Source organism: Myotis myotis, unplaced genomic scaffold, assembly GCF_014108235.1.
Source record: "Myotis myotis isolate mMyoMyo1 unplaced genomic scaffold, mMyoMyo1.p scaffold_m19_p_2, whole genome shotgun sequence".
NCBI classification, from domain to species: domain Eukaryota; kingdom Metazoa; phylum Chordata; class Mammalia; order Chiroptera; family Vespertilionidae; genus Myotis; species Myotis myotis.
The window spans coordinates 158,845,408-158,989,586 of NW_023416324.1; the positions used below are offsets into that span (position 1 = coordinate 158,845,408).

The following is a 144,179-nucleotide window of genomic DNA, read 5'->3' on the forward strand; positions in this document are numbered from 1 at the left end:
TACAACGGCACAATATATCACCTATAATTAGGTATCGCATGAGGTAAAAACCTCATTAAGACCCTACTACTTTAGTTTGGAAATTATACAGGAATTGCCCAAATGCTTTAGTCTTAGCTAGTCCAAATCAATGAGATAAACATCTTTTCATTTTTTAGATAGACATCTTTTAAAAGGTTTGGAGCTTCCATTTATGCACGTTATGATTCCTCTTAACTACCATGGACCTCCCCTCTGTAACACTTTTAAAAGACACACTTTTTCACTGTACTGTATCTTAAAGTTCAATTCTGTTTAAACTGTGCCTTCTCCCTCTCCTATCCTCCTCCCATTAGCCTAGATTAGTGTGATTGTTGCTGGGAAACATAGAACCATTTTAAATTCTGCATCAATTGAAATTATTTCCACTGGAATTAATTCATTAAAAATAAATTTAAAAGTACTTAAGAAAAAAAGTGTAGGCTTTGTTCCAAAGAATTTAAGCAAATCTATTTTTCCAATAACTGTTCTATGTGCTGGGAGAGTAATGAAAGAGGAATTTAGATAAGGTAAACACATGACATGAGGACTAGGTTGGGGTGTTAGTGCTGGAGTGTAGTTAGCCCACTAGAAATACCACAAGAATGAGGGAAAAGGGGCACATGAGAATGTGTTGATAGGAATATTCAGAAAAATAATTTTCCCAGAACTTGACTGAAAAAATGTCCAGTATTAAAATTCATTTCTTGATTTCTGGATTTTTTTTTTGGTCAGGAATTCATGTAAAGGAAATCAAAGCTATGACTATAACTAGTCAAACCATTATCCACTAGTCATGTTATAATACTAACATGTAGTCATAATATTGTAGTCCTTGTGAATTAAGACTAAGAATTTAATAGTTTACTTCCTGGGGGGCACAGGAGCATCAGCAAGTATGGAGTAAGAGCAGGGTAAAAGGGACAGGAACCATAATTATAGATTTGCTTTGGGGCTCTCAAAGTATCCTACAGTCCCTATTTAACAATTTCTATATTTGCAGCCTTTAATTGCCACCAAATAAGTGATTTGGAAGTTTTCCTTCCTGTAGAAATCAAGTTATTTTCTTTAAATTTCCCATAACATTTTTTAAAGTTTTTATTTATTTTTTTAATGCTCAGCCAAAGATATTTTTTCATTGATTTTCAGAGAGTGCAAGGGAAAGAGAAGACACAGAAACATCGATGTGAGAGAGGCACATTGATCGGCTGCCTCCTGCACACACCTCGACCAACCGAGGTACGTGCCCTTGACCACATTGAACCTGGGACCCTTCAGTCATCAGGCCCACCCTCTATCCCAGTGATGGCGAACCTTTTGAGCTTGGTGTGTCAGCATTTTGAAAAACCCTAACTTAACTGTGGTGCCGTGTCACATATATTTTTTTATATTTGCAACCATAGTAAAACAGAGACTTATATTTTTGATATTTATTTTATATATTTAAATGCCATTTAACAAAGAAAAATTAACCAAAAAAATGAGTTCGCGTGTCACCTTTGACACGCGTGTCATAGCTTCGCCATCACTGCTCTATCCAGTGAGCCAAACCTGCTAGGGCCCATAAATTTTTTTTTTTTTTTAAGAGAGAAACATCCATCAGTTGCCTCTGCACCCCCAAGTGAGGATTGAACCCACAACCTGGATATGTGCACTGACCGGGAATTGAGCCCACCACCTTTTGGTGTAGGGGATGACACTCCAACCAGCTAAGCTACACAGGGCTTCCATAGAAGTTTTGTTTTAAATATATTTTTATTGATTTCAGAGAGGAAGGGTGAGGGATAGAGAAAAACATCAATGATGAGAGAATCATTGATTGGCTGCCTCCTGCACACCTCACACTGGGGATCAAGCCCACAACCTGGGCACATGCCCTGACCGGGAATCGAACTGTGACCTCCTGGCTCATAGGTCAATGCTCAACCACTGAGCCACGCTGGCCAGGTTTCTATAGTTTTAAAATGGAAAGTCTCATCTGTGGTTGAAAAGTTTATTCTCCTTGCCCCTCAAATTTGTAAAATTTGCAAATATTCTAAATAGAAATGTTGCCACAAATGGATCATTTTAAGATTTATGAAAAATGTTTTTATTGATTTTAGAGGGCAAGAGAGAGAAACATTGACTGGTTGCCTCCCCCATGCGCCCTGACCAGGGATGGAACACACAACCCAGGTATGTGCCCTGACTGGGAATCAAACCGGCGACCTTTCAGTGCACAGGACTATGCTCAACCAACTGAGCCACACCAGGCAGGACATTTAATTTATTGACTTTAGAGGGAGGAGGGAAAGAGAAACATCGTTTTGTTTCAGTTATTTATACATCCACTGGTTGATTCTAGAATTTTCCCTACCCAGGGATTGAACCCCCCACCTTGACATATGAGGACAACTCTCCAACCGAGCTACCTGGTCAGGGCAGTTGGTTTTTGTTTTTTATTTTTATTTATTTAATATATTTTTATTGATTTCAGAGAGGAAGGAGAGGGAGAGATAGAAACATCAATGATGAGAATCATTGATCACTACTGCCTGCATGCCCCCTAATGGGAATCGAGCCCACAACCCGGGCATGTGCCCTTGACAGGAATTGAACCCGGGACCCTTCAGTATGCAGGTCGAAGCTCTATCCACTGAGCCAAACTGGCTAGGGCTGTTTTGTTTTGTTTTTTAAAAAATATATTTTATTGATTTTTTACAGAGAGGAAGGGAGAGGGACAGAGAGTTAGAAACAGAGATGAGAAAGAAACATCGGTCAGCTGCCTCCTGCATACCTCCTACTGGGGATGTGCCCGCAACCAAGGTACATGCCCTTGACCGGAATTGAACCTGGGACCCTTCAGTCTGTAGGCCGAAGCTTTATCCACTGAGCCAAACCGGTTAGGGCTGTTTTGTTTTTTAAAATATGTTTTTATTGCTTTTTAGAGAGAGGAGAGAAACAGAGATAGAAACACAGATGGACTGCCTCTTGCATGCCCCCTACTGGGGATTGAGTTTGTAACCTTGGCATGTGCCCTGACCAGGAATCAAACCAGTGACCTCTTGGTTCCTGGGTTGATGCTCAACTGCTGAGCAACACCGGCGGGCTGGTTTCTTTTTCTTTTTTTTTTTTTAATTACAAATTTTTTGTATAAGTGTGTCAGACCTAAACATGGCCTGGGAGTGATTTCCTACATTAAGGGTCATCTTGACTGACTTGCTTTGTAGTAACTCTGATTACCCAATTCAGTCTCAAAAATCAAACTGAATAGGACTGTGTACATATAGTTGCTTTAGACCACCAGCAATTTAAACATATGAAAATCTACTTGAGTTTAAATATGGGCTGGCCATATAACTTACTTAAACTGAGACTTTTTTTTAAAGCAAAAGGAGACACTGAAATAACAGGTGTTGATCTAAAAACTGGGACTGCCCCCAGAAAACCAGTACAGCCACTGCTGACTTCTCAAGAGGGCTCTCTCCTCATAACCACAGTTTAATCTTGGAAAGTTCCGCACTCTTCACAGGATATTTTACACCCCATCCTGCCGAGCTCTCTCTCTGGTAGTGTTCTGTTCCCACCACTGTGGTCTTCTGAGTTTCTATTTTCTCCCTCCCCATCACTTTAAATAATGCTGGACCCAAGTGGTTTTGGTAAGGAAGTGAACCACATTGTGGACACCCACCTGCTGGACTCCTTTGGCTTCCTTAGGGTAAGTGGGAAAGAAAAAGGAATTTAAGAGTAATTTTATTCTTTGCAGAACATTCAGTATCACAGAAATGACCACTTACTTTTTTCTCAAACAAGGCTCTTTCAAAATGGCAAATGAAATAGGGAAAACAATCATCTAAGCTGACTACAATAAACTTGTAAACCCAACAATTTTGTACTATAGATGATAGTGTAGTCTGCAGGAGTTAAGGGTATATTTTAAGGTTTTGTTTTGTTTTCAGAAAAACAAAACACCTGGTCAGTGGAATCTCTCAAAAATAGTAGAGAAGCAATCATGGGATGAAGAAACATACCATCTTTCTGTTTCTGATCTGTCACTTAAATTGGAGGAATGGATAATGTTCTCCTGCAGCAATACATATAATATGTAACAATAAAAAATCCCTATTTAATAGTGTAGGGCAGTGTTCGGTCAGCAAACTCATTAGTCAACAGAGCCAAATATCAACAGTACGACGATTGAAATTTGAGAGCCAAATTTTTTAAACTTAAACTATATAGGTAGGTACATTGTTATTAACTTAATTAGGGTACTCCTAAGGCTTAGGAAGAGCCACACTCAAGGGGCCAAAGAGCCACATGTGGCTTGCGAGCTGCAGTTTGCCGACCACGGATGAAGGGTAACCATCAATTTCCACATCAATTGGATATAATTGGACAAAAGTTTTAACCCTAGACTATGCCAGAAAAGACTGGAGAGCTATTTTTAGTATACATAAACACATGGGGTTGATTTTATAATTAGCTATCCTGTAAAATATACCATTAACTTCTCTCAGAAGGCATAGGTTGTTTTTATATAACAAATTTCTGCTACATTTGCTTTTGTAAACTTCAGATCAAATTGTCTCTTGAAAGGTTACTACATATAAAATACATTTTAAGACAGTAGCTTTACGAGTTGTTAATCCTGATTTCAGACAGCAGCATAAAAGGAATTCCTTTGAACTTTTTGGTAACCAAATGCCCTTTACTAATATCATATAGTTGCATATTCCTTCAGTCATTTAGTGTTTATTAAAGATCTACTAGGTGCAAGGCGCTCACCCATGGCCTGACATACTGTATTCAAGTACAAAGAATTAGTAGAACCATTCCAAAGTGTAAGAACACTTTGAAAAAGGACATAAACGCGGTAAGCTGAACATAACAGCCTACATTAAAAAGTGATCTTTTTGACATTCCTTGGGACGATTCTCCCTTAGGAAGTTAGCTGTGTTAAATTCACATCCATGCGTGGCACTGCTTTCTAAGGCAGGATTCTTCTGTATTAAAACCTTACTTCTGTATTAATACCTTCTACATTTGTTTGTTGAATGGAAACATGCTTCTGAGTTTAGCCATTATGCTACTAAACTCAAAATCATTTGCATATTATTTTTAAATTTGTTTTATTAGTCGGATTATACATAATTTTAGCACCACAGAAGGGGAAAGATGTTTGGGCTGAGGACCTATGTAATCTTAAAATAACTTATACCTCATGTAGTCAGTTTAAGGATGCTGCTGCTAAGGAAGATTCAGAAAGAATGGTCCAACAAAAAAAGCTGGCCCAGCTGTGGCTGACATGTGTAATTCTGAGAGTTCCTGGCACAGAACACCTCCATGACTGCTTTCTTTGACATAAAACCTGCAAGACACTTCCCCATCTTTGGACAAACAGTATCTAATAGTTGTGACCTTGGGCAAAGTAAATTCTCCTAAGCCTTGTAAGCCCTGATTTTGGCATCTATAACATAGTGACAACTACCCACATCAAAGAGCAGTTGGAGGATTAAAAGAGAACAAGTGAAATCCCTTAGCCAAGCACTTGGGAAACAGAAGCTGAAATAGTAATCTTTATTTGACCTATAGGAAAACACACTGGGACTCATCTCTCCTTAGTTGAGAAAGGATGGAACTTCAGCTACTTGCAATGTTCTTATCCCAAATTTCCAGATACATTTTTTCCCAGTAGCAATTTGATGTTAAAATTAGCATTTAAGATTTGTTGCATTTTATCACACATTATTCTGATGTCTGGTACCATTATTGCCCATCCTTTTTGGATTGGCTACCTACTGCACATCCCACACAGGGGATCGAGCCTGCAACCCAGGCATATGCTCTAGCCAGGAATTGAACTATGACCTCCTGGTTCATAGGTTGACGCTCAACAACGGAGCCAAGCCGGCTAGGCTATATAGAACTTTTGATAAGAAAATGTAGCCCAAATATTTCCTTACATATATACTCTGCTTACCGCACAATAAAATGGCTTTATTTTCAGATGGCAAAAAATTCAGATTTGAGTCTCCCATGTGTAGGTTTATACCTATCACTGCAAATGAGCAAAGTTTAGAATGTAGGAGGTAGCATATCCTATATAATAAAGAGCTAATATGCTAATTAGACCAAACAGCAGAACAGTCCGGATGACCTTTCGGACGAAGCTGGGGCTGCGAGGGCTAAGCCCCTTACACGAATTTTGTGCATTGGGCCTCTAGTATCTTATAAATATGGAAAACAAACAATACCCCTTTCTAAAAGTGGAACTCTTTTCTTTACTGAACATCACAATTTTCTAATCCTTTACAGGGTAAGGCAAAAGTAGGTTTACTGTTGTTCATATGGAAAATACAATAACTAATAAATAATACAATAAACTTTCATGTACTCACAACTGTAAATCTGTTTTTTGCTCCACCCAGTTTGAAAAGCCCCAAAACTTAAAACAGCTATGACTTACTAATATAAAAATGTTCACAAAACTAATCAGCAAAAAAGAAAAATCCTTCAACCCAAGGTATACCTTCATAATACAACCCCAAATTGGGGGATTAAATAACTAAAATGTTTATTCAACACTAGATAAGTAAATTCAAAGTTGCCTGTGGTGGGGTAGCCATGTATAACAGATGATTTAGATGGGGTAGTTTGGTTTATAAAATATGCTATTTTCTTAGCAAAGTCAGCAACAATCTCGAATAATTCAGATTTATTGTCGGATAATTGTCAATGTTTATATCTGTGATGATGAAAGCAACCCAAGTTTTATATGGCAGATGGAAGAAACAATCCTAGGGTAATATAGTTTTAAAAATCAGTACAGCTGACAAAGGTAACTATATCGTGACAAGAATATGAATTAATGTGTTCCATGGTAAACTCCATCTCCTAAATCTCACCATTCTTCATATCAATCATCTTTAACTTTCTCAGTATTTCCCAATCTAATCATATCTACTTGCTGGTCCTTCAGCTATAAGGTCCCTTTAATTCCCAGATCTTCTCAATGCTTTTCCCCCCCTACTGAAGTTCTCATTACGAAGACTACACTTTGAAAGTTCGGAGGAGAAAAGGAAAAGGGGGAGAGACTATCAAGCCACTTTCTCCCTCATCAGTATATAAAACCACAGAAGAGCTTTCCTGTGTTAAAATTAACATGCTTTTGTAATGAGTAACATCTTAGTGATAGGGTATATTTAATATATGGAAAGTAAATTAACAGAATCTGCCAGGCAGAGAACTAAAAATAGGACTTAGTTACCTCCTGAAATGTCATTTCTATTACAAAACAAGGCTGCTTTCTCAGTTCCCATATTTATGCTCAGTTTTCCAGTTAGTTAATTCCAGTTTTTATATTTAAAAAATCATTTTATTCTAAAAAAAATTTAGCTCATATATCACGGCTCATGAACTTCTAGGACAGGAGCAAGACACGTTTCTCTGTTTTAAATAGAAAATAAACGACATTAGTTCAGTGGACTTTGTTTTAATTCATTCATTGAGACACCTGCAATTGCTAGCAAAAATTTCCAATGTATGCTATTCTAACTTGGAGAAACAACTTTGTGTGCTTTATATATACTTTCCATTCAAACTGGTTTATCAACATGAACTGAAAACTATTAAAATTACCCAGTAGAAGATACATAATTTAAACATCCTACAGAAATGACGTGTTACCAGTAATTTACAATTTTTAAAAACTCAGCCACAAACAAAAGAAGTCAAAGCTAAAACCCAAGATTTTTACTATGAATCAGTGCTTCTATTACCCTTCTGAAAGAAGATATATTTTAATGTGAAGTCAAGGCAACACTAAAAATTTTTCTTTAAACTAACCACCTAACTTGTCCCTAAATTACAAAGAATCAAAGTCTTTTACAGGTCAAGTGCAGTAAACTAAACTGTCCTTTCAGCACAAAGCAGCACTAGAAAAATTAACAGTTATAAATGAGAGTTGACTAGTTTTGCAGTGGCTGCTCCATCAATGACAGACAAATATCAGACCGTATCCATCCAGAGCACAGACACAACTACAAGCTAGGTGTGAAGACAGTGTCACAGGCTTGGCTAAAATGTCCATTGTTTTTGTTACCTTTCTACTTTAAATGAAGTGGATTTTTAAAAAATCTAAATCAGGTCACATAAGTTGACTGCTTAAATGACAACATGATGAGGTACGAAAGCTCTGAATATCCCTAACGTTCAGCAGGATTTACCAGAGATGTATAAATAGCTTATCAGGGGAACTTCCAAATACTTACACTGTGGGGTTAAAATGAATTCTAGAAGAGGACAAGATTAAAGAGGATTAAAAGGGTATTCTCTGAAACAGAAATGAGCAACTTTTCCTTCAGAATTCATTTTGAATAGCACATTAACAAATATAAATCTTCTCTGAGAGTGTGTCCCAACATTGAGTCAAGATGGCCAACTAGCACCAAGAAGTCGTATGTTCAGTTGCAGTTCTCTTGGCAATTAAACTTATTTTTTCGTTCCAGTCCAAGCTCAAATGTAGATCACTGAAGACAGTACTGGAAGCGCTTTTTGCAGGTACAGATTGCAGTCATCATTAAATGAGCCAGAAGGTAGAAACTGTTTTTATTTTATGACAAGGGGGAGGGCAACTTGACTGGGCTATACTAACTAGTAGGAGATGAAATGAAATGATTAGGGAGGGAATAATGAGGTTATAAGAAAAAGATCACTGCCCTTATTTGGGTTAAACAGGTCATGTTGAGAAGATAGTTATTTGTTCAAGATAAGGATGCTGCATTAAAGGGAACATATATTCATATATGCAGGATGAATACATTAGAATCAAGCTGCACCTAATTAAAAAAAAAAAAATGTCCCTAAGTAACCTTTAAAAGTACGTGTTCTCTGCCAGTCACAGAGGGGAAAAGCACCTAGGGTGAACTTTACAATTTAATGAGGACCTTATCAGGACCACAAAGCCTGAAACATCTGTTTAAATGCAGAAACACAGCCTCTAAACACACTGGTTAAGTTGGGAAAATTGGAGGGTTTTTTTTAATTTTGTTATTAAATGAATATAGTTTAGATTACTAAGGATTCTAAATCAATCTTCACCCAGCATTAGAACTGAACCACTTTCAAATCCAAAGACACAGAAGACCAAAGAGAAGCAATAGCCATACAGATTAATATGTGCCCCTCTGCTTTCTGCTCTAAGGAAATCTTCAAACCAGTATCACATGAGAAAATCAGTGTTAGTTCTTCAGCATTCCTGACAACTAGAAAGCACATTCACCTGAAGGCTGGAGGTGAGAGAGCAGATGGTTTAACTTTAATATCTGTGAAGAATGGCGCCAACAGAGGAAAGAAAACCATCCAATCTCAGTAAGAATTAATGCAAATTTGGCTAGAAAAAGCCACCAGGGTTCACTGTGGAAGAACGCATGAAAAGTACTCTGAAGTACACAACAGGTCTAAACATCTCCCTTGTTGCAAGTAGTTGTGTGAAACTCAAGATAAAGTTTTAGTCTTATCTTTTTAATGTCAGTATTTTTTCCCACTTAAAAGGGAAGGAGGAGTCCTCTTTTTTCTGCCACAAAATAAGAAAGCCACATGAATATGTGTGTATTTCCATGACTCTTAGAATATAGAAGTGCAGATCTCCAAAGCCTAGGGATTTTCCTTTAAGAGTGGGCCGTTCTGGTTACTCTTTCCTTAGAAGGATATTCCACCACAGAGAGCCAGAGGTTTTCCAGATGTGTGTAAGAGAGCAGGTGCGCAAGGCAAGCAAATGAGCGCAAACAGTATTATGGAAAACATTTGAGAAGTCAGCTCCATGAGGACTGTGGGCTCCACAAGAGGACGTGACTAGGTAGCCTGGTCTGACACAGGAACATGAAAGCAGTGTATTGCCTCAAAGCTGGAAGCCTTCCATAGGAGCCTCACACTGCTGGAAGATGTACTGCTGCTGGCTAAGGTCAACCTGGGGTGCAATGCTGCTGTCCTCATCCTCGGTACCGAAGTAATGCTCAATAAGATCAAAGGCCTTCTGGTAGATATCCTGGTTTTCATGACTCTGTAGGAACTCAATTTTATCCAGACCTAGAATAAAGAATAAAGGAAAATCTGTTGTTTATCTATAGGAAATTCTAATGAAGCCATGTTTTGCCATATGTTGTCTTTCTTGAGATAACGGAAGACTCTCTTCTTTACTTATAGCTCATATGTATTTTGTAATAGCATAGACAGTATTGCTGGGGATTACATCTGAATACCAGCACATTACAAACTGACATCTTAAATGCATGTGCAAGCAACAGCCAGACCCCAGAAACAGCAATTTCCGTAACAGTCACATCATTCAGTGCCAAGGGCCAGTCTCGGAAGGGTTCCTGCTGGACTGTACCTATGGCCTAATTAATTCCTGGCTCTAGTTCTATCTATAGACGCTGTTATCCAATATCATTACAGCAAAGGTGTAATATCCTTAAATCAGTCAGAATCTATTTCTATTGCTTAAACTTAGAAGTCCGACTAGAGCAATTAGCCAACACATTCCCTTTATTAAGGTCAAGCCCATCTGATCTTAATATTAACATCACTCAAAGGAAAAAATAACATTGCTCAATGGAAAAAAAATACATATTCATATATATATCCATATTAAAATATATAGAAATAAAAAAGTAACAATAGTTACCTCTGTGGAGAAAGATCTCTGGTTAAAGAACATTTTCTTTTTTATACATTTCAAAATCCCTTACACTAAGTAGGTATAGCTTTTGTAATCATGTTTTTAAAAAATAAGTTGTTGCCATGCATTAAAATCACTTAGGCAACTTAAAAGGTTAAAGTACATTAGTAAACTGATGATTAAGAATACAGTAAAGACTGAAATAGAAGAATGAGGAAACCAAGTGACTCTAAGATGAAACTCTAGTCAGAAACTTTTTAGGAACACAGGAACTGAAGGTGCAATGCAAAATCAGAACTCTCAATCTTACAAGAGCAAAGGAGTCAGGCATCAGATACAGTAGATATGGATGTTCTTGAGCATCAGATGGACTAGTAAGAATGCAAGAGTACCCACAAGGAAAAGCAGGGAATTGGGAAGATCCTAAGAGCCTAGTGTAAAACTGGCTAAACTGAAGGTACTTGCTTCCCTTTTATTTACAATACATATTCTTTTCCAAGTCTACATACTAAACATTATCATTCATAAGAGAACAATTTTTGTATATGTTTGCTAATGACAGATGTGGACAGGCCAGAAAAGCAAAGAGAAAAAGAAAATAATTTTAGGACATCTGCTTAATACTCTGTCTTACCATAAGCTTCTTCAATCAAAGCACAGTAAGGATTAATGCCAGTGCCATTTCTTTTGGCTTCTTGTTCTCCAAGCCTCAGGATATTTTCCAAGCCATTTAGGGCAACCTGTACAATCTTAGAGTCCATGACTGTGAGGAGATCACAGAGTGGCTTGATACAACCCAGTTCTACGAGGTACCTAAAGTAATAAAAAGAATACTTTAGTCAAAGCTTTTAATTCAGTAAAACTTATTAGGTTGGTGGAAGGATCATCCTCAACCTGACTACAGAGATAAAAAAAAAAAAAGGGCACCCATTCAACCATACACTACACCTTATCACACACAAAAAGCACAAATAAATGAAGTAGTTCTCTAGCAGCCAGTTCCGTTCTTTTTTCCTTCCACAATTACTGGACTCCAAGAAACTGGAATACTCTCTTTTCTCTGAACATGCGCAACTCATAAAATACAATAGTTTTGTTTCTATAGCTAACTGCACCTCTGAAATATGACACACTTGCTGCAAAAGCCAGCATAACAGGCCCAACAGGCCACTCTATTTTGTACAAAGAACGCTTAAATATTAAAGATAAGAAATCAACTCAATATAAAAATGGGCAAATGATCTGAACATACACCCCAAAGATATACAATGGCAAATAAGCATATAAAAAGATGCTCAACTCGTATACAGGGTATCCTCAAAAAAATGTATACACACATTGAATAATTATAAAGACAGTGCTTATTAAGATACATTTCGTTTTCAAAACGTAATAGAGTCAGCTGTTAAACTGTGTATACATATTTTTGGGACACCCTATATATATCATTAGGGGGCTATAAATTAAGACAATGATACTACAGACCTACTGATATAGCTCAAACCCATAACACTGACAATACCAAATCCTGGTAAGGATGTGGAGCAACAGAAACTCATTTTTTTTGTTTTGTTGGTGAGAATGCAAATTAGAATAAACCACTTTGAAAGACAGCTTGTCAGTTTTTTACAAAGTTTTCTATACAATCTGGCAATCTTAATCCTAGGTATTTACCCAATGAGGTAAACTTATGTTCACACAAAAACCGATACACCTACATTGCTCAGTGGTTGAGCATCAACCTATAAACCAGGAGGTCATTGTTTGATTCCTGGTTGGGACACATGCCTGGGTTGTGGGCCCAATCCCCAGTGTAGGGTGTGCAGAAGGTAGCCGATCAATGATTCGCTCTCATCAATGATGTTTCTATCTCTCTCTTCCTCTCCCTTCCTCTCTAAAATCAATAAAAATACATTAAAATAAATAAATAAAGACCACCATAGTGGTATGTTTATAATTGGTTAATTTAGCATAGAATTATGGATATTTTCTATACTTGAAAACTATCTAAATCTTGTCTTCCCAACAAGAAAGAGCAGAAGCCACATAGATATCTTTATCAGAAAGCCAGTCTATTTCCAATAATTTGGACTATAATATTTTTATAATAATCTTTTTAAGAAAACGCTTCATCTAATTAATAAGGGACTGCTAGAATATTGATAACTAACTTAATTATTATAAATAGCTATGCAAATTTTTTAAAAGGGTAGTATCCATTCTCTTCTCTAACTGAGCAAAATATCCCTGAATACTTTCTGATGAAAGCTACCACAGTATTTTACAAATGTTTTCAAAATATGTATGTGTACAGTTTAACCATTTCAATTAAGAAAACAGATTTGGAGAGGAAAAACCAAGATAGCGGCATAGGTAAACACCAGAGATTGCTGCCTCGCACAAACACTTCAAAAATACAACTAAAAGACGGAACAGACATCATCCAGAACCACAGGAAGGCTGGCTGAGTGGAAATTCAACAACTACAAGGAAAGAGAAAAGCATAACGAGACTCAGAGGAGGTGCAGAGCAGAAGTAAAATACAAAAGTGCGGACTACAAGGAAAGAGAAAAGCATAATGAGACTCAGAGGAGGTGCAGAGCAGAAGTAAAATACAAAAGTGTGGAGGTGCATGCGGAGAGGGCTCGCGACTGAGGACACAATTGTCTTTTTCAATCGGGAGGGAGTCTCAAGCTCTGAGCTCCAGTTCCGTGCGAGTCTCTGGGGACCCAGACTCATATGGGAGAAACTGGACTGTCTGGCATTGGTTGGAACTTGAGCGCAGCTTTCTCTCGGAGGCGCTCGCAGCAACTGCCAGGGCCTCTGAGGGCAGGATTGAGAGCAGCCATACTGCTCACTCCACCCACCCTGTTGATCCCCTGGGACCCCGACCCACCCAAGCCGTGCATGGAGGCTTTTGCATATGAAAGGCCTGGCCCTTTGTAATCAGAAAATTACTTAACAAACTGCAGTTGGCCCAAGGCCCCAGGGCAACTTGCATTGCTTTACAGCTGGCTTCTGCTGGGTAGCCTCAGACAGAGGCTAGATTAGCACCTCCTTAGATCCAAGAGCCAGTGTACCCAGTGGTCAGAGTGGGACCATCCAATTACAACTCCTCAGATCCACAAGGGGCATACTCAGGGGGCAGATTCAGTGAGCACCAAAGCCCCACTGAAGCAAGTCTTGCCCCAGAAGGGTGTCTTCAGCACAGAAGTTCTCCCACCGTAGACACAACTGATTCTCACAGCCAATTGGCGTGGAGGTCAATTCCTCCCAGTGTTACCTACAACAATCAAGGCTTAACTACAACAAGACTGTGTACAAAGCCCACAAGGGGGTGAACCAAGAGTGTCCACATCAGGTAACTGGAGAGGCTGAGCCACTGGGCCCTATAGGACACTTAGCACAGAAAGCCACTCTGTCAACACAGTAAAGCATAAAAAATGCGGAGACAAAGAAACAGGACACAAATGACAGAAATGGAGGAAAGCAAACTACTGGATATAGAGTTCAAAACCACACTTTTAAGGTTTTTCAAGAATTTTCTAGAAACCGCCGATAAACTTAATGAGACCCTCAAAGAAATCTAGTGAGACCCTCGATATTGTGATAAAGGACCAACTAGAAATAAAGCATACACTGACTGAAATAAAGAATATTATACAGAATCCCAACAGCAGGCCAGAGGATCGCAGGAATCAAGTCAAAGATTTGAAATACGATGAAGCAAAACACACCCAACCGGAAAAGCAAAATGAAAAAAGAATCCAAAAATATGAAGATAGTGTAAGGAGCCTCTGGGACAGCTTCAAGCGTATCAACATTCGAATTATAGAGGTGCCAGAAGAAGAGAGAGAGCAAGATATTGAAAACCTATTTGAAGAAATAATGACAGAAAACTTCCCCTACCTGGTGAAAGAAATAGACTTACAAGTCCAGGAAGCGCAGAGAACCCCAAACAAAAGGAATCCAAAGAGGACCACACCAAGACACATCATAATTAAAATGCCAAGAGCGAAAGACAAAGAGAGAATCTTAAAAGCAGCAAGAGAAAGACAGTCAATTACCTACAAGGGAGTACCCATACGACTATCAGCTGATTTCTCAACAGAAACTTTGCAGGCCAGAAGGGAGTGGCAAGAAATATTCAAAGTGATGAATAGCAAGAACCTACAACCAAGATTACTTTATCCAGCAAAGCTATCATTCAGAATTGAAGGTCAGATAAAAAGCTTCACAGATAAGGAAAAGCTAAAGGAGTTCATCACCACTAAACCAGTATTATATGAAATGTTGAAAGGTATCCTTTTAAGAAGAGGAAGAAGAAGAAAAAGGTAAAGATACAAATTATGAACAACAAATACACATCCATCAACAAGTGAATCTAAAAATCAAGTGAATAAATAATCTGATGATCAGAATAAACTGGTGATTATAATAGAATCAGGGGCATAAAAAAAAGAGAAAGAAAACAGATTTGGTATAAAGAGACCATTAATAATTATAAATCTGAATTTGAACATAAAACTTGACTATCAACTGTTCCAAATTTCTATAGTATTGCACATGACTGCCATCTGGTGGTGGCATACTTGCAATCATGGTACATACATTAAAGTCTCAACATTGTCCATTCGTTCTACACTTTAAGTGAAACAACACATAATAAAATCAATTTTACCACAGGCTCATTTATATAAACAAGAGTTAAGTTTCTGCACTATAACAAAATGGTATTCAGTCTTCGATTAATAACCTGTCCATGATGAACTTTACCAAAATAGTTGTTGCATGTATTAACAACCTATTTATAATTTTACTATTTCAGGTAAATACTTATCTTCCATACTGGATCAAATTCTGAAGTGTTAGGATTACTTTACCTTTTCATTTTTAAATTTTCAACAGAGCAATAAAAATTAGCACTGATTCAGTGCCTACATTTAAACTGCCAAAGCAGCAATATGAGAGGTAGCTGCTTCTCCAATACTACATATGAGGAAGGGGCTGATGCTTTAACTCTCATCCGAAACCATCTTCCCCATAAAGAAAGTTAAGGCAGCCCTATCTGGTTTGGCTCAGTGGATAGAGCATTGACCTGTGGACTGAAGGGTCTCAGGCTCGATTCCAGTCAAGGGCACATGCTCTGGTTGCAGGCTCAATCCCTAGTAGGGGGCATGCAGGAGGCAGACAATGATCCTCTGTTATCATTGATGTTTCTCTCTCCCTCCCTCCCTCTCTGAAGTTAATAAATATATATTTTTTTTAAAAAAAAAAGAAAGTTAAGGCAAGCTAAGAGTTGAGGATTCAATTTTTTCTTCATCACTACTTGTTTATTCTATCTGAGATACTGAATGTCCATAATTTAGCATTTAACCCTTTGTGGTCTAATGTTATTTTTGGAAATCAAACAGTCTGGTCCAAGTTAATTGACGGGATTGAATGTTGAACTTTTTAACGTTCTTACTGCTCGACATTGGACCTGCTCCTAGCACCTGGTCTGTCGAGTCAGCCTCGAGGTTGGACCGAAAAGGGTTAATTATGTAATATTCTTTTGAGAAATTAATTCCTGTCCACATCTTTTTTCCAAATTACAGTTTACATTCAATATTATTTTGTATTAGTTTCAGGTGTACAGCATAGTGGTTAGACAATGATATACTTGACAAAGTGTTTCCCCAGTATTTCCCGTACCCACCTGGCACCATGCATAGTTATTACAATATTATTGACTATATTCCCTATCCTGTATTTTACATCTCATCCCCATGACAATTTTGTAACTACCCATTTATACTTCTCAATTCCTTCACCTTTTTCACCCAGTCCCCAACCCCCAATCCTCTGGCAACCCTCAGTCTGTTCTCCGTATCTATAACTCTATTTATGTTTCGTCTGTTCTTTAGAGTCCACATGTAAATGAAATAATATGGTATTTGTCTTTCCCTGAGTTATTTCACTTAGTATAACACCCTCTAAGTCCATCCATACTGTCACAAATGGTAAGATTTCATTATGTTTATGATTCCTACCCTACAAATGCCTTTTCTAGCTATCCCATACAATAAAGAGGTAATATGCAAATTAACCCTCACAAGATGGCTGCCTACGACCAGGCCGGCAGGGGGGGTTAATGAGGGACAACCAAACAACTGAACAGCAGGCTGCATGGGGCGACCAGGCTGGCAAGGGGAGGGGGGCAGTTGGGGGCAACCAGGCCGGAAGAGGGGGCAGTTGGGGGCGATTAGGCTGGCGGGGGGGTGGGGGGGGCAGTTAGGAGTGACCAGGCCAGCAGGGAAGGGGCAGTTGGGGGCAACCTGGCCGGCAGTGGGGTGCAGTTAGGGGCGACCAGGCTGGTGGGGGGAGGGAGGGCAGTTAGGGATGATCAGGCCAGCACGCAGAGGCAGTGAGGAGCAATCAGGTTGGCGGGCGGGCAGTTAGGGGCAACCAGGCAGGCAGACAGGTGAGCAATTAGGAGCAGCGGTTCAGGATTGTGAGAGGGATGTATGACTGCTGGTTTAGGCCCGATCCCTGGTATTGGGCCTAAACTGGCAATCGGACATCCCCAAGGGGTCCCGGATTGGAGAGGGTGCAGGCTGGGCTGAGGGGACTACCCCCCTGTGGATGAATTTTGTGCACCGGGCCTCTAGTCCTATATAAAAGGCTAATATGCAAATTGTCCCCTCAGGAGTTTGACTGGGAGACCAGGAGTTCGATCACTCACTATGATGTGCGCTGACCACCGGGGACAGTGCAGAACATGGCGGGCAACCAGCAGTGGTGGCAGGGTGCTGAGGGAGTGGGGGAAGGAGGAGGCAGAAAGGCGGGGAACCTGATCAGCCCTGATCACTCACCAGGCCTAGGGACCCCACCCATGCACGAATTTCATGCACCAGGCCTCTAGTTAACACATTAAGCGCCCAGTCAGTCACCAGTGACTGACACTATACTTTCCATCCGGAAGACAAAACAGGCTGGGCACTTAACGTGTTAAGATTATAAGCTGCTACTACCCAAGGGGCCATTTGAGTCTCAAGCTGATACAGATCTCTCTCTCTCTCTCTCTTTACTGAATACTATAGTACTTTAGGAGACACTTGCCTCCACTGAATTTGGGACTTTACCCTAAGATAGACCTCTCTTTCAAGTCTGGTTCAATTAAACCATTTAAACTAGAAAGAGCAAGAGTTAACTATTAAAGTTGGACTCTAAGGAGTCTACATGTAACCTTCTAGACTACTCAAGATATTTCTGACCAAGCAGCTCCAGAGTGTGCTGAAGCCACCCCTATAATTATTTCTGCTTCAAACCTCAACTTTGCCGTACTTCTCACATCCCAGAATTTGTTTGCAAGAAGGCATGGGAAAGGTATAAGGAATAAAACATCTATTTGTGTCTAATTATGAAACAGAATCATGTTCCAGGAGGCTAGAATTAGCATTCTTAAATGGTAGAGAAAAATTTTCCTTTAATTTATAAGATGCTACCTGGCTAGTACTTACTTGATCTGTTCAGCTGATCCTCCAGAAGTTGCATTTGTGATGGCCCAAGCAGCTTCTTTCCTTGTTCGAAACTCAGCAGTTTGTAATATACTAATGAGGGCTGGGAAAATGTTGCCATCTATCACAGTCTGAAATTAAAGAAAAAATTAAATGGGAAGGAAAATTGTAAGATTTGTAATGTCTATCCACTATGTGTACACATGAAACTAACATAAAATATTAAATGTCAACTGCAATTGACAAATAATAAACAAAAATTTATAAAAGTGTTCATGATATGCCCTGGCTGCTGTAGCTCAGTTGGTTGAGCATCATCCCATGCACCAAAAAGTCCTAGGTTCAATTTACAGTAAAGGCACATGCCTGGGTTTTTGGGCTCAAACCACAGTAGGAGGCATGCCTGAGGCAGCCGATCGATATTTCTCTCTCCCTCCCTTCTTCCCTCTCTAAGATCAATAAAAACATGCGCTTTTAAAAAAAGTGTTCATAATACTAATTATAACTTTTCAGGTGGTTTCACTAATGGCATCCCTCCCCCTGTTAAAAATAAATAGGAAGGAGTTAAGTCCTCATTATCCTTAACCTTTTGGCCATACTTGATATCTGGAGTCTGTGACCTTGTAATCTAGTTTTACCTCTGAGTTTTCTCTTTTATTATCCTGTCTTGGTCCACCCACAATAAAAGTTCAATTCTTTGTTCCTCTGCTATTCTCATTTCTCTCATAGCATCCACCCTGACATGTGTGTTGTAACTCTGGTTGTGACTCCCTTCTCACTGGAGCTCCAACCCAGAATGGCCAACAGCTTACTTTAGATCTGCTAATCGCCTCAAGCACATCATCTGCCCTCTATACCAGGTTTCCTTTCAAATTTGTCAAATTCACAAAGGCTCTCTTTGTATTTATTTATTCTAAATTCAATCAGTCACCACATCTTTTACATTTTCAATTTAAAGTGCTCTAGGTCCATCCTTTCCTTTCCTTTAGCACTGCCACCATTCTGGTCCAAGCCACCACCTCAATCCAGATTACCAGAAAAGCCTTTAGTTGGACAGAGTACTTTTACTCAGTCCCTCTCACCTACCCTACTAACACTAAAGTAGTCTTCCTCAAATTATTTTCTCCATGTTTCTCCTTAGCTCAAGTACCTAAATTGGTTCATATCATTTTCTAATAAAAAAAAACTTGAGTTTTACATAGCAGTCTGGTGCATAGCAAGCAATCAACTGCAGTTAAAATCACCTTGTATGTAAGCTAAGAACTGCAATAGCTACCAATGTCAGTTCATGACAGAATTCTGTTAAGGGATGATTAACCTAACCCATGCTTTCCTGGATGAGAACTTTATCTATTACACCAATGAGAGCAGTAAGCAAAGTTTAGCAGAAAGACACTTAATCTTGGTTCTGTCATTTACTCGAGATGCCCTGTAGAAAATAATTTTATTTCTCTGAGTCTCAGTTTCATCTTTAAACAAGAATGCTGGATTAGATGACCTCTACGATTCCACTCAGCTCAAAATCTCCTAAGTTGTTTTTCAACCCGTTGTTCCAGCCTTTCTCATGGCCTATGTTGGACCATTTGGACCACTGCTAATCTTCCACTTGGGTTATTCTCCCATTGATCTATATATATAAAACCCTACTATGCAAATAGACCAAACGGCAGAACAACCAGTCACTATGACGTGTGCTGACCACCAGGGGGCGTGCATGGAACATGGTGGGTGTCGGCCGCAGCAGGATGGTGGAGCAGGTGAGCGAGGGTGCCAGACCAAGGTGGGGTGCCGGTCACTGTCATTGGGGTGAGCCTCTGGTGGTTACTGAAAATTCTTTGTTTCTATGTGCTGTGGTCCTGCCCGGTGCTCGCACCTGCTGCCATTGCTGGCCCCACTCAGCACCAGCCCTGATTGCTTGGTGCCATCAGTGGTGCCAGTGGCAGCTGCCGGCCCCGATTGCCCCACAGGGCTTCTCCAACTACCCCTGCTCCTGAGGGGCGATCGGGGCTGGCAGCCAGCACCCGAGCTGCCGCTCGCACCTGCTGCCAGCTCTGATTGCCCCTGAGGGCTTCTCCACCTCCACCTGCTCCTGAGGGGCAATCAGGGCAGCATCCACCTTTTGCACCGCTGCTGGCGCCAGCCCCAATCGCTCTGCACTGTCAGCGGGTGCGAGCTGGGCTGGTTCTTTCAGTGTGTGGGAGCAGCGGCAGCAGGAACGGGGCTGCCAGCAGACAGGGGACCGGGGGCTGCAGTGGGAGGGCCAACATCCACCCCTGTGCCCACAGCAGCATTGCAGCCCACGGTTCCTTTGAAGGTGCACAAATTCATGCACTGGGCCCCTAGTGTAAGAATAAAAGGGCAGATAACCAGCTAGAGAAAAATGGGTCCCCAAAGGTTCATGAAAAATTAAAGCAATCTAATGCATGAGTCCAATAGAAAATAAGTATTTTACTTGGCAAGAGTGAAGTTAACCTGCTTAGCATAAAGTCCAACAAAACTGCAAGAATACAAGACACTATTACACTATCTTGGAAAATCATCAAATATTAAAGGCAAAGGGAAATACCAAGGCCCAAGTGTAAGTTCAAAAGACTTATCTTCTTCAAAGTAGGGTTTTTAAAAAAGTAAGATGCAGACTGACCAAATAAGAGAGCATTGTTGGCAGTAAGTAGCCTCCAAGGCAATAGAAAAAATACATACTTTAAAGACTGACAGAAAAAAAAAATCTTATTTATCCATAAAAATATGCAAAAAAATACAGATGCTTTGTATTGAAATTACCTGGATCTGGGCCCTATTTCCTGCTGTGATATTAGATATTGTCCAACATGCTTCCTTTTTGATAGATTCCTTTGGGCTACTCAGCAAATGCAATAAACTCTGCAGAGCGGAGCAATTCAAAATTACCTAAAATGAGAAGTTTGAAAATTTTACTTATTGATGCAAACAAATATAAGTAAATCTTTAACTCAAAAACTTTATTTTAGGAAAAAGGCAAAGAAATAACTTAATGTCTCCCCTTGAAATTTTAGAAACAAATAACTTTATATATGTAAAAAAGTATTCACTGCTAGTAAGAATTAGTTTCTAACATCATCAAAGCAGTTTCATTGTACACATTGTCAACTACTAAAACCATACTTAGTAAGATATAATAATGTCTTAGTTACTTTCCTATCCCTACAGCATATTAAAATGCCTTTGAATGGGTACTGTATCAAGCAGCCAAAAATTAAAAAGTGGTCTCAGAATTTTAAGTCCTCTGATAACCCTCTAATTGGTAGTCAATGAACCAATACATACTTAATGAAGCACTATAAGATACAAAGATAAAAAGAGTATGTCCCCAGCTACCAAACAGCTTACAAGGGTGAGGGAGGTAAGAAATGAAGGAGAGCTACTCTACCATAACTAAAATCATAAAGTTGTCATGATTAAAATAATAGGTGGCTGGCTCAAGAATCAACTACTGAACAACAGAATAGATAACAAGTCCAAAAGCAAATGCAGATATTTATAAAGAATTAAGTACATAATAAAGTTAATCCTTTCCTCCCACAACAACTGGTGGTCTTATTTAATAGTTGGTACTAGAATAAAGGAGTTGAAAATATTTTTTTAAAAATCAGTTCTTAACCCTAGTTATAAAAATAAATTTTGCAGCTGGTTTAATGAATATAAAAGAGAAATCATAAAACATAAGAAAATCTCAGTAAATAGCTGGTTTGGGATAGTGAAGGACTTTTCAACCATAAAAACAATGAAAAAATAGGAAAATGCAACAGATAAGAGGGTTGCTATCTTTAATATGTAAATTGGTGAGAAACTAAAATTTTAATAGAAAATTATCTCACAAGAAATGACAGAAATGCAAATTAAAAGGAAGTCTTTTTTTTGCCTGTTAAATTAATGTAGCTCAAAAAAATAAAAAACTTTAAACAAATACAACCTTTCTAAATAACAGTATAAAAGATGTCACCAAGCAACTTTTAAAACATCAAAATACGTGATCTGTAAAATAAACACATCCGAAGTTAAACATAAGACTTGGGGAAGAGCTGTCAGAGAAAGACTTCATAGGGAGTAGAGGTAAGATTTCAAAAGCAGAGAAAGGACCCCCAAAGGTAGGTTAAAAATGAGAAAATGAGCTATTTCTCCACCGTCGAGGTGAATGCGTTAGCTTCTTCTTCACCATGTCTTCTGACAAGACTTTCAGGTTCAAGAAGTTCCTGGCCAAGAAATAAAAGCACAACCGGCCCATTCCCCAATGGATTCAGATGAAAACTGGTAATAAAATGAGGTACAACTCGAAGAAGAGACATTGGAGAAGAACCAAACTGGGTCTATGAGGAATCAGACATGAGAGATGACTCACATATTTATGCTGTATCCAGGTTTCCTACATCTTTAAATGATTGAAAAGATCACTACTGTCTGGACAGTTGGGGCATTTTAATTGAAAAGTTAATGGACTCATGATTTTTTCTGCTGACTTTTTTATTTCTGCAGTAGTCGGTTGGTTCAATAATAAATGTGTGAGACCTTTAAAAAAAAAGAAACTGAGAAAATGCACGCTGACCCAGGAACCAGGTCAGTTTTGATTCCCAGTCAGGCACATGGCTGGGTTGCAGGCTTGATCCCCAGTAGGGGGTATGCAGAGGGCAGCCAATCGATGATTCTCATCATTGATGTTTCTATTTCCCTCTCTCTGAAATCAATAAAAACATATTAAAAAAATGAGAAAATGCTGAGATCAGCTACCACAAGTACCAAAATAAGAAAATAGACCAAAATTATCAGGTCAAAAAGAAAACTGAGACTAAAATTCTGAAGTACAAATTCCTTAAAGTCTTTCAAAGTTCTTTATCTCATAGGCCAGTGGTCGGCTAACTACGGCTCGCAAGCCACATGCGGCTCTTTGGCCCCTTGAGTGTGGTTCTTCCACAAAATACCACATGCGGACGTGCACATACAGTGCGATTGAAACTTCGTGGCCCATGTGCAGAAGTCGGTATTTTATGGCTTGCGAGCTGCAGTTTGCTGACCACTGTCATAGGCATTAAAGGAGCTTGTTGGTTTTTTTTTAAGTTTCCCTGTAGTTTATTTTTTAAAAAATATATTTTTGTTGATTTCAGAGAGGAAGGAAGAGAGATAGAAACATCAATGATGAGAGAAAATCACTGATTGGCTGCCTCCTGCATGTTCCCTCCTGGGGATCGAGCCCACAACCCAGGCATGTGCCCTTGACCAGAATCGAACCTGGGACCCTTCAGTCCGCAGGCTGACGCTCTATCCCCTGAGCCACCCAGCTAGGGTGAAGCTTGTTTCTAAGAGGAAAATAAATAATGTGAACAAGGTTATTTTAAGAAAGGTTAAGCTGTTATTAGAATAAACTGAGGGGGATAAATGCTTGGGAGAGTAGGAAGATGAATCAGGTGGGTATAGCAACAACCTTTATGTAAAAAAATAAAGGAAACCAAAATAAGATGATAGGACGTGGATCTGGCAACACTAAGATAAGACATGAATCAGATAACAGTAAGAATCAACAAGACCTGGTGACTTACTATACAAAGTCTGAGAGATATAGAGACATCAAATATGACTGCAAAGTTTCAAGTGTGGATGAAGAGTTGTATCTTTAATTGTTGTATCTTTAATTGCAATGGAAAAAACCAAGATTTGGAATATGCTTTGTGGGAAAAGAACATAAATTGTAAGAGACAAATGTGAAACATGCAAGCAGAAATATCTAACAGGCTACTGGATATATGGGACTGAAACTTAAGAGAAAGTCAGAATTAGATGTATAGATTCAGAACTTCATTCAATAAATATTTTTTTTTAGTTCCTACACATTGTGTCAGGAACTATTAGATTACAGAAACATAAAAATGAACAAGATTGACACAGATTCCCCTCTAGAAGCTTACAATCAGTGATTAAACAGCTATAATACAGTGGTAATCCTATCTAATAAAAGAGAAACATGGTAATTAGCGTACGACCGCTACCCTTCCCATTGGCTAATCAGGGCTATATGCAAATTAACTGCCAGCCAAGATGGTGGTTAAACGCCAACAAAGGTGGCGGCTAATTTGCATACATAGGCGCAATGATGGGAGGCAAAAGGGGAAAGACGGAAGAATGGTGGCAGGCAAGAGCTGGGGGGCGGGCAAAGGCAGCCCGCAGGGCTGCCTTTGCCCGCCCCCCAGCCAGTGATCGCCATCAGAAAGCCCAGCCGGCCAGGCAACACCCCGGCAGGGGTGCCGGTGATTGCCATGGCGATCAGAGGAAGAGAGAGCCGGGGTGTAGGACCACCAGGGCCAGGGGTGCCGACTGGCCTGCGTCCCCCTGATCTGCGATGGCGAAAAAAGGGGCAGGGCCCCAGGCACAGCGGCACCCTGGCACCGGGTGCCCCTGAGCCTGCAGTCCCCTGATCTGCGATTTTGAAGCGAGAGGCGGCCCCGGATATGCAATCACGAAGGGAGGGGCTGGGCAGCAGGCACGGCAGCATCCTGGGCACCGGGTGCAGGCCCAGGGTGCAGCCTGCCTGTGGCCATCTGATCTGCAATCGAGAAGGGAGGGGCGGGGCCACAGGCACAGCGGCACCCAGGGCATCCGTGCCTGTGGCCCCTGGATATGTGATCATGAAGGGAGGGGCGGGGCAGCAGGCATGGCAGCACCCTGAGCACCGGGTGCAGGCCCAGGGTACAGCCTGCCTGCGGCCATCTGATCTGCAATCGTGAAGGGAGGGGCTGGGCCGCAGGCATGGCGGCACCCAGGGGACTGGGTACTGAGGTGCCTGTGGTCCCCTGATCTGAGATCAGGAAGTGAGGGGCGGGGCCATAGGCCGGGGAGATCGGGGCTGGTGGGGCGACTGCAGAGGTCAGCCAGCACTCAGCCCCCAACCGGCTCTCCCTGGGAACCCGGAAATCCACCTCCCAGGGCAACTGCGCAGAAACCAAGCCTGGTGAGCCATGGAGAGGGTGACCTACCTGGAGGCCACGTAGCTTTTATAGTTGAAGTCGCCCTGGATGGAGGACTGGGGGTAGCAGGGATCAGAGTCGGCCAAGTCAGCCATGGAACCCCCAGTCCCCGCCAAATGACTAGAGCACATGGACTTTAATGGTCCTCGGTCACTTGCTGAGCAGCAGTCAGCCTGGACCAGGAATCAAACCCAAAACCTGACAGAATGGAACCCAAACCTTTGCTGTGGCAGAGGAGCGCCGAACCACAGCAGGGGCCAGGGCATACCAGAGGGATTTTGTTGAGGGGCCCTGACAGGCAGCACCCTGAGCAGTGGGTTAGAACCTCCTCCTGATACAGCAAAGTTGCAGTTGGATCCCTGGTCAGGGCACAGACAAGAAGCAACCAAAGAGAGCATAGTAAGTGGAACAACACACTGATGTTGCTCTCGCTCCCTTCCTCTCTCTAAAATAATCAATCAATAAAAATGAAAATAAAAAATAAACCCTCTGGCCCTAACCAGTTTGGCTCAGTGGCTAGAGCATCAGCCTGTGGACTGAGCGGTCCCAGGTTCAATTCTGGTCAAGGGCATATACCATTGTTGTGGGCACATCCCCAGTAGGGGGTGTGCAGGAGGCAGCTGATCGATATTTCTCTCTCATCGATGTTTCTCACTCTCTATCCCTCTACCCTCCTCTCTGTAAAAATCAATAAAATATATTTAAAAAAATAAAAATAAACCCTCTGGCTTGCAGAGTTGCTAAAACAGTTAGAAAGCAAAGTCTCATCCCTTCCCGTTCATTCAACAAATACTTCATATGCTCCTTCAATAATCACACTGGGAATGGGTGTTTGTTTGTTTGTTTGTTTGTTTTGGTTAATCCTCACCTGAGGACATTTTTGCATTGATTTTTTTTTTTGTTTATTTATTTTTTTTTTTACAGAGAGTGGAAGGGAGGGAGAAAGACAGAAACTAATATGAGAGACATCAAATGGTTGTCTCTTGCTGAATCCCCAACCAGGGCCCTGGATTAAGCCGGCAACCCAGGTATATGCCTTCGATTGGAATCCAACCTGGTACCCTTCAGTCTGCCTGCAGAAGCACTATCCACTGAACCAAACCAGCATTTTTTTTTCTTTTTAAGTCCTCCTCTAAGGATATGTTCTTCTCATTGATTCTAGAGAGAGAGAAGAAGGGAGAGGGAAAGAGAAAGAGAAACACTGATCAGTTGCCCAAGCAACCCACAACCTGTGTATGTGCCCTCACCTGGAATCGAACTCATGACCCTTTGGTGCGTGGGAGGACACTCTAACTACTGATTCACACCAACCAGGGCCTGGAGGTACAATGAGTTCCCTCAGGGGGAGTGCTGCTCATCCAGAAGCCGGGCTCATGGCTGGTGAGTGCAGCGGAGGTGGCAGGAACCTCCGCGGCAGCACTGAGGAGCAGCGAGCCGAGTGGTAGGGAGCAGCAAGCAGGCAGCGGTAAGGAGCAAGGGATCCCAGACTGTGAGAGGGCACAGGCCGGGCTGAGGGATTCCCCCCTCCACCCCCAGTGCACGAATTTCGTGCACCGGGCCTCTAGTTACTTATAATACAGTGTGATAAGTGCCATGATGGATGAAACAAAAGAAGGAGCAGTAACTTAAGAGTATGACAGCAAACAAGGCTTCTCAGAGAAAACAGTGTTTTGTCATAACAAGACCTGAAGATGAGAAGACAGGGCAGAGTGTGGATACATGTGAGGTAGTGATCAAAGCAGGAATGGGGGGTAGAGATATATTCCATGCAGAAGGAAGAAAGCATGTGTTAAGGCTCAGAGCTGAGTGTGGTCATAGCTTAAAAAAAAAAACAGCAAGAGTATATAAAATTTGATGTGGGAATTGAAACATAGAAACTTAGCAAATACACTGAAACAGTTACAAATACACAAAGTACAGACAATATACTTGAAAGCCTCCTTTCCATTCTCCTTGGGAGTTCTTGAGGTGATGTCAACATGGTCATGATTATTAGCTGCATTCTCCCGATTCACATTGTTGTCCTGCTGCCAGGACCTCCTATTATTGAACTTTTCTGCCTGTGTGACTGTCTCATTCTTGTGCTTATCCTGGCTGGCTTTGCCACTGTGGCCAGTGGAGTCACTGACCTTTTGGTATGCCTCAAAGGGTTTCATGTGACTGCCCACCTGCCTGGTCCAGTTTTCCACCATTCTACCATCTGACTCATAATCTAGATCAGCAGTTCTCAACCTGTGGGTCGCAACCCCTTTGGCGGTCGAACAACCCTTTCACAGGGGTCACCTAAGACCATCCTGCATATCAGATATTTACATTACGATTCATAACAGTAGGAAATTACAGTTATGAAGTAGCAACGAAAATAATTTTATGGTTGGGTCACAACATGAGGAACCGTATTGAAAGGGCCAGAAGGTTGAGAACCACTGATCTAGATCTTCTTGAATCAGGGCTCTCTGAATGCAGTGCAGCATTTTCCTCTTCTGGATTCTGCCTGTTTCCCATTCAGACTTCTAATAATACTGATCTATTTCCTTGAGAATTTGCTTCCCCTTCTCCTCAAGGCCTCTGGATCGGGGGCCAGGACAGGAGGCTTGAGCTGTATCCTGAGCCAGCAGCTTGGCTAACAAGCCACTCCCTTGGCACTGAGGCACTGCCATTGCTCCACAGCCCCCTTGTTTTTCTTTATAAACAATACTAGAGACCTGATGCACAAAATTCGTGCAAGGGGCCTGGCCCCTGGCCTCAGTTGTGGCTGCCTCTGCCTCGGCACCTGCTGCTGTGACTTTATCCAGAAGGTCATCTGGTCTACTTAGCATATTATGCTTTTATTATTATAGTAACCTGGAGAGCTTTCTATATCAATGATTAAGAGCCCCTTCCTTCTGTTGCATAGCATTCCATTATATAGTTACCAGATTTTATTTTTAAATATGTTTTTATTATTGATTTTAGAGAGAGAGTAAGGGATAGAGACAGAAACATTGATGAGAGAAGAAACATCGATTGGCTGCCTCCTGCATGCCTCCCACCAGGAATCTAGCCAGCAACCCAGGCATGTGCCCTTAATAGGAATTGAACTGGAGATCTCCTGGTTCATGGGTCAACGTTCAACCACTGAGCCACTCCAGCCCTGCGATACAGCTGCCAGATTTTAAATTATCTTAAACACCATCGAAGGACAATAGAGGGCCATAAAAAGATTGTAAGTAAAAGATACATGATCAAATTTGTGTTTTACAAGCATTCTTCTGGTAACATGAGAATGGTACAATAAATGTCTGAACTAAGCATTACAAGAGGTAAGTAGAGATGGAATAACAGAGTTAGGGACTGATGAGAGTAGGGAAGAAGAATCAAACTGATGTCCAGGTTTTTGCCTCAGGTAACTGTCGGTGCCATTTACTCAAACGGGGAACATAAATAAGCAGAGGCCCAAATATATAAGGGAAAACAATGAGTTCCTTAGTGGATAGAATAAATTTAAAGAACATATGAGAGTTTGAAGACACCTCTGAGAACAAACTCAATCTTCCTTAATTTTAAAGATTAGAAAAGTAAAGACATTAAATGTCTGTTGAAAGTAAATGGTGGTTAAGAAAAAGCAAGGTAAGGCTAAAACCTAATCCTCAAAGTGATGGCTGAATTTATAAAAAGATCAGTGAATGAGGCTGAAGGATTATCTCCTGGAGAATTCCCACAAAAAAGAAGAAACAGAAAAAAGAGCTCACTAAAGGGAAATAATCAATGAGGCAGGAGACCAAAATACTTCAACACCACAAAAGCTTAAAAAGATAATTTAAAGATGACAGCAATGTGCCAATGTACCTGAGAGATCAAGAAGGAAAATGGCTAGCCAATCCACTGTGAGTAATGGATCTGGATATAGAAGTTGAATGGAGTAACATGAGGTGCTAGGAGGGAAGAATCCTCCTGACACAGGAGTCTTACTGACCATATACAAAGGAGAAAATTATCAGAGATGTTGACATAAAGATGACAGAGATAGAGAAAAGATGCTACTGAAAGCTTCATATGCTCACAAGAACCATTTCAAGTAGAAGTAGTAGGAAAGAAACCTGCCTGACCAAAGGTTAAGTTACATCATAGGGAAACCCAAAATTTCTACAAGTACCACGTCAAAACAGAGATAACCAAGGTAGTGAAAGTAGTTGCCTAATTCTTTGTTTGTTTTACTTGCCTAATTTTTAACAAACATTAATGAAACAAAGTATTAATTTTCTCCAATAATATGGAATTTAATAGTATAATACAAACTTAATCATGGAGTTCTATATACTATTTTTGAAGAAAAAAAAAACAGTTGTCACATATTCATACCTGTGTCTGAATATCATCCCCTGTGACAATGTTTCCCACGGCCCGCAAAGCAGGAGAAACCACTTTGTAATCATTATGCCTGCAACCATAAAAAGAAATGTTATTTCTAACAATTCTATCCTTAGTTTCTTTTCCTTAGGGCTGAAATACAAACTAAGTAACATGTGATAGAAAGGTACTGATGGTGGTTATTAAGGGAACACTATCATGATGACAGAATGTTTGCTGTCCCCTAGAAAAGCTGACTCTCCGTTTATTTAGTATTTTTGGATAAGAAACTACAAATCTCTCCTAATAATATTTCCCAGGTATCCCATCACTGGGAATCGAAGTTTTCTCTCTCATTGTTTGTGATAGTCTTCATTTCCTCTCTACACCACTCCTGACATACCCTTCCACACAACCCTTTATGTATTTGAAAACAAATATTAAATCTTTATTTCAGGCTAAATAAATTAATATCCTTTAATTTTCCTTCAAAATCCTATTTTTTCTCCCTTTTAATAAGATTGATCACTCTTCTCAAAATTATGACAGTTCCTTCACATTTAAGATTGGATGATTAAAAAGAAATGGTTAAGAGATATATATGTAATCTAATGACTAAAGAGTACAATAGATTACTTCCCAGATTTTAAATGCTGTACTTCTGACCCCTGGAGCATCAGATTGCTTTTAATTCACAATAGCATTTTGCTGCTAATCTGCACCCACTCTGCAACCAGCTATAATCCCAGAGTTTGGTATTGTGTACATTACACTCATCTAATTCATTTCACGTGTCATGTTTGGAGCAGTGTCTCCTTGCATCGACTTTGTACTTACTTGAATTAAAATTTCATGCAGCTTATAATTGTATATTATTTCCCCATTATTTTATCACTCTAACTTTTTTCTTTATTATCTAAAAATTTGAGTAATACAGTCTTTATTTATGTTGTCAGTAAATCTTCCACTCCATAAATCAAAGGCATCACAAAGAAATTTAGCAAATTAAAATTCAAAGGATGACCCCAGTCTAGAATAAGCTCTAAAGCAGACAGAAAGATAAGGAATGATTATTTTTAGTGGCAATTTGCCTTTCACTATCCAGTGAACATGAGCTGAAATTACATACATCAGTTTACTAAATGTTCCTGAAGGAATGCTAACAGCAGAAAAGTGAGAGGTTCTTCATAAGTCTCAAAACAAACAAACAAACAAACAAACTCGACATCAATATAAACAACTGCAAAAGACAGAAGCCCAAAGCACAATAAGTCAATATAATGAATATTTGAGTTCAGCAATTAATATTGGGACAAAAAAAAGCATATACACTTTCTGCAAGATAACTTACATCAGCAACTCCACAAGTCTTCTACACACCCCTGCATCAATAACTGCTTGAATTTTATCATTAGGTCCATCAGATAGATACGAGAGGGCCCAGCAGGCATCAGCCAGGACATCAGTGTCACTGACAAATAGCAACCAGGAAAGCACATTCAGACAGGGGGAAACCTGCAAAGGGAGGATGGTATGATTATAAAATTCACAGAATAAAACCAAGAAGTGAGGTGAGAAACTCCAGAAAGCAACCAGACACACACTTGTTGACTTCTGGAGTGACTAGCAGTACTTCTAGAGATGGAGTAGCAAGTGGTCAAGTGGCATGTCCATCTTTGGAAAGCTGTCGGTGGCCTTGTAGTTTACTTTAATGAGGCAGTGAGAGCCCAAGGAAAATAATTTCAGAGAGCAAAGTTTAATACACACCAATTCTGAGAGATTCCTTGTCAAAACACACTCATTGCAGACCAAAGAGGTAAAGGAACTTCCATAAGTGTTAAGATAGGAAATTCTGTATTTTAGATACTTTGTTATGAACAAAAAATGCTAGGTTTAAGGATTAATTCAGAGCTTTTTACAGATAGTGAAAATTTATCCCAAATTAAAACAAAAATAAACCAAAAAAAACCCATTTCTCTAGAAACAAGATACTTTTTTGATAAAACTTATAGTGTTAGAATTTTATTATTTCTTTCCTTTCATATTAATATTGGTTGCTCACTCTTTTAATTGTAATTTTTCTGCCAATTTCCCACAAGTATAATCCTTACCTTTGCAAATTCTGGAGGTGGACTTTTCCCTCTACAGAGATTAGACAAAGCCCACACAGCATTCCGGGTCATAGTCAGGCGGTTTTGCTTTGAAAATAACCTACAAGTATGATGGCACAATGGTAAACAATATAATGAATATTAATTCTGTGATGGCATAATATAAATACTAAACCATTTTCTCCAGAACTATAGCTTAATTCTAATCAAATAATTCAGAATTTTGGGACTGGAATTTCTTCAGATACCTGAAGAAATTATCTGAATAAGTCAGTAAATGTCTATAACAACAACAAAAAAAATCACAGAAAAATCCAAAATGATTTCCAAAGATGAATTAGCATTCTGGAGAAGATTGCATATTTTTATTACTTAAAGAAAAAGAAACTTACTGCAAAAGAGGGGGAAGAATGTTGCAGTCTAAAACATAGTCCCTGCACATGGTACTATCTCCAGCAATGTTGCCAAGAGCCCAGACTGCCTGTGAAAAATCATTCATTAATGACAGGTTGTATATTTTTATTCTCTTATAATTCTTTTTTTAAAAGTCAACAAATCACAGTAACTCTACAAAATTATACTGTAGTTAATCTACATATATTATACATCAAGGAGTCAGATGAAATAGTTGTGGGATTGGGGAAACAAGATCAATCTACACTAATAAAAGAGAAACATGCAAATTGGTGTCACTCTACTACACCCACCAGCCTATCAGAGCAACTATGCAAATTAACCCAACAAAGATGACGGTTAATTTGCATACACAGGCACAGAGCGAAGACTTAAGGCTCCGGTCAGAGTGAAGACTGAAGAGGCTTGGCTTCTCCGCTGCAGCCGGACCAAAGGCCTGGGTCCCGGGTGCCGGAGGAAAACCAGTGCCGGCAGCCAGGGGAAGGAAGGCCTATTGCATGAATCTTCGTGCAACGGGCTTCTAGTAATATTATGAAAGTGTGCATGTGAACACTCAAGGTGGTAAACTTTGTAAAGAAAGGAAACAGTTCTTACATGTATTCTTTACCTTTCCGGAACCCACCCTTAAGTAACATTCCACACAGCTCTTGGCATAGAGCAGTGATGTCTATGGCTTACTCAGCTGGTTAAAAATGTATTTTAAGCTTGCTTGCAAAAGAAAACAGTAAGCCAAAATTTGAGAACAACCAAAATACAGAAAACTTTTGGACAGGTGATGGATATATCAACTTTCTTGATTATCATAATGGTTTCATGGATATATATATATATATACATATATATACACACACACACACATATATATATTTCAAAACGTATTTAAATATATGCAGTTTATTATAAGTCAATTATACCTCAATAAAACTGCAGAAGAAAATCATTCTCATTTAGTTTTTTATATTTATGAATTTGATAAAGTTGGCAGTAATAAAAAAATACATGTTTCCTAGGTCTTTTGTGCACAAAAATGGCAAAGACCTGTTATTTCAATCAACACTAGATTCCTATAAAAAAAAGTTCAATAAGTGATCTAAAAAGTGTGTGTGTGTGTGTGTGTGTGTGTGTGTGTGTGTGTGTGTATGAAAGAAGTTCAGGATTAGAAGGAAAATGGTTTTGTTTCTAGGAGAAATTCTACCTATATTCACTATGAAATTTTTTATTTTGGTAAATTTAGATTTCTAGAATGTTCCCTGTAATGAACCATAGACTGTCATGGCCAAGTGGTAAAACTGAGGCCCTAAATATAAGAAAATTGTATTCTTTCACCTACTTCTCTTTATCTGTTTCATTTTTTTTACCTGCTCCTGGACATCTTCAAACTCTGAGCTGAGCAACTCTATGAAGATAGGCACAGCTCCTGCCTGAATTACAATCCGGGTCTGATGAGAATTTCCTGAAGCAATATTTGTCAATACCCAAGCTGATTCAAACTACAAAGATAAAAATAATTTCATTATATTATTAAGATTTTATTAGCATGTTTAATTATAACAATTAGGTTTTCTATACATGAAGAAAAAAACCCCGAGATTATTTGTATATAACCTATCAGGTAAATACTATATTAATTTTAAAAAGAAGAACTCCCAGAAGAAATACCTCAGCAGCCCAGAAGACTATTCAGGTGTCTAAAATTTCAGATCAAGGCAGAGCTGACAAGAGACCATAAAAAAATGAGGGAGTGCTTCATATGCTGACATGGAATGATCTCCCAAATTATGAATTTTAAAAAAATGAAAAACAGCATACATGAACATGATACCATAATGTATTTTCTAAAAGGGTTAAGAGGGAATGTATGCATTAATTTACTTATTGTACAGAGTATCTCTGGAAGGAGTCACCAGTAACTGTAAATACTTGTTATCTACACCGAGGGGTCAGGGTGATTAGGGAACAAAGATGGGAAGAAAAAATACTTCTCACTGTAAAACCTGTACCTTTTGGCCTCAAACCATATAAATTATCTAATAAAAACTAATTAAATAATTTCCATAGGACAGGAAAAGTGAAATGGGGAGAGGATGTTAATGTAAAATGTGTAAAATACAGGTAGAGTGAAAAAGGCAAAAGATGTTTTAAATCAGCGGTTGCCAACCTTTTAGACCTCACGACTACCAGTGGTCCATGGGGCCACCAGTTGGCGACTGCTGCTCCAAAGGTTTCCTTAAACCAGCGGTCACCAATCTTTCGGACCTCATGGACCACCAGTGGTCTGCAGACCACCGGTTGGCAACCGCTGCTTTAAATGATAAGTAGGCCAAAATAAGTTAACAGGCATATAATTAATAGAAATGGGTACTTCAGAGCATAAGAGCTTCCAATAAATGAGAAGGCTCCACATGAAGGCACAGAGGTAAGATTAAAAAGAACATTCTTAGCCCTAGCCGTTTTGGCTCAGGGGATAGAGCACCAGCCTATGGACTAAAGGGTCCCGGATTCGGTTCCGGTCAAGGGCACATGTCCAGTTTGTAGGCTCGATCCCTAGGAGGGGGCATGCAGGAGGCAGTCAATCAATGATTCTCTCTCATCATTGACATTTCTCTCTCTCTCTCCTTCTCCCTTCTCTGAAATCAATAAAAAAAAAAAATTATATATATATAAATAACATTCTTAAAGGTTAATAAACTGGTAAACAGAGATTCTCTCTCCTTTTTTTTTTTTTTGCTTTTTTTCTTTTTTGCAGCCTGGCACCACCCCCTCCCCCTCATTCCTTCCTCCCCGCTCCCTCTGCCCTTCTAAACAGAGATTCTTAAGAAAATTATGGTCAATGAAAGTAACTGCATATTACTATCTCACCCCTCCTATAATAACTTGACTAGAGCCTATTATAAAGAAATCCAGGAATTAGCTATTAAAATCCAAAAATGAACTCTTACAGTTCTATTATAGTTGAGTTCTTAGTTTTTGATTCCTTCTCCTGTTTTGTCTTTTAATCATCCTTTAACAAAGCTCATTTGCAGAAAAAAATTCAGTGGTATGCCCCTTGAATGAAAGATCAATTAAAGCCCCAGCCGGTTTGGTTCAGTGGATAGAGCCCTGACCTGTGGACTGAAGGGTTCTTGGTTCAATTCCCATCAAGGGCACATGCCCAGATTTGTGGGCTTGATTCCCAGTTTGGGGCATGGAGGAGGCAGCCGATCATTGATATTTCTGTTTCTCTCTCCCTCTCCCTTCCTCTCTGAAATCAATAAAAATATATTTTTTAAAAAAGATCAACTTTAAAAAAGGAGCTATGACTCTTCTAAGCTTTGGGGTAGACTGAAAGGCAGTTGTCATATAAAAAACCCCCACATAAATCATAAGGGGTGAGAGAAGATGGAAGAAATCTAGTTAGCACAGTTCAAAACCACATATGTATGATAGCAAATTCATAGGAGAAGATATTTAAAGAAGAGGACGTTCAAAGAAACCTATAAATGTGACATCCACAAGTGAGATAAAGTGGCTTGCTAGCTACAGTGAACACTGATAATACAACAGCAATGAGTACCGGACTGGGAACACCCTTTCTGTCAACTTTTTAAAAAAATATATTTTATTGATTTTTCACAGAGAGGAAGGGAGAGAGATAGAGAGTTAGAAACATCGATGAGATGAGAGAGAAACACCGATCAGCTGCCTCCTGCACACACTCCACTGGGGATGTGCCCGCAACGAAGGCACATGCCCTTAAACGGAATCGAACCCGGGACACTTGAGTCCGCAGGCCAACGCTCTATCCCAGGGGTCCTCAAACTTTTTAAACAGGGGACCAGTTCACTGTCCCTCAGACTGTTGGAGGGCCGGACTATAGTTTAAAAAAAAACTATGAACAAATTCAGCAACAGGCAGTGGCGGCAAAAACACCCAGTGGGCCGGATAAATGTTTTCGGCGGGCCACATGTGGCCCACGGGCTGTAGTTTGAGGACCCTTGTTCTATCCACTGAGACAAACCAGTCAGGACTGTCTGTTAACTTTTTATTATGAGAGAAGTTCAACAGACTTTTAAACACTGAATCATCACAAAACCCATCAGCCCAGCCAGTCAGGTGGCTCAGTTGGCTAAGTGTCGTCCTATACACCAAAAAGGTTGCAGGCTCAATCCCCAGTCCGGGCACTTATGAGAGGGAACCAATTGATGTTTCTCTCATATATCGATGTTTCTTTTCTCTCTCTAAAAAATAAATAAAAATATCCCTGGGCCCAGCAGGCATGGCTCAGTGGTTGAGCATCAACCTATGAACCAGAAGATCACAGTTCGATTCCCAGTCAGGGCACATGCCCAGGTTGCAGGCTTGATCCCCGGTGTGGGGTTTGCAGGAGGCAGCCGATCAATGACTCTCTCTCATCATTGATGTTTCTATCTCTCTCTCCCTTTTCCTTCCTCTCTGAAACCAGTAACAATATATTTCTTTAAAAAAATCAAGTGAGGATTTAAAAAACCAAACACATCAAATAACCCCCTATAATTAAATCACTACTGAAACTAATGCTCAAGCCCAAATCTGTCTGAATTGAAACTTTACATTTATAGAGCACTTTATATTTTCAAAGCATTAGTCACATACTCTCAGATGTTTCTCACAGCAACCCAGAGAAGTCTGGCCCTTCTAGTTTATGAATAAGGAAATTATTGGGAAAAGATCCAACAATCTAACTAATGACTTGAGTAATGTTACACAGCCAAAGAGAACTAGATTTTAGTCTCCTATTCTAATACACTTGTAGCTAGCCTCTCTGGCTTCCTTTCAGTTTTCTCTCTGAATTATACCTGTAACACTGACAGGAATATTTCAATTGTGGTTTTGGTATCTAGGGCCAGAAATGTCAAATAATATGTCAGATTGTTTAGTGGATACTAAAATGAAAATACAGTTCACCTAAAATGTAGTTTCTTTTGCTTACTAGGAAAATTAATTAGTAAAACAGACATGTATGATGTGAATACGAAAGCAAACTTTCCTACTAAAAGGCAGGCTCAAAGTTCAACAAAGAGTTGTCATTTATGGAGAGACCACGTCAAAGAAATGAAAACTGTGAGGCAAAGCAATCTGTAAATAATGAGTAAGATCAGCATACAAAACAATTAATATCTAAGTGAAAAGACTGTGGTGTGATTTTATTGCAAAAGAAGTGGTAACAATAATCTGAGTAGATAAAAAATATATTAAAGAGGTATCAATGAGAAGAAATTAAAATAATAATTGCTGCCAGAGTCCAAACTGCTATTTGTCTGATGACCAAAGGTCTCACAGAAAATGAGAGAGAATTCCAAATGCTACGTAAGTGAATAAACTAGAGAAACAAAATAAAAGAGTGACAATGATTAAGAAAATATGGAGTAAGTGAAAAATAGCCTAAACATGAATAGATGGAAATTAGAAATTAGGACTTCTCAGCAAAAGAAGAATGTACCAGAGTCATGTTTATTACTAAGAAGAAGAACATAATGACAACCTCTAAGCACAAAGATTCAACGTTTCTCTGATAAGAATGAAAATCAGAAATCAGTTCTGCCATTACTAGGAGAAAAAAAGACAATTAATAACCAGAAAGCCACCGAAAACTATATCATATTCATGCATTAATAAAGTATTAAAACATACAAACGTACACACCACACTAGGTGCTGATTAACGTTTACCTCATAAAAACTCATTAAGCTATATTTGTGCAATTAGCTATACCCACGTATTATGTGTGTGATAAACTTCTCTTTCACTGGATTCTGCAATCACTTTTTAGGTTAATGTTTTGGCATTGGGTCCCTGATTAGAATTTAACATGAAAGACAGTAGCAAAATGGGAAAGCCCAGAGTTCACAGCACAATGGCATAAAGTTATGATAGAAATGGCAAGGAAAATTAATTTAAGTAACCATGTGATTCAAAAACAAATCAGTAACATGAAATGAAAAAAAAATCTAAGAAATAGTACTACCTAAAGTAATAAATGGTAGCCAAAATAGCTATCATTTTTACTTCCTGTTTGTAGTTGTAAACTACTATATTCTTAGTGCTACAAGAATGGCACCATACAAGGAAACAACCTGTCATGCAGCTGTAATTGCTTATAAGTTGTAATTCCATTATTTTTCACTATCCAGAACTTGCTAAATAAGGCTACAGCTGAAATCTGAAGGGTACACTGAAGATTTGATATTTTCTCTCTTCCCTGAGTCTCTACCTTCTGGTGCTCAGTTCCTTAAATAAGGAAAATGAAAATCCAAAGCTGAAATACTTCTGACCTCCTATCAAGTTTCCCACTCCAGGTTGAGGTACGCCTGGTTCCCTTTCTCCATTTGGATCAGGACTCTGTTGCTGGCCACTTTGCTGGGTCCACTCTGGTTCCTAGCAAATGCCAGGCTCACCTGGAGAGCAAGTGAAAAGAAAGGCTCACATCAGAAAAATAAACCCAGATATAAAACTCTGTGGAGAACAGTGCCTGAGTCATCTGAGCAACCTTTGAAGAAAGGAAGAGGAATCAATGAAGATGGGAAAAGAAGTAGGAGGATGAAGGCTTACTGCAGTTTACTCATATTAAGCTTTAGAAGGGACGAGAGGCAGGAAATGGAAAAACTAAACCGTTTTTCTTTTTCAAATTTATGACCTTAAGGAGAGTATGTGTCTAACGATGGGAGCTAGAAGGCAATTTACTAATTTCTAAAAATTTTTATAAGCGTCTATAAAGTTTGAGAATGTAACCTCTTAGCATTGCAAAGGACAATACACAGATGCTGGGCCTGGACTCTGGATGCCTTTAGTCAAATGGTATTGTCTGCTTTCTAAATCCTAGATTCCACCCATGTTCATCTTGTTTGAGGGTAAGAGAGTATCTGAATAGCACTGCCCAAAGCAGGAGTTTTTATCTCCCTAGTTTGAGACACCTCACTGATTTCCGGATAAGGAAAGCCAGAAAGGAAGTGAAGAGACGCTTTACTAGGATTCAGTCCTTTATCTACGGAATGAATGAATGAAATTTGTCCACAGGATTTATTATTGAGTTTAGCTATTATCACTATGTTATTCTCTTCCTGGAAGTGAAATGGCAAAAGCCCCATTCCAAAGACACACTATCCAACTTTCTAGCAAGCAGTAGGAGTATCCAAGAAGACAGAGGAAGGAGTGCCCTCCAAGTTTACCAGAGCACAGCTAATTATTTGAGCACAAAGCCTCTTGGCCCTAAGGTCTCCCTCAATATACTTGCTCCTCCTGCTTTTAGGGGGAGAGAGGTCAAGATTACCCATTAGTCACACTGGAGAAAGAACACCATGTTGTGCTTAAATGTACACAGAAGAAAAGCTGGGAATGACCTTTAGATAATAAATAGGTTGATTATTTCTCAGAGTCTTTGGATATCTAAGGTTAAAATCATCAGATGGTCACTTCCAGAGAAATAATTTCTCAATCTTTCAGCCTAATTATTAGTTTATGCAAGGGGTGGAATCTGAGAATTTAGATAGAAGCAAATTAGAGATTTCTGAAGGTATTCATCTTCAGATGTTTTAAGGATACAAATTCTAGGATTACAGAATAAAAAATGATGTAAAATTTACACAGGCTAGCCAGGAGAGGGCACTGTCTGAGAGAATACTGGAGAATGTAGAGATGGAGAAGTACCCATTTCTCTGACTTTTCATTTTAGGCCTAGGTTATACCATTTATCTTTAGTGCATTAAGAAACTGGACCTCTGCAATCCCCTATTAAGAACTGCTAGATCGAGGAGAAAATTCAGCACTCAGAACTACTCTCATTGTCAGAGACAGGATAGAAACATATTTTCACATGAACAAAATAATTTTCCCTACCTCCCTCTTCCTACAAAGCTTTTCAAATGATAAACTGCAGTAAGAATCTTCATTGGGTTCCTCTGGTACTCTTGGCAGATAGCTTAGGGGCTCAGGCTCTGTTCTCTGCAGTGTTGGTTGTCTGGATTTCCTTTTTTTCTGACAGGTCTTTCTTTCCTTGCTTTCTAGGTGAACCTGGGAACTTCAGGTGATGGTGATCCTGGCCTTAGATGGGGACCAGAATTATAATCCAGGAGGCAGCTAGCAAAACAGAATCTTAATTCAAATGAACTTGGGGATTAGTAAATATCAAACTGGAGAAGAAAAACTGAAGGGGCACTGAAGTACTCTACCTTTTCTGGATTTCTTGTTTTCCCTCTGGAAGAAACGCATCACCGCAACAAAGAGAGTAAAAGAGGGAGAAAGATGGAGTGGGAGGAAAGGAGAGAAAATATCAAGACAAAGTATCAAGTTTTATGAACTATCTACAAGATTCTGGACGGTAAGGAAACTGGGGACAAAGTTGTCATTTACAAAAATGTCTTAACCCTACAGCCTTATGGTAAGGCAAAAGCAAACAAGGGGACAAAAGTTATCTTTGATTAACTTGTTATTGGCAAACATTCACTTGGAAAAATAACCCCATTTTTGTAATCTACTTGGTACCTAACCAATTATTATAGTTGCCTGAACCCTTCATCTTAGATCTTACAAGTACTCGATAATTTAGGTGTTACAGGTATTTTGTTAAAGAATAGAGAAATAAATTCAGCTGGTTATTCCAAGGAAGTCTAACTAATGAAAAAAATGACCAACTAACTAAAAGTCCAACATTATTCAGGAACAAAATAGTGTTTTTTTTTCATTAAATTTATTGGAGTGACATTAGTCAACATGAACACATGGGTTTCAGGTATGTGTTTCTATGTTATAAGATCTGCATATTGCACCATGTGCTCAACATCCAAAGTCAAATCTTTATTAGGACCCCCTTTTCCACCCCCTCCTTCCCTCTGGCAACCAACATACCTCTGTGTTCACGAGTTTCAGTTTTATATCCCACATATGAGTGAAGTCATGTGGTTCTTAGCTTTTACCGACTTATTTATTTCACTCAAGATAATGTTCTCAAGGTCCATCCATTTTATTGCAAATGGCACTATTTCATCCTTTCTTATGGCTGAGTAGTATTCCATTGTATATATGTACCCATCATCTTTATCTAGTCCTCTATTGCAGGACACTTCGGTTGTTTCCATGTCTTGTTCACTGTGAATAATGCTGCAATGAGCATAGAGGTGCATATATCTTTGCAAATACATGATTTCAACTTTTCCAGATATATACCCAGGAGAGAAATTGCTGGGTCCTATAGTAGCTCTATTCTTTTTTTTTTTTTTGAGGAATCGCCAGACTGCTTTCCATAGTGTTTGTACAATTACATTCCCACCAGCAGTGGATGAGGGTTCTTTTTTCTCCACAACTTCTCCAACACTTGTCATTACTTGTCTTGTTGATAATGGCCACACTAACAGGTGTGAGGTGGTATTTCATTGTAGTCTTGATTTGTATTCCCTAATTGCCAGGGAGGTTGAACAACTTTTCTTACATCTATTGGCTGTTTGTATGTCTTTTTGGGAAAGGTGTATTTTCAGGTCCTCTGCCCACTTTTTGACTGTTTGGTATTGAGTTTTATGAGTTCTTTATATATTATGGAAATTAAACCTTTGTCGGAGCCACTGTGTGCAAATATCATCTCCCATCTGGTTGGCTGCCTCTTTGTTTTGTTGTCAGTTTCTTTTGCTGTGCAGAAGCTATTTAGTTTGATATAGTCCCAGTCATTTATTTTTGCCTTTACTTCCCTTGCCTTTGGTGTCAAGTTCATAAAATGTTCTCTATGACTAAGGTCCATCAAGTTGGTGCCTATATTTTCTTCTATGTAACTTATTTCAGGTCTTATATTTAGGTCTTTGGTCCATTTTGAATTAATTTTTGTACACAGGGACAAAATGTAATCCAGTTTCATTTGTTTGCATGTGGCTTTCTATTTTTCTCAGCACCATTTGTTGAAAAGACTATGTTTGCTCCATTCTGTGTTTCTGGCCCCTTTGTTGAAAATTATCTGTCCATTTACATGTAATTTTATAGCTGGGCTTTCTATTCTGTTCCATTGATCTGTGTGTCTGTTTCTCTGCGAATACCATGCTGTTTTGATTATCATAGCTCTGTAGTATAATTTGAAGTCAGGTAGCATTATACCTCCAGCTTTGTTCTTCTTTTCTCAGGATTGCCTTGGTTAATGGGGGTCTTTTTTTTTTTTTTAATTGCTTAAAGTATTACAAAGAGTATTACATATGTCTCCTTTTTTTTTCCCTGCCCTTGACAATTTTGGGGGTCTTTTATGGTTCCATAAAAACCTAATGGTTTCTCCTTCTATTTCTTCAAAGAATGACATTGGGATTTTGATGGGTATTGCATTAAATCTGTATATTATTGCTTTAGGTAATATGGCCATTTTAATGATGTTGATCCTTCCTAATCCATGAACACAGGTTATTTTTTTCATTTTGTTGTCTTTTACTAATGCTTTGTAATTTTCCATATATAGTTTTTTCATGTTCTTTGTTAAGTTTATTCCTAGGTATTTTATTAATTTGGTTGCAATTGCAAAAGGATTTATTTTTTGCATTTCTTTTTCTGAAGTTTTGTTGTTAGTATACAGGAAGGCAATGGATTTTTGCACACTGACTTAGTATCCTGCAATTACTGTATTTGTTTATTGTTTCTAATAGTTTTTTGGTGGAGTCTTTAGGGTGTTCTATATACAGAATCATGTCATCCACAAAAAGTGATAGTTTTACTTCTTCCTTCTCTATTTCGATGCTTTTTATTTCTTTCTCTTGCCTTATTGCTCTGGCTGGGACTTTCAGCACTGTTGAGTAAGAATCATGAAAGTGGACATCCTTGTCTTGTTCCTGATCTTAAGAAAAGCTTTCAGTTTTTCACCTCTCAGTAAGATATTAGTTGAGGGTTTATCATATATGGCCTTTATTATGTTAAGGTACTTTCCTTCTATCCTTATTTTATTGAATAAATTGATATTGGTGAAGTAACCCTGCTGAGAGCAGCAGCTAAAAACCACGCTTGAGTGACAGTAGTGTGTGAACCGGAGGACTATGCTGCCGTGTCCACAGAGATGCAGAGCTCCAACAGTAAAGACACCTCCTTGGAGACCAGACACCAGTTGGCCTTGAAGGCTTTCACTCACATGGCACAATATGATGAAGAAATTTCAGATTACTTCAGGAAACAGCAAAGGAATATCTCAGATGTCCTGCGGTACGGAATGAACTCTCATCAAACTCTAGCCCAAGCTTCCCATCACAGTTCTAAATGGAGCCCCTGGATTTATAAACTTGTGTGATGCTTTGAATGCCTGTCAGCTGGTGAAGGAACTCAAAGAAGCCTTAGGCCAGTGATGGCGAACGTATGACACGCGTTTCAGAGGTGACATGCGAACTCATTTTTTTGGTTGATTTTTCTTTGTTAAATGGAATTTAAATATATAAAATAAATATTAAAAATATGTCTTTGTTTTACTATGGTCGCAGATATCAAAAAATTTCTATATGTGACACGGCACCAGAGTTAAGTTAGAGTTTTTCAAAATGCTGACATGCCGAGCTTAAAAGGTTCGCCATCACTGCCTTAGGACTTCCAGCTGTTGCCTCTTTCAAGCACGTCAGCCCATCAAACGCTGCTGTTGGAGTTCCCCTAATGAACTCCGAAGTGTGCATGGTCTATGACACGTATAAAACCCTCACACCCATAGCAACTTCATATGCACGAGCAAGAGGGGCTGATAGGATGTCTTCATTTGGTGACTTTTTTGCGCTATCTGATGCCCTATGTGATGTCCCTACTGCCAAAATCTCCAGAGGTATCTAATGGTACTACTGCCCCAAGGATATGAAGAAGCAGCTTTGAAAATACTTTCTAAAAAGAAAAATGGAACTACTGTGTTCTTCAGACGGAACAATCTTACAATCCAGATAAATGAAGTTCGGACTCTCTTTGGTCTTTGTTTGTCAGAAAAGAAATAATGGTGTCATTATTTAGCAATGTTGTTACCAAGAAAAAAGATTTGCTGGAATCTGTGCTCTAAGACCTCATCATGGTCACGAGTGCTGGGAAGTACTAGCTATACCAGTTAATAATAGAGGATTTGGTAATCAAAGAAAACACAGTAATTTCAAGAGAAACATCAAAAGTGCTTTATTCAAAGTAATGTCCATCGCTAGCTACACATTTCCCCATCTTTCAGGTAATTTGTGGATACCGTCCCAATAGAACTTTTCTTGTTTTGAGACAATCATTAAGAGACCCAGTTTTCCACTTCTTATTCATTTTGAAGTGCTGCTCAGAAAGTGCTTGTGCCATCGATGGGAACAAATGGTAATCTGAAGGAGCAAGGTCTGGTGAATATGGCGGGTGGATTAATACTTCCCAGGCAAGATCTTTAAACGTGTCTTTAACTGGTTTTGAAGTGTGTGATGGTGCGTCACCATGAAGCAAAATTACTTTGCTGTGTTTTCTGGAACATTCTAGTCATTTCACGATCAAAGCATGGTTCAAATGATTATTTGTTGTCGGTAGCGAACAGTATTAACGGTTTCACCTGGTTTTAGAAGCTCAGAATACACCACACCTTCCTGATCCCACCAAACGCAGAGCATTGTCTTCTTTACGAAGCGATTTGGCCTTGCAGTCAATGTTGATGGTTGACCTGGATCAACCCATGATTTTGTGCATTTGGGATTCTCAAAATAAATCCACTTTTCATCGCCAGTCACAATTCAATGCAAAAAAGACTTTCTTTCATGCCATTGAAGCAACATTTTACTGATGACGTTTCGGTTTTCTATTTGTCTTTCGTTCAGTTGATGAGGCACCCATTTTCCTCCCTTTAAAATCTTTCCCATTGCTTGTAAACAATCAGAAATTGTTTGCTGAGCAACGTTTAATCTTCCTGCAAGTTGTTTTTGAGTTTGACATGCATCTTCATCCAATAATGCTTGTAATTAATTGTTGGCCTTCAAACTTTTTTGGTTGACCTGGACATTGTCTATCACATTGAAATCATCACTTTTAAAGCGTTTAAGCCAGCATTCACAAGTATCTTGAGATGGAGCATGTTCACCATAAGCTTCCCGAAGTATTCAGCAGTACTTTTCTTCAAAATAATGAATTAAATCTTCCCGCAATGCTTTTTTGGCACGAAATTCGACTTTCTTTCTTTCTCTTTCTCTCTCTCTCTCTCTCTCTCTCTCTCTCTCTCTTTATTTTTACAGAGAGGAAGGGAGAGGGATGGAGAGTTAGAAACATTGATCAGCCAAGGTACATGCTCTTGACCAGAATTGAACCTGGGACCCTTCAGTCTGCAGACCGAGGCTCTATCCACTGAGCCAAACCGGTTTTGGCTAAATTCGACATTTTTAAGTGTAAAAATATCTATGATGTTAACACCTTCAGAAAATTTGACATGAAGTTTTAAAGCTTGTTGTCAATGCAACAAAACAGCATACATATCAAATTGCATATATATCAACGTATGTGTAATGCCCATCTATTGAAAAAGATCCGCATTATTAACCGGTACACCTAGTACAGTGGTCGGCAAACTGTGGCTCGCGAGCCATGTGCGGCTCTTTGGCCCCTTGAGTGTGGCTCTTCCACAAAATACCACATGCGGGCGCGCACATACAATGCAATTGAAGCTTCATGGCCCATGCTCAGAAGTCGGTATTTTGTGGAAGAGCCACACTCAAGGGGCCAAAGAGCTGCATGTGGCTTGCAAGCCGCAGTTTGTTGACCACTGACCTAGTACACTCAGTTCAACTCAGTGCGCTGCGCCAAGAATGGGCAGGTGATTGCCACTGGAGCAGAACAGCAGTCTCGGATCCAGTGCATGCTCCTGGCAGGAGATACGGTGAACTTCTGGTGGCTTCGGCATCACCCATGAGTGCTCTCAATAAAGTTCAAAACCAGAGTGAACAGCAAAAATCTCCAATGCCATCGATCAGTATGTTAATGGTACCATCAACGAGGATGAAAATTTGGTAAAGTGGAAGGCGCTGTTTGAAGAAGTCCCTGATTTACTGACCACGGCCAAGAAGAAGGAATGGGTGGACAAGCTTAGTGAAGTGTCCGTTAGTTAGGATGCCTTCTTTCCTTTCAGGGATAATGTGGACAGCTAAAAGGAGTGATGTGGCATATATTGCTGCTCTATCCGGTTCTGCTGCTGACAAGGTTGTGATTGAGGCCCTCGATGAACTGGGAATGGTCCTCACTGCCACAAGTCTGTAACTCTTTCACCACTAATCTCATAACATCTGCTTTAAGTTTGCTTATGTTGGTGAGAAATCATGTGGGTGAGAAATCATGTGGGCAACTTTGAAAACACTTTGGAAAAAATAAGACAATAAATCTGAGTAATAATCTTGGGGGGGGAAAAGATGTGATGTTCGCTGTATCTCCTGCCCTAGCCAGTTTTTCTCAGTGAATAAAGCGTCGGCCTACAGACCGAAGGGTCCTGGGTTTGATCCCAGTCTAGGGCACATACCTCGGTTGCAGGCTCCTCCCCAGCCCGAGCTCTGGTCAGGGCTCATACAGGAGGGAACCAATGATGTGTTTCTCTCACATCGATATTTCTCTCCTCCTTCCCTCTCTCTCTAAAAATCAATGGAAAAATATCCTTGGGTGAGGATTTAAAAAAAAAAAGATGTGATATTAGGTTGTTTACTTCGGATTTCTCATCTCTTGAGATAGGCCTGCAATGATAGAAACTTTCTTCTTTTTACTTCTTTCACTGCATCCCAGAGTTTTGGTATGTTATACTGTCATTCTCATTTGTCTCTATACATCTTTTGATCTCATCTTTTATTTCCTTCTTTGACCCATTCATTTTTTAATAGTATGTTGTTTAATCTCGATGTATTTGTGGGTTTCTTTTTCTTTTTTTGTTAATCATCACTCAAGGATATTTTCCCATTCATTTTTAGGGAGAGTGGAAAAGAGAGGGAGAGACAGAGAGAAACATTGATGTCAAAGAAACACATTGATTGGTTGTCTTCTGCAAGAGCCCTGACTAAGGCCTGGGCCAGGGAGAAGTCGGCAACTAAGGCACGTGCCCTTGATCAGAATCGAACTCAGGACCCTTTGGTCCACAGGCTGACGCTCTATCCACTGAGCCAAACTGATTTTAAGAGAGAGTGGAAAGGAGAGGGAGAGACAAGAGAAAGAGAAACATGGATGTGAGAGAAACACAAGGATTGGTTGCCTTTGCACACACCTCAACCAGGGCCAGCATCAAGCCTGCAACTGAGGTACACGTCCTTGACTGGAATTGAACCGGGGACCCTTCAGTCCGCAGGCTGATTCTCTTATCCACTGACCCAAACTGGCTAGGGCATTTGTGGGTTTCTTTACTTCCTTTTTACAGTTGATTTCTAATTTCAAGGCATTGTGGTTAGAAAATATGCTAGGTATAATTTCAATCTTCTTGAATTTGTTGATGCTAGTTTTGTGACCCAATATATGTTCTAATCTTAAAAATGTTCCATGTGCACTGGAGAAGAATGTATAATCTGATGTTCTGGAATGACAAGTTCTATAAATGTCAATCATGTCCTTTTGATCTAGTGTTTCATGTAAAGCCGTTATTTATTTATTTTCTGTTTGGTTGATTTGTCTAGAGATGTCAATGGAGTGTTAAGGTCCCCAAGTATAACTGTATTTTGATCTGTTTGTTCCTTTAATTCTGTGAGTAGCTGTTTTATATATTTCGGTGCTCCTTGGTTGCATGCATATATATTAAGAAGTGTTGCCCTGGCAAGTTTTTCTCAGTGGGTAGTGAGTCGGCCTGCAGACTGAAGGGTCCCGGATTTGATTCCCCGGTCAAGGGCACTTACCTTGGTTGCAGGTTTGATCCCTGGCCCCAGTTGAGGTGTGCACGTGAGGCAACCAATCGATGTCTCTCTCACATCGATGTTTCTCTCTCTCCCCCTCCACTCTCTCTCAAGATCAATGGAAAAATATCCTGAGGTGAGATTAACAACAATAAAAAAAGAAGTGTTATGTTTTCCTGATATAGTATTCTCCTTATCATTATAAAATGTCCACCTTTGTCTCTTATTACCTTTGTTATCTTGAAATCTGTTTTGTCAGATATAAGTATGGCTACACCTGCTTTTCTGTGGATGTTATTTGCTTGGAGAATCATTTTCCACCTTTCACTCTGAATCTACCTTTGTCTTTGCAGCATAGATGTGCCTCCTGAAGGCAGCATATAGTCGAGTTCTGTTTTTAATCGTCTGCTACTCTCTGCCACTTTATTGGTGAATTCAGACCATTTATATTTAGGGTAATTATTGATGTATGAGATTTCCTTATAGCCATTTTATCTTTTGTTTTTTGTTAGCTCTGTGCCTCCATTGGTTCTTTTCCTTTCTGTTTCTATCTATTCTTTTTGTTTGGTGGTACTCTATACTTCTTTCCTCTTGTTTTAAGCTATGTGTTCTGGTTTAGTTACTTTTGTGTGTGGTTACCATTAGGTTTATAAAAAATAAACCTGTACTTATACAAGGCGTATTTTCTTTTGAGTGCAACTGATCTTCATCCTCCTTTGGCAGTTCAGACCTTTACTTCCCTCCCCTTTTATGTTTTTGTTATTACAGATAATCCCTATTTATGCTCTAAGTTTTCTGGTGACCTTACTCATAGTGCTGTGACCTCATGTTTTTTGTTTCAGGTAGAATAACTTCCTTGAGTATTTCCTGAGAGAAAAACATTAATGTGATAAAATCCTTCAGCTTGTGTATATCTGGGAACATCTTTATTTCCTGTTTTCCACCTTCATATTTAAAGGATAATCTTGCTGGATATATTACTCGTGGCTTGTAATTTCTCTCTTCCAGATGTTTGAATATTTGGTTCCACTCTCTTCTGGCTTGTAGAGTTTCTGCTGAGAAATCTGATGAAATTCTGATGAGTTTTCCTTTATATTTAGTTCACTTCCTTCTTTTCCTTGGTTGTTTTGAGAATTTTTTCTTTGTCATTATTATTTGTTTTATTTATTTTTAAATAATTCTTTATTGTTGAAAGTATTACATATGCCCCTCTTTTCCCCCCAATTGGCCGCCTCCAGCCCACCTCCATACCCGCTTCCCCACCGCAGGCCTCCAGCACCTATTGTCTGTGTCCATGGGTTATGCATTCGAGATCTTTGGTTGACTACCTCCCACCCATCCCCGCCTTCCCTCTGAGATTCTCACTCTGTTCCATGCTTCCATGGCTCTGGGTTCATTCTGTTCATCAGTTTATTTTGTCACTTAGATTCCACATATGAGTGCAATCATGTGATACCTGTCCTTCTCTGACTGACTTATTTCACTTAGCCTGATACTCCTCAGGTCCCTCCATGCTGTCTCAAAGGGTAAGAGGTTCTTTTTTACTGCTGAATAGTATTCCATGGTATAAAAGTACGACGGATTTTTTATCCACTCATCTACTGATGAGCACTTGGGCTGTTTCCAGATCTTAGCTATTATAAATTGTGCTGCTATGAACACAAGGGTGCCTACATTCTTTCTGATTGGTGTTTCGGGTTTCTTCGGATATAGTCCTAGAAGTACCATCACTGGGTCAAATGGCAGATGCATATTTAATTTTTTGAGGAAACTCCATACTGTTTTCCATAATGGTTTCACCAGTCTGCATTCCCACCAGCAGTGTACTAGGGTTCCCTTTACTCCACATACTCACCAGCACTTGTCATTTGTTGATTTGTTGATGGTAGCCATTTCTGAGAGGTGCGAGATGGTACTTTACTGTCATTTTGATTTGCATCTCTTGAATGAGTAGTGACTTCTAGCATTTTTTCATATGTCTCTTAGCCTTCTGTATATCCTCTTTGGAGAAGTGTCTATTTAGGTCCTTTGCCCATTATTTTTATTGGATTGTTTTTCTTTTGTTAAGTGGTAGGAGTTCCTTATATATTTTGGATATTAACCTTTTATGAGATATATCATTGCCAAATATCTTTTCCCAGAGTGGGCTCTCTTTTCATTTTGTTGAGGATTTCTTTTTCTGTGAAGCTTTTTATTTTGATGTAGTCCCATTTGTTTATTTACTCCTTAGTTTCCTTTGCCTTAGGAGATGTATATGTAAACATATTGCTACAAGAGATGTCAGAGGTTTTGCTGCCTATGGTTTCTTCTACGATTTTTATGGTTTCACGACTTACATTTAAGTCTTTTATCCATTTGAGTTTATTCTTGTGTATGGTGTAAGTTGGTGGTCTAGTTTCATTTTTTTGGTATGTATCTGTCCAATTTTCCCAACACCATTTCTTTCTTTAATTGTTTTATTGCTTAAAGTATTACAAAGAGCATTACATGTCTCCTTTTTTCCCCCACCCTTGACAATCCCCTGGCCTCCCCTACCCCTCAGTGTCTTATGTCCATTGGTTATGCTTATATGCATGCATACAAGCCCTTCGGTTGATCTCTAACCCCCAACACCATTTCTTGAAGAGACTCTCTTGACTCCATTGTATGCTCTTGCCTCTTTTGTCAAATATTAATTGAGCATAATGGCTTGGGTCGATTTCTAGGTTCTCTGATCTGTTCCATTGATCTATACGCCTGTTCTTGTGCCAGTAACAGGCTGTTTTGATTACGGAGGCTTTGTAGTATAACTTGAAATCTGGTATTGTGACTCCTCCAACTTTGTTTTTCTTTCTCAAAATTGCTGCAGCTATTCGGGGTCTTTTTTTGATTCCATATAAATATTTGGAGTATTTGTTCTAGCTCTGTGAAATATTTCATTGGTATTTTAATAGGGATTGCATTGAGTCTGTAGATTGCCTTGGGTAGTATGAACATTTTAATGATGTGTCAGTAATTTTTGATAACTTGAATACCAAGTGCTTTGGAGAGAGCCTCTTTGGACTGAGGTAAGTAAGTGCTCTGTTTGCTTCTTGGATTCAACATCTAAGTTCTTCCCCATAGGTTTGGGAAGTTCTCATCCACTATTTGTTTAAATAGACTTTCCATTCCATGCTCCCTCTCCTCCTTCTCCGGAATGCGGGAGTTCGACCAGGGGTTCAATTGCTCGTTATGACATATGCTGACCAACAGGGGGTGGCGCGGAACATGGTGGGCGACCAGCGGTGGCAGCTGGGTACTGAGGGAGCACGGGAAGGAGGAGGTGGGGAGGCGGGGAACCTGATTGGCCCTGATCGCCGGGCAGACCTAGGGATCCTACCTGTGCACAAATTTCATGCACCAGGCCTCTAGTAATTCTAATATTGCTTTTTCTGATGGAGTCAGAGCTTTCATTTTTCTTTATGCTCAGATCTCTCTCTTCTCCCCTCTTCGTCATTTCTAGATTCCTATCTTCGATATCACTAATTCTTTACTCCATCTGGTTGGCTCTGTTTTCTATGCTCTGTAGTTCACTCTTTTTTTATTTTTTATCCTCATTTGAAGATATTTTTCCATTAATTTTCAGAGAGAGTGGAAGGAGAGGCAAAGACAGAGATAGAAAAACATCTATGTGAGGGAGACACTGGTTGCCTCCTGCATGTGCCCCAACTGGGGCTGGGGATTGTGCCTGCAACCAAGCTATTTGCCCTTTACTGGAATCAAACCTGGGACTCTTCAGTCAGCAGGCTGACATTCTATCCACTGAGCCAAACCAGATGGGGCAGTAGTTCACTCTTCATGTCCTTAACAGCATGCTTCATTTCCAGGATTTCTGATTGGTTCTTTTTTAAAGTTCCAATCTCTTGGGTAAAGTACTTGTTTTATTCATTCATTTGTTTTCTGAGTGCACTGAATTGCCTGTCTGTATTTTCTTGCATCTTGTTGAGTATTTTCAGAACTGCAATCTTGAAATCTCTTGTCATTTATATCACATACTGAGGCCCGGTGCATGTGTCCCTCAGCCCGGCCTGCACCCTCTCCAATCTGGGACCCTTGGGGGATGTCCAAGCGCCAGTTTAGGCCCAATCTCGCAACAGGTAATCAGACATCCCTCTCGCAATCCGGGACCGCTGGCTCCTAACTGCTCACCTGCCCACCTGCCTGGTTGCCCCTAACCCCTCTGCTTGCCTGCCTGATCACCCCTAACCACCTCTGCCTGCCTGTCTGACCACCCCTAATTGCTCCCCTGCCAGCCTGATCGCCCCTAGCTGCTCCCCTGCCAGCCTGATTGCCCCTAACCATCTCTGCCTCGGCCCCCGCACCTGGGACCCAGGCTTCCCTCCTCCGGTGGGCCGCAGGCACCCTGGGACCCGGGCTTCCCTGCATGGCAGAACCCTGTCAAGCATCTGTTGATTCACACACTATTCATTCCTTTGCTGCTAGGCCTGCTGGGTTGGCTCCCCACCCCGCAAAGCTCTCTGTTTCTCCAGCTGAAGGAAGAGCCTGCTACCACAGGCTTTCTCCCTTCTCCTGGCCAGCCGAACCGTGAGCTCCCCAGTGCAAGGCTGTCTAAGGGCCATCTGCACTTTCCTCCCTTCTCGTCTCCCATTTATTCCCAGTTGTTAACATTTAGATGTTTCAATGTGCAGGTCTCTCCAGCATGTGTCTATGTTGAGCAGGGATTTCTTTGTTGAACTATAGTTGGTCAACTTGCTGAAATTTCAAGGGAAAAGGACAAGGGGCTCTCTCATGCCGCCATTGCTCTGATGTCACTCACAAAATAGTATTTTAAATTTTCTAAATTAACTCCTACTAAATAGTATTTTAAATTTTCTAAATTAACTCCTAGGACGTGTCAGTTGACAGTAGTTCCTTTTACTGTGAAAATTATCCAACCCAGAATTTGTAGAATTTCTTCTTAGAATTCTTAGATAACACAGTATTGATAGACAAAATTAACACAGGACAAAGCAGATAGATTCCTAACCAGGCTATCTCCTTGTCAGTTCTTTGGAAGTAGGGGGGAGGACTAATTAGGACCAGATTTGGGGATTAGTGAGAAAGCTAACAAGTATAATCTAAAAATCCTTCAAAACCAAATTTTACGTAGCCCACACTTAGATCCTATAATGGCTCCTCTATGGCAAACAATTTCCTATTGGATAAGTATTATCCACAATCATAAAATAATTTTTTACATGACAAAAAAAAAAAAAAAAAAAAAAAAAAGACAAAAATTCTAAAGAGTAAAACCAAGGGCCTGGATGTAAAAAAAAACTATCAAAGAAACGTGCAATGTGGTTGTTGGAAACTTCATTATAAAAAACTAACCCTTCATATAGATTAAAATAAGTAATAAAATGTAAATTTGCAAAGAGAAGATATGAGGCAAGAAATGTAAAGGCTCGTACCTGCAGTGTACAATTCTCTTTTCGTTTGAGGAACTCCACAAACCTGGCCACTACTCCTGGTGTGCTGATGACTTCATCAATAGGAGGATTAGGTTCTGTATCCCCATAAAATAAAAGGAAAGAAGAAAAATAATTCTTTGATTTCAATGCAAAGACTTTATAAGTCAAAATTACTTCATAATATCCCTCCCTCCATTTTAGCGTCTCTTTCATGCTGGAAATCTCAAAAAGAAAAACAATGTAAAATTGACTTTGGTCACTTTGAGACTACAGCAGCTTGAAAGATTTCACAATAAAGTAAGCCTTAACATGAAAATGATAGGCAGAATTCTTAAAAATTAAAATTACTACCTCTAGTATTTTAGAAAATAGAGGAAAAACCATTCAAAGATAACCAGTTATTATTTTAGTATACTTCCTTCTAGTCCTTTTTCTGTATATGGGTTTATTATTCGTCTTTTTCATTTAACACTAGAGGCCCAGTGCAAGAAATTCGTGTATGGGTAGGGTCCCTAGGCCTGGCTGGCAATCAGGGCCAATTGGGGTCTCCCTTCACCAGCTGCTAGCCGGGGCCTGGCTGGCAATCAGGGCCAATTGGGGTCTCCCTTCACCAGCTGCTAGCCGGGGCCTTCCTTCATTCCACACCGCCCCCGGTGGTCAGCACACTTCATAGTGAGCGATTGAACTCCCATTCTCCCAGTTGGACTCCTGAGGGGACACTTTGCATATTAGCCTTTTAGATAGATAGATAGATAGATAGATAGATAGATAGATAGATAGATAGATAGATAGATGATAGATAGATAGATAGATAGATAGATAGATAGATAGATAAGCTGTCTTAAGAAACTGGATCAGGGGAGCATCTGAGATCTTGCTTCCTGGCACAGGTCATCAGTTTGAAAATGGAAAGAAATGGGATTTGGACATTCTGAGCATGCTTGCAGGACTTAATTTTGCAGCTGTTAAGTTGTTAAACAGAAATCAGAGCAAGAATGCACCAAGGATGATTGCCAAATTAATCTCATTTTCATTTATAACAACAGAGTAGTTTATAAATGAAGTCAGTAGAACCTTGTTGGATGAATAAATAAGTAATGTCCTAAACAATCAGCATAATAATTTCAGCAAGAGATTTGACAAAATTTTTTATGAGATTTATGTAGCAATGCAAGAAAAATGGCAGCTGGACTACAGTACTACTACGAATTCTTAGCCAAGTCAATGGCTTTACTGAAAGAGGTAACTAATGGTTCAATGATAATTTGGAGAGAGGTCTAATGGCATGTTTTTCCCCTGGTTTGACATTTTTACCAAGCATTCAAACACAACAAATAAATTTGATATTATAATAAAGACTAAGTAGTTAGTATGCTAGATTACAAAAACAACATATAGAAAAAACATTAAGCCAAAGTTGGCAATATAAGCAATAGGGGTAAAGCAAAACTCAGCAACTGAGTTTTTTAAAAAATTAAAACAATCCACATGACTTCACAGACAACACTTTAAAACAATCCACGAAGAAAAGTACAAGGGAGTTTAGAATGCTGCAAATACAATGAAACATTACTGTGCCATGACTACTGAAATAATTGATTAACATCTTAGAATACATTATTATAATGTATAGTTTGAGGAAGTCAATCTCTCACCATTGAGAATACTAACACATCAGCAGTACTGTATTTCAGTTATCACATTCTAAGAGAGGAGGCTGGCAAACTACAATACATGCAGGAAAGTAATAGAGTGGTGAAAGGCCTTAAAAAGCCATATTATGTGAGAAACCCTTTAGGTTCAGCTTGCTGAAAAGAAATAAGACATTTTTAGAGGGGAGGGGGAAGGTGTACATGATAATGGCCTTCAAATATTTAATAAGTTGTCATGCAAAAAACAATTTTTTTGTTATGGTAATATGTTTTTATTCCAGTTAACCTCAAGGAGTATGTCAACTTCTCATTAATAATTCTAAATAAACATAACTTACTACTGGGAGCCAAATATGATTCTGAGTTACAGAGTTCTTTTTACTTGTCCAGATGACAAAAAATATTATATTCCATTCTACCCTAATTATTCAAAAGGTAGTTAACCTGTCCACCAATAACTCCATACTTAATATCAGTGATAAACTACTAACATTAAAACCAAAAATCATTGCTTTTTCAGTGATATTTTTGAAGTTTTTCTTAAAAAAGAGTGGAGTTTCTCAATATGAATTAACATAAAATATTGACTACTATTCTTACCAATTTAAGGTCTTTTATAAGATAGCTCAGAAATAAAAATAATGCTGCTTTCTGGTCCTGATAAGATCACACAAATAAATAAGGAAATCCAAAAGTTAGCTATGGATCATAGTTATACATATTTCTGTATGCATCCTTTTATTCTGTTGATAGACAAACTCCAAAGCAAGTCAATAGGTTATGGAAAAGTAATATTTTGTAAATAAACATTATATGTAACACTAGTGGCCCGGTGCACGGGATTCGTGCACTGGTGGTGGTGGGGGGGGGGGGGGGGCGCGCGCGTGGCCTGCAGGGATCAAGCCTGCTGTGGGAGCGCTGCTCAACCCAGTCAGCTGAGCGGCTATGGACCCACCTGCTGAGCAGCTGCTCCCGCTGTGGGAGCGCACTGACCACCAGGGGGCAGCTCCTGCCTGCACTGATTGCCCCCTGGTGGTCAGTGCACATCACAGCGACTGGTCGAGCCGCTGTTCTGGTTGTCCCGCCGTTCAGTTGCTGGGTTTTTATTATATAGGATATTCAGAACTCACCTTTTGAAAGCAGTTTTCTGAACTTCTGCGTTGCTGAAAGTTGCTGCTCTGGGCTATTGGAAAATATCATTTCAATCATGTCAGAAGTAATAACACCACCCTGGGATCACAAACAAAAAACAAACATAAGGAAATTTTAACTTTAATTCAAAGATAAACGGAGATAGTATACATTGCAGCCATGTTATTAAGTTAATCATATTTATCTAGAAGTTACACAAAGGGAGGGCAATCTTTACATGTAGAAATGAGATGATTAATAATGTGATGAAACCAATCTCTATCATTAAAAAGCTCACAACAGTGAGAAAGTAGTAATCTTAGCAAATACTAAGACAAGATGTTTTTTATTCTTCCTCTCATTGCTCATCAAAGAGTTACCTATTCCTTGTAACTCAGATTAAATGTTAAATTCTAAAAGAAGGCTTTGCATGACCTCCAAATCTAAAGGATCCACTCCATCTCTATCCTATCCCTCTATATTAATCCTGGGTGCATCCCTTTTCACTATCAGATATATATTTTTCTTAGTTATTTGTTTACTGCCCAGGTTTCCTTAGTACACTGTAAGCTCCTGGAAAGCCAAAGACCCTGCCTATCTTACCACTCTATCACTGAAGCTGGCATACAGTAGATGCTCAACAAATATTTATTGAATGAGTAGAATCATACAATATAAAACACAGATTCTAGCCACTGCTAAATTCAACAGCTGGCTCTTAAATTTATTTAAATTTTCTATTTTCTTGCTTTATTAAAACTTTTCAGCTTCTAACTATTTTCTTGCTTTATTAGAATTTTTCCACATTCCACTATAACTGATCCCCAGTATTAGTAGTTAACTCTCTTCTCGGAATCATTTGTCAATGAACTAAAAGTTCTTATCATTTCATGAAGGGTTAGAGTCAACGAGATGAACTCTGAAGAAAACTGCACTGAGTTAAAAACACTAGACGGTTGGTAAGCAATATCTAACACTTAAAAATCCCCATGGGGCGAATGAAGCATTCTGCTTTTAAGACCCAGAAAAGTGCCCGGCAGGTGTGGCTCAATGGTTGAGCATTGACGTATGAACCAGGAGGTCATGATTTGATTCCCAGTAAGGGCACATGCCTGGGTTTCAGGTTCAACCTCCAGTAGGGAGCATGTAGCAGGCAGCTGATCAATGATTCTCTCTCATCACTGATGTTTCTCTCTCTCTCCCTTTCCCTTCTCTGAAATCAATAAAAATATTTTTTAAAAAGAGTTTTAAGAGTCAGAAAAGGAACTGTACTTTGAAACTTACAAGACCGATTCCTGAATAAACAAAGGGTACTTATATATAATTCTACTATGAATTTATATATCTGTACCTATATATCTTTTTCTTCCCTCTCGAAACCCCTTATCAAATAACAAAATGTACTGATTTTACATTCATAGTATTTAAGTATTATTAATTTTACACCATAGTATTTAAGTTACAGGATATCAGGATGAGACATGAATAACACTCAAGAACTTTGCATCCTATTCCAGGAAAAAGGTTAGTGCATTTTAAGTTACATGCAGGTTAGTTATGTCATGTTATGTGAAGGTCTGACTTTGTTCTTGTCTTTATCTGAGACTCAGTATGGTTTAAGGAGTTGTATATAGATGTCAAACTGACAAAGAGTGAACTAGAAGGGTTAATTTTGTGTGTCAACTAATTAGGTTATGGTATCCAGCTGTTTGGACAAACATCAATCTAAATGTTGCTGTAAAAATATTTTTTAGATGTGATTTAACATTTTAAATCAGTACACTTGAAGAAATCAGATTACCCTCCAAAATGTGAGTGGGCCTCATTCAATCAGTTGAGCAAAAACTGAGATGTCCTAAAGAAGGAATTCAGCCTTAAAACTACAACTGCCTTAAAACTACAACTCTTAACTGAATTTCCAGCCTACTGACTTGCCGTATGGATTTTGGACTTATCAGCTCTAACAGCAGCATGAACCAATTCCTTAAAATCAATTAATCAATCAATAAATCATTACTCCTCTCTCTCTCCTACAGGTTCTGTTTCATCTGCAGAACACTAATACAGTCCACAAAATACTTCACATTCATTTAACATCCACTTAAAAAAAAGATAACAGCTTGACTTTCTGAAGGGCCTAGAAGAATTCACCAGAAAATGACAGTATTGTCTACAATGTCTATATCAACTCCAGAAAGATTTTAAACTGCTCTAATTCCAAAGAAAATCGGTCCATAAAAACTAGAGATATATGAAGTGGAAAAAAGGAAAAATCTATAATACTGTGTATAATATGCCACCATAAAAAAAAGGGTGGGAGTAACTTATTTTCTCAAAAGAAGAATAATCTAGTAACAGTGGCTATCACTAAGACAATGGGTGACTAAGGTAAAAGAGAGATTTTTCTTCTTTTTGAAAACCAGATATATATGTTCTAATAAAACAGTATTAAATTTATCATAATAAACTGAAAATGTAGACAGGTGTGATCCATATAAAGCATAATTTTTATCTGTTTTGGTAACCTCAAGACAGTTATAAAATAGGTTATAATAAAAATTCCACTCACTCATTTATGGATAATAAAGACCATTATAAACTTATGAACAAAAATAGATACAGAGGCAGAGCAGCCTCGAACAGACTGTCAAACTACAGCTGGAAGGCTGGGGAGGGTTGGGGGGTGGGGGGGGGTGTTAAGAGATCAATCGAAGGACTTGTATGCATGCATATAAACATAACCAGTGGACATAAGACACTGGGGGGTAGGGGAGGCCAGGGGATTGTCAAGGGCGGGAAAAAAAAGGAGACATATGTAATACCCTTTGTAATACTTTAAGCAATAAAACAATGAAAAAAAATTCCAATAGTTGTGATATGGAACCAATTTTTAAAACCATATAAACATATCCAATTTTGTAACTGAAATGAATAACAAATTGGGATTTCCATTAACATATCCTTTATATTCAACTTTTAAGGAATAATTTTATTATAATTATCTTTGTACATTTTAATAGCTGGATTAATCTTCATAATTTAGCTAATCCTGTTTATCTGCATGTTAGTTAAAATATACTAAATATTTAGTAAATCATGAGATTAAGTATATGGCTTCTTTTTAAAAATCAAATTTCAAGTACTTTTTGTAGACATGTAACCTTTTTTTAAAAACAAAAATATCTTAAACCTCATATTTTCATCAGAGAAACACTAAAAAGAGTTTCTTTTATTATCTTACTTACTGGTGCCATTTCCATATTATTAATCTGAGCTTCATGGAAGCCTCCATCTGACATAACTTCCTCTTCTGTTTCTTCTTCTGCTGTAGCAACATTTCTTCGCTTGAATAACTGAAAAATAAAAGATGTTACTAAAGTAATTTTAACACAAGGGAGTTTAACAGCCAAACACTAGTCACCCCACTTAAAAGGTAATAAGGATGGAGATTTTGAAAATTATTTTAAAAATTCGAAAGTCTGTGCCACCTTCAACGTTTCCTGATGAACTATTTCAGAACTCTCCAGTCTTATAATATACTGCAAGTAACTATCACTTGATGAGTAAAACTTACTGAGAGGTCTCACACTGCATGACCTATAAAAAAGGTAAGGTTGGAAAATGGAGCAGGGGTATGCTTGGCCATTTCCTGAGAGATCAACACAGAACTCCAAAAACCTGCAGAAAGTATTCACTGACTCTTTAGCTTAATATTGATCACTGCAGGTGTGTGAGGAAAAGATCCAAAGTTGGAAAATGAACCACTTTCAAGGAGCATGCAGAACAATTTCAGAGGTCACAGAGATCAAGAGATAGTTTATGCTTTGACCGGCTGGAATAGAAAAAAAACCCTAATATATGGGGCATTGAGTAGAAGACTCAGAACAGTATTGATTTAGTTGTGATGCTAAATTAGCCCTAAATTAAAGGCTGTTCTGGTCCAGCCTGATGAAACTTTTTTGCAAACTGCTTCCAAGTTGATTAACTACATCCAATGACAATGTCACAATTATATACATTATGGGGAACAAAATTATACTTACTAAAAAGTATATTAAAAACTCCAACACCAAATGAGATCAAAGTCACAATGCTTGGCATTCAATTAATAACTACCAACCATGCAAAAGAAGTAGAAGACTACCAATGAGGAAGAGAAAAATCAATCAAATCAATCAAAATCACCTAGAAATGATAAAGATGGAAAACTGGACAAAGACATTAAAATAGTTTTTATGAATATATCCACAATATTCAAAAAGTAGAGTAAAATATAAACATGAGAAGGAGAGATTGGAAAACACACACACAAAAGGCAAATCAAATACCTAGAGATGAAAAATTTTTCAGATGAAAAGTATGCTGGGTAGATTTACAGATTAAATACCATAGAAAAAAGATTAGTGGATTTATGGACACTGCAATAGAAGCAATCCAAAATAAAAGAGAAAAAGGCTGAGAAAATATGTACAAAACATAAAAATATTCCTGTGGGACAAGGAATATATTTAAACAGACTTCATTAAAATAGATATATAGATGGCATGTAAGCCCGTGAAAGATAGTCAACTTTAGTCATTAGAAAAATGCAAATTAAAATCATAATGAGATACTATTACACACACCTTAGAATAGTTAAAATGAAAATGACTGACCATACCAAACGTTGACAAGGAAATGAAACTCCATACGTTACTGACAGGTAGGTCAAACAGTACAACCCATTGTGGCTATCAGTTGACAGCTTCTTAACTATACGACGACTAAACAATCCAGCCATTTTGCTCCTAGACCTAGATATTTATCCCAGAAAAAGGAAAATATGTATCTGTAAGAGCTAGCTATAAATGTTCACAGCAGCTTTATTTGCAATCACCAAAACCCAGAAACGCTTCAAATTACCATCAACAAGTGAATGGATAAACCAACTGTGGTTTATCCATGCAACAGAATACTAAACAATATAACAAAATGAACTACTGATACATAACTAGCATAAGTAAACCTCAAAATTATTAAGCTGACTAAAGAAGGCAGACAAAAATATAAATACATATTTTATGATTCCATTTATGTAAACTAATCAGTGGTGACAGACACAGATTATAAATTGCTTGGAGACAGGAAAGGGTACTACAAAGGTGTAGCAGAAAATTTTCTTTTTAAATATGTTTTTATTAATTTTTAGAGAGAGGAAGGGAGGGATAGAGATATAAAAACATTGATTGGCTGCCTCCTGCACACCCCCTACTGGTGATTAAGCCCACAACCTGGACATGTTCCCTGACATGGAAAAGAACCAGCAATCTCTTGGTTCATGGGTTGATACTCAAATACTGAGCCACACCAGCCAGGCAATAGGTTTACTATCTTAATTACAGTAATGGTTTCACAGAATATATCAAAACATCAAACTATACACTTTATTATATGCCAACTATATAGACAAAAAGTTTTTTTTTAAAGACAGCATAGAGTTATAGCTGTAATAAATTGAAATATTATGTTAAACACCTTAAGTTCCTAATAACATTAAAAACACTCATTCTACTGGTCCCTTTGGAAGATGCTAAGGAACCAAATTTCCATTTTGAAAACAAGGAGAGACTCAAGTGTTTCTCTTTCCTATATGATTAGTAATTAAGGAAAACAAACAAAAATACAAAAAAACAACAAAAAAAATTTGAGGAAAAGCTCTTCTTTAGAGTGATCTACCAGCTAATAAAAGCAGAAGAAATGATAGAATGGTCATTTAATGATCAAGTAATGGATCTAGGCAATGACCATCAAAGGTTGCTAAAATCTGAAGTGAAAAACTCATGGATATTGAGTAGATGCTTTGATATTAAGTAACTTAACTTTTTAAGGTATGATAATACTACTCTGGTTTAAGTTTAAAAGTCTTTACCTTTTAGAGATACTCTGAAATATATAAATGAAATTATTTGCTAATGGGATTTGTATCCAAGTAATCCAGGGTATTATTTTACTTCTGTCTAAAAGACATCCTTTAATATTGCTTGTAGTGCAGGTCTGGTGGTGATGAATTCTTCCAGTTCTTGTATGCCTGAGCACATCTTTACTTCACCACTGTTTTGAAAAATATTTTTGCCAGGTACAAAATTCAAAATAAAGTTTCTTTCTTTGAGTACTGTAGAGAAGTTTTTCCAGTGTCTTCTGGCTTGTACCAGATGTTGCCATTGAGAAATTTGACATCACCTTTATCTTTGTTCCTCTGTATATGTAACATGTCTGTTTTCTCTGGGTGTTTTTTTAAAAAAATATATTTTTATTGATTTCAGAGAGGAAGGGAAAGGGAGAGAGAGAGATTGAAACATCAATAATGAGAATTGTCAATCAGGTGCCTCGTGCACGCCCCCTACTTGGGACTGAGTCGGCCCTTGGCCATAAGCCCTTGACCAGAATTGAACCCGGGACCCTTCGGTCCAAAGGCCGACACGCTATCCACTGAGCCAAACCAGCTAGGGCTTTTTTTTTTCTTCTTTTAAAAAAATATATTTAATTAATTAGCTAATTTTCAAACCAGTTATTAGGCATATGTAATTTTTAAGTAGGAGTAATCACAAAAACTATTACTATTTTTCTTTATTCACTGTTTTCTGTAGGTAAAATGGATACACATTTATGTAATAACACAAAATCTGCTTCTTTTTAAACACCTGACTTCAGAAACACCAGTGAAAGTAAACTCAGCATTGGTGGTTGCAGGCGAGTCGCCGTTTTAAAGGCAATTCCATGTGTGTCACGCTTCTAAACCGCGCGTGAGGCCTAGTACTGAACAAGCAGTGCTAGCGTGAGACCTGAACATTTCATGTCCTGGAGAGGTGGCCCTCCCCGGCCAGGGCAGGTGCGGTGAGATGAGGGGAAGGGAAAGGGGCAGGGGCGCCAGCCCGGCAGCAGCAGTGAGGCACGTGGGCGAGCTCACCCCTCACCGGGGCTTTTCGAAGAGGTACTCGAGGTGCGGGGTGCGCAGCCGCTGCCCCTTGTTTTTTGTTTTTAGCGAAGTCTCTCAACAGCGCCAGGATTTCGTTTTCAAATATTTCTGGCGCCGGTTTTGCTTCTGTAGCCCAGTGGTAAATATCCCAGTCATTACTGGGCTCGTTAATCAGGAGATCGTACAGGTTCAGCTGTTTCTCTGTCATTTGATGCAGATATTCTTTATCAAAGAGGCTGAGCAGGATGCAGTTCTCCAGCATCCCCCCTTTCCGGCTCTCATACAGCAGGCGGGCTCTTTTGGTCTCTATGGGCTCATCAGTTCGCTCCTGCCACGGAGGCAGAGGGATTTCAATCATATCCTTCTGGGAATCTGACGGGGCTGTCATCTCTGTAGAAAAGGAGACACGAGGTGCTGCCTTGACAGAGCAAGCATAAGGAAAAGGAAGAGAGGCCATACGATGCGGCGTGCAATCCTGCCAGGTATCAGGAAAGACAACAGAGACTGGGGTGCCCTGAGGCCGTCGACCTCTCCTTGGCCTGCCCTTGCCCCGGCCGTCAGCAGCTGGACACCGCTTGCAGGCTGAAGACTGCAGAGGATGAGGCTCAGCGTCCACGGTGACCCGACTGGGGCCCCAGAACCCTCAAGCTCCTCACCCGAGTTAGAGCCGGCAACACTGCGGCCAGTGCCATTTTGCCCCGACCTGGACCTACCTGGACCAGAAGCCCGTCACCTCTCTGGGTGTTTTTTAGAACTTTTCACAACTGGTTTTGAGTAGCTTAGTTATAATGTATCATGGTGTACTTTTCATTATGTTTTTGTGACTAGGATTCAGTGAGTTTCTTGATCAGTGGATTTATAGTTTTCAATAATTATGGAGTTTTTAGCTATTTCTTTCAATAGTTTTTTCCTCTTCCACCCTCTCTCCTCTCCTTCAGGTACCTCCAATTGTCCACCAGTTCCTTAAAAAGTTGTCTTATAGCTTATTGAAGTCTTCTCTTCCATGCATGTGTACACGTGTTCTTTTACCTCTTCTTAACTTTGTATAGTTTCTATTCATATCCGTTGAAGTTAACTAATATTTTCTCCTGTAACTTCTCATTTGACATTGATCCTGTGTATTTTTCGTTTCAGACATTGTACTAGTAATTGTCATCTCATTTGAGTCTTCTGTATACCTTCCATGTCTCTATTGAATTTTTGAATATATGGACTATAATTACAATAATGCTTTAATATCATTATCTGCTAATCCTAAATCTGGGTCAGTTCTGGGTCAGTTTCAATCGCTTGTTCTTTTCATTAATGCTCATGCTCTCCGGCTTCTTTGTATACCTGGTAATCTTTGTATGCCAGACATAGTCAATTTGATTTTGTTGAATACTGGATATTTTTGTATACCTATAATCCTTAGCCATTGTTCTGATATGCAGCTAAGTTATATGGAAATAGTTTGATCCTCTTGGATCTTGCTTTTATGATGTGTTAGGTAGGTCTGGAACAGAACTGCTAAGTATATGGCTAATTAATCTCCACTACTGAGGCAAGACTCTCCTGAATCCCTACATAATGCCCCATGAATTCTGAGTTTTTCCAGTCTGGCTAGGAGAATAAGCACTATTCTGAGCCCTGTGTTAATTAAGTGCCAGACACTATTCCCTCCAATTTTGGATGATATTTTCTCTAGTGTTGGGTAGTTTCCTCAAACACATGTACTGACCAGACTCTGCTGAACATTCAAGGAAACCTTTTGAAGAGCTCCAGGCTTCTCTCCATCTGTACAGGTCTCTCTTTTCTGGTATTCCATCCTATGAACTTTTATTAGCCTTGGTCTCCCTAGACTCAGGTCTGTCTTCTCAACTCGGAAGCTTACCTCATACCAGTTTCCCCCTGTGATGCAACTTGAAAACTCTGGTAGTAAGCTGAGGCTATCACAGGGCTCACTGCATTTGTTTCCCACCTCTTGAGATCACTTCCTTCATTGCTTGATGTCTGGAATCTTGAACTACTGTTTAATGTATTTTATCTGTTTACTAGAGGCCCAGTGCATGAAAATTCGTGCACTTGGGGGGAAGAGGGGGTCCCTCAGCCCGCCCTGCGCCCTCTCACAGTCCAGGAGCCCTCAGGGGATGTCCACCTGCTAGCTTAGGCCCGCTCCCCGGGGGGATCGGGCCCAAGCTGGCAGTCAGACATCCCTCTGGCAGCCCAGGAGCCCTCAGGGGATATCCAACTGCTCTCCTGGTGGGGAGCAGGCCTAAGGCGCAGTTGGACATCCTTAACACTGCTGAGGCAGCAGGAGAGGCTCTCACCACCGCTGCTGTGCTCGCAGCCGTCAGCCTAGCTTATGGCTAAGTGGCGCTCCCCCTGTGGGAGTGCAATGACCACCAGGGGGCAACTCCTGCGTTGAGCATCTGCCCCCTGGTGGTTAGTGTGCATCATAGCAACCAGTCGTTCCCGGTCATTCAGTGTTAGGGTCAATTTGCATATTACCCCTTTATTATATAGGGTTCTTGTTGTTGTTTTTCAGGGAGGAGAATAAATCTGGGCTCTGCTACTCCACTTTGGCAAGAAATGGAAATCCTCATAGTACTCTTCCTGATACTCAAAATATCCTACTTTTGGCTAATGGAAGCCTGTTCAAGCCACCTCCTGAGTCTTTTCAACACAACACAGTTTCAGTGGTCTTAGATTACTTCTTTGCTTTATGGTATGAAAAAAATGTTAAAGGTTCACCTTGAACATTTCCTACCTATAATCAAGAATCAGCTATTTTTCTAAGGAGCCTTGCTCCTATGAGAGAAAATTCTAATGACCACAATCTTAGGATGCTGAGGGTGCTCACTACTTCAAGGTATTTCACTATTTCTAGAGATGTGTGTTTAAAAATATATCATAAATACCTACTGATACTACCAATTCAAATTTATGTAACTTCTTTGATTTTCTATATCCATATTCTCTTAATCTAAAAAATCCAGGTTCCTAAATTAACAAATACTTATTTGCTGTATCCATAATTATCAATCCTATGACTGTTAACTATGAATACTATAATTACTAAAAGTATTGAATATTTGTTTATACTTCTTTTTTGTCTTTTATATCCCAATATAGACAACTAATCACACTGCCATATTTTAAATGTATTAAAATAATTTTTCTCTGTATGATTTAGCAACAAGCATGACCTAAAGGGATATTGAATTACTTTCACTTATTTTTAAAGATTTCTTTCCTCATTTTGATTTAATTTTATAATCATTTAAAAACATTTACATGACTGCCGAAACCAGTTTGGCTCAGTGGATAGAGCGTCGGCTTGCAGAATGAAAGGTCCCAGGTTCGATTCCGGTCAAGGGCATGTACCTGGGATGCGGGCACATCCCCCAGTGAGAGATGTGCAGGAGGCAGCTGATCGATGTTCCTCTCTCATCGATGTTTCTAGCTCTCTATCTCTCTCCCTTCCTCTCTGTGAAAAATCAATAAAATATATTAAAAAAAAAAAAACACATTTACATGACTGCAAAATCACTTAATCACTAAAAGTACATCTACTGGAACTGCAAAATTTATATCCACAGGCAGTGTCTTTAATATGGTATGGCAGGATGTTGTTAGTGATCTTTAATTACTATAGGTCATGAAGCATACAATTGCTGATAACAAGTGGAATTTTTTTTTTTATATCCTCACCTGAGGATATGTTTACTGATTTGAGAGCGGAAGAGAGAGAGAAACGCGGCTGTGAGAGAAACATCGATCGGTTGCCTCTGATACATGCCCAGACTGGGAATTGAAGCCTAAGTATGTGGACTGACCAAGAACTGAATCTGCAACCTTTTTGGTGTACTCTGGGATGACACTCCAACCAACTGAGCCACCTAGGCAGGGCAAGAGGAATTTAAAAAGAATACCATTTACATCACAAGAAAAGAGATGAGAAATTCTCAACAAAGGGAAGTCATACTAGTAATACTACAGCTATACAGCAAGCCTACAGGATAAACAATACTGACTGGAGCAAAAGGACAGAAATGCTTAGATATTGTGATATAATTATACTAGGAGAATTGATATAAAGGAAAGAGTGGTATAAGAGCTTAAATCTTCACCTCATACAACAGATCAATAAATATTTTAAATTGATAAATAAACATATATAGTAACATACACATATTACCTAGAAATGTAACAGTATAAACCACATTGAACAGTTAAGAGTGGAAGAAATACTTCAAGTAGTCAACAAGAACAGAGGATTTGGCTGACCCTAACTTATTCTCTTTACACCTTTTGGGAAATATAGGATATCCCCCCAAAAATATACATACTTTGAATGATTACAAAGTCAGTGTTTATTAACATACAATTCATTTTCAAAATTTAAAAGAATCTACAGAAATGAGTCATTTGTCAGTGCCTGTTTTAAAATTGATGACCGTTCTGATCCAGGCACTGCTGATAGCGTGAAGCAATGGAATCGCAAACATCAAGAATCATTTCCTTTGGTATTTGTATGCCCTCAACTCATCAACTGCTGCTGGTTTTGTAATGTAAACTTTATCTTTTATGTATCCCTGTAAAAAAAAAGTCTAGTGGATAAATTTTCTTTGTTCAAAGTTTAGTCTGGCTTCACCCATTATTTCGAATCAGTTAAACCTGAAAAGGGGTGAAAATTAAGTGAGTTATCAGCTGTTAACGTATATATAATTATAAAGGCAGTACTTGTACTTCAACTGCATCTTCAAACTTCCAGTAGCATTTTAGAATGAATTTCCTTTGTTCCAAGCTTAATCTGGCTGAAAAGAAACATCAATTGAGCTATCAGCTATTAAAGTATGTATACATGTTTTGGGGATACCCTATATTTTCAAAAACAAAATTAACTCAAAATTTAAAAATAAATTAATAATTACCTACACATGTTCCTGAATAATACAGAATCAATCCAAGGGTGAAAAAACATATTCCCTGAGGTTTTGCTTTAAAATATTACATAATAAAAAAATGTAGAGGCAAATAAGACACAAAATAAGGCAAATTGTTGACAATTACTGAACCCAGAGAATGGGTTTATGAAGGTATTTGTCCTTTACTTCTGTACATATTTAAAAAGTTTCAAATAAAGTTTAAAATGAAAAGCAATGTTTTCTTGGCCACTTGAGAATTCATTAACAAATGCACATGAAATCTTAAGTTGCAACTTTAGAAAAATAAAATACACTATAAACAAATAGGTCAAAGTATTAAACAGCGGTTATAGTGGGGGAAATGGGAACAGGAGAGATTTCTTCATTCTTGTATTTCACTTCTTCCCTCACCCCCAAAACATGTTGATTTTATAGTGTGTCTGTGGAATATATATACACATACATATATATACACACATACATATAGATATATAAAAACATTGTTAAAATTAAAGGAAAGTGGGTTCAGTCTTAAAATGTTCTTTAAAAGGAATAACTAATATAGTAAAGGACTTACCTGCTCTTCTCTTTTCTGTTTACGAAGCTGCAGTCCTTCTTCTTCCCTCCTCCTGCGCATCTCATCAGGATTCAGCGACTTATTTTTATAACTTTTCAGGCGAAAGTTCTCTTTTCCTGGGGTAGTCATGATTTCTACAAAAATGAGAGGAAAGGAATAGATGAGCTTAGTTTACTGTAAAGAGCTCTACCCAGGTTCACCCCATACGGATACCAGAAATGTAACACCTTTATTAAAGTACTAGAGGCCTGGTGTACGACTGCCAGCTTAGGTCCGCTCCCTGCCAACACTGCAGCCGAGAGCCTGGCTTCTGGCTGAGCAATGCGCCCCTCCTGCATTGAGCATCTGCCCCTGGTGGTCAGTGCACGTCATAGCAACCAGTCATTCTGCCATTCAGTTGATTTGCATATTAGCCTTTTATTATACAGTGGGGCCTTGACTTACGAGTTTAATTTGTTCCGTGACAGAGCTCGTAACTCAAATTACTCGTATGTCAAATCAATTTTCACCATTACAATGAATTGAATGCTGGGCTGATGTTGTGGCGTTCACTGTGACGTTCGCTGCGCCAACTAGCGGTGGGGTATCTGAAGCTGGCTCGTAACCCGAATTTTAGCTCGCAACTCAAAGCAAAATATCGGCCGAGAGACGGCTCATATCTCGAAAAACTCGTTAGTCGGGACACTCATAAGTCAAGGCCCCACTGTATAGGACTAGAGGCCCAGTGCACGAAATTCATGCACAGGTGGGGGGAGGGAGGTCCCCTAGGCCTGGCTGGCGATCAGGGCTGATCAGGGCCAAGTCAATTGGGGCTGGGCCAATTGGGGCCTGAAGGCTCCATCAAGGTTGGGAGAGGAGGTGACAGTCACCAGGCCAGGTGCAGAAGGAACAGGCACCAGACACTGACTTCGTAGGTGCCCCGCCACCACACAGTTCCCTGCCTCCCCGCTCCTCTATCCCTCCCTGCCGTGCCACCAACGTGGCAGGCGTATGGCAGGCCAATTGGGGCCTGCCGGCCAGGTGGACAAACAGGACACAAAAGGTTGGCTGCCGGCCCTGAGGAGGGAGCCAGCCCTCGGCCCCCCTGGGAAAGGGTCCACGTCTGCTGCAACACAACCCCGGTTCCCCATCCCAGCCCAGGGCCTGCCGGCAAGGGGAGGGAACATGGGAGGTTGGCCAACCGGGGAAGGTTGGCTCTGGGAGTGCACTGACCACCAGCAGGCAGCTCCTGTGTTGAATGTCTGCCCTCTGGTGGTCAGTGAGTGTCATAGCGTCTGGTCGTTCTAGTCATAATGGTCACTTAGGCTTTTATATATATAGATACAATTCAATGGTTTTTAGCATATTCACTTCTATATGCAACCATTATACATATAGCTATGTATGTACAGTTAATCTATACATATAAAGAGGTAATATGCTAATTGCCATTACAGTGTCACTGTAATGACCAATTTGCATACTGATGTGCGCATAGCAGAGGGCAGGCCGCTAGAGCCAAGTTCCCAGGGGTCTGAGGAGAGCGCCTGACAGGAGCCCAGACTGCAAAGGAGGAAGAGGAAGCGGCCACGGGGAGGTCTTCCAATCCCCCTGCACCCCTGGGGGGACAGGGAGGCTGACCGAACAGGGAGAAGACCCAGCCTCAGGGGTAGCTGCAGCCCACACCTCTGACTCTTGATCTCTTCCCCCGCCATCCCCGCCAGGGGCACCCACAACAATAGCAAGCCAGCGACCACCCATCAGTGCCCCCGAGGCACCTGGGGCCCACGGCCCACCACCCTCTGCTGGGACCGGGCACACCTCTCCTCCCTACAACTCCAGACCCAGGTGGAGGCAGGCCTGAGCGGCCCCACAGGGTCAAACCCCCCCCCCCCCCCCGCTCCCCCCCGGCACAGCAGCAGCGCCATCTCTGCATCTCCACAGAGGAAGCACACTGAACCTCGCTGGGGGCACGGCTAAACACGCCCTCTTAGCCCACCTGGCTCCGCCCTCGCCTGGCCCCCATCTGGCTCCAGGAGATTAGAGCCCTGCCCTGAGCAGGTACAGCTGCGAAACAGCCACATACAATTTAAAGAATGGTGCCAAGCAGGAAGGTTTGACAGTTACTTCCCCTTTGGCCTTACCGACCCCCTAGCGCCCCCCTAACACCCTGCCCCCCGCCAGCACCTCCAGGGACGACCACTGCTACAGGGCTGCTGGCCAGAGCCTGCCCCTCCGAGGCCTGCAGAACCTTCTGCAAAGCTTCCATAGCTACAGTCCCAGGAAACAATCATGCCCTCCTACCCTAATCAGCACCTGCTACCCAGGAGGGTACCCATGGGCTTAAAAATAACAATCCCTTCCTGTTTAGACATCACTTACTTGATGAAACATTTCTAGGTTTATTAGCTCAGAACCTCCTCATGACAACCCAGTGAGGTAGACGGAGAAGAGATTACAATTCCCATGGTATATGCATATGTATTCAGAAATGAAGTCCAGAGAGGAAAAGTGTCAAGCCCAGTGGTTCCCAAGGTGCAGCACACGCCCCACTCGGGGGGGGGGGGGGGGCAACTTGATTTTAATGGGGGCAATTCAGGAATGAGTTAACAGTGAATTTTTTGCATTTCTTATGGTTCTAGGGGGCCTCATCTACAGCGTATCCTACATAATAAAAGGCTAATATGTAAATGACCAAATGGTGGAATGACCGGTCACTATGATGCATGCTGACCACCAGGGGGCAGACACTCAACATAGGAGCTGCCCCCTGGTGGTCAGTGTGCTCCCATAGGAGGAGCACCGCTCAGCCAGAAGCCGGGCTCGCAGCTGGTGGGAGCCTTCTCCCGCCTCTGTGGCAATGCTAAGAATGTCCGACTGATGGCTTTGGCCCACTAAGCCATCAGTCGGACATCCTCCCAGGGCTCCCGGATTGCTAGAGGGCGCAGGCAAGGCTAAGGGACCGCCCCCCCCCCATAAGTGCACAAGTTTTGTGCACCGGGCCTCTAGTCTTTAAATAATTTTCATCACCTAAAAAGAAACCTTGTACCATTAGTAATCATTTATATTCTGGACATCTCATATGAATCATATGTGTGATCTTTTATGGCTGGCTCCTTTCACTGAGCATATTTTCAAGATTCATCCATATTGTAGCATACATTAGTACTTTATTTCTTTTTGTGCCTGTATTATATCACACTGAATGGATATACCCCATTATATTTATATGGTTCTACTTTTTTACTATTATGAATAATATTTCTATAATTATTTGTGAACAAGTTTTGGCATAGGCATGTTTTCATCCTTCTTAGGTATATACCTAAGAATGGAATTGCTGGGTCATATAGTAACTCTGTTTAATCATTTGAGGAACTGCCTAACTAGTTTTCCAAAGTGGCTGCACCATTTTACATTGCCACCAGCAGTATATAATGGTTGACCATTTCTCTACATCCTCGCTAACACCTGCTATCAACTTTTTTTTCCTCTCAACTCCCTATATGTCATTTCACATGTTTATTTTCCAATTGTATAACCTCCATTTTAAAATTCTTTGCCCATTTTAAAATTAGGTTGTCTTTTTATCAGAGTTGTAAGTTATTTATATATTCTAGATAGAAGTCCTTTATCAGATATTATGATTTTAAAATATTTTCTTCCATTCTATCAGTTGTCTTTTCACTTTCTTGATGGTGTGTCCTTTGAAGCACAAAAGTTCTTAATTTTGATAAAGTGTAAATTAATCTATTTTTTCTTTTGTTGGTCATACTTTTAGTATAATAATTAGAGATTCTTAACCCTAAGTTTCCTTCTAAGCGTTTTAGCTTACATTTAGGTCTGTCATCCATTTTGAGTTATTTTGTATATAGTATAAGGTAAGAACCCAATTTCATTCTTTTGCATATGGCTACCCAGTTGTTCTAGCATCATTTGTTGAAAAGACTATTCTCTATTGAATAGTCTTGGCATACTTGTTGAAAATCAGTTGACTGCAGATACATGGTTTTATTTCTCAATTCTTAATTCTATTTCATTGGCCTGCATGTGTATTCTTGTGCCAATATCAGTCTTGATTAACATTTTTGTAATGAATTTTTAAATCATGAAGTGTAAGTCCTCTTATTTTATTCTTTTTAAGATTGCGTTGGCTTTTCTGGATAATTTACAATTCCACATGAATTTTCAAATCCATTTGTCAATTTCTATGAAGAAATCAGCTAGGAATCTAATATGGACTGCACTGCATCTGTAAATCAATTTGGGGAGTATTGTCACTTCAACAATGTTAAATATACCAATCTACAAATATGGGATGTTTTCTGTTTACTTAGATCATCTTTAACTTCTTTCAACAATGTTTTGTAGTTTTCAGAGTGTTTCACACTTCTCGTTAAATTTATTTCTAGGTATTTTAATCATTTTGGTGCTATTGTAAATGGAACTGTTCTCTTAATTTTCACTTTTGAATTGTTCATAACTAGAAATACAATTAATTTTTGTACAGTATTAATTTTGTGTCCTGCAACCTTGTGCAACTTGCTAATTAATTCTAATAATTTTTTAATGGATTCCTTAGGATTTTCCACATACAAGCTCATCTACCAGAGATAATTTTGCTTCTTTCCAATTTTTATGCCTTTTCTTTTTCTTCCATAATTACCAGGTTTAGAATTTCCAACACAATGTCAACTAGAAGTGGAGATAGCAGACAATCTTGTCTTAATCCTAATCTTAGGGGTATCAATGTCTTTGACCACTAAGTATGATGTTACCTTTGGATTTTTCATAGATGTCCTTTATTATGATGAGAAAGCTCCCTTCTATTCCTAGTTTTTGAGAGATTTTATCATTTCTGCATCTATTGCAATGATAATGTGGCTTTTTTATTTTACTGATATATTACATTAGTGGTTTGTAAACTTTACACCAATCTTGCATTTCTAGGATAAATACCACTTGCTCATGATGTATAAATCTTTTCATATGCTGTTTAATTTAGTTTGCATTTTATGTTTCTATTCATAAGAGATATATTGGTTTGCAGTTTTTTTGTGTGACACCTTTGCAATTAGGATACTACTAGCATCATAAGTTGGGAAGTGTTCTCTCAATTTTTGGTAAGAGTTTGTGAAGAAATAGTCTCCTTCTTAAAATGTTTGGTAGAATTCAGCAGTAAAATCATATGAACCTGGGCATCTTACAGGTAATTTTATAATTCAATCTCTTTATCTGTTATAGGTCCATTCAAATTGTCTATTCCCCAAGTCAATTTCAGTACTTTTTGTCTTCCTAAAAAACTGTCTATTTTACCTAAGTTATTCATTGGTATACATTTATTCAAAGTATTCCTTTATAATCCTTTAAACTTTTGTAAGGTCAGTATTAATGTTTCCCCCTCTTTCGTTTCTGATTCTAGTAGTCTGAGTTGTCTTTCTTTTTTTCTGTCAATTTAGCTTTAAAGGTTTGCCAATTTTCTTTTCAAAGTACCAGTTTTTGGTTTCCTTAATTTTCTCTATTGCTTTTAATTGTATCTAGTTCATTAATTTCTACTCCAATCTTTATTATATCCTTCCTTCTGCTAGATTTACTTTGCTCTACCTTTTCTAGTGACTTAAGGTGGAAGGTTAGGTTATTAATTCAAGATCTTTATTTTAATTTTTTTTGATTTTAGAAAGAGGGGGAAAAGGAGAAAGGGAGAGAGAGAAGGAGAAAAAGAAACACTGATGTGAAAGAGAAACATAGATCAGTTGCCTCCCGTACACGCCCCCCTGACCAGGGATGGAACCACAACCTGGGTATACGCCCTGACCGGGAATCGAACCCACCACCTCTTGATATATGGATGATGCTCCAATCAAGCCACAATAGCCAGGGAGTTTCTTCTTTCTTAATACAGGCATTTATTGCTAGAAGTCTCTCTCTAAGCACTGCTTTAGCTGCATCCCATAATTTTTTTTACGTGGTAACTTTATTTTCATTTATCTCAAAGTATTTTCTGGTTTTCCCTTTTTATTTCTTTGACCCACTGTTCATTCAGAAGTATGTTCTTTAATTTTCACATACTTGTGATTTCCCCAAATCTCTTTCTTGTTGATTTCTAATTTCTTTACATTGTAATCAGAGGGCATCCTTTGTATTATTTTCATCTTTTAAAATGTATTAGGGTTTGTTTTGCAGCCTAGCATACGGTCTATTGTGGAAAATGTCCCATGTGCTCTTAATATACAGGATAGGCAAAAGTAGGTTTATAGTTGTGAGTACAGGAAACTGAGTTTACTCTTGTATTATTTATTAATGATTGCATTCTTTATTTGTATTACAACTGTAAACCTATTTTTGCACACCACTGTATATTCTGCTGTTGCTGTATATATAGATGTCTGCTGGGTCTAGTTGGTTTATACTGTTTTTCCGTAGTTGTTTTGACCATTTTTGAAAGTTGAGCACTGAAGTCTCACAACCATTGCTACTGTTTTTTTCTCCAACCATTACTGTTGAATTGTCTATTTCTCCTTCTTCAGTTGCCAGTTTTTGCTTCATGTATTTTGTGCTGTTATTAAGTACATATATAACTGTTTTATTCTTCTAGTGCAAGGGTGGGCAAACTTTTTGACTCGAGGGCCACAATGGGTTCTTAAACTGGACCTGAGGGCCGGAACAAAGCATGGATGGAGTGTTTGTGTGAACTAATATAAATTCAAAGTAAACATCATTACATAAAAGGGTACGGTCTTTTATTTCAATAGTTTTATTCATTTCAAGCGGGCCGACGCGGGCCGTAGTTTGCCCACAGCTGTTCTAGTGGGTTGACCCTTTCATGTTTATAAAATGTCCCTCTTGCCCTAACCGGTTTGGCTCAGTGGATAGAGCGTCGGCCTGCGGACTGAAGGGTCCCAGGTTCAATTCCAGTCAAGGGCATGTACCTTGGTTGCAGGCACATCCCCAGTAGGGGGTGTGCAGGAGGCAGCTGATGGATGTTTCTCTCTCGTCAATATTTCTAACTCTCTATCCCTCTCCCTTCCTCTCTGTAAAAAATCAATAAAATATATTTTTTAAAAAATAAAATGTCAGCCCTAACCAGTTTGGCTCAGTGGATAGAGTGTCGGCCTGTGGACTGAAAGGTCCAGGTTCGATTCCGGCCAAGGGCATGTACCTTGGTTGCCGGCACATCCCCAGTAGGAGGTGTGCAGGAGGCAGCTGATGGATGTTTCTCTCTCATCGATGTTTCTCACTCTCTATCCCTCTCCTTTCCTTCTGTGAAAAATCAATAAAATATATTTTTAAAAAAATAAAATAAAATATCCCTCTTTATCTCTAAGTAACATTTTTGTTTTAGTTATTTTTTTCGATATTAGTATAGCCATTCCAACTTTCTTGTGTTTGTTGTTTGCATGATACATAGCGTTCGATCCTTACACTTTAAATCTATTTTTTTTTCTTGCAGCTGTCTTATAATTCCTTCCCACAGATCTAACACACAGTTCTGTGAATAAAGGAAACAACATATTTAGTCTATGAGGCGTTTCCAACAATGTAAGTCTACAGAAAAAGACCCATCGGGATAGACCTCAATTTAAATCTATTTTTATCTTTAAACTTAAAATGTCTTTCTTACAGAAAGCATTTGTTGTACCAAATCTATCAACATCTGCCTTTTTTTATTGGACTGTCTAATCAACCCATATTTGTTATTATTGACAGTTGGGTTTGACAGATTTTTCGTTTTTCATTTTGACGTGTTTCTTCTTTTTCATTCCTTTAGTACCCTTTCACTGCTTTATTTTTAATTTAGTGAATACTTTCAAATGAAGCACTTAAATTTCTTTAGTGTCTTTTCCACTATATTTTTTGTTTTTTCCCCTAGTGGTTGCTCTGGGGCAGCGATTTTCAACCAGTGTGCCACAAGAATTTTTAAAACATGTAATACATGTTTTAAACAGTCAGGGACACTGACCTCTTTTCCCTTAGACTGTCAAAAATGATAATAGACAATACAACAATAGCTGTCCAGTGTGAATGAGTCAAAATTATACCTATTTTTTGTAGGTTGGTAAAAAATATATTTTTTGGTGTGCCACAGAATTTTAGTAATTGGTTTTATGTACGCCATGAGATGAAAAAGGTTGAAAAAAAAATCACTGCTCTAGGGCTTACCATATACACTAACTTATCAGAATCAGCTTCAGATTTATACTACCTTAAGCTGGTGAGATATAGAAATATTATGCTATATAACTGTATCCCCTTTTGGTACTGCTATGGTACATATTACACTTGTTACAAACCCAACAACACAGTTTTATAATTACTGCTTTATCATCTATATTCATGTCCTTAGCTTAACATAGCTCTACTCATTCACCTCCTCTGTGTTATTATTGGCAGATACATTATATTGCTATATATTATAGGCCCAAGAATACATTATTACTTTACAAAATTGTTTTAAATATTTTAAGAAAAGAGAGTAAAAATATGTGGTTACCCTCTCTTTTAAAATTGCATCTAGTAATTACCTTTACTAATGCTTCTTGTTCATGTGAATTCGAATTACCAAATAGGGTCATTTGCTTTCTGCCTAAAGAGCTTCCTTAATCATTCTTGCAAGGCTGGTAACATTGCTTTTTTAATCTGGGAAAGTCTTTTCTTCACCTTCATTTTAAAAAGGTAGTTTTGATGATATATAAAATTTTTGGTTGACAGCATTTGTCTTTGAGTACTTCAAATACAGTTATGTACAACATAATGACATTTCGGTCAACAAAAGACTGCATATATAACAAGTTGTCCCATAAGATTATAATGGAGCTGAAAAATTCCTATCACCTAGTAACATCATAGCTGTTGTGACATCATAGAGGAACACATTATTCACCTGTTTGTGGCAATGCTGGTGTAAACAAACCTACTGGTCTGCCAGTTACATATAAGTACATACAATTAAGTACCATACATAATGCTTGATAATAATAAATGACTATTACTGGTTTATGCATTTGCCATACTATATACTTTTTATATTAGTGTACACTTTCTACTTATAAGAAAAAGTTTGCTGTAAAACAGTATCTATTACATTGGCAGTGGCTTCATCTCGTGCTTAGCACATCTCGGTTGCATCACTTTCTCTAATGATCTAATTCTGTGTTTTTTTGTATATGCTATACAGGCTTACAGCCTTTTAGCAATAGGCTATACCATATAGCCTACCTATGTAGTAAGCTGTCCCATCTAGGTTCGTGTAAGTACACTCTATGTTTCACACAACAAAACCTCCAAATGATGCATTTCTCAGAACTTATCCATTAAGCAGCACATGACTGTATTATTCCACTGTCTTCCCTGGCTTCCCATGTTTCCGCTAAGAAATCAGCTATTATTCTTACCAAGGTTTCCTTGTAAGTCAGTAACTAGTTGTTTTTCTCTTGTTGCTTTGAAGATTTTTTCCCCTTTTCTTTGACTTTCAACAATTTTACACTGATGTGTCTGTCCATTTGTGGACTTGCTTGCATTAATCCTACTTGAAATTCATTGGATTCCCTGAAAGTCCAGGTTAGTGTTTTTCAATAAATTTGAGGTTTTTTTGTTTGTTTTTTACTTCTTCTTTTTTTTTTTTTTTTTATTTTGCTTAAAGTATTACAAAGGGTATTACCCCGCCCTTGACAATCCCCTGGCAAATTTGAGTTTTTAGCCATTATGTATTTGTATACTTTTCTGCTCCTTTTTCTCTTTCCTCCTCTTCTGGTACTTTCATTATGTGTACTATAGTGTACTTAACGGTGACACTCATTTCTCTGAAGCTCTTTTCAATTTTCTTCATTTTTCCTCTCTCCCTTTTATGAATCTCTATCAATGTATTGGCAAGTTCATAAATTCTTTCTTCTACCAGTTCAAATCTACTATTCAGCCTCTTCAACTTTTCATTAGTTATATTACTTTTCAACTGCAGAATTTCCATTTGATTCTTCTTTGGAATTTCTATGTCTTTACTGATAATCTATTTTATGTGTGTTGCCATCATACCTTTATTTATTTAATCAAGGTTTTCTTTGATCCTTTGAACATTATTTATAATGGCTACTTCAAATGTCTATTTTTGTTCAATCCAACATCTGATCACTCTCACAGGCAATTTCTGTTGTCTGTTTTTTCCAGTGTATTAACTATACTTTCCTGGTTATTTTGGTCTGTTTACTTGTTTATTTTGCACTATCATAACTTTTTATTGGAAACTCAGTATGTTATATAATGTTTTGTGGCAACTCTGGTTACTGTTGCCACACACACAGGTTTCTTTGCTTATTTGTTTAGTAATTTGCTGGATTATTTTAAAGAAGTCTATTTTCTCACCCCCACACCTAACACTGCAGTGTTAAGCTTCTGATTCTGATCCTTAGGAAGGATAGCCTAAATATGCCTATAATCACCTTGGCAAAACAGTAGTTTGGTAGAGCTCTCTTTCCCTGATAACTCACAGCTGTTAACCTCCACTTATCATTACCAGCTGATTGCTCTACTATTTTCAACAATGGTCTCAGGCATAAATTGCTCTACAAAGAAATCCAATCAAATTTATGCTCCTTTAAGGGAACAGTTTCAGGGGTCAGTTTTTGAAGTTTGCTTTGACCCCTGGAAGACTCCCTCCAGCTATCTCTTATCCTAATTCTCTGCAGCAAATTAGCTAGCCTGCAATTTAGCCTGTATCTTCTTGAGTCTACAAATCTTCTAAATGCCCCTGCCTTTACCACAACCCCCACTGTTTTTGAAAGTGCCCTTAAATTTGAATGTCTTCAGCTCTATTGAAATTGAAGTCAGTTCCTTGAGGAGATTAGAGTTATCTGTTTTAGGACCTGCTTCTTCCCTTCCCCAGAGCCCCAAGTAAAACCTCTGATCAGGCTCTCAAGCTGTGGGTGCAAACAACAGTATACTTCTCTAAGTGACACCCCTTTCAGGACCTGCATATTTAGCAGGATATAGCTTGTCTCTCCTGACATGGAACCACCACCTTTTTTTACAACAGGAAAAAGGTAATCTATTCCCTAATACTCTCAGTGGCTCTGTGCTCAAGGTAAAACCTCTCTTCCACAAATGGGATCTGGACAAAAGGCCCTCTCTGCCTCATTGACCCAGGACTTAGCCTCAGCAGCAGGCAGCTGGAGCAGGATGAGAAATCCTGATGTCCTGCTCTTCCCAGTAAGGAAATCTTCCCTCCAACTGGAAGCTCTTCAATTACTGTATGGCCTAGGATCATTTCCAGAGGCTTTAAATAATTGTGTTTTAGTTATTTCCCCCAGTTTTACTATGGAGTTGATCTGTAGCACTCCTTATGCTGTCAGGCTAGAAGTCACAAGAAGAGTTATTAAGATGATTTTCATGCAAGCCTGGGTTGAGAATAACTGATTTACAATGTGCTGTGTTACATCATCTAATTTACCTGAATCTCTTAATAAACCTATAAGGCAAGAATTATTATTCTTATCCTTTATAGTTAAGGTTTCAGGAGGCTTACAGAGATTGTGACTAGGCTAGGATTACACACTTAATAGAAGATAAAGCAAGGATATTATTTTAGGTCTCCTAATTATAAACCCGGTGGCTCTACTGTTATGAACTTGTGTCCTCCCCTCCAATTCACACATTGAAATCCTAACTCCCAATGTGACTATATTAGCTATAGGGCCTTTAAGGAGGTAACTAAGGTTAAATGAGGTCTCGAGGGTAAGGCCCTAATCCAGCTGTGGGCAAACTACGGCCCGCGGGCCAGATCCGGCCTGTTTGAAATGAATAAAACTAAAAAAAAAAAAAAGACCGTACCCTTTTATGTAATGATGTTTACTTTGAATTTATATTAGTTCACACAAACACTCCATCCATGCTTTTGTTCCGGCCCTCAGGTCCAGTTTAAGAACCCATTGTGGCCCTCGAGTCAAAAAGTTTGCCCACCCCTGCCCTAATCCAATAGGACTGGTGTTCTTGTAAGAAGAGGAAGAGACACTGGACCTTATCACCTTTTCTCTTAGCATGTGCTGAGAAAAAATACCATAGGAGGGCATAGCGAGAAGGTGGTCACCCACAAGTCAGGGAAAGAGGCCTTACCAAAAACCAACCCTGTTGGCACCTTGATTTTGGACTTCTAGCATCCAGAACTGAGAGAAAATGAATTTTTTGTTGTTTAAGCCACACAGGCTGTGGAACTTTTTTATGGCATCCCAAGCCCACTAACACATTTACCCAGAAGTATTTTGTCAAATTGGATTTCATTAGTGCCAGCAATGTAGGAGATCTCCAGTTATGTCACAGTATTGTTTTGAGATACTTCTTTTTCACACACACACAAAAAGTTTATATCTAAGTACCACCTCTCCATAAATTTTTAAAACATGAAATGTGTGTAGAATTATATCAAATGCCTTTTTGCCAGTTACTAAAATGGTCACTGTTTATTTCCTTTGACTTATAAATATAATGAGCTAGTAAGAGATTTCTTAATATTGAATGACTCTTGATTCTTGTAATTAACACACTTGATCATGGTATATCATGCTTCTAAATTGTCTGTTAATGTTTTCTGAAAACATTTCTACACCAGTATCCATAAATGAGATTGACTGATTATTTCTATAATTTCCTTCTTTCTCCCCCCCCCCCCTTCTCTGGGGGGAGACATATTCTATTTGCCACATTGAGAGCTTTTCAAAAAAATGTGTATGATTCCAATTATATGACACTATGGAAGAGGCAAAACTATGGAGACAGTTAAAAGATCAGTTCTTTGCCATAGGTTTGAGGGGTGGGAGGAATAAATAGCAAAGCACAGAGGATTTTTATGGCAGTGAAACTACTCTGTATGATATTATAATGACTGATATATGTCACTATACATTTGTCAAAACCCTTAGAATATATAACACCAAGAATAAGCCCTAATGTAAACTATGAACTTTGGGTAAGAATACTGTGTCAATGTTGATTCAATTATAACAAATGTACACTCTGATACAAATGGTGGTGGTGGGAGAAATTGTGCTGGGGGTACGGGATAGATGAGAACTCTGAATGTTCCATTCAATTTTACTGTGAACCTAAAACTCTTCTGAAAAATAAAATCTATATTTAAAATATAAGAATGAGCTCTAAGAAATTTAATATATAGATTGAAATTAAATTTTCAATAGAAGGGTTGGAAGATAATAGTGAAGAAATCCCTCAGGAAACAGAACAAAAAAACTAAGAGACAGAAAATAAGAAGAAAAAGAAGAGAAAATTAGAAGAACAACCTAAGAATCCCAATACCCAAATATACAAATTCCAATGGAGAAAACAAAATATCGACAAGGAAGAGGTTATCAAAAAAGCAATCCATCAAATTTACAATAGTCATTCAATAAAAGACATGGAAAAAATTAACAGAAAGATGACAATCTTAGAGAAAATATTTTCCAAGCCTCAAATCAACAGTCCATTCCAATTTAACCTGCACAAGGAACTTCTTTCTACAAATAAAAAACAAAGACAGGAAACCCAAAGAAAGATAGACACTTGTCAAAAAGGAAAACCTGAATGGATCAAAAAGATGCTCAAACTCATTAGCAGTCAGACAATGTAAATTGAAACAATGAGATACTTCGTTTACTTGTTTGCTTTGCATTGTCAAAAATTAGAAAGTTGGATAAAACCAAATACTGGCAAAGTTGTGAGCAAACAAGAACCTTCCTACACTGCTAGTAGACACATAAACTAGTTCTATTCTACCATCCAGGAATCCTACTCTTGGGTATAGTATAATCCCAAAGAACTTCTCACACAAGTCCATAGGAATGACAAGTAAGAGTATATTTACCAGAGTATTTCTGATGCCAGAAAGGCAGCTCAGGTTTCAATCAATCATTAAGGAATAAAAAAGTAAAATGTGGTAGATGTATACTATGGAATTCTACATTATACACAACTATATGTACATACAACAAAACAGAAAAGTCGGCAAAACAATGCTGTTAAAAAAGTAAGAAACAGCAAAAGTTATATAACACATTACAATTAACCTTTGAACAACACAGGTATGAAATGCACGGGTCCATTTATACGAATATTTTCCCTCCCAAAATACCAGCACTGTTTTTGATCTGTGGTTGGGAGTTTGCAGATGCAGAGGGACAACTGTATGCACTGATCTATGACACTTTATACAGGGGACTTGAGCATCGGTGGATTCTGCTACCCACAGGGAAAGGGAGAGGTCCTAGAATCAATCCCCCAAGGATACTAAGTCTTGGGGATACAAAGTTATACTTGGATTTTGTACTGCATGGTGTTGGTACTCCAACGCAAGCTGCTCAAGGGTCAACCCGTACAGTCATGTACCACCTAACAACGGGGACACAGTCTGAGAAATGTGATGTTAAATGATTCATCTTGCGGGAACATCATGGAGTGCACTTATACAAACCTACAAGGAATAGCCTACTACTGTAATTGCATATGCTATACTTCTTTATGACTGGCAATGTAGTAGGTTTGTTTACACCAGCATTACCACAAACACATTGGCTAAGATGTCATGGTGTCACTAGTGGACAGGAATTTTTCAGCTCCATTATTTTATGGGACCACTGTAGTATATGTGGTCTGTCGTTAACTGAAATGTCATTAAGTTGCATATGACTGTACATAAATTAAATACACACACACACACCCTCTAAATATTTTACAATAATTCATATATAATCCAGGAATTATCAACCACAAGGGAATGGGTGCTTGCTGAAAAGGGTAATGGAAGTAGGGCTCAAAAATGAAAAAGAAAAATTTAAAGGAGCATGTATGGCCTGTTGATAGATGTCAAAAACTGAGAAGAATAATTAATGGTAAAACTTACTTTGCCAAAAGTCAACTAATAACAGAAATTTCTCAGAACAGACATGAATTCTCAACTTGTAAGGCTCCAAGGAATGCCCTTAAATGAAAAAAGGACCACATCTAGACGTATCATTATGGAATTCAGGGGTTAAAAATAACATCCTAGCCGTAACCAGTTTGGCTCAGTGGATAGAGCATCGGCCTTCGGACTGAAAGGTCCCAGGTTCGATTCCGGTCAAGGGCATGTACCTTGGTTGCGGGCATATCCCCAGTAGGAGGTGTGCAGGAGGCAGCTGATCGATGTTTCTCTCTCATCTGTTTCTAATATCTCTCTCCCTTCCTCTCTGTAAAAAATCAATAAAATATATTTAAAAAATAAAAATGGCCGAAACCGGTTTGGCTCAGTGGATGGAGCGTCGGCCTGCGGACTAAAAGGTCCCAGGTTCGATTCCGGTCAAGGGCATGTGCCTGGGTTGCGGGCATATCTCCAGTGGGGGATGTGCAAGAGGCAGCTGATCGATGTTTCTCTCTCATCGATGTTTCTAGCTCTCTATCTCTCTCCCTTCCTCTCTGTAGAAAATCAATAAAATATATTTAAAAAAATAAAAAATAAATAAATAAATAAAATAAAAATGAAAAAAATAACATCCTAAAAGCTCCTAGAGCAGTGGTTCTCAACCTGTGGGTTGAAACCCCTTTGGGCGTCCAATGACCCTTTCACAGGGGTCGCCTAAGACCATCAGAAAACACATATATAATTACATATTGTTTTTGTGATTAATCACTATGCTTTAATTATGTTCAATTTGTAACAATGAAAATACATCCTGCATATCAGATATTTACATTACGATTCATAACAGTAGCAAAATTAGTTATGAAGTAGCAAGAAAATAATTTTATGGTTGGGGTCACCACAACATGAGGAACTGTATTAAAGGGTCACGGCATTAGGAAGGTTGAGAACCACTGTTCTAGAGACTGGAGAAATGTCATATAAAAAAGAAGAATCAGCATAGCTTTGGACTTCAACTGCAACACTAGAATGTATAAAACAATAGAGTTCTGACTTCCAAAATTTCTAAGCCTAAAATTTTATACCCAGATTACTGACAAAATGTTATGGTAGGATAATGATTTTTTTTCAATCATGCAAGCTCTCAGAAAGTTTTTACTTTACTTCCCAGGTATTCTTTCTCAGGAAGCTAAAAAAATATAGGAATAAAGAAGAGGGTCCAAGAGAATTTTAAGAATGATATAAAGATAAATTCCAGGATAACAACTATGAAGTAGGCTAGAAAGTAACCAACCAGACTGCACTTAAAGGATAGAGGATTACAGGACAACTGTCTCAGGAAATGAAGGGGTGGATAATAACTCCTGGAAAAACAAAAATTGATTAAATGAATAAATGACATAAATACACTACATGATTCAGCTGTGAATATTGAAATTTGTAATACTATAAATACACTGAACATTTACTTAATAAATACCTGTGATAATTACATTGGGAAGATGGGAGAGGCAGTGTGGAAATGTGGAGAAAATTTAATAAATAATGTCCAAAACTGCTATATCAAGAAATAGCAATAGAACCAAGTTATTTATAAATATGAACAGCTAAAAGAAAGAAAATGTTAGCCTTTAATGTGCAGAAGCTGGGGAAGGGGACAGTTGTTTTCAGGTATTACTCTAAGTTAATAACAATAAAGCAGGGAACAGGAACAGCTTTCACCTTTTAGTAAATTAAATCTTCACAACATTATTTCAAGATGCTAAACAAACTATGTCTAGTTTGTTCTGCTGGAGACACTGAACTGCAAACCAAAACAAAATCAAGCTTTTTTTTTTTTTTTTGGTTCTAGGACAATTTAATTATTCAAAAAAAAAAAGTATACCAAAATAACTTCCAGAGGGAACAAATTTTAAAATGTAAAAAATAAACACAAAGAACAAGAGAATACAAGTGATTCTTTATCTAATACAGAGGATGAGAAACAAAAAATAACAACAGAAAAGATAGATTATATAAAATTATACAAAATCAAGCTTTAATGACTGGTGTGAACATAGTCCAAATAACCCTGCATTTGAAGCCAAACTCCACCACTTACTCTGTGAAGTAGGACAAGTTACCTAACCACCCTATTCAGATAACCACCTCTTCAAAGTGGTTTTGCAAGGATAATTAAGTGAAAGCACCTGGTGTAGTGCTTGACCCATCAATAGATGTTAAAACTTTCTGCTTGTCTCTCTGGTCCCCAGCTACAAACCCACATTTTGACCCCAAGCTGCTTTGCGGGTCACAGAGTACAGAGATTCCTGGACAACTCAGCACATATCCCTCCCCACACTGATGGGGAAAATCGATGATGAGTAAGCAGACTTACTTTGTATATGAAGGACAGCATTCTTCTTGTTATGTTGGGGAGATTATCCCCATTACCCACGTTCTGGATTATTGCCTGCTTTCAAGAACTGTCCCAATTCTACTACACTAGGTCAGAACCATTTTATCACTTAGATCTGTTTTGTTGAGTTGGAAAATCTTTAAACAAAACAAAAAACAAAACAAAACACTGTACTTCATCCCTGCTCTTTCCCTGCAGGGCCTCAAAATTTTCTAGCGTAGGCCCTTTCTGACCCTTCTTTGGCCTGGGGCTGCCTCCTGCTTACAGCAGCAAGAATAGAACGAAATCAACCCCAATCAGCTAATTAAACTGTTTACTATTTCCAATGTTTCCTCCCATAATTATGGCTGAATTCATAATAACTGGCAAAGTACAGAGATCTTAAAACAAAGAGAGTAATAGAGAATTATCTTTATCACTGGGTTCAATCATCTTTATTTGCATGGCCAAAGTCTTGATTTTCTAAAAAATAATCATACATCTAAAATAAATCTGACATTTGTAAAAACACAAACATCAGAAAGTATCAAGATTTTATCATTAATTCAAAAACACTATGCTAAAACATTGTCAATTAAGATATAATCTCTACTTTCAAATGAAAGGGAAAAGATAAAAAACAAAATTGAGAGCAACAAAGAAGAAAATAGTCCAGGAGTCAACTGAGAGCAATTCCAGACTATCTGGTATAATTTATAACAGTTGAAACTAAGGAAAATTAGTCCTATTCTAAGCCTCCTGACAGCCAAAGTGCAAAGTGAAACAGGATGGCTTACAAAACACAAATGATCTAATAAAAGCAGTTCTAAAAAAAAAGGGGGGGGGGGTTGGGGGAGATGGAGGGAGGCAAAAATAAAAAAAAGACCTATCACTGGGTGTTTTTTTTTTTTTAATTACCTCTAAGATCGCTACTTTATAAAAATTGGTAAATAAATTAGAAATAATGTCTTGGATAGTAATGAAGATTTTTTTTCACGTTGCTTTCTCTTATGTACCAATTCTGGATAGAAGTCTTGGTGCATAATATTAAATAGTAGTTCTGTGAAGAAACTTATCTAAAGACCTAAAATAACATAATGCAAGTGTATTGACTTCAGGTGAGGTATTTATTTCTATCATTTAGTTTATTCTAAGTTTTTATAAACATGTGTTTTGTTTCCCTACTAGACTATAAACTCAAGGATTATATTGTTTGATTCTATTTGAACTTCCTTTGCTATTTGTAGAATACTTTACAGTTTCTGATCAATTACGACAGGTAAGATGTCACGTAGTATTTATGTTCAATATTTGTTACTCTTCCCCAATACACTATTAATTCCATGAGGACAGAAACAGTGTCCTGATCATGTCTATATCCCCAGCCTCAGGGCACATGATCACTCCGTAAGTATTCACTGAATGAATGGATTAAAGAAAACACAACCAATAAGTATGGAAAAAAAAAAAAAAAGAAAGAAAGAATTCATAAAATGTCAGTAACTTTGGGTTCTAAGGCTGGGACCAACAGGAGCTGGATGACCTTACCTAAGTTACTTAATTTCTCTGACCTTCAAAACTTTCACCTGTAGAATAAGAAAAATTACTATCTACTTCAGTTACTGTAAGCGTTGTGTTTTAATATAAAGTATTTAGCACAATAATAATAATAGAAGGACCTCAATAAACATTAATTCCTTTACTTTCGCTCACATCCTCAATCTTAAATAGGTATTCTTCCTATGTAATAAAAGGCTAATATGCAAATTGACCAAACTGCAGAACAACCAGTTGCGGTGAAGCATACTGACCACCAGGGGGCAGACGCTCCATGCAGGAGCTGCCCCCTGGTGGTCAGTACGCCCCTGGTGAGCACAGCAGCAGTCTCCAGGGCAGCACTAAAGATGTCCACCTCCCTTCAGCCAGACATCCCCTGAAGGCTCCCAGACAGCGAGTGGGCACAGGCTAGGGAAAGTGGTCGGCAACTCATTAGTCAACAGAGCCAAATATCAACAGTACAATGATTGAAATTTCTTTCGAGAGCCAAATTTTTTAAACTTAAACTATATAGGTAGGTACACTGTTATTAATTAGGGTACTCCTAAGGCTTAGGAAGAGCCACACTCAAGGGGCCAAAGAGCCGCATGTTGCTCGCAAGCCACAGTTTGCGGACCACCAGGCTAGGCTAAATTTCGTGTGCTGGGCCTCTAGTTACACATAACACAGTCCCTTCCAAGAATAATTATTACAGTGAAAACACAACCATTCTCACTGTCCTTCGAAAAGTTGAGATTTCATCTCTTCAATTTTTAAAATGGAAAGGGGGATAACTTGTGAATTATTTTCAAAATACCATAAATGCAAGAACAAGTTACGGAAAGAATGTCGAGAATGAGAACTGAAGCAACAAGACGGAGGGGGTAAAAAAAAAAATCACTCATCTGCTAAGAAATAGGGATTTTGAAGAAACTGTTTGCTGAAGGAATAAAGGATTGAAAGGGTTAGTAATATTATATAATAGTTTTAGAAAAATACCTCAAAATGGTTGATGCCGAATTTAAACCTTAAAAATCAATTACTGTGAAATCTCCCACTTAGCAATGGAACATGAAATCCTTCCATTCAAACCTACAACGTTCCTTCAGACGACTCCCCTTGACGCCAGTCCCCCTTCAGGTTCCTCCTCCTATTTCGAGCTTAACACTCTGCGGTCCCCCTCGAGCCGCCACTCGCACACACGCCGTGTGCAGGCGGAGCTCCGTCATTCCTATAATTACCACACCCCTGTCCGCCGCTGCAGGCCCATGTTGTTATGACATCGGTAAACTGCGGCCGCCCGTCTCCACCCCCGGCACCTCCCTCCGGGCCGCCGGCTCCCGCTCGGGCAGTAACTTCGGAATCCCGGCCGGCGCCTTCCCGCCCAGCTCCGGACCCTGGCAGGCCCCCCACCGCCGTCGCTCCTCCCAGCCCCTGTCACCACGCTCCGCGCGGCCCACCCCCGCCGATTCGCGCCGGGCCGCGGCGCCGCCTGCGCTCGTCTCTTCTCCGCCCCGCTGCCTCGGCGCCCCGCAGTCCGCCGCGCCGCTTCTAGCCACGCCGCGGCCCCGCCCCAGCTCAACCGGCGTCCCCTATGGCGATCACACCACGCTCCCCACCCCCACCCTCCCCTCCGCCGGTCGCGCGGCCGTTAGGACAGCCGGGCCCGTGACGCACACACGCGGGGCGAGCGCTTGGGCCCAGGAAACCAAGCTCGAGCACGGCCGGCGCCCGCCCTCGCCCCGGGACCTCTCCAGGGTCCCGCCGAACAGCCGGATCCGCCGGCGGGAGGGGGAGGGGCCGGGACCACGGGGGGCACCCCCGCACTCACCAGGCTAATGGCAACCGATCCCGGTGCCACTGTTGGGGTGAGCCGCTTGCTCGCTCGCCGGCCCGCCGTACCTAGCGCGCACACAGCTTCGAAGGGTCAGCTCGCACCTCCGCGGTGCTCACCAGGCCTCGCTCCCCGCGGCCGCGCACCAGCAGCGAGACCCAGCTCAGCCGGCGTTCGCAGGGCGTCTGCGCGTGGGGGCCGGCCCTCGCGCCTGCGCACGCCCCTCCGCTGCCCTGCCTCAAAGGCTGCCGGGAGTTGTAGTCTTCCAACGGCCTTTCGCTGGAAGTCCTTGCTGTTAGTCCTAACCAGCGCAAGAATCCCGAGATTGGGAGGTGTTGCTGAGAAAGTTCGCAACAATGGCAAAAGTCGAAGAGTCGTGGTGGAGTGACGATGAAAGGATACTTCTTAGGTTGAACTGAAAGGTTAAGTTTACAAACCTGTCTTCCAAACTTTTCCAGGAGGATCGATCCTCGCTCACCTGTCGGTTTCTAGTCTCTAACACCTTTGGTACCAAATACACGTTTACTGAGTGAAGGGTGGGGTGAGTGAAGGCTGAAGGAGTAGATCAAAAGTGTTAAAAGTCAGTGCCTCATGTCTAAGGCATTCACGTGCAGCACCTTTAAGGAAGGTTATTCCTTATTTTGGTTATTCCTTTTTTAAAATTCTCCCCCGTCCCCTTTGCCTAGGTAGGTATTAGGAGTATCAAATAACTCACTTGATGAAACACAAATACTTGCTTTACTCTCAATCAGTGCCCGCAAAAGAAAATTTGGGGCGAATAACTGTTACTATTAAATTTGATGGGATTTTAAAAAATGCTTTTATTGATTTGAGAGAGAGAGAGAGAGAGAAGAAGAAGAGAGAGGGATAGATAGGAACATCGATAGATGGCGACACATCAGCCATCAGCTGCCTCCTGCACGCCCGCTACTGGGGATGGACCCCACAGCCCAGGCATGTGCCCTGAATCAAACCTTGACCTCTTGGTTCCTAGGTAGAAGCTCAACCACTGAGCCACATCCGCCGGCAAATTTGTGTGTGTGTGTGTGTGTGTGTGTGTGTGTGTGTGTGTGCGCGCGCGCGCGTGCGCGCGCGCCCCGCGCTTTTTGAGCACTGGCTTCAAAAAAAGAAAGACTGAAACCAGACAAGCAGAGGTCAAAGAATAGAAAGTCTCACGTGGGGCATGATTTATCATACCAACTTGTTTATTTTACTTTAAAAATTCTTTTGATTTTCCCATCACCTTTTATCCCCTCTATGCCCTCTATCATATTCACCCATCCCCTTTGACCCCCACAATCATCACACTATTGTCCACGTCCATGAGTTTCCTCTCTCTCTCTCTCTCTCTCGATTTAAAACACCCACTAACAAGCAAGGTGAAAGAGATGGGGTAGCTTAATACATTTATAAGTGTGGGAAAAAGGGTCACACTACCAGAATCTTAGGCTATACAATATTCATTTGTCCTGGATCTTTCTCTGCAGCATCAATAGTCCCCAGTGATGATGTGTTTTCTAGGACCAGAGCCCAGTTTGAGTTAGAGGGCTAGGGAAAGGGAAGGTAATCTAAGAGACTTAGGGGCAAGTATGCCTGACCACAGGAAAGCTGAGGACTGATCACTTTATTCCAAGCAGGAGCTAAGATTATTCAGAGGTGGACTTTAGTCTTTGTGAAAACTAGTTCATTTCCAGGTCATCCTTAATCCTAGTTGGGGTATCCTTTGAGGATCCCAATTGTAAAAAATAATATCAGAGTCACTTTAAAATGGAGCCAGAGTTGTTGTCCCAGAGGAACTGCCTTGCACATCTTATACCTCAAATATTAAAGAAGAGCAAAATAACCTTGGGATTGGGCCTAATGTGCCGGGGTCCAACCCCAGCAGGTCCAGGGGTCCCCAAAAGTGTGGACAGAGTTAGTGAAGAAGGAATGACACGGAGAGGGCGTTCAGATGATCATCATAGCAAGGTTCTCTAGCCACGTTCTGGTCAGGATCTCCAGTGAGGTTCCGGTTAGGATCTCCAGCCAGGTTCTGTGTCCATGTTCTCTTGCTAGGTTCCCCAGCCAGGTTCTGTAGCCATGTTCCCTCGCTAGGTTCTCCAGCCAGGTTCTGTCCAGGTTCTCCAGCCAGGTTCAGTCACCAGGTTCTAGTCAGGTTCTCTTGCCAATTTCTGTAGTCAGGTTCAGTCCAGGATCTTTTGCCATGTTCTCTCCAGCGAAGTTCTTCTGTCTGTAGGTTCTGTGTAGGTTCTGTCTTCTTAGTTCTGTGTTCTAAGCTCTGTATTCTAAGTTCTGTGTTCTTACATCTGTATTTATACCAGTTGATCCCAATCCTATCAATCTCTATTCCAAAGGTTAGGGCGTTTCTTATCTCCATTCCAGGGAGTAAAGATTAAGTAGCTTAAGCATGATTGTTCGTAGTTAAAGTGATTAATTACCCACCTGGCACTTAGTTAAGAGGTTTTATTTCCTCCCTAACTTCAGGGGAAAATCCCTACCTGGGGAAACAACCTTTCTCAGAGACCTTGGTTAAAATACATAGTGCCAAGAAGGTGAGCAAACATATTAAGAACAGTATGCCATATATGCCAGGTCCCTTGAAACAGCAAGCATGGACCGGCTCCCGGCACTAATGTAACATTGTGTCCCAAAGAACTGGTTGCAAAGATAACAAGAAATCAGGTAGTATTTCTACCAGACTCATGAAAACCAGACTGAAAATTTAAAAAACTGTTTGGAATTAGCATCACTGTTTTGTTATCTGCACCAATAGAAATTACTTCCTTCTATTAATGTAATTGTTCCCCTTGCTTTCTCGTAAATATCCCTTGCCTTTGTCTCTACTTGGACCACTATTTGGGTTTCTTTCTGAATCAGTGTTTCCTGAATAGCTATTCTTTGTTGCCTCTCACTTTGAAAGACCTTTTATTTTTAAGTTAACACAACCAAAAGTCTGGTGCATTTACTAGGACTTCTCTTCCTCAGCGAGGCCTCTTAAGCTTGATGAGACAGCCAAAAGCTTTATTCAGCCACTGCTTTCAGAATTAGCAATCACCTCAGGTGGGAAAAGTGATGGCAAATATCTAGATCATCTCTCATGGCTCCCTTTTCTTCCAGATCTTGGACCCACAAATTCTCACTGCCATGGTAACAGTTCAGTGCCTGAATGATTTTTATTTTGTCCAGTTCTTCTCATTGGTGGGAGGATTTGTTCAAGACAACAGCAGCAGGTCATTACTGAAAGAGAATTCTGATATACAAGGTGTCCCCAAAAATGTATACACACTTAAACAGCTGATAGCTCAATTTTGAAAATGAAATGTATTTTAATAAACACTGCCTTTATAATTATTCAAACTGTGTATACATTTTTTGGACACACTATTTTTGTTGCTTTTATAAAAATACCATACATGGTGTTTTATTTGCTAGTGTCTTTCTGACAATATCTTTTTGTATTTTGAGAAATTTAAGAACTACAAAACAATAGTTTTGCTATTACAAACAATGCTGCTATGAACACTCTTGTACATATCTTTGTGTATACAGGGAAACTGCTAGATACTAGGACATTGCATCTTTAACTTTATTTGAGATGTTAGGCAGAATTTAAAACAGCCTCACGGTCTTTGCCCCTCTAGTGTTGCTGTATATAATCCCTACCCTTGTAGTGCGGGTGGTACCTTTGACTTTAGCTAATATATAGAATGGGCAACAATGATGTAATGTCACTCCCATGATCCCATTTCATATGTAAGTATCTTAGCAACCTGGCACTGGCCCTGAAGAAGTGAGCTGTCATGTTGTGAGCTGCCTACAGAGAGGGTCACATGGCAAAAAAATGTGGATGCCCTCTAGGTCCTGAGTAGCCTCTAGGACTAGGACGATAGCCAGTAAGAAGCTAGGGCCCTCAGTCCCACAACCACAAGGATATGAGTTCTGCCAACAACCTGAGAGAACTTGGAAGTACACTCTTCCCTAGCCAAACCTCCAAATGAAAAGATGCCTTGACTTATACCTTTTTTTTTTTAATCCTCTTAACTAGGCCATATTTTTTTAATTAAATCTTTATTGTTCAGATTATTACATTAGTTACTCTTTTTTCCCACCATAACTCCCCTCCACCCAGTTCCCACCCCACCCTCCCCCCTCACTCCCCACCCACTGTCCTCATCCATAGGTGCACGATTATTGTCCAATCTCTTCCCTCACCCCACACCCCTTTCCCCCCAAGAATAGTCAGTCCATTCCCTTTCTATGTACCTGATTCTATTACAATCACCAGTTCATACTGTTCATCAGATTTTTTATTCACTTGATTTTTAGATTCACTTGTTGATAGATGTGTATTTGTTGTTCATAATTTGTATCTTTACCTTTTTTTTCTTCTTCCTCTTCTTAAAGGATACCTTTCAGCATTTCATATAATACTGGTTTGGTGGTGATGAACTCCTTTAGCTTTTTCTTATCTGTGAAGCTCTTTATCTGACCTTCACTTCTGAATGATAGCTTTGCTGGGTAAAATAGTCTTGGTTGTAGGTTCTTGGTTTTCATCACTTTGAATATTTCTTGCCACTCCCTTCTGGCCTGCAAAGTTTCTGTTGAGAAATCAGCTGACAGTCGTATGGGTACTCCCTTGTAGGTAACTGATTTTCTTTCTCTTGCTGCTTAAAAGTGTGGTTTTGAACTCTATATCCAGCAGTTTGCTTTCCTCCAATTCTGTTGTTTGTGTCCTGTTTCTTTGTCTCGGCATTTTTTATGCTTTGCTGTGTCAATAGAGTGCCTTTCTGTGCTAAGTGTCCCAATTACCTGAGGTGGACACTCTTGGTGCACCCCCTTGTGGGCTTTGTGCACAGTCTTGTTGTAGTTAAGCCTTGATTGTTGTAGTTATCACTGGGAGGAATTGACCTCCAGGCCAATTGGCTGTGAGAATCAGCTGTGTCTGCAGTGGGAGAACTTCTGTGCTGGAGACACCCCTCTAGGGGTAGACTTGCTTCGATGGGGCTTTGGTGCTCACTGAGTCTGCCCCCTGAGTGTGTCTTTTATGGTTCCACGGAGCTGCTCACTGGATGGTCCCACTCTGACCTCTGGGCTTCCTGGCTCCTGGATCTCTAGGGAGGTGCTAATCTAGCCTTTGCCTGAGGCTATCCAGCAAAAGTCTCCCTGCAGGGCTTTGGCAGGGCGGGTCCCACGGGATCAACAGGGCAGGGTTAGCAATTATGGCTGCTCTCAGTCTTGCCCTCAGAGGCTCTGCTTCTCAGTGTCCCAGTAATCACTGCAAGCCCCATGGAGAGAAAGCTGCCCTAGGGTTCTGAGCGATGCCAGACAGTCCCGCTTCTCCCGTATGAGTCTGGGTCCCTAGAGACTCGCCCGTAACTGGAGCTCAGGGCCTGAGACTCCCTCCCGATTGAAAACAACAACCATGCCCTCAGCCGCCAGCCCGCTCCGCATGCACTCCGCGCCTTAGTATTTTACTTCAGCGCTGCGCCTCCTCTGAGTCTCGGTATGTTTTTCTCTTTCCTCCTACTTGTAGAACTTCCACTCAGCCAGCCTTCCTGTGGTTCTGGATGATGTCCGTTCCGTCTTTTAGTTGTATTTTTGAAGTGGTTGTTCGAGGCAGCAAACTCCGGTGTTTACCTATGACACCATCTTGATTTCTCTTGACTTATACCTTGATTGCAGCCTTGTGAGAGCCTGAACAGAGGAACCAGCTAAGTTGTACCTGGACTCCTGGCCTGAAGAAATTGTGAGATAATAAATACAGGGTGTCCCCCCCCAAAAAAAATGTATATACACTTCAAATAATTATAAAGACAGTGTTTTTTTAAATATATTTTATTGATTTTTTACAGAGAGGAAGGGAGAGAGATAGAGAGTTAGAAACATCAATGAGCGAGAAACATCGATCAGCTGCCTCCTGCACACTCCCTCCTGGGGATGTGCCTGCAACCAAGGTACATGCCCTTGACCGGAATCAAACCTAAGACCCTTCAGCACGCAGGCCAACGATCTATCCACTGAGCCAAACTGGTTAGGGCTTAAAGGCAGTGTTTTTTAAAATACATTCCATGCTCTAACCGGTTTGGCTCAGTAGATAGAGTGTCAGCCTGCGGACTGAAGGGTCCCGGGTTTGATTCTGGTCAAGGGCATGTACCTTCATTGAGGGCACATTTCCAGTAGGCGGTGTGCAGGAGGCAGCTGATCGATGTTTCTAACTCTCTATCCCTCTCCCTTCCTCTCTGTAAAAAATCAATAAGATATATATTTTAAAAATAAATAAATAAATAAAAATACGTTTCATTTCCAAAATGTAATAGAAATCAGCTGTTAAAGTGTGTACATGCCCTAACCGGTTTGGCTCAGTGGATAGAGCGTCGGCCTGCGGAGTCAAGGGTCCCAGGTTCAATTCCGGTCAAGGGCATGTACCTTGGTTGCGGGCACATCCCCAGTGGGGGGCGTGCAGGAGGCGGCTGATCGATGTTTCTCTCTCATCGATGTTTCTAACTCTCTATCCCTCTCCCTTCCTCTCTGTAAAAAATCAATAAAATATATTTTGAAAAAAATAAAAATAAAGTGTGTACACATTTTTGGGGGACACACTATGTTTTAGGACACCAGGTTTCTAGTAATTTGTTACACAATAATATAAAACTAATATATTAGATATTGCTGGATTATTTCACAAAGTGATTGTACCAGTTTACCTGGTATACTCCATAAGCAGTGTATAAGATTCTTTTTTCTAAACATCCTTGCTAACATTTGGAAATGGCTGACTTTATTTTTGCCAGTCTGATGCATGTGAAAATAAATAATAATATGTAATAATTACACACTAATTAAGGACTAATTAAGCAAATAATGTATGAGAAAAATATAACAATATTTTATGTTTCTTTCTGTACTACCTTTTAAAGGAGAATGTAAATACAATAGAACTAGTTAAACATATACCCTATATTAAATTAAAGAATGCAATATGTTTCTGTCCCATGATTCAGTGGAATATTTTTCTTCTTTCTGTTTCCTTTTTCATTAATATTTCTCTGAATTGCCTGGAGCCTTTAGGACATCTTTGCTTTCTCCTATGTAATGGTGAAACTAAATACAATCAAATATAAAATTAATTTTGATTTGCAGCTTTGTTCTGCCTAAATTGCACTAATTCTTATTGTTGGTACAAATGATGTCAAGCTAAATATTCTCTTAACAACACTGTTTGAGCATAGAATACTTAGGATTTTATTCAGATTTTTAAACTTGTTGGAATTCATTTCCAACTCTCCAAAATGTCCACCCATTTTGTATCTACTGACTTATTTTGGTAAACCAACTGCTTGTCAATCAGGTCCTTTGCATCTATAAATTAACCATGCAAGCTCTCTCCCATCATTTTCTAAACACTCTGAAGCACGTTGTAAGTCATGTTAAGTTAAATCTCTCTTCCCTAGGGAAAATGGCTTTAAGGAATAAAGGTAATTTGCCCTAGCAGGTGTGGCAATATGGTTAGAGCAGTGATGGCGAACCTATGACACGCGTGTCAGAGGTGACACGCAAACTCATTTTTTTGGTTGATTTTTCTTTGTTAAATGGCATTTAAATATATAAAATAAATATCAAAAATATAAGTCTTTGTTTTACTATGGTTGCAAATATCAAAAAATTTCTATATGTGACACGGCACCAGAGTTAAGTTAGGGTTTTTCAAAATGCTGACACGCTGAGCTCAAAAGGTTCGCCATCACTGGGTTAGAGCATCAGCCTGTGGACTGAAGGGTCACGGGTTTGATTTCCAGTCGCGGGCAAATACTTCAGTTACAGGTTCCCCAGCCCCGGTGGATGTTTCTCTCTGTCTCTCTCTCTCTTCTAAGCTCTCTAGATATCAATAGAAAAAAATCCTTGGGTGAGGATAAAAATTTAAAAAAAGAATAAAGGTAATTTGGCTCTGGCTGGGTGGCTCAGTTGGTTGGAGCATCATCCTGTACACCAAAAGATTGCAGGTCCTATTCCTGATCACAGCACATTCCTAGGTTGTGGGTTAGATTCCCCTGTCAGGGTGTGTAGTGGAGGCAACTGATCAGTTTGTCTCTCACATCGATGTTTCTCTCTCTCCCTCCCCTCTCTCTAAAATCAATGAAAACATATCTTCCAGTGAGGAATTAAAAAAAGAAGAAGAAGAAGAAGAAGGCCCTAACCGGTTTGGCTCAGTGGATAGAGCGTCGCCCTGAGGACTGAAGGGTCCCAGGTTTGATTCTGGTCAAGGGCATGTACCTTGGTAGTGGGCACATCCCCAGTAGGGGGTGTGCAGGGGGCAGCTGATCGGTGCTTCTCGCTCGTTGATGTTTCTAACCCTCTATCCCTCTCCCTTCCGCTCTGTAAAAAAAAAAAATATATATATATATATATTTTTAGAAGAAGAAGAAAGGTAATTTGAACTTGTGAAACTGAAGTTAGAGTCCAGCTAAGTTCACAGTTTTAATAAAGAAGTTCAGAAAGTTATTTTTTAAAACTAAACTTACTGGGTGACATTGGTTAATAAAATTATACAGGCTTCAGGGGCACAGTTCTATAATACATCATTTGTATATTGTATTGTGTGTTCACCATCCCAAGTCAAGTCACCTTTCATCACCATGTATCCCCTCTTCACCCTCTCCTCACAAAGTTCTGTTTAATGTGGTTGCCTTTTTCTAGGGACATTTTTTTTTAAGTTTCGAAAAAGTCTTACAAAAAATTAGTCTTTTTTTTCTGTTAAAGTTTTTGTCACAATTTACATACAGCATTGAATAACTCAGACGCAGTTGGTTGTTCCTTTTCTAGATTCCTTTTGGCATCTTTGAGATTATTAGACAGTTTTTGAGAATCAACAAGTTTATTCCTGTTTCACTATAATCTTTCTCTCCATTCTCATCTTCAACATATTTCCAAATTGGAGCAAGACATTCTTCTTGCGCCACACTTTGAAATTTGATTTTATGGCAGGCCAACATTTTAACATCTTTTCTATGGCTGGCAACAATGATAGCCATCTTGTAGGCACATATTTAAGAAAGCTATCTCCTTCCATTTGTATAAAGTAAAAAAATTCATTCAATGCTTCTCCACATTGTGGGGAAACTAAAATGACCACAATTTCCTTATGAAAATCTCCATATAACAGGTAGTCAATCACACCCCTCTTTTTACAGTGTTCTGTGTAAGGCTTTTACCAGATGAGATAATTTCATTTTCTTTGGTAAGAAGTTTATAAATTGAATAGAATTTGTCAAAGTTAACGTTTACATTGAAAGCAGATAAATGAGTCAAATCTACTTGGTCTTTGGACAAGATATGGTTTCATTTCAATCTAAATAGATATCATGAAGACGATTATAACTCAATTTTTTTAAGTCAAATTACCTTATGAGCTAGGGGGCACACTTTTTTGAATCAGGAAATGTAACCTCAGTTCCATGGAACAATCAAAGGTGTGATACAATAATGCATGTTGGTTCATGTGATATGCCCAAGATAATTCAGCATCCACTATTTTCAACTGAGCATGGGTGTCTTGGGGGCAAACTAAAAGACTTTTGATTGATTTTGAAGTACTTGTCTGTCTCATTCCAGACTTATAAATTTCAGTCTCCATATGTGCTTTCACACCCTTCTCCACCATACCCGGTCCAAAATTCTTCTCTGTGTATTGTGCAGTATGCTCTATTTTTGTTCTATCTTCCTAATCCAGTTATATTGTCCTTTGTCTGTTATTAATATTACACAGTTGTTTAGCTTTCTTTTTCAGTGATGTGTGGGTCATGCTGTTGGTATCATAAACTCATTTTCATTATCTTAATACATGGTCACCATACTCAGTGTTAAAAAATTCACCTTCCACAAGCAGAACTAAAGATAGACTGCTAATGTGTATGATTACAATGTACTTAAATTGCATACTTAGGTGACATCCCTCAGAATGATGCAACAATGGATGATCATTATTATGAACTGCAAATCATGGTTATCAATATCAATGGTCAGGAAGAAAAACAATGACGGTGACTATAGAAGCCAAATAATCTATGCTGTATCCATTCAACACTAAAAACAGTGTTGCTTTCAGTCTGTATTTTGGGGGGCAGTCGGGGATTTTGTAGTCCCCCCCACCCCACCCCCAACCTCCCACACCCATCATAGAAGACCAGGAATTTTTTTGTGTGTGTGTGTGTCCTGGGGGAGTTTTGTCTGGGATGCAGGAATTTTGGTGCTAAATCCTGTCAGGCAAATCAGGACAGTTGGCCACTCTTTTCCACTTGTAGTGGCCAGATGTATCCCCTTCATCTAGCCAGTATACCCATCCCCTACCTGCTGTGAGTGCTGGCTGATAACGCTCAGTTGCACCCTTCTCTGAAGAACTGCAGGCCTAACAGGGCCAGCTTGCTAGAAGGTTCCCACCCCCACCCACAAGGACAGATCTAGGCCAATAACTGACATCAGAGTTCAAAAGGCCAATAACTGACATCAGAGTTCAAAAGGCCAACCCTTGATACAGTGTGGGATTTACTCTAACAGTTATAATTTGTGCTCTAGATCTTCCTCCTGGAATAAGACTAAAGCTAGTCATCAGCTCAGACCACACTTTTGCTAATTCCCCCCTGCCCTGTACTGTAGTCTCTCCTGATCCCATATTCATGAAAACACTCCCCCAATAAGTCACTTGAACAAGAATCCCCATCTCAGGCTCTGCTTCTAGGGAACCCAACCTAGGTCATGATCCAAATGTATTGTTTTCCATTTCCTTAGCCAGTTGGCCAAGACCACTTATTGAGATTAGTCCATTGTTTTCCCAGTGATCTGCAATTTTACCTCTGTCAGTCATATAAAAACACACACTCAGGGCTCTATATTGAGAAAAGTATGCATATATTCATATCATACTCAGAAAATAAAAAGAGCTAGTGAGCAAAAATGCAAGCATCAAGTAGCAGTTTTGACTTGAACATGGAAACTTGAGTAAGAAATCAATTATATTCTTTATCTCACAAATTCTGACTTTTAAAAGGCATTTAGCTTCTAATTAAAAAGACTTGCTGGATATTTTTTTAAAAAGATTTTTAAATTGATTTTTAAAGAGAGACAGAGAGAGAAACATTGACATGAGAGTAGAACATTGATTGGTTGCTTCCTGTACACCTGCAGGGATCAAGACTCAACCTGGGCAAGTGCCCTGACAGGGAATTGAACCAGCAACCTTTCCATGCATGGGAGGCCAACTGACTGAGCCACATCAGCCAGGGCTGGAAAATTTTAAATGTACCATAAAAATATTGACACCATAAAGCCTGAAATGTGAAAAGGTGGATTATACATATTGTAGAATATATATTTATATGACTTATATAGTGTATGTAATATAATAAACTTGAGAGATATATGTATTTTGAATACACTGGTATATATTCATACATTTGTATGTATTTTATATATATTCAATACATATATAGAGATACATATACAGGGTGAGGCAAAAGTAGGTTTACAGTTCATATGGAAAATAATACAATCCTATATAATAAAAGCCTAATATGCAAATTGTCCCCTCGACCAGGAGTTTGACCAGGAGTTCGACTGCTTGCTATGACGTGCGCTGATCACCAAGGAGTGGCATGGAACATGGCAGGGTGTCAGTGATGCGGCACTGGCAGCGGGCAGCAGTGGAGGCGCTTCCGGCCCTGATGGGCCCCGATGAGAGCGGGACCACAGCGGGATGGAGCAAGGGAGTGGGTGACGCCAGGCCAAGGCAGGTGTGAGTGGGGGCCCCATCGCCCCACCAATCACCCTGCAGACAGCGCTGATTGGGGCTGGGCCCCAGACTGGGACGGGGAACTGGGGGTGGGTGGTGGCGACCAACCTCCCATGGCGCCCAGGTGGGGGGCTGTGACCTCTCGGTGGCTACCTGGGGGCAGGGGTGACAGGGACGGAGGTGCAGTGAGAATGCAGGGTGTCCATCAAGCTCACTTTCATTCCCCCTGCTACCCTCCCCCAGGACGCCAAGGCTCATTCGCTTGGGAAGTCTCTGCATTCAGGTGCCAGGCGCCCGTGAGGAGCCCGTCCTGCAGTCCTGCACCCTGCGTGGCCTCTTCCGGGTGAGCCAGGCCACAGCTGCCAGGACCACAGGGGTTGGTCGGGCTCCCCATGGGTTCACTCAGGAGCCGGTCTGCGAGGCTGGCCAGGAGAGAGCATGCTGCCCGCCTGGCTTCCATGCGGCACCACTGGGTGGCCCAGAGGCCCACGCTGTGCCCTGGCCCACAGCATATGGCTCCGCTCACTGCATCTCCACATGGGGACTCGGGCACCATGACTCAGGAGGAGGGGAGCACGTGGGGGCCCTGGAGCCCAGGTGCTGCCTAGGGCCCAGAGGTCAGCTGGGGCCTGCCCTTCCACGCCAGACGCTCAGGCTTCAGTTGCTGACCAGGCCTAGGGACTGCACCCGTGCACGAATTTCGTGCACCAGGCCTCTAGTAATTAATAAATAATAATATTAGACTAAACTCTATTCTGCATACTCACAACTGTAAACCTACTTTTGCCATACCTTGTATATTTTGAGATATATATACAAGATACATGTATTCTCAAGTTTCCTTATTAACACAGGTCTGTTTGGGAGCTTCCTGTTCCATTTAGTTGGTCTGTTTATCTACCTGTGTACTAATAACACATTTAAATACTGTGGCTGTATAATAGGTCATGCTATATTGTAGGTCAAGTCACCTCCACTTTTTCTTCTTTAAAACTGGTTTGGCTCTTTTTGGACCTTTTCATTTTATATAAATTTTACAATTACTCCATCAATTTTTATGAAGAAACTCTGGAATGATTTTTAAATTATATTGTATTGATAAGATTAATTTTTGGAGAATAATCGTCTCTATTATATTGAGTCTTCCTCTGGGTGGGAATCTATAATAACGAGAGGGCACAGGCCGGGTTGAGGGACCCCCCCCCCCCCAGTGCACAAATTTTTGTGCACCGGGCCTCTAGTCTATAATAATAAAAGCATAATATGCTAATTAGACCAGACAGTCGAACGACCTTTCAGACATCCTTCCGGATGAAGCCGGCATGGCAGAGGTGGTTAGGGGCAATCAGGCAGGTGGGCAGAGGAGTTAGGAGCCATCAGACAGGCAGGCAGCATTGTTAGGGGCAATCAGGCAGGCAGGCGAGTGGTTAGCGGAGATCAGGCAGGCAGGCGGGCAGTCGAACAGTTAGGAGCCAGCGGTCCTGGATTGCGAGAAAGATGTCCAACTGCCGGTTTAGGCCTGATCCCTGGGGGGTCCCAGATTGTAAGAGGGTGCAGGTTGGGCTGAGGGACACCCCCTCTCTCTGTGCATGAATTTCAGGCACCGGACGTCTAGTATAATGTGGGGAGCCGCTATAGGGTTAAGCCTCGGACTGACCTGTTGGCAAAGTCACAAACAAGTCCCAGCTTAGAGGGCACAGTCCTCTTAGCATAATTAGGCTTGACCTTATAATGCTCCCTAGACTTTATCTGGGTAGCTAATGGGCAGTGGGAGGTGCAGCAAATGCTGCCAAAACAAGTGAAACTCACAAGAACTGTGTAACTATGGTCAAAACAAGTGAAACTCACAAGAACAGCGTAACTATGGAAACCACTACCTTGTTTACCTCTGACTATAAAATAAAGGCTCAGCTTGCCTCGGGATCTCTCTCTGTGGCCTCAGCCAGACACAGGAAGATCCACGGAGACTAAAGAGAGCTAGAGAGTTCTGAACACTGTCTCCATGTAAAACATTCTTTGCCGACTCCGTCCACACCTTTGGGAACCCCTGGCCTGCTGAGGCTGGACCCCGGCAGTATAATATATCACTTTATTTATTTAGGTCTTCTTTAATGTCTTGCAGTGACATTTTATAATTTTATTTCATGAATTTTTACAGATCTTTTGTTAAATTTATTTCGTTACCTTACTTTTTTTTTGCTGTTGCTATGGTAATGGTAAAAAGAAGTCATTACATTTACTGTTTCTCATGCATAAGAATGAAATTGACTTATGTATAACTTCTATTTAGAACTTTGGAGAATGCTTTTAGTAATTTTAATCATTTGTCTCCAGATTTTCTTGGATTTTCCATAGGCAATTATATTTCCTGTGATTAATGACGTTTTTATTTCTTTATTTTCAGTCTGTTTGTTTGTTCTTTACGGTGTTTGACAGGAGCTCTAATTCGTTACTTAATATAAGTGGTATAGGAAGCATCCATGGTCTCACTTCTAATTTTTTAGGGAATCATTTTAATGTTTTACCAGAAAATATGATGCTTGTTATAGGTTTTTGGTAGACATCATTTTATGAATTGTTTGTCAAATGATTTTCCTCTCTTTAATATACAGTTGACCCTGAACAACATGAGTTTGAACTGCATGGGTCCACTTATGTGCATACTTTTTAAAGTAAATACCTATAATGTATTCCGTCTGCAGTTGGGATTCTGCAGATGTGGAGGGCCAACTATACGCATTGATCTACACCATTGTATATAGGGGAATTGAGCATCTACGGATTTGGGTATCCATTGGGAGTCATGTTACAGTATATACGGATTTTCAACTGTGCCAGGAAGCTGGTATCCCTAACTCCGGAGTTGTTCAAGGGTCAACTATGTTTATATGGTGAGTTTAATAGATTTTCTAAAGTTAAATTATCTTTGCATTTCTGACATAAACCCAAATTGACCATGATTTATTTATTTATACAGAGCTGAATTATATTTGTTAATATTTTTGTTAGGATTTGTGCATCAATTTACATAAATGTCACTAGTAAAATCAATTTAACCTGTTGAATTTACTTGTTTATTTGTTTGGTAAATTTTCAATTACTAATTCAACTTATGCATAGTTAAAAATTCAGATTTTTTATTTTGCAGTCAATTTTGTTGTTATATTTTGCTAAGAAAATCTACATTTTTGTCTAATTTTCAGCTTATTAGCATAAAATTATTTCTAGTCTTACTTTTAGATCTCTAATATATTTTAGTTACATCCTCTTTTTATTTCTCAAATTCTTTATTTGTACCTTTTCTTATTTTTTCTTGATCAGTCTTACCAAAGATTTTTCTGTTTTTCAAATCTTTACAAAGAAATAGCTATTGGTTTTATTCTATGTTGTATTTTTTTCTATTTCCTTATTTTTTGTGTTTATTTTTCAAGTTTATTCTGATTTTCTTTTCTTACCTTAAATTGGATGCTTACTGGTTAATTGCTACTTTTATTTTTTTAACATATCAGTTACTTAATTGGGTTCTTATAAGAAATTCAGAACACCAGTTTGTGAGGATAAAGCCCATTGGTGAGAGCGAACAGAGAGCGGAGGTAGCCCTGGAGCTGAGGAACAGCTTTGATTTTTGGCAGAATTTGTGAGTCCACAGCTTTCTGGTCAACCTTGCACTGTTCTGTAATCTCATATTTCTCTTTCTCTGTGTCGAAGATCTCACCCTCCTGGTGTCTGGGCTTGCGCAGCTTCTTCTTCTTGAAGTAAGCATCAATGAGATGTTTGGGGATTTTGACACCACTGATATCAATTTTGGTGGATGTGGCGATGACAGATTTCTGGTGTGTTCTATGAAGAGGAACTCGATTGAGGGGCAGAGGTCCAGTCACAAGTAGCAAGCCACTGACCAGCTGCTTCAGGAAAACCACCCTCTTGCCTCCGTGGTGCCCAGTGAGGATGCTCAGAATGGTCCCAGGAGTGATGCTGGCCCACAATCTCCTCACATGCTCACTGAAGGGTTTCTTACCTGGCTCAGCAGCTTTCGAGGCACATCTTCAGTAGGATAATATCTAGGCATTTTGTGAGTTTAACCACTCGGGTACCACCATTCTTGTCGCCTCCAACTGGTTTTGTGACAGTAGCAAGAACTTTCTCGTTCTTTTTCTTTTCAATCCTGGATTTAGGGCCTGAATACTTCCTCTTGTACATGGCCTTTCGCGAATACATAGCCGACCGGGAGTATCTGCCAGTTCCTCTGACGAGGACAGGGTTTTGGCTGCAGTGGCGCTTCCCCTTCTTAGGGGCCTTAACCTTGCTGCCGGCATCGGCCTTCTTCTTAGCTTCAGGTTTCTTCTCCTTATGTCAGGCTTCTTCTCCTTAGTATCCGGCTTCTCAGTCTTCTTTTCACCCGCCATCTTGCAAGATGGGAAAGAGCCTACCTTAATTTTTTAATATAAGCTTTAAGGATATGAATAATTTAAGCACTATTTTAGCTTTAATGCCTCAAACTGTATAGCTTCATTAGAATTTGTTTCTATTTTCTAATTTGTTACATTTTCATGACCTATGAAGTGTTATTTTGAATTGTATAGCTAATCCCCAAACATTTATTTTTAAGCTATTATTTTTTATTGATTTCTAAGTTAATAGCACCATGGATGATGGTCAGAGAACACAGCCCAGTTGAAAAATGTCTTTAAAATTGTTGAACTTAGAATATGGTTAGTATATATAACTGTTCAGTGTTTAATTGAGAAGAATGTATATTCTCTAATTATTGGGTGGAGTGTTCTAATAAGTACATTAGCTAAAAACTGTGTTATCCAAATCTTCTATAGTATTATTATTTTTAAAACCACACTGATCTAGTTATTCAGAGAGCTATGTTAAACTTCTCATAGTGGAGTTATCAGTTTTGCCTATAATTCTGTCAGTTTTTGCTTGATATATATAGATTGGGGCTATGTTATTAATAGCATACAGAAGTCTTGTTATTATCAGAAGTCATTTTTATTCCTACTAACACTTTTATAAAAAATATATATATTAAATATGTTTATTGATTTCAGAGAGGAAGAGAGAGGGAGAAACATCAACGATAAGAGAGAATCATCGATTGGCTGTCTCCCACAGGCTCCCCACCGGGGACCGAGCCCACAACCTGGGCATGTGCCTTGACTGGAATCGAATCCGGGACCCTTCAGACCAAAGGCCAAAGCTCTATCCACTGAGCCAAACTGGCCAGAGCTAAAATATATATTTTTAATTGATTTCAGAGAGGAAGGGAGAGGGAGAGATAGAAACATCAATGTTGAGAGAGAATCATTGATTGGCTGCCTCTTGCACACCCCACACTGGGGATCAAGCCCACAACCATGCATATTCCCTGATGGTGAATTGAACCATGATCTCCTGGTTCATAGTTCAACACTCAACTGCTGAGCCATACTGGACAGGCTCCTAATAACACTTTTTAACTAAAGGTCTATTTTGTTGTTATTAATAAAGGTACACCAGCTTTCTTTTGGTATTTGGTAATTGCATTTTTCTTTTTATTTTAAATCTTTATGCATTTTAATGCTTTTTATATCTCCTCTAAACAGTATGTAGTTGGATTCCAAAAGCCAATCTATCAGTCTGTGATTTAACTAGAAATTTTAGTCCAAATTACACATAATATGGTCACTTACATATTTGGAATTACTTCTAACGTTTCATGCTGTTTATCTCACTTATTTTCCTGATTGTGTTATCTCCCTTCCTTACTTTTCTAGCTGTTTTTATGTTTATTTTTTAAAACTAGAGGCCTGGTGCATGAAATTCGTGCATAGGTGCGGTCCCTAGGCCTGGCCGGCAATTGAAGCGTGAGCATCTGGTGTGGAAGGGCAGGTCCCAGCTGACCTCTGGGCCCCTGGGCCCCTGCACGTCCCCCTCTGCCTGAGTCACTGTGCCCAAGTCCCGACATGGAGATGTGGTGAGTGTGGCCAGACGCTGTGGGCCGGGACGCAGCGTGGGCCTCTGGGCAACCCAGTGGCGCTGCATGGAAGTCAGGTGGGCAGTGAGCTCCTGTGCGAACCCACGGGGAGCCCGACTAGCCCCTGTGGTCCCGGCGGCTGTGGCCCGGCTCACCCAGAAGAGGCCACGCAGGTGTGGGGTGGGCTCCTCATGGGTGCCTGGCACCTGAGTGCAGGGGCTTCCCCAGCACACTAGTGTCCCAGGGGAGGGTAGCAGGGTGAGTGAGAATGAGTTCAGCAGACACCCCACATTCTCACTGCACCTCCATCCCCATCACCCCTGTCCTCAGGTAGCCGGCAAGAGGTCGCAGCGCCGATGCCCACTATGTTCTGCGCCACCCCCTGATAGTCAGTGCATGTCATAGCGAGCGGTCTAACTCCTGGTCTCCAGGTCCAACTCCTATCCGATGGGACAATTTGCATATTAGGCTTTTATTATATAGGACTAGTGACCCGGTGCACAAAATTCATGCACATTAAAAGGGAATTAGAGAAAATGTTTTAATATTGCTATTCGCCCTTTCTCTATAATAGAAGTGTCAGGGATGAAAGAAAATTAGCAAAATGTATATGAAAATCTTCCTCCTGTCAGAGTCTGGGGCGAGCCATGGGAACCAGAGTCAAGTCCCCGCCCATCCACTTGCACCTTGAAATTGCGTGATACCCAGACCCGGCCAGCCCCACCCCCATTGGGCTAGATCCAGACCCAGTCGGCCCCACCCCCTTCAAGCCCTGCCAGGTGGGGAGTGCGACCTCAGGTCACCTGGCCTGGCACCAGGGTGGGGGGCAAGGCCTGAAGTCTTCTGGCCCAGGCTGGGGCAAGGGACACGCCTTGAGGTCCCCATCAAGCCCTTCCAGGCGGGGGGCATGGTCTCAGGTGTCCTGGCCCGGCGCTGGGGTAGGGGGTGCGGCCTGAGTTCCCCCATCAAGCCCCGCTGGGTGGGGGGCGTGGCCTCAGGTCCCATGGCCTGGTACCAGGGCGGGGGGCGTGGTCTGAGATCCCCCGTCAAGCCCTGCTGGGTGGAGGGAGTGGCCTGAGGCCCCCCGTCAAGCTCTGCCAGGCAGGGGGCACGGCTTGAGGTCCCCCAGTCTGGCGTTGGGGCAGGGGGCACGGCCTGAGGTCCCCTGTCAAGCCCCACCAGGTGGGGGGAGCAGCCTCAGATCCCCTGCCCCGGCCCAGCGCCACGCCTGAGGTCCCTGCTGATTGCTCGTTAAGGCTCCTATGGGAACTCGGCCTTTGCTGTGAGCACAGCCATCTTGTGTTACAGTGTGACGGTCAATTTGCATATTCCCTCTTTATTAGCTAGGATTCCTTTAAAAAAAATTCTCACCTGAGAGTATGCTTTCATTGATTTTAGAGAGAGGAACAGAGTGAGAGAAAGATCAAAGTAAGAGAGAAATATTTATTGGTTACTTTCAGTACTTGCCAGGACCAGGTATGAGACCTGCAACTTGGGCATGTGCCCTGACCGAGAATTGAACCCAAAACTAAATTCCTTTTTTTGGTCTGCTATTTAGAAGTTAGATACTTTATTTCTCTTCTTATAGTGTCTGTCCTTAAATTTTAATCTGTATAAGAAACTTTAATCTCTTGAACAACACAATGATTTTAAACCCCTTTAACTGTAGTCATCCCTCCACCATTTTACATGGTTCATTTTCAATATTTTATTTCAATCTTACTTTATTTCCCAAACTGGACATTCCTGTTAGTGCTGTTTTATGAAGACAATGACTATTTACATGTATTCATATTTACCATTTCTTTGCTGATCATACCTTCTTGCGGCTTAGATTTTTGTTTTTTGCCCTCTTCTTCCTGAAGAATATCCTTTAAATTTTAACTTTCTAAATGAGAGTCTATTTTTGGTAAATTCAGTTTTTTTTTTTGATGGTCAGAGAGTGTCTTTATTCAAAAATAAAGGCAAAATAAAAGTTTAGCTAAATATAGAATTCTAGGTTAACAGTTAATTGTTCTTGGCCCCTTTGAAAATATTATACTAATGTCTTCAAGTTTCCATTATTGCTGTTTTGAAAAGTGTATTAGTTTTTTATTACTCCCATAACAAATAACCACAACTTAGTGACTTAAAAGAGCACATATTTATTGCCTCACATTCTGTCGGTCAGAAGTCAGCTACGGGCCTCACGGGACTAAAATCAAAGTGTTAGCAGGCTTCATTCCTTTCCGGAAGCCTTTGAGTCGACTTCCTTGCTCACTCAGGTACAGGCAGAATTCAATTCCATGCAGTTAAAGGACAGATACCAGTTTCCTTGTTGTCTGTCAGCTGGGGCTACCCTTCCCTGCTAGAAGCTTCTTTCTGGTACTTGCACGTAACTCCCTACATCTCAGAACCAGCACAGGGCATCAAATCCTCTCCTGCTGCTATCTCTTTGACACAGCTAGGAAAGGTTCTCTACTGTTGAAGATATATGTGATTAAATTGGGTCCATCTGAATAATCTGGCTAATCTTCTCGTCTGAAGGGTAACCTTAATCACATGTGCAAAATTCCTTTTGCCATGTAAGGTAACACATTCAGATTCAGATAACAGTGTGGATATCTTTGCAATGGGCAGGGGGAGGACATTATTCTGCCTACCACAGACATATGCTGTCAATCTAATTGTCATTCCTTTGTAGATGATTTGGCTGTTCTCTCTGGCTGCTTTTAAGATCACTTCTTTGGTGGTGTACAGTTTCACTATGTTTCTTGGTATGGATTTTCTTTTGTCCTTATCCTTGTGGATATTGCCTCTCCTCCATTCTCTTTTGAAATCCATATTAAACATATACTGGTTATTTCAAAGCTGTCCTGTCACCCTCAGCTTTGTGCCGTAGGCCAAATCCACAGGCATATGAATACCTCAGCCTCATGTTCAAACCCTATCTCTGTAAACAGTCACCCTGAGGCCATTCTTTTTTTCTTTTTATTGATTCCAGAGAGAAGAGAGGGGAAAAGAGAGATAGAAACATCAATGATGATAGAGAATCATTGCTTGGCTGCCTCCTGCATGCCTCCCACTGGGGATCAAGCCTGCAACCGGGGCATGTGCCCTTGACCAGAATTGAACTCAGGACCTTTTAGTCCACAGGCCAATGCTCTATCCATTGAACTAAGTCAGCTAGGGCCTGAGGCCATTCTTGATGCAGACTGTTGGAGAGAGAGGTGCAATCAGGCCCTATAAGTACAGGTGGAGCTGTTTAGGCAGGAAATTTGGGGGTTCCAGGTACCTATTATGTGGTTTAGGAGTGAGATATGCAGTGACCCTGTGGATCCCTCACTTTGTGGAGATGGGTACAGCTGGAAGAAGGCCAGAGTAGGGCCCTCTTGCCCATATCCAAGGGCAGTACCATGTGAGACAATAAACATGCTTCTTTTAAGAGGAAGAATGCTGGTTACAGTAAGATGAGAAGGAAATGTGTTCTTGCAAGAGGTTGAGGATGTGAGAATCAAAAGGTTTGGAAGTGTAGAGAAATATGGATTTCAGAATAGGCAAGAGTTGCATGGTGAGATTAGCTGGCCTCTACATTGCAGAACTGAAGACAAATTTGGGCAGTCACAGTGAATCCAGCCTTTATAAGAACTGCTAGAGGCCCGGTGCATGAAATTCATGTACTCAGAGGAGGGGAGGGGTGGGGGACCCTCAGCCTGGCCTGCACCCTCTTGCAGTCCAGGACTCCTCGGGGGATGTCCTACTGCCGACTTAGGTGTGGGGAGCGGGCCTAAGCCATCAGTCGGACATCCTTAGTGCTGCCACAGAGGCAGGAGAGGCTCCCGCCATTGCCACTGTGCTAGCCAGCTGTCAGCCCAGCTCAAGGCTTCTGGCTGAGTGGCACACCCCCTGTGGTAGTGCACTGACCACCAGGGGGCAGCTCCTGTGTTGAGCGTCTGCCCCCTGGTGGTCAGTGTGCATCATAGCGACTGGTCATTCTGCCATTCAGTCGATCTGTCTATTAGCCTTTTATTACAGGATTCTCTCTGCATAAATACTCTTCGACTCTGCTCCCTATCTGCTGCATCCCTTACTTACCTGACTCTTCCAAATTTTTCAGGTCTCTGCTTTTGTTTCACTTTCTTTAGGCGGCCTTCCCCCAACCCATGGTCCCTCTCCCTCTTATATTTTCCCAAAGAATCTGTAATTCCTCATTCCAATTATACTTATTAAGTTGTCCATAGCTGCCTTTCTAATTAGTCAGGCTGAAAGCTGTATGAAGACATTTGTCTTGTCTAGCATCATATCCCCAGGATTCATAAAGTGACTGAAACACATCTGGTGGTCAAAAAATATTTGGTAAATTAATAATTTGACCTAGTGGTACTTCAGTTGCATTGCTTGATATGGCTGAATTCACACAGGTTATCAGGAGAATATCAGCCTTTCGATGTCCTTCCACTTCAAATAATTTCATTTAACATGTGATTTTTCAAAGCAAAGGTGATTTATTTTGTTATCAAAAGCACTGCATAAGATTATCTGGAAAATATAAAATCATCCTGCTTTGTTACACTATCACCACTTTAGAAAATAAAATGGATTAGATATTAGAAAAGTCTTTTCATTGCATGCAAAACATTTTTGCTATTATAGTAGAGGAGGTGAAAGAACAACTTGAAGGAGAGGAATAATAGATGATGGTATACATCTATCCCAGCCCCAGGAGATAAAGACTAAGATGCTAGTAGTATGTAACTGGCCCCTTCAATAACCCAATTAGTCCATACAAACAACCCACTTAACACATTCAAATCACGCTTTGAGCCATCAATGGTCATTATTGGTTAGTTTCTACAAAGCAAGGCCATGCCAGTTGTTAAAATTCTATGGAGATTAATCAACAGGGCTACCTCTTGAGAGTTCCCTCAAAGTCGACTGTGGATACATCATTGGTTTTGATGAGTAATCCTGTGACCATACAGGATCTTGGATGCAAGTCCACAAATATCGGGGCATGGCCTGCACACTACTAAAAATAACAAAGATTTCTGGGCTGTAGATACTGTCAACCACACTGTCATGTCTATCTGTGGCTCCAGGACTCATTAGTGGGGGAATAATATTTTCCTGATGACCCTGACAGAAGGAGCCTGTGAGTACTTCAGCCTCAAACACGCAGATCAGCTTATCTGTAGTAGATGTTTTCTTGACCGGGTATGCTAGATTTCTGAGGTTCTTGATGAAGTATATGCCAGCTCCATACTGTGGGTCTGATAAAAGAAAATAAAATGTAAACGGTTATTATGATCTGCAGAAACATATTGCCCTATTTGGGTACTAATAAGTATTCGCTGTCTAGTCCTCCAAATAATCACTATTTTTTGGTCCCAAGTCCATGTGTCTGTAGCAAAGATACCCAAAGTTGTTCCCTTAAGACACATTATCACTGATATCATCTACACTAATAAAAGAGAAAAATGGTAATTGGCGTACGACGCTACCCTTTTCATTGGCTAATCAGGGCTATATGCAAATTAACTGCCAACTAAGATTGGCAGTTAACTGCCAACAAGATGGAGGTTAATTTGCATATGTAGGCACAATGCAGGGAGGCGAAAGGGAAAGCAGGAAGAAGCCCCCTGCCACTGACAGTGATCTGAAACCCAGGGGGCAGCTAAGAGCTGGGGGGCAGGGCAAAGGCGGCCCCGGGGCCGCCTTTGCCCTGCCCCCCAGCCATGATCAGAGAATCAGGCGCCTTTGCCGCCCTGGCAAGTGACAGCAGGAAGTAGGGGTGGAGCCAGCGATGGGAGCTGGGCAGGGTCGAAGCTGGCAGTCCCAGGAGCTAGGGGTCCCTTGCCTGGGCCTAAAGCGAAGCCCATGATCGCGGGGCCGCTGCAGCTGCGGGTCCCCGCTGCCGGGGCCGGACGCCTAGGCCAGAGGCGTTAGGCCTGGGCAGGGGCGGAGCCTGCAACCGCGGGGAGCTGGGGGTCCCCTGCCCAGGCCTGACACCTCTGCTGGAGGCCTCAGGCCTGGTCAAGGGGCCGATCCGGTGATTAGTGATCGGAGGGTGATGAGGGTCAACTCCTCTGGCCAAGGCATCAGGCCTGGGTTGAGGGCGGAGCCGGGGATTGGGGGGATATGATGGTCCCCTTGCCCAGGCCTGAAGCCTGGGTCAGAGGCGTCAGGCTTGGGCGGGGGGTGGAGCAAGCGATCAGAGGGAGATGGGGGTCCCCTGCCCAGGCATGATTCCTGGGCCAGAGGCCTCAGGGCTGGGCGGGGGTCAGAGCCAGTGATCGGGGGGAGATGGGGGTCCCCTGTCCAAGCCTGACACCTTTGGCGGAGGCGTCAGGCCTGGGCAAGGGGCCGATCAGGCGATCGGAGGGTGATGGGGGTCTATGCCTCTGGCTGAGGCATCAGGCCTGGGCAAGGGGCAGAGCCAGCAATCGGAGGGGTCTGGGGGTCCCCTGCCCAGGCCTGATGCCTGGGCCAGAGGCATCAGGCCTGGGCTGGGGGCAGAACCAGTGATGGGGGGAAATGAGGGTCCCCTGCCCACGCCTGACGCCTCTGTCAGAGGCGTCAGGCCTGGGCAAGGGGCCGATCCTGCAATTGGAGGGTGATGGGGGTCAACGCCTGAGGGCTCCCAGTATGTGAGAGGGGGCAGGCTGGGCTGAGGGACACTCCCCCCACCCCACACCCAGTGCACGAATTTCGTGCACCGGGCCCCTAGTCAATATAATAATAGCTTACATTTAAATATAGCTTCCTTCCTTCCTTCTGTCCCTCCCCGCCTTCCTCCCTCACCTTCCTCTTTCTTTAATTTACTTGGGACTTAACCAAACACTGTATCAGGTTCTAGAGCAGCACTGAACAATAGAAATGCAACATAAGCCACACACATAATTTTAAATTCTCTAGTAGCCACATTAAAAAGGGTAAAAAGAAACAGGTGAAATTAATTTAATAATAAATTTATTTAACCTATTATATCCAAATGTTACCACTCCAACATGTAATCAATATGCAAAATTATTAAGGAGACATTTTACATTTTTTTATTTGGTAGCGGTCTTCAAATACAGTGCATATTTTATACTTACTGTGTAATTCAATTCAGATTAAACACATTTCAAATGTTCAACAGCCACAAGTGACTGGCTCATGGCTACCATATTGGACCATACAGCTTTAGAGCTTCAAAAATGACTAAGACATGATCGCTATTCTCAAAAGTTCACAATGGGAACTCCCGACATAAAATATAGTACAATTTCATGTGGCAAGCAAGTATTTTGAGATAAATATCAAAGATTTCTTTCCTGGGAGTGTCTTCTTACTCTTTGTTCCTCCACCCACTGAATTCTGGCTACTTATACAGGGCTAAAATATATAAAGCTTAGAACAAAGTCATTTGAATATATATGATACATATCATATATAATATATCATTATTTTTAATTAAAGCAGAAAATATGGTCTTGAAAGTATGGCCTTGACAGTTAGATTTTCTGAGTGAGGAAAAGAGTTTTTTGAACCAAAAGGATAAAAGCCTGAAGGATTCAGCACATGGATTTTATACCACCTATAACAGAAAAGAGAACACAAGATATTCTAAGAGCAGTTTTTTCACTTCAAGATAAATGTTAAGTTCTTTCTCCCACCTTCTGGGAAGAGAAGAATCAGGGAAGACATAACGAGAACTCACTTCTCTGTCGTACTCTCTCAAGAGTGCCCTGGGAGTCAAGATGGCGAAGAACCAACAGAAACCTCAGAAGAACTAGGGGGACTTCAGAGCAGAAGGGAGCATTGCCTGACTCCGCTGTTTGCAGCCCCCTCATCCAGCCTGGCACCTGAGTGGAAAGCAGCAATGGCCGGGGAAGATTTTCAGAAGGGGTGAGGCCTTCCACACAAGACCCCACATTTCAGCTTCACTCAAACACTTCGCGTGCTATAAGAGGAACACAAACACGGCCTGGAAAGGAATTCCCTTGACATGAAAAACAGAGTGCCCTGTGTAGACCCTACCTAAGAGCAAAGGGGACTGGAAATTTAAGTAAAGGAAGGTGCTAATGGCCAAAGGTGTTTTATCTAGCAGAGGACCCTGAGAGGCAGAGGACTGATGGGGCCATGAACCAGACCACCCTCCCCTCAATGCCTGTCCCATCATGGAGAACACTCTCAGAAGAGGAGAAGTAAAGGCAAAACCTTGCAGGAATTGAGTCTAAACTCCAAAGGGACTAGGGATACTCTGAAACGACTGAATTCATCTGTCAAGATGGAGTTTTCCACATCTGTTGCCTTGGGAGCATAAAAGGTAGGTGAAGTTCAATTATACAGCCATAAAGAAAACAAGTCCCATACCTGAATTTTGTAGAACTGAATTGGTGTACTTGTTAGAGTTACAGAGGCTGTAACAAAGGAATGGGGGGAGTGCAGGAACATAGAGAAGGAAGCAATTCACTGGGTCTGCAGGAGTTGGGGAAGGTGTCCACCAGGAGATGCCATTTGAGCTATGTCTTAACGAAGGAATAAGAATTTGCAGGGCTGACAAGGGTGAAGAGGGAAGACATTCCACATGCAAAGGCACAGAGGCATGAGAGCATACAGCATACTCAGGAAACTAAGACGTTCATGGTTAGAGTGTTGGGGAACATAGTGAGTTATGAGGCTGGTGAAATACTGTGGGGCTAAGGCCTTCTGCACTCTGCTAAGGAGTCTGAGCTTTTACCTTCTAGGTAACTAGGAATGCAGATGCTAAACAGGCATGTAATTTTTTAGCACGATAATTCTGGAAGAGAAAAGGACAGGTTAATAGAGGTGTTTTGAGGCAAAAAAGGACCTGGTAATCATCTAGGCTTATGGGAAGGTAAACTAAGGCAGCAGGAAAAGAGAAGTGAGGCTGTGCTGAGAATTTTATTGAGAGAGAATCTGTGACTGCCTGGATATGAGAGAGAAAGGAAGGAATGGAGGATGATTCAGTTTCTACCTTAGAAGACCTCATAGATGGTGATGGTATCAGCCAGGTTAGGGAGTATCAGCAAGAAAGGGGAAAAAAAATAGCCTATGTCTTAGGGAAAAATATGGCCAAGAAGGAGTTCAGCTGGAGTTGGCTATGCGTCCATAGGTAGAAATGTCCAAAAGATAGTTTGAAATATGGACCTGCAGGTCAGGAGAGAGAGGAGGTTACAGATGGAGAGGCAATTAGCCATATCTGCCAAAGGACTGAAAAGATGGCACCCGCTGGATTTGGAAAATAGGAAGATAGTAATGATCTTAGAGTATTTGAGTAGAAGGTGGTGATTGTGTGTGGAGGGGTGGGAAGAGTGGGGTGCAGAGAAGCCAGTTACAATGGTTTAGGAGCAAAAGAAGTGAGTTTTTAAGATTGCTAATGAAAGGACCATACCAATCATCACTTTCCTGATTGCACTGGAAGATTTCTTGGAGGGGATTCACTGATCAATTTTTACCTCCAGGAGTTGAGCATGCTCAATTTTTCCCCTAGGTATTGCTTATATTCTCTCTGGCGCAAAGAGATTTAAAAACTCTTTGCTTTCCAGAAATCAAGGATCATGCTACATATCTTGAAGGGTACAGATGAAGGGATTTCACCGACCAGGCAAAATCAAGCTGCATTGCTAGGTATCTTCCACAATAATTACAAAACTTCTTGGCCTCCTTTGAAGAGATCTAAAGGGGACACTACAGCAATGAAGTAAGTTGTTGTTATTTTGTTAATCTCCACCCAAGGATGTTTTTTCCATTTCTTTTCAGAGAGAGTGGAAAAAAGGGAAGGAAGGGGAAAGAAACAGAGAAACATCAATGTGAGAGACACATCAATTGGCTGCCGCCCGCACGTGCCCCGACCGGGGCCGGGGATCGTACCAGGTATGTGCACTTGACCCAAGACCCTTTGGTGCATGGGCTGACACTCTTAACTGCTGAGCCACACCAGCCAGGGCTGTATGCAATATTTTTGTACAACTGAAAAGAGACATGGAAGCCACACACAGAACTCTTATAGCTGAGAGGGATCTTAAGATGTTAGTCACTTCACCTGCCAGATGAAATCTAATTCATTCACTATCAGCCTATAGGAAATGAAGAGTATAGAAGAGAAAAGATCAACTTTATTAAGTTCAGGAAAATGCCCTTTTAATTAAGGGATTAGGATGGTTAGGTAGTGATAATAATTTGCTTGAGATAAGCGGGGTGGGAGGAGTGGGGGAAGAAAGAGAAAGAAAAGCTCCAGGGTACTCTGCATATAGGACACATAAACACAGAAAGGAGGGAACCTGAACTGTACATCTTACTGCAAATACTTTCATCAACATTAAACCCATCAGCAACAAAATATATGAAGGAAAATAAAAATAAGGACCCTTTCCAAATGACTTAACCACTAAATCCTAGTTGCAAATGATCCCCTCACCACAGCAACAAATGCTATTGGTGGAGAGTCCTCTGCTGATGTCTGCTCACCAATTCCCACACACAGTAGCTCCAATAATGAGGGGCTGACACCTACCGCAGGGCACTGAGTACATCCTTTGAAAGCCGACTCTGCCTACCACTTCGCAGAATTGCTGTGGGACTTGCTGAAACAACCGGTGGCTCACAGGTTTCCCACGCATTTTCTCTTCCATCATTTTCTTCTTTCTTTGGAAGGCAGCCATGAGAACCATGTTTTCTATCTTCTCTACCTGGAACCCAAGGGAATGAAAATCTGAATAAGAGACTGGAGAACTGCTACTTAAATGGCCTGATGCACTGCTTCAGAAATAAAGGCACTAATGTGCATATAGCTTTGCATGCAATTTGATTTTCATTTCAAATTACATAGGGGTCTCTCCTGGCCGCAGCCCTCTCCTAGCTTGATTTCTATCTCTTCAAAATTCCCTGTCCCTTCTTTGATGAATTCATTTAATAAAAATGCACTGAACAACCATTGTTAATGAAATGGCCAACAATGTATTTACTGTCTTTGCCCTCTTAAAGCTCATAGTTTAGTGAGAGATAAAAATAGGTACACAATTATAATAACACAGTGTGATAAGTTCTATTCCAGTCCTTTTATTTTGCATCAACATAGGCAGCTTTTAACTGGGTCTTGATCTATGCTTCTGTATATCCTGACATCATTTCTGCCTCCTATATCTTGGTATCTGCCCATCTCTAGCCTCCCCTCCATCTTATTTCTGAGACTCCGGTCAAATGAGCAGCTAGCTTACAGGTGTTTTTTGTTGTTGTTTTTTTTTTAGCTATGGAACAAATGGATTAATAGCAAGGCAAGTCAAATCTTTCCCTTAATTACATATACCTTTATAACCTGCAAGCCACAGTTTTCAAATTCTTTCTTCTGATCCTGAATTTCTGGAGTTGAAAGCGTTAGACATTTCAGAAACTTATTTTCTTTCATTTCATCTTGGTGTATTGGTTGCTGATCAGTCCATTGTCCTAAAAATGAGTAACACAAAACACTTTTTCAATGCTCTGTGAGAGGCAATCCTATATAAAAAAGAGCTAATATGCAAATGGTCGTCACGCCCTCAAGCCCTTGGGCCAGAACTGCTCAGACACTCAACACTGGGAGACAGGAATGGGGACCAGCCAGGCACAAATGAGCTCGCGAGTAAGGAATGGGGACCAGCCAGGCTGCAGCCTGGGAGAGGGACAAGCCGCCCACCCCGCGGTCCCAGGCGCCAGCAGCTGGGGCTGTGGCCGGGAGAGGGACAAGCCACCCGCCCTGTGGTCCACGGTCCCCTGCGGCTGCGGCCGGCCTGGGTGAAGCTGGCTGGGGTCATGGGTGCCTGCGGACAACCAGAGGGAGGGAAGCCCAGGTCCCAGATGCCTGCGATGGCCAGAGGAGGGGATCCTGGGTCCCGGGTGCAGGGCAAGACAGAGGTGGTTAGGGGCGATCAGGCCAGCAGGGAAGCAGTTAGGGGTGACAGGCAGGCAGGCAGAGGGGTTAGGGGTGATCAGGCAGGCAGGCAAGCTGTTAGGAGCCAGTGGTCCCAGATTTTGAGAGGCAGTAGGACATCTCCCGAGGGGTCCCGGATTGGAGAGGGTGCAGGTCGGCTGAGGGAGCCCCCCCGCCCACCCCTGCATGAATTTCGTGCACTGAGCCTCTAGTTTTACAAATAAGGAAATTAAAACCCAGTTATGTGACTTGCCCAATATTACACAGCTAATAAGTAAAGAGGTCCAAGTTATAAACCTGACTTTCACCAGTGCCTTCTGTAAGGGGCAAGGCAGAATATTTGGCATGTACATCACTCATATGCCACTCCCAAGCAAGAAGAGCAAAATTTGGAGATTAAGACTAAATTGTGTCATGTATTTCCTCCCTTTCTCCCTTAACTTCCTTCCTTTTTTAAGTTCAAGGGACTACTGTTATTGTCCAAAGAAGCTCCTTATTGGACTAAATGCAAAGGTGGACAAAATGAAAATACCCCAAAAGGCTTACTTTCTTCCCGTTTGAGTTTGACTTTAGATCAAGTATACTAAAATGACCTAATGCCCAGCACATTTCTAATGGAGTGGGCTCAATTTAACTAAAAAAGAGGATGATACATCCAGAGAAACTTGTTAGAGCAGGGGTCCTCAAACTTTTTAAACAGGGTGGGTCAGTTCACTGTCCCTCAGACTGTTAGAGGGCCGGACTATAGTTTAAAAAAAAACTATGAACAAATTCCTATGCACACTGCACATATCTTATTTTGAAGTAAAAAAACAAAATGGGAACAAATACAATATTTGTATTTGCATGTGGCCCGCGGGCCGTAGTTTGAGGACCCCTGCGCTAGAGGGTCAAGTTGTAAATCTGGAAGGCGGGAAGGACAAAACACCATAGCAAAGGAACTCGAAGGCCAGGAAATTTCAAAGGAAGAGACTCTAAATGAAATCTGGAGAGCAATAGCTCACATTGATGAAGTATAGTATTAAGTCCAGTTGACTTGAGTTCAGCAAACATTTCCTGAATTACTATTACATGCCAGGCACTGGCTGGGCACTGGAGATTCAAAATCTACAAACTCTTGCTATCAGAAAAGCTTGCCAGGAAGGATTAAAAGAACAACACAACAGAGAGGCGATGCCTAACTTCTATCATTTAAATTTTATTCTGATGGATAGTTGATGTTCTCTGTAGTAAGAGCTCATTTCAAATTTATCCATTTTGTTAATGATGATCCTAATCTGGTTAAGAGAGGATGAGTCTGTATGAACCTCTGAAACTTAGTCATCAGCTACTAAAAATGCCACCTTTGCAGCAGAACAAAGAACTTACTAGTATATGGCTAAGTTGCCAGGAGCTGGAGGAGGGCTCCCAACCTTATAAATGCAGTTAAAGTGATGCTACAAGCTTTACAGGAGATCAGTACTTCTTTGTCTCTTGTTCTCTTGAGAGGTATCAGTGTCAGTTTACATATTCACAGACATTACACTTTAAAAGCTAAGTAGAAATCACAATCTTGGGTCTCATTCTTGCATATGACTTTTGTCCATCTTTTTGGACACTGAGTTTTCTGTGGAATGTGGCTACCACGTTTACTGCAAACTCCCACTCATTTTGACCATTTCAGCCCAAATAATTTTTATAAACACATAGTGAAAATAAGGTGTCCTTTAAAATCCTGCATCTGAGTTGCTGTACTAGATCCATTCTCCACAATACAACCAGTGATCTCTCTAAAATACAAGTCTAGTTAGGGTGCCTCTCCTAGGTGCTCCCAGAGCACTTTCACCCTCTTTCCTAACTAACCTTGCTTGCTTCTCAGAATCCCCAATTAGATTCTTAGTGAAAACAATGTCCATTTTATCACTGTATCCTCAGCACCTAGAACAATGCTTGGTACATATCATAGATGCAATATTCATTAGCTGAATAAGTGAATGAAATAAGCCTCTGTCTCCTAAGGTGGTGATTCCAATGGTATAATTTCCTAGTTAGCTCTAGGACTATGTTAAAAGGATCTTTGCAGACCTCAATTCCCCATCATCCCGATGGATTTTTGCTCCACTAAATGGGTGCTGTTTGCATGTACTTAATAGTACCAATTAATAATATATTTTGGTGAGAAGGCTCAAAGTAAGTAATTTTAGGGCTCCTAAGGTTTCCAGCAACAGATAAATGCACTAAAACTCAATTTTAAAAAAATCAGTGGAATGTGTCTACATTTGAACATTCCATCTGCAGAATTAGATATGTTTTTCCCCCTACTGCCTAGGAGTGGGTTACCCTAGGCTTTCCATGTAATTGCCTCTTAGGTAATCTAAGTCATCATAAGTAAATCCAATTGTGTGAGTGTGTGTGTTCATTTACTAATAATTAACCCTGCTGGTAGAAACAGAGCCCCAAAACGGTTATAAAAGTTTATGGCCTAGCACAGAACCTGCACAGTTTGCTCTCTTTTCTCTTCCATTCTCTCTTATCCACACACAGACATACATAATCACACCCAAAAGGACAGCTGGGAGAGCTGACTTTCCAACTAAATAGTAAGTTACTCACCTGCCAGGCTCCAAAGGGCTCGCTCCTTTTTTTTTGCTATTTCCTCTTGAACCTGACACAGCATTCGTTCAATTTTCATAACCACCTCAATGAGGTCAGCCTGGGCTCCTTCAATCTCTAAAGTTGCCTTTCCTGGACTGATAGTCTCTGTGATAGAGACCCTTGAGGTTTTCTGAAGCTGAGACAAAATGTCATGTTCCTTTTTTCCAAGGGAGAGGATATGATTATTCTCAATGATGTGCTTATCCTGGTGGGTCAGTATCCTTTGGATCCATTCTTCGGCCTCACTCATTTTTCCCCGGTTAGAGCCCATCAGATGGATGGCAGGAGATTTAGCTTTTAGTTCATTTTCTTGGTTCCCTCTGACCTCCTGGGGGACTGAAAAGACTATCATAAACAACCACAGAAGACAGGTGGGTTTTAAACCAGAGCAGAACAATACACCATGGCCAGTGTTTGTCCCAGGATATTGTCACTGTTGTTGGCTGTGGCAGCTTCAATTAAGCACTTTGTCTGAGAGCTGTGTTGGGTATAAAGGAAATCTAAATGTATGGTTTACAGTTTCCCTGAGTTGGGTTTATCATGTCCTGCCCCTTCTGTGTTGCATTTACCAATTCACAGATGAGTTCACCTTGTGATCTCACTCTGGATGTTGACCAACTATTATTTCCTGCTGAATGGGATTTTCCTCAACCTCTTACTAATCCCAGGTTTAAAATCAAACATCTCAGAAAGCAACAGAGCTAAAAGAGTAAAATTCTTTTTAAAAAATGTATTTCTGATTATAAAAATAGATGTTTATTACTGAAAAATTAGAAAATTATCCAAGTATAATAAAAGAAGGAAATACCCATAATTCTACTACCTGCGATTCTTATTTACATCTTATCTGTGTGTGACAGGACATTTCACCCCTCCACAAGCACTGGGAGCTTAGCAGCTCCTGCTGCTGGACACAGTCTATCCCAGCAGAAAAAGAAACAGAATTTTATTCCAACCCACCCATGTATACCTCTCTCTGCAACCCCCTCCACAAGGAGTAAAGATATATATCAAGAAGAAGAATCTCTGATGGATTAGGGTGACTCTGAACCCAAATTCCAAAAGAAAGGGGGGTGTGTGTGTGGACCAGTTGAGAGAGAATTTATAGGTGAAGCGGCACCTAAAATATATAAAGAATTCCCTCAAATCATTAATAAAAAGAAACAACCCAATAGCCAGCTGAGCAAAAGAATTCACAGAAAAGGAAACACAAATGGCCCATATATGTGTGAAAAGATGTTTCTCTTCATTTGTAACCAGGGACATGAAAAACTACCCACCAATTGGCAAAAATTCATAAGTCTGACAATCTCAAGTGTTGGGAAGGACACAGAGCAACTGGAACTCCTATGTATTTATGGTAGATGTAAAATTGGAGCAACCATTCCTACAATTATATTATTTAGAAAAACACTGGCACATGTGTATCAGGCGATGTGTACAAGAAAGTTCACATTCTTATTTGTAACAGCCAAGAACTGGAAATAACGCATGCCCTTCAACAATGGAATATTATTATAGCAATGGAATGTAGTGAATTTAGCTACATGGACGAATCTCAGTAACATTCTGAGGGGAAAAAGTAAGTTGAGCGCTTACTATGCTCTAGGCATTATTCTAAGAGCTTTATATATTTTACTAGAGGCCCGGTGCACGGCATTCGTGCACTCAGGTGTGTGTGGGGGGGTGTCGCTCAGCCCGGCCTGCACCCTTTCGCAGTCCAGGAGCCCCTAGGGGATGTCCAACTGACTCCTGGGCGCGGGCCTAAGCCACAGTCAGACATCTTTAGTGCTGCTGCAGAGGCGGGCTGCTGCACTTGCCAACCGTCAGCCCGGCTTGTGACTAAGCGGCATTCCCCCTGTGGGAGCGCACTAATCAGCAGGGGGCAGCTCCTGCATTGAGTGTTGGCCCCCTGGTGGTCAGTGCGCATCATAGCAACCAGTCATTCCATCATTTAATTGATTTGCATATTACCCTTTTATTATATAGGAGGATTCAATCCTCACAACCCAATGAGATACTATTAGTACTATTAGTAGCCCCGTCTTACAAATGAAGACGCTAACTCAGAGTTATTAAGAAACTTGCCCATGGTTTTAGGACTAGTAGGTGGTGGCCAGGGAGTTAGTAGGTATGGGCAGTCTGATTCCAGTGCTCACACAATTCTGCCTCCCAGTAAGTGATTCCAGGATAATAGCGGTAATTAGCATATTTTACCTAATGTAGTGGTTGGGTGGTATCAGGGACTATGGAGAAGTATCAGGACAGATTTCAAAGTGTGTGGGGGGGAATAGAAGATGGCCTCCTCTGAGTAAAAATCAAAGTCAGTGTCTTATACAACACTAAGAAGTGTGTGTGTGTATGTGTGTATGTGGGGCGGGGGGGTGTTTCTTAAATTGGAGGCATACTTTTTTTTGAACCCTTGTTCTGCTTGGGAGCTTACATTACTTTTTAGTAGAAAATAAAAACATGTGTTGATACTTCTTTAATCCATCATCATCAAGAGAGAAGAATTGTTCTAGGTAACTACATTGTTCAGATCACTAAAGTTAAATAGTTTAACTTTTCCTTGGTTACCTGAGATCATTATCTTTTTTTTTGTCTATTTGTTTTTTGTTTTTAAATCCTCACCCAAGGATATTTTTCCATTGATTTTTAGAGAGAGTGGAAGGGAGTGGGACAGAGAAACATTAATGTGAGAGAGACAGATTGGTTGCCTCCCAGTATGAGGTGTGCAGGAGGCAGCCAATCAAGGACTCTCTCTCATCACTGATGTTTCTATCTCTCTCTCCCTCTCCCTTCTTCTCTGAAATCAATAAAAATATGTTAAAAAAAAAAAAGAAATGTAGTTATAAGACAGAGGTAAACATTCTCCAGCCCCCAACAACCAGGATTGGTTTAGTTCAGTGATCCTCAAACCTGCTTCCGTATCAAAATTGATTAGGGGGCATTGAAAAATATACATGCTTGGCCCAAGACCCAGAGTTCTTGAATCAGAATGTGTAGAGTTGGGGCTTACACATATCCTTGTTGGTGTGTTTGTTTTTTAAAGTTCTCATCATGATCCTAGTGATTACTTATGCTTGGATAGCATTGGGTTAATCCATTTATTATTATCTGTTATTCCTGAGATGTGTTTTCTATAATTATTACAGAGTAACTCCATTTAGATGTTTGCTTATTCAGAGCAGAAAGAGTGCTGGCTAAGTCAGTTTGTGAAGGGCAGAACTTTTTCTTAGAAAAAAATTATAGATGGCATTTGTAAATGAACTATCCACACTGTGAATTACCTAATGCTACCTTGCCTCACTCTGCTCATATCATAAAACTGGACTGAACAAGAACATGGCCAGATATAGAGCAGGTTGGTATCTAAGCAGGAGCACAATGAGATATATTTGGCTTCTTTATTCTTCTTCTCCTCCCTTCCATTAGTTTAGATGATCAAGAATAGAATGAGCCTAGGGTGGGAGAAGCTGCTTCTAGCTCCATGAATTTCTTACTCACCACTGTAATTGTTGGGGAGCCTGGACTTAATCTTCTCCATTGCAGTGCTGAAAGCCTACAAGAAGCAAAACAGAGCAGAACAAGGGCTTTTAGTCATTGTCATCAAAATCCCTCCCTCTACCTGTACACACCACACTTGACCTCATCCACTCTGTGAGTCCCCATTTCCGCTGCCACAAATCTAAAGCAGCCTGTAGGAAAATCTCGGGGAATAACAAGTGCAGCACCACAATCTGTTAGAACATGTACGAGAACCAAGGTTAGGAAAAATGGAAAGAAAACCAATTGGCAGATGCTCTTGTAGTTAATAAAACATAAATTTATCTTTAAAAAGCTACACACACATTGCCTTTTCTGTAGATTGAATAAATGATCAATTCCTTTAAAATGCTTAATATTGTATCTGGCACATAGAAGACATTTGTCTATTTTAAAGAAGCTCATCTCTCCTAGAGTTTGGAATTACCATATCCAGTATCTTCCTTTTTTTATTTATTTTTATTTATTTATTTTTTTAAATATATTTTATTGATTTTTTACAGAGAGGAAGGGAGAGAGATAGAGAGTTAGAAACATCGATGAGAGAGAAACATCGATCAGCTGCCTCCTGCACATCTCCTACTGGGGATGTGCCCGCAACCCAGGTACATGCCCTTGACCGGAATCGAACCTGGGACCCTTCAGTCCGCAGGCCGACGCTCTATCCACTGAGCCAAACCGGTTTCGGCATATTTGTCTATTTTAAAGAAGCTCATCTCTCCTAGAGTTTCGAATTACCATATCCTTTTTTAAAGTTGATACAATTGGCAGTAGTTACTTCATGGAAAAGATGGTAAATAATGAGGTGAAAACAAGATTTTGCTTGGCATCTGAACTTATAAAATTTCTTAATCTGTAGGCCATTTTTCTTCATAAATCATATTTGCAGCTTCTATTTCCAGAGCCAAAGGCCCTCCATCTTACCATATTTTATACCTAGAGAGGTCATTATGGGGAACTTCCCTGCACTCCCTGTCCAAGAACTTGGAAATAAAACAAATGAAATAACATTATCTGCTGATAAATAGATTAAGAATAACTGCCATAAACAAAATGGATAAAAATCAGCTCTCCCCCAGAGTCCCTTTAAATGTCAGTATGTGTTTCAGGATGAGAAATCAATTAGGCAAGGCTTTCGAATTAAATTGGAAAGAAATCTATAACTTAACCAGCAGCAATAACTTAGAAGAATGTGTGGATACCAAGCAGATGGTCTGCAAGAAGTTTGGAAAAGTGGAATTTGGAAGTCTTCCCAGCTCTGTCCACAAATGACCAATGCCTAAAGTGAAGGGTGCTACTAGTGTGTTCCTTATTCTGAGACATACTGTCTGGCACAAGGTAGATACACAATAAATATCTGTTAAATAACCAAATGAACGACTATCCATCACCTTTTACAGATACTCGGCTCCAACCAGGACCCTTTATCACCATGAAATACTGGTGAACACAAGCATTTCAGCCAGCTGGGAAGTATTACTCACTGAATGTTAAGAGAGTGTAGTATAAGCTGGTCATCCGGAGTCAGGTCAACTCTGGATGTCTAACAAATCCATTTTCTGAAATGTAGGGACTTGCCTCTGTAGGTAAGGCCCCTGTGAGAAATGTGTAAGTTGCCCTCTGATCTTTCTGAACACACAGCTCTCACTGAAAGACTGATTTAGGAAGCAAAGATGTACTTATCAGAAGGCCAGAGGGTATACATATGTGTGCACACACATCATGCCTCCACATGGATGTAATGTATGGCTGATACTGAAATGAACCTGAAGGAATGGTCCATGTTAGGGTATAGTGTCAGTTACGGTGTAAGATCGTCTTCTCCTTTGAGTCACAGAACTGAGAGATGTGTCATCTCTCCATTTATTTTGTTCTGTTTTTCTTTAGTGGTTCAGAACACAGGCTTTTGGGACAGACAGACCAGGTTGGAGTCTTGGTTTGGCCATTTGACTAGCTGTGTGTAGTTTTCATTTGTAAAATGGAGATGACAACAGTGGCTTCACCTCAGGTTTAGGGGGGAGAATGGAATGAGACAGCTTCTTAGCACAGTACTTGGCTGATGTAATACACAGCAGCTATTTTTATTATTAGCCCTCAGACTGTGGTCAGTCTTTCTACTTTTGTTGAACTGCCATGTATGTACACTTTTACTATAGTTTGGAAAGAATGAACTTTCTTTTCTAGACATGGTTAATTCTTCTTGTAGGGATGGGGTACTTCATGAATAGTTCAAAGATACACCCAGGGCCCAATTATAGTCCTCTGCTTCAGGGGAACTGGTGAATTTCATTTGAAGGACAGGATGATTCATTTTATCAAGAAGGCGAGCTATTTCACGGGGTAATTCACCACCATGTTCTGTGAATGAGACACAGTGGTAAGCTGGCACTGGCTGATATTGACTTACAAGAGCCCATTGTTCACGTATCCTCTCACCTCCACCTTCAGTGGTGTCACATGGATCGTTTGAAGTCAGTAAGGGAAATCAGCCAACACTACAAACCTCCTTGTGTCTAGTCAGGCAGCAAAAGGAATAAGAACTTTTACACTTGTTCCAGGAAAGAGCAAGCTGGAACCAATATGTCTGTTTTCCTGTACAAGGAGATAAAATGGCAACCACCCACATAAAGACAGGCTGGGGGTGGGAAAGAGGACTAATGTTCAGAGCCACGCTCTGGGCCAGGCCCTCAGAAGGCCCTTTATACCCAGAACCCAGACACATGCCTGGGAAATCGCACTAGCACATCGATGCTGCTGTCGACAGAATCAGAAACCTATGCCTTCAAAACCTAGTGTAAGGTGCTGTACCTTACCTCATTTTTTTTTCAGTCTTTCTAACATCATTAAAGTCCTTTTGGAAAATGCCAGCTAAGTGAGAATGAAGCAAAAAAGATAGTACTCTAAGGGCAGAACAGTACAGCAATATATACTAATCATGCTGAATATGTCAGTGACCTATTCACATGTGAGAAACTCAGCTGATCTGGCCACTCAAAAACAAAAAGCTGAGATGAAGTGAAATCAAAAGAGGCACTCAGACACATAGACACACTTCCCTACACCACAGGTGCTTTCCCTCTGAAGCCAACCATAAGTGAGTTAGGAAAGAATAGAATGAAGTCAGACCATGCAGTCCCGGTAAGAGAAGAAGCTTACAGAAACCAAGCCTTCCCCGTTTCCGCGGCCGGCGTTTGTTTGTTTGTTTTCACTGAACCCTGTTCATGGGACATTTCGGATACAGACACTCACCTGTGCTGAAGAGAGGGAGAGTGTGCGGAGGAGTGGAATCTGGGGAGAGGCTGAGGAGAGAAGGGGGGCCGGGAGAGGTGGCAGCGAATTGAGTGCTGAGACACCCCTGAGCCCACGTCTGAGGCAGCCATTCTCTCCGGAGAGTGAGACTCCTCCCCCCAGCCCCCAGGCAAGGAGCACAGCCACACCCAGATTCCACCCTGTAGGAGATCAAGGATTAAAATAACCTGATCAGTCCCTGGGAGTTAACAGGGTCTGGCCTATAGAGGGATTTTCAATCCCAGCAACAACACAGCACTGGTAACTCTTACGCAGCCAGCTCTGGGCAGTGAACTTCCACTGGACAGAGAGGCCCTGTAGCCTCAGAGGCCAACCCCAGAACACTGCCACCCAGAGGCTGACCCACAAACTGACTCTTTGCTAAACACAAAATAAGGCAGTCTGGGAAACAAATGCGGCTTGCTTTAAAATAAGGACTGTGGTTTACAACACAGAGGAACAGTGTATCGCAGGGAAACTCAACACTCTCCTGAATACCTGGCAGGTCTAAGGCGAGCCACACTGAAGAATAGAAGAACCGAAGGACCTTCACTACTGCAATATTTTTTTTTATTTATTTATTTTTTTTATTTTTTATTTTTTTTTATTTTTTTTTCACCTTTTAACTAAGAAACCAATTTTTTTTCTTTTTTTTTTCTTTTTTTTTCGTTTCCTCTTCTTCTTTTTTTTTTCTTCTTTTTTCCATCACCTGATTTTACCCTTTTAATTACTACCTTCTTATTTTTAACCAGTATTATTACTGCTACCATTTTACCATTTTTTTTAAAGTGCCATTTTATTTTCTCTTTATTTTATTTTGGGATTAGTGTTCTCCATTCTATTTTCATCGTTATATTATTGGTTGTTTCTAGTTTGCATTTATCTCCAGGGAGCTGTTGCTGGAATTTGTTGGGATTAATGGCTGTTCTATAGGAGTATTCTCCTCATATAAAAAGTCTCTTCCCCTCTTCCACTTCATTCTCTCTTTTCGCTCTTTTTTTTTTCTTTTCCTTTCTTTTCTTGCTTTTACTTTCCCCCCTCCTTTTTCCCACTTTCATTTTTGCACTCCTTTTTTTGGTCCCTAATTTTCTTTTCTTTTTTCTCTTTTTCTCTTCCTTTTCCTTATCCCCTAATTCTCTTAATTCAGGTGCTCACCTTTATTTGGGGTTATTAATATCGTGAATATATTTGTGTATAGTGCCTGGTACGTGGTGCCTTGTTGTGTTGTATTTTGTGCCTTTAAATCAACACAGCAGATCCAAGCAACAGCAACCTCCTGAGCACCACACCCTCTGCTGAGGAACAGCAGCTGTACGTGAAACCTCGCCCCACCAGCCAGAAGAGCCACCACAGCTGTGAATAGCACCCACCAGAGGAGTTGCTGCCAACTGAAGAGCAGCTGCTACCACAACCGCCCGAAGAGGAACCGCAGACCAAGGAGTCACTGCCACCAAGGGAGCAGCCACTGAACGACTCAACGTCTAGATATGTCAGTGAGATCAAACATGGGTAGACAAAGAAACCCCCAAAGGAAAGAGAAGGAGGACTCTCCAGAAAAGCAGCTAAGTAATACAGAGGCATGCAACATGACAGAAAAAGAATTCAGAATAAGGGTCCTAGAGTGCATAAACCGGATGGAGGAAAAAATCGACAACCTCAGCAAGAAGCAAGAAGAAACAGATGAAAAAATCGATAACATATGGAAGAAGCTAGAAGAAACAGATGAAAAAATCGATAACATATGGAAGAAGCTAGAAGAAACAGATGAAAAAATCAACAACTTAACTAAGACCCAAGAAGATATGAAGAGTGATATAGCTGCAATGAAAAACTCCATTGAAAGTATCAACAGTAGACTAGGAGAAGCGGAGGACCGAATTAGTGATTTAGAAGACAAGGAAGCAAAACACACCCAAAATGTACTGCAACTGGAGAAAAAAATGAAAAGACAGGAGGAGAGCCTAAGGGAGCTTTGGGACAACATGAAACGAAACAACATACGAATAATAGGGGTACCAGAACAACAGAAGGATGAACAAGGATTAGAAAACCTATTAGAAGAAATAATATCAGAAAACTTCCCTGAGGTGGGGAAGAAAAAAGTCACACAAGCCCAGAGAGTCCCAAACAAGGTGAACCCAAAAAGACCCACACCAAGACACATCATAATTACCATGGCAAATGTTCAGGACAAAGAGAGAATCTTACAGGCTGCAAGAGAGAGACGGAAAGTTACATACAAGGGATCTCCCATTAGATTGTCAAATGATTTCTCAACAGAAACACATCAGGCCAGAAAAGAATGGACGGAAATTTACAAAGTGATGCAAAGCAAAGGACTGAATCCAAGAATACTCTATCCAGCAAGGCTATCATTCAAACTTGAAGGGGAAATAAGAAGCTTCACAGACAAAAAAAAGGCTAAGGGAGTTTATCACCACCAAGCCAGCAATGCAAGGAATGCTAAAGGGACTGGTATAAAAATAAGAAATAAAAAGCTCAGAAAGAAAACAGCCACACAAAAACAGAAATGCCTACAAACAAGTACCTTTCAATAATAACTTTAAACGTAAACGGACTAAATGCTCCAAACAAAAGACATCGAGTGGCTGAATGGATAAAAAAACATGACCCATACATCTGCTGTCTACAAGAAACCCACCTCATTAGAAGGGACTCACACAGACTGAAAGTGAAAGGATGGAAAAATATCTTTCAGGCAAATGGAAAGGAAAAGAAAGCTGGGGTAGCAATACTTATATCGGACAAAATAGACCTCAAAGTGAAGGCCATAACAAGAGATAAGGAAGGCCACTTCATAATACTAAAGGGATCAATACAACAAGAAGATATAATCCTGGTAAACATATATGCACCCAATGCAGGAGCGCCCAAATTCATAAAAAAACTCCTGGAAGATATCAAAGGAGACATCGACAACAATACAATCATAGTAGGGGACTTTAATACACCACTGACAGCACTGGATAAGTCCTCTAGACAAATAATCAGCAAAGATATAGCAATCCTAAATGACTCACTAGATCAGATGGACTTAATAGACATCTTCAGAACACTTCACCCGAAAGCCAGGGAATATACATTCTACTCAAATGCTCATAGGACATATTCAAAAATAGACCATATATTGGGTCACAAGCAAAGTATCCCCAAATTCAAGAAAATTGAAATCATAAAAAGCGTCTTCGCAGACCACGATGGCATAATATTAGAAATAAACTACAATAAAAACAACCCAAAATACTCAAACACCTGGAAGCTGAATAGCATGCTATTAAATATTGATTGGGTTACCAATGAAATCAAAGAAGAAATTCGAAACATCCTGGAAACTAATGACAATGAAAACACAACAATCCAAAACCTATGGGACACAATGAAAGCAGTCCTGAGAGGGAAGTTTATAGCTCTACAGGCCTATCTCAACAAACAAGAAAAAATGGTAGTAAATCATCTAATTCTACAACTCAAAGAATTAGAAAGAGAGCAACAAGAAAAACCCAGAGTGAGCAGAAGGAAGGAGATAATAAAGATTAGAGCAGAAATAAATGACATAGAGACCAAAAAAACAATACAGAAAATCAATGAAACCAAGAGCTGGTTCTTTGAAAGGATAAACAAGATTGACAAACCTCTAGCCAGACTCACCAAGAAGCAAAGAGAGAGGACCCAAATAAACAAAATCAGAAACGATAGAGGCGAAATAACAACAGACCCCACAGAAATACAAATGATTGTTAAAAAATACTATGGACAGCTCTACTCCAACAAACTAGACAACCTGGAGGAAATGGACAAATTCCTAGAAAAATACAACATTCCAAAACTCAATCAGGAAGAATCTAAAAATCTCAACAGGCCAATAACTATGGAAGAAATTGAAGCAGTCATCAAAAAGCTTCCAGCAAACAAAAGCCCAGGACCAGACGGCTTCACAGGGGAGTTTTACCAAACATTCAAGGAAGAACTAAAACCTATCCTCCTCAGACTACTACAAAAAATTCAAGAGGAAGGAACACTTCCAAGCTCATTCTATGAAGCCAGCATCACCCTAATACCAAAACCAGGTAAAGACAACACAATGAAAGAGAATTACAGGCCAATATCCCTCATGAACATAGATGCCAAAATCCTCAACAAAATCTTAGCAAATCGGATCCAGCAGTACATCAGAAAGATCATACACCATGACCAAGTAGGATTTATCCCAGGGATGCAAGGATGGTACAATATCCGCAAATCAATAAACGTGATACATCACATAAACAAATTGAAAGAAAAAAACCACATGGTCATATCAATTGATGCAGAAAAAGCATTTGACAAAATTCAACACCCATTTTTGATAAAAGCTCTCAGCAAGGTGGGAGTAGAAGGATCATACCTCAACATAATAAAAGCCATATATGACAGGCCCACAGCCAACATCATACTCAATGGACAAAAACTAACACCATTTCCCCTAAGAACAGGAACAAGACAGGGATGCCCCCTCTCACCACTCCTGTTCAACATAGTACTGGAAGTGTTAGCCATTGCAATTCGGCAAGAAGAAGAAATAAAAGGCATCCAAATTGGAAAAGAGGAAGTAAAACTGTCCTTATTTGCAGACGACATGATATTATACATACAAAACCCTAGAGACTCCATCAAAAAGCTACTGGACTTAATACATGAATTTGGCAATGTAGCAGGATACAAAATTAACCCCAAGAAATCCGAGGCATTTCTATACACCAATAGTGAACTTTCAGAAAGAGAGATTATAAAAACAATCCCGTTTACCATCGCACCAAAAAAATTAAGCTACCTAGGAATAAACTTAACTAAAGAGGTAAAAGACCTCTACTCAGAAAACTACAGGACGTTGAAAAAAGATATAGAGGAAGACATAAACAGATGGAAGAACATACCGTGTTCATGGATTGGTAGAATCAACATCATTAAAATGTCCATACTACCCAAAGCAATCTATAAATTCAACGCACTTCCCATTAAAATACCAACGGCATACTTCAGAGATCTAGAACGAACTCTCCAAAAATTCATCTGGAATAAAAAAAGACCTCGAATAGCTGCAGCAATCCTGAAAAAGACCAAAGTAGGTGGGATCTCAATACCAGATATCAAGATGTATTACAAAGCCACTGTTCTCAAAACTGCCTGGTACTGGCACAAGAATAGGCATATAGATCAATGGAATAGAATAGAGAGCCCAGAAATCGGCCCGAACCAATATGCTCAATTAATATTTGACAAAGGAGGCAAGAACATACAATGGAGCCAAGATAGTCTCTTCAATAAATGGTGCTGGGAAAATTGGACAGATATATGCAAGAAAATGAAACTAGACCACCAACTTACACCATACACAAAAATAAACTCAAAATGGATAAAGGACTTAAATGTACGACAGGAAACTATAAAAATTCTAGAAGAATCCAAAGGCAACAAAATCTCAGACATATGCCGAAGCAATTTCTTCACTGATACAGCTCCTAGGGCACTTGAAACTAAAGAGAAAATGAACAAATGGGACTACATCAAAATAAAAAGCTTCTGCACAGCAAAAGAAACCATCAACAAAACAACGAGAAAACCCACTGTGTGGGAAAACATATTTGCCAATGTCATATCCGATAAGGGCCTAATCTCCAAAATTTATAGGGAACTCATACAACTTAACAAAAGGAAGATAAACAATCCAATCAAAAAATGGGCAAAGGACCTAAATAGACACCTTTCAAAAGAGGACATTCAGAAAGCCAAGAGACATATGAAAACATGCTCAAAGTCACTAATCATCCGAGAGATGCAAATCAAAACAACAATGAGGTACCATCTCACACCTGTCAGACTGGCTATCATCAACAAATCAACAAACGACAAGTGCTGGAGAGGATGTGGAGAAAAAGGAACACTTGTGCACTGCTGGTGGGAATGCAGACTGGTGCAGCCACTATGGAAGACAGTATGGAGTTTCCTTAAAAAACTGAAAATGGAACTCCCATTTGACCCTGTGATCCCACTTCTAGGAATATATCCCAAGAAACCAGAAACACCAATCAGAAAGGATATATGCACCCCTATGTTCATAGCAGCACAATTCACCATAGCTAAGATCTGGAAACAGCCTAAGTGCCCATCAGTAGATGAATGGATTAGAAAACTGTGGTACATCTACACGATGGAATACTATGCTGCTCTAAAAAGGAAGGAACTCTTACCATTTGCAACGTCATGGATGGAACTGGAGAGCATTATGCTAAGTGAAATAAGCCAGTCAATGAAGGAAAAATACCACATGATCTCACTCATTCATGGATAATAGAGACCATTATAAACTTTTGAACAATAATAGATACAGAGGCAGAGCTGCCTCAAACAGATTGTCAAACTGCAGCAGGAAGGCCGGGGAGGGTTGCGGGGCAGGAGGTAGGGGGGTAAGAGATCAACTAAAGGACTTGTATGCATGCATAGAAGCATAACCAGTGGACATAAGACATTGGGGGATAGGGGAGGCTAGGGGATTGTCTAGGGCGGGGGGATAAAATGGACACATATGTAATACCCTTTGTAATACTTTAAGCAATAAAAAAAAAAAAAAAAAAAAAAAAAGAATAGAATGAAGTTGAGGACAGTACTCGGGACATGGCAAAAGTAGTCAGATACGCCCTTACTGTTAAAAAACTAATCTAACTGGAAAAAAGATAACAAACAATTCACTTAATTTAGTATTCAGTTCAGAACTCAGTGAACCTTCAGCCCATTACAGTTACTATAACAACTAACCTTCATAGAGGACTTACTGTACATGAGGTACTGTTTTAAGTTATTACATGTATTAACTCCTTGAATTCTCACAACAGCTCCGGAAGATGGTGGTTATTACCCCTATATTAAAGCTAAGGACTTGCCCAAGGATGTTGATTGATTGGAGAGGAAAAGACAAAGAATTTGTTTTAAATATGTTGGATTTAAGATGACAGTTTGATATCTAAGTGGAAATAAGAGAGGGTTGGTGATGGGGATCTGAAGTTGACTCAGAAGATAGGACTCTGCAGAAGTTATGGCAGAAATGTAAGAACAGTTGTGTTCTTAGAAGAAGAAAGAAGAGAGAGGAGCACAGGACCCTACATTGAAATTAGGAGTTTGCTTACCTTTAAGGACCAGAGGGAAGAATAAGTGCCAACAAAGGAAAAGAGTGAAGCGAGGTAGTGGGTTAAACATGGTTTCTCCAATGGCATTCCAATGTCTCATACTAATACAGGAAGGTCTGAGGTGGACAATTTACAAAAGTTAAGTTTCACTAAATTAGAAAAATCACCATGCCATACAGCTTAGCCCCGTGTTTTACATGGATACTAAACAGATGTTGAATGAATGAATGAATGAATAAACTGTAGGACATTTCTAAGATATTAACTTACCTTGTATATGTGCAGGTTTTTAGGAAAGATCACAAACTTTATAGTTAGTTGTTTTCCAGGACGATTTTGGGCAAACTTTAAAACTTCCTCACACATAATCTGTGCTACTTTACTGTCCTCAATACCAATGCCTCCAGCCCCAAGAGCAGGAAAGGAAATGGAAGTCAGATTTAGTTTAAGGCATTTTTGCAAACACTCGTTCACTGCACGTTTCAATATCTGTAGAAAAAAACACAAATTTAAGATCAGCCTTCAAGTCAAAAATAAGATTTCACTTACCCCTTGATCCTGCCCATATTTAACAATGTTAATCTCCACTCTCCCTCAGGGTCATGTCCATGCCTCCTCAGAGGGCAAAGTCCCACTCCATAGGGAACCCATTACAGCTATAAGGTTAAATGATGAAAAATGAAAAGGCTGAATAAGCTGAATTGGTCCTTTTTGTGCTATTCAGGACTTTGGGCACCATGATTTCTCCCAGCTTATGTAGTCTTGTTGACCTGCCCAGGTCAGAGAGCCAATCATCAGTTTATCCCCACTCATCTGTCACTACCAGGTCAACATAAAGAGCTCTTGGGAGTTTAATAAAGGAGGCAGAGGTTAAAAGGAATAAGCAGCATTTATTCAAAGTCTTTTAAGGTCTGCCATGTATTTCTCCTTGAGAAGTACTAGTATATTTGGCAGATTTAAACTTTCTATCAATGTTTCAACATCCAAATGAATACTAATACAGGAAGGTTGTCCATGTAAGGACCTTAGAAAACTGAGAAATAGAGATGATAGGGATTACAGGGCCCTCTAGCTAAGAAAGAACCGGAAATGGTGACAAAACAGATAGACAAAGGCAGGTGGGAAGACACCACAGGGAATAGATCTGACAAGAATGGTGCTAGAAGGGAAATCCAGGTCCTCCTGGAACTTAACAGTTGGAAGGAAACATAGAGAGGCCGACTCCCAGGCCCACTTAGGAAAAGGCCTACAGGGTACAGTGTGGTGAGGTGAATAGGTGTGCAGAGGGATGTTTCTGTGCCTATCTGCGGTAAACCCATTTAAAATTTAGACATGTGTTAGGTTATATTTTAGATTAAACTTCTTAAGATAACTTATTAAGACAACAACAGCCCTAGCCGATTTGGCTCAGTGGATAGAGCGTTGGCCTGTGGACTGAAGGGTTCTGGGTTCGATTCTGGTCAAGGCACATACCTAGGTTGCAGGCTTGATCCCTGGCCCTGGTTAGGGTGCGTGTGGGAGGCAACCAATTGATGTGTCTCTCTCACATCAATGTTTCTTTCTCCCTGTCTCTTCCCCTCCCTTCCACTCTTTCTAAAAAAAATCAATGGAAAAATATCCTCGGGTGAGAATTAACAACAACAACAAAAAAGACAACAAAAGTTATTCAGTATTTCAAATTTTCACAGGAGTAGTAGAAAATGGGGATTATACAACCTGATAATATTTCATTAATGTAATAGTATGATGGAAATTCAACAAAGACTACACAGACTGTCAAGTTACATAAAGATAAATTTATTTTGAGCTTACCAGATCTCGGTCAGTATATGTTGGAAGCCACAACACATGGAATACATACTGACAGGACAATTTAAATCCTTTTGTCCACACTACCAACTGGGAATCCTGAGATTTCCGCTTCCTGTTTTTGTGAAATTCCTCTTCTATTTCATGTCCTGCTTGTTGTAGAATTGACTTCGACACAGGACCAGCTTCAAAATTAAAAGGTGAACTTACAGAATTAACAATTACATCTGTCTGCAAAGGGAAAAAATGGACAGGATTCCTTTTTAAATTACTTTTTGTTCAATTACTAATTTAAGTCTTTATTTCCCTGAAGAGCTTTGAAAAATACTTCTGAAGATCCTAAGTCCACAAAAATATCATTTAATAATGGATAGAAACTCATATTTCCAAAATGTGATCATTTGATTAGTCTGTTTATCCTATTCAGTAATTAGGCAAAGTGTGTGGATGGTACAATTTTTATTGCAAACATCTATCATTCCCTTCCTGGCTTATCCCTCCCATATTCCCAGATTCTGAACATTCCCTGTGATTTATTTTAAGCTTTATCAATGAATGGTTTCATTCCTTGCCCCACTGTCATCTCTTTTTGCTATTTTTGTGTGAATTTTCTGTTTTGTTTTAAACAGAGTGGAAATAAAATTTCTCAGGAAATTTTCACCTCCTATTTTGTTTAAAGGTGAGTAGTACATAGTTAAAAAAAGTACAAATGAGATAAAAGTCTTCAGTGAAAAGGAGGCCTCCATCTTGGTGGGGTCCCCCTATCCCCCACTCACCCACCTATCCTACAGGCAATCACTTTATCAGTTTTTCATCTGTCCTTTCAGAAATAGACTGTAGAGCCTGGCTAGTGTGGCTCAGTGGTTGAGCGTCAACCTATGAACCAGGAGGCCACGGTCTGATTCTCGGTCAGGCCACATGCCCGGGTTGCGGACTCCATCCCTAGTGTGGGGCATACAGGAGGTAGCTAATCAATGGTTCTTTCTCATCATTGAAATGTCTATCTCTCCCTCTCTCTTCCTCTCTGTTAAAAAAAAGAGACTGTATATTCACCTGGGCTGTATTTTAAGTAATATTACCTAGTTAACTCTAAGAACTGTGCTAACAGGGTTGTATCCTTTTTCTCCCTCATGCCCAAGTCCCCCTAAATAATCTTGATGGTTTTGGCTCCCTTTGGGGGTAACTTATGTATTTCTCATAGATGTTAATGAACGCTTCACTTTGAAAGTACAACCAGAATTTGCAATTTGGGGGTACTGGGGGTACTGCTTCCTTTTTAAATTTTAAGGTTCCTAATGTTTTTGGCAATAAATAAATACAATAAAATTTTAGTTAAATGAAAAGTTACTTAACAAGGATGTTTCCACTTTAATTTTAAATGGACATATTAATGATATCAAATAAATACAGTGGAACCTCAGTTCTTGAACTTAATTCATTCCAGAAGACTGTTCAAGAAGCAGTTTGAAAACGGAATCATTTTTCCCAATAGAAATAATGTAAATTAAATTAATCTGTTCCAGACCCCCAAATGATTTCCTGTTTCTTATATACAGTATATGTCTAAGCTCTATTGTTGTTCTCACTACTTTCTTTTTATTTTGCTGCTATCACTAACTTTCTTAGAACCCATGAGATTTACTGTACATATCCTATATATGAAAAAGCTAATATGCAAATCAATCCAACAGCAGAACAACCAGTCGCCATGATATGCACTGGCCACCAGGGGACAGATGCTCAACACAGGAGCTGCTCCCTGTTGGTCAGTGTGCTCCCACAGGGGGGAGCGCTGCTCAGCCAGAAGCCAGGCTCACGGCTGGAGAGTGCAGCAGAGGTGGTGGGAGCCTCTCCCGCCTCTGCAGCAGCGCTAAGGATGTCCGACTGACATCCTCAGGGACATCCCCTGAGGGCTCACAATCTGTGAGAGGGCTTAGGCTGGGCTGATGAGGAACAACCCCCCCCCCCACACACACAGAATTTCGTGCACCAGGCCTCTAGCTTAATAAGCAGCAACAACAAAAAAAACACGAAATAATGACAGTACAATTTCCTGAGATGTTAATAACTCAAGGTTTAGCAGCAAACTGACTCATACTCATGCAATCTCTTCTTTGTTTGTCACCTGAGAGATGTGTGACTGATCATACATGTATCAGCATGAGAGAGTTCTAGAACCTAAGTTCTGTTTGACAACCAAGACATTTTTCATGAACAACTTGTTCTAGAACCGAACTGTTCAAGAACCGAGGTTTGACTGTATCGCATTTTGTGGGGAACCCCTCAATCTTCATTCTAACTGTCTTGCAGGCAGTATATGGTATTTTTTTCATGTATGATTAAGTCTATTTGATTGCAGCCACAGGGGTCTTAAGTGTGACATTGTTGATCCAGAAAAGAAAAATAATTCTCTGTTGCAGTTCCTGCTACCTGCTTCCTCTTTCACTTATTCATCAATAATTTGCTCAACACCTAGAAGCAGGCCCAGACTAGGCTTTGGGGTTACAGAGATGAACAGCCATGATCCCCATCCTCAACATACTCTATGCCTAACAGGGGCGCTGCACTAACCCAGAAATACTTAAATTCATTGTCACCCTGACTCCCTCCCCTTCCTGCCAGAGCCTTCTCCTTTGTGCCCAAGGAATCCTGGCTAAATGCTAAGTCACACTTTGTATCATTCATGGCCCCTGGCACAGAGCCATATACTCAGAATACAACTTATAGCTCCACCTGGTCCAGCCCATTATTTTCTATCTATCATTCTCCGTGTCTCTCTAATCAAGTCATTCTAACAACCAGGCCACACTTCCTGCCAATTCATATCTATCATAACTTGAGATCAGATCCAAAACACACATCTTCTGAAGTAATCTTTCTTGGTTCACCACACTCTTGTCACAAAATTGACATACTCTTAAATATTGTGAATTCATTGTATTAATGAATACATTGTTTACTATTGGTAGGTTGCTTCAGAAATGTTCAGATGGTTTGTTTCCCAATGAGATTTTTCAAATAGAGAATTTTCTAACATAAAAAGAGTATAACAGATTATAAGTTCCTTGGAATCAAAGATTGTTTTATTTCCTCATGGTGCCTAAGAATAATAGCAATAATAGTTATAAATACTTGTCATGTGCCAAAATTGATTCTAAGCATTTTATGTGTATTAATTCCAACTCTAAGATATGTCTTATTATTATCATCATTTTCCAGGTGAGGAAACTGAGGGCCCAAAGATAAAGTAACTAGATTCATGTCACCCTGCTAGTAAATGGCACAGCTAGTATTCAAATCCAGATGGCCTGTCCCTAAAGTCCATACTCTTAACTTAACGAGATTAAACAGTGTTTGAAATAGTTTATACTCAAAACGTACTTGAGCCGAAACCGGTTTGGCTCAGTGGATAGAGCGTCGGCTTGCGGACTGAAAGGTCCCAGGTTCGATTCCGGTCAAGGGCATGTACCTGGGTTGCGGGCATATCCCCAGTGGGAGATGTGCAGGAGGCAGCTGATCGATGTTTCTTGCTCATCGATGTTTCTGACTCTCTATCTCTCTCTCCCTTCCTCTCTTTAAAAAATCAATAAAATATATTTAAAAAAAAAACAAAAAAAAAAAACACGTACTTGATAGGTAATAAACAGTTCAGGGATGCCCTTTGGCAGTGCAAGAGAATAGGAACAAAGACTTACCTGCTGCAGTTCAATGTGGCCTTGGACAATCTGGAGAGTCATGCTGTTCACAACCACTGTATTGGAAGGAAGGATGGCTCCCTGACTCACAACCATCGTATTGGAAGGAAGGATGGCTCCCTGACTCACTGAGGACCCCAGCTCGTTACTCCCTAGAATGTCTTCCGAAGCAGTTTTAAAGGCAACAACAGTGGGGTCCTCATTGCTTACCAGATGAATTTCTTTTAAATGACTGGCCGGTCGCTTCCCTTGGAAATAAAGCCTGATAGTTCCCACAATGATCCGTGTACACAAATCCAGAGGGAACTGGAAAATCCCAGAGCTCAGGGCTGGAATTGCTACTGTCTCCAGGTTTGGAAAGCCATGGGTGACACAATTGAGAATATTTACCATGGCATTTTCCAGATCAGCTTGACATCTCCCTCTCTCCCACGCCACCCACCGAGGCCCAACGGCATGGATAATGTGTTTGCAGGGAAGTTTCCCTGGTCCTGTGACAGCTGTCCCACCAGTTTGTATTTTACCATGTGTGGAAATATACCAATCACTCTCCTCTTGGATTTCTTGGCCGCCAGCTTTCACCAGGGCCTGCGCCAGGCCTCCTCCATGTCTAAGTTCTTCATTGGCTGCATTCACCACAATATCAACAGCATGTCTGGTGAGATCACCCTTCCAGACAGATAGCTCTAGTCGTGGAGTCAGTTTTTTTCTGAAGACTTGCCGAGACTCACTGTTACTTTCCTGGGCTGGAGAGACGAGGGTAGAGACACAGCCAAATTTATTCCGGAGGACTTCACACAGCTGACTCTCATTATTTTTTAAAATTTTGAAGTCATTGTGACTAATGGGTATTTGCCAACTATCGTTTTCTCCAAGGATGTCAGTCTCTGGAAAAGGAGAGATTAAAAAAAAAAATCAAGAAATGGGCAAGAGTTCCTTTGAAAAGAATGTAATTCCACTTCACATCAGAAAGCTGAGTGTCCCATATACAAAAGAGAGATGAACTCCCTCTACTCCTCTTCCTGATTCTCTTTCTCACGTAGCTATGTAATTAGACCAAGAATGTCCAAGAGTTTTCAATGGTAAATCATCCATAAAGTACTTAGTCTTGTGTCTGGCATACAGTAAATACTCCATGAGTGGTAGCTATGCTACCTTGATACAATGATGGTGGTAAGAAAACTATGCGAATGGAGGCGCATGAATTTTTAAGTCTGCATTAAAATGGTGAGTTTGGGAAGAACCATGCTTAAGGCACAAATATTGGAAAGGATTTAATTATGAGTCAAAAATACGTGGAGGCTTTATTGGTAACTTGTTTGCTTGGTCTCAGTGCCTTAGTCTGGGCTCTCTTAGGAGCAGGCCCTGAGATAAGGATTTGAATGTAAGTTTATTTGGGAGTTGATCTTATAAAATACCAGGGGCATGAGATGGGAGGGCAGAGTGGGAAAGTAAGACAGAAAAGGGAAGGAAATGAACGAAGGATGTGTTATGAAGCAAATTAAGCATAATTCCACTGGGGGACAGTGTGTCTCAGAGTAATACCACCAGAAGGGAAAGGAGCTGGGATATTCATCCAACCTCCTATCAGTCATTGGTCAAGGATGCTCTGTGGGGGGCATGGTCCAGCAAACGGGCGGAACATCATACTCTAGTTTCATGGAACAATTTTGGTGGAATTAAGGCCGATTGACTAAAAATTACTTACTGTATGTGGCAGGAAAGAAGCTGTGCTGTTCAGATCCCCGTTCAATGTGGTGATGAAGGAGGGAATACAGTTAGCTGACAGCCTCCAGTTGTTAGCCCCTCAGGGTCCATCTTGGCTTTCCAGCCAGGGTCACACTATTCTCAGGGTGGCCCCCATCAGTGGCTGACCAAGGCCACTTATGTCCAATGTGGGTCTCCCCTAAAGGGAAAGCTCAGGCTGCAGTCTGATGGCTCCACCTGCCCAATCTGGTTTCATCTCTTCTCCGTTTTCTGCATTCCTAACTCCATCTCAGTTTCTGCTTCTATGAGAACCTAACCTGTGACTGTATTTCATGGAATCTAAGACATCATTATTAAATGCCACTGAGCAAGGAAAAACAATGCCAATTAAAACATGGCACATTACTGGTTGATAGAGTAGTTTTAACTTAACAGATGTGAAAAACTGTGTGTCCTAAAATAGGTAAAATGTGGTAATTAATTATATTTTACTTCAACCATATTTCTTTTTTTTTAATTTTTTTAAGTCTGGGAAGTCTGTGAAGATGATTTTAGCACTTTTTTTAAAAAAATATATTTAATTGATTTTTAACAGAGAGGAAGGGAGAGGGATAGAGAGTTAGAAACATCGATGAGAGAGAAACATCTATCAGCTGCCTCCTGCACACTCCCCACTGGGGATGTGCCTGCAACCAAGGTACATGCCCTTGACCAGAATCGAACCCGGGACCCTTGAGTCTGCAGGCCGATGCTCTATCCACTAAGCCAAACCGGTTAAGGCTTCAACCATATTTCTAATCTCAGCCACCTAGAAAGACCTCTGATGGCTTCAATTATCCAAAAGCAGCAGCATGCATATACGCATAACCCATGGACACAGACAATAGTGTGGGGTGGGGCAAGGGCTGGGTGGAGGGGGGCAAAAGGGAAACACCTGTATTACTGTTAACTATTTTAAAAAATAAAAAGATAAATAAATAAATAAATGAAGTAGCATGCAGCAGCCAGATTCAATTGGCCTGTGCTTTGGTAGAAAATCTCAAGTGGGCCACCCTTAAGATTAGGAAGGTTCCATTTGGCTCTTACAGCCCTTGTTGAGCCAGGGACGATCAGTTGGTCACCTCTTCTGATCAATTTTTAGGGCTGTGGGCAGAAGAGTCTGACATCTTGTGGGCAAAGAAAGGGATCAATGGGAGCCCTAAGAGAACATATCTGCTGATGCACACTGCCCCTGAAGCAGTACCCCTTCTGATGCACAGTCCAGGTTGCCACAGGTCCTGCAATTACACACCTGAACACTTGCAGGGAAGACAGTCTCCTTCTGCATTCCCCTTTATCCACTGAGGACATATATGAGTAAAGGCTTTCTGAAACAAGTCTGACAGTGAGGTGATCCTACCTGATTTCTCATTGTAAGCTGCTGCTCCAGCACCCTGTGAAAAATGAGAATGGTTTTAAAAAAACTGAAACCGAATGACTACAGATTACTGATAACAGATACAGCCTAATAATCACAAATCAACAGATACTCTGCTAAAAGCCCTGGGTTTGAGGGGAAGGGGAACACCTACGTGTCTGTTCATTAGTTTAATCTGTGCGCCTGAAAT

At 40.4% G+C, this 144,179-nt stretch overlaps 2 protein-coding genes, 1 non-coding gene and 3 pseudogenes across 11 annotated transcripts in view; 1 reads left to right on the forward strand and 5 right to left on the reverse strand.

Annotated features, from left to right (window-relative positions):
• Positions 1–6,697: 6,697 nt before the first annotated feature.
• On the reverse strand, positions 6,698–89,259 carry KPNA1 (karyopherin subunit alpha 1). Of its 2 annotated transcripts, XM_036351851.1 has the most exons (14): positions 89,070–89,259; positions 68,469–68,602; positions 59,272–59,379; positions 56,026–56,125; positions 53,244–53,338; positions 33,376–33,507; positions 31,996–32,084; positions 31,604–31,703; positions 30,844–31,007; positions 29,505–29,583; positions 20,956–21,081; positions 18,178–18,305; positions 11,310–11,488; positions 9,896–10,083 (listed from the first exon to the last, which is right to left on the reverse strand). In XM_036351851.1, exons 2-14 carry the CDS (start codon positions 68,595–68,597, stop codon positions 9,896–9,898), a joined length of 1,617 nt encoding a protein of 538 aa, XP_036207744.1. In that variant the 5' UTR covers positions 68,598–68,602; positions 89,070–89,259. The 2 variants fall into 2 exon arrangements, with proteins under 2 accessions (XP_036207745.1, XP_036207744.1); XM_036351852.1 differs by lacking the exons at positions 68,469–68,602; positions 89,070–89,259 and adding an exon at positions 60,652–60,699 and having other exon boundaries at positions 6,698–10,083.
• LOC118677084 lies at positions 22,368–22,567 on the forward strand (annotated as a pseudogene).
• LOC118677083 lies at positions 60,826–65,111 on the reverse strand (annotated as a pseudogene).
• Positions 75,896–76,026, reverse strand: LOC118678000. The gene has a single exon (XR_004974693.1). It is a non-coding gene; the product is annotated as a small nucleolar RNA SNORA18 (small nucleolar RNA).
• A 15,087-nt stretch (positions 89,260–104,346) lies between the features above and the next one.
• On the reverse strand, positions 104,347–105,275 carry LOC118676672 (annotated as a pseudogene).
• Positions 105,276–111,282: 6,007 nt separating this feature from the next.
• Positions 111,283–144,179, reverse strand: part of PARP9 (poly(ADP-ribose) polymerase family member 9) — a 37,485-nt gene continuing 4,588 nt past the window's right edge. For 4 of the 8 annotated variants that reach the window (XM_036348330.1, XM_036348326.1, XM_036348327.1 and 1 more), the window contains exons 3-11: positions 143,864–144,005; positions 140,866–141,752; positions 137,174–137,401; positions 135,632–135,850; positions 124,854–124,908; positions 121,305–121,682; positions 118,113–118,249; positions 117,321–117,495; positions 111,283–112,068 (exon numbers count right to left, since the gene is read on the reverse strand). In XM_036348330.1, coding sequence (XP_036204223.1) covers positions 111,692–112,068; positions 117,321–117,495; positions 118,113–118,249; positions 121,305–121,682; positions 124,854–124,908; positions 135,632–135,850; positions 137,174–137,401; positions 140,866–141,752; positions 143,864–144,005 — 2,598 coding nt within the window. In that variant the 3' untranslated portion in view covers positions 111,283–111,691. The remainder of the gene's footprint in view (positions 112,069–117,320; positions 117,496–118,112; positions 118,250–121,304; positions 121,683–124,853; positions 124,909–135,631; positions 135,851–137,173; positions 137,402–140,865; positions 141,753–143,863; positions 144,006–144,179) is intronic. The other 4 variants (XM_036348331.1, XM_036348332.1, XM_036348333.1 and 1 more) reach the window with 4 other exon arrangements.

Coding starts and splice junctions, on each gene's coding strand:
- KPNA1 (XM_036351851.1), bottom strand. CDS start 68,597: ATGACTACCCCAGGAAAAGAGAACTTTCGCCTGAAAAGTTATAAAAAT. Junction 31,704..31,995: donor ATTCTTCCCCCTCTTTTGCA/GTAAGTTTCTTT, acceptor TCATACTTGTAG/GTTATTTTCAAAGCAAAACC. Junction 29,584..30,843: donor AGACTTGTGGAGTTGCTGAT/GTAAGTTATCTT, acceptor TTATGGTTGCAG/GCATAATGATTACAAAGTGG.